Raw genomic sequence first — 144,179 nt, 5'->3', positions numbered from 1 at the left:
AAAGGATCATCGACGAGAGGATACTAAGAGATTTCTGGAATTTTGAGATCACAGGCTCGTCGACGAGGCGAACTCCATCGTCGACGAATGCCCTTCTTCTGCTCGTTGACGAGCACTCCACTTCGTCGACGAGTCCGTCTGGGTCAACTAAATTATAAATATCTTATTCATTGCTTCATGGTTAATAAAATCAAAAATCTATCTCTCTCTCTCTAGAACTCAAAGGTGACTCTCTCTCTCTCTAGGATCTCAGACCGTTTGTTGCCCAAATCAACAATCCGACGTTACTACGTGGATCAGGGGGAAAACCTCCAGGATTGTAGCGGATCGGATATTCGTTTTAAGGATTCTCGGGTTTTATCCCGAAATCGAGGTAAGGGTCTAAGTTCATTTTTGGTTCCGTAGATCTGTAGTAAATAGGATGGTGCTGAAGTATTGTTCTTTGCTTTTTAGGTTTAGGGAATATGGTTTGCTGTTTTGGAGCTGTATAGTTCGTGTTTCAGTATTTGGGGAAAGGTAAGGGGATTTGTTTACATTAGTCATTTTGGAAAACTACACAGCAAAAAAGTTAGCTTATGTTTATATGTACGATATGACTGCTTATTTGCAAAGTTTCATGGGATAAAAATGTCAATTTTATGATTTTACGATTTTGGTCAAAGTCGGGTTTTGGAATATGATTTCCAAACTTTCCAAGACTACTTTATTTGTATTATACTTAACATAGGAGATGTAATGACTTGCTACTTATTTAACATTTTTTTTTCTCTATCTGTATATCATAAATGTCATCTATCTGAAATACTACTAGTAAACTCAAGCTCAAGGGAGCACTGAGAAAAACTCTGTATCTCAAGGGAGCACTGAGAAAAACTCTGTATGTCATACACACCTAAGTAGCGATAACAAGAAACTGTGAACTGTAATATATATAATACCAGAAAACTATAATATTCTGAAGTATATTTATATCACAAAAAAAATACCCAATGACAACATCAAAACCCTGGGATCTACCCCAACTCACTAGCACCAAAATACACCTACCCTTTCAGCAAGGGCAACACAAGACAATCTCTATCCGCGAGCCTGATCTGCTCGCCTAACTGGATCTCCTGAAAAATAGTAAGTCACTGGGATGAGACAACGCTCAGTAAAACGAAATAAGCTATTACTAGTGTGTGGTGGCTGAGTTAAACATTTAAAATACTGATACTATAATATGAATAAGGTGATAAACTGTACAGAATATATGTAATGTAATTTAAAGTATATCTGAGTCTCTGAGTTTGCTATCCGAACATACTACTAATATAATAATATAAACTGCTGCTGTGTGATATATCTGTACGTAGGAACTGCTGTTGTACCCTGGGATTTGTGTATCATGATATAACCCCTCATGATAGGGTTGTGCGGCCCGTAGGTTGGACTTACTCTGGTTGGCCAACCAGGCAAGTCAATCTATATCTGAAACATCTGCCAATCTGGCCCACTGCAATCTCTCTGGGCAATCTCCATATCTAACATCGTCTAATTGGCCACCTCAATCCAGCTCGCTGGGGAGACTGTAATCTCTCCTAGCACGGTTAGACGGAATCCACATATTAGCTGAGTAATGTGGTTGAACTCTATTTGTAATAGCAATGGTACCATAATTTGCTATATTTATATTTGTCTGTAATTTCCACATGGTTCTGATATCGTATAATACTATATACATATATAAATATATATTATTCTTGCTGCTTTTAACATGATTTCAAAACAACCATAACACTATAAATATGAAATATCTGTAATTTCTATCTGTAATATCTGTAATGTATATCTGTAATATTTGTATTATCCTGTAATTTCTATCTATAATATCTATACTATCTATCTGTAATATCTGTAATTTCTTTCTGTAATATCTGTACTATCTGTAATATCTATAAACTCTGTCTGAGTGTTATGGTTTAGAAATCATGTATTTATGAGAAATATTATAAGTCTCATTTTCTGCTGATAAACTATATATCTGGATATCTGTAAAATTGTATAATAAACATACTATATTGTAATAAACTCATGCCACACATTTGATTAATCAAAACCTCATATTTCATATATGTAATTTTACTGAAATAATAACACTCATGATATATTGGAAAATAAACTAATCATCATGCTTGTAAATATACATACATATTTTGCTGATAAACATTCTAAAAAATGCCCTAGCATAGCATATTTTCCTTACTTAATTTTTAAAAATCCCCTCATGTACTCTGGTCCTATACGTGCAGGGTTCCCTGCTCAACACCCTGAAAACAACATCCCCCAGAACAGAATATCATTATTTCTCTATGTACAACATTTTATATAACTATGGTAAAGGCAAATACTAAATAAAATGACTTACCCTGAGATTGAAATGAAATTCAAATCACTTCCACCAATGATCAGCTCTGACAAACTTGCAGAGAACTTCAGCAGGAGTATTATGGTGACCTCAGATCTTTGATCTAGCGAGAAACGAAGCCGGGATTGAAAAAAGAAAGGGAGGGGAACGTTTTATAGAGAGAGAGGATGGTTCCTGTGCAGAAATGCTGTCAAAAATCTAGGTTTTAACTACTTATAGCCCCAGATTCATCGACGAGACACGTCATCTCATCGACGAGTCTTGTAGAAAGTTCGTCAATGAACCTACACCCCTCATCGACGAGTTTCAGACTGCCACAAACCCTCTCTCGGTATCTTCTCATCAACGAGACATGCCCTTGTCAACGAGATCCTCATGTACCCTCGTCGACGAATCCCCTGTGTTCGTCGACGAGGCCCTGATGATTTTCTTGGGTTATTACATTCCCCCCTCCTTATAAAATTTCGTCTTTGAAATTTGCTATCTATACCATACATTGTTTTTTGAAGAAAAATGGTCTACTTATTTTATTACTTACCCTCACTTGTGGCGGAGGAATACCGTGGATACAATCTATGTTCTGGGAGATTACGTATATAAAACTAAAAAAACTACCTACTAACTAAATTAATACATGTACCTGCAAAAGAAACTTTACCTAACTACTTATACTTTACCTGTTTTACCACAAAACCTTTTGGAATAATTGCAGGTATCTCTGTCTTATTCGCTTTTCTATGTCATGTACCCGCTCACTCTCTTAACTTTACATTAAAATAACCACGAATATAATTATAAGATTAGCCTATAAGATTTTGGTTTACGCTTTAATAAATTATTGTTACATTAAAAATTTTTAGGAATACATATTTAACATTCACTAATACTTAATAAAAATCTTAACTAAGGATACATTTATTTTCCCATATCTTTCCACAACATGGATTCCAGTCCAATTGATCGTTCGATCTTGACATTGGGGGTTGTCCATACCTCCTGTAAGGCATGAGAGGATGATCATTCTAATGCCTTTAAAGGGCTTTAGTGTGTATAGACATTAGAGGCGCGTTGGCATGCTAATCCTAGGATCATTCCATGGATCCGTTGAGTGGGTTTCTACCCACTATACTAGATTCAGTATATGTGACTCGAAACAATCTAATTAGCACATTGATAGAACGCTAGAGGCCTTACACTCAAACATTTTCACTTTTACTACAACGACGCAATAATGACATTATAGGATGTCACCATGATTTCGGGATAATCAGTAGACGAGAATGTTGTTACGACTAGCATAGAGCAAAATCGGCATATACTTTGTCGTACACTCCTTGGATGTGACCTCCCAACCAGAGTGGATGGTCTGGCTCCTTGCTGTCGATGGCATGGATGAACAGTAACTTACCGAGAGTCGATGATGCATCAGAGGAGGTAGTGATGTAGTATGCACGAATGTACATATTGTGTGCCTCATCTGCTGCTTGTTATTCATCAACAAGTTGCAGTACTATCCATCATAGATGTTTCTGCCTCTCCTCAGCCACTTGGAGAGGATGTCTGTAATGACCCTAAGAATAATGGTATTTAAATATTAAAGAGAGAGGAAAATGGAAATATAAAAGAGGGCAACAGCAGACCTCTTTTCGTCGACGACATGGCACTTTGGGCTCGTCGACGAGGGTGCATCTCGTCGACGAGAAGATACCGAGGGGATGTATATCGCAGCTTTAAATTTCGTCAATGAGGAGTAACATTCGTCGACAAGTTGCCTTCTTGACCTCATCGACGAGGTGACGTGGCTCGTTGACGAAGGCCAGTGTATAAATAGCCCTAAATGCGATTTTTTCGGCCATTTCTCGCACAGAAACCCTCCTTTCACTCTCCTCTTCAGTTTTCATCCCTTCTCTCTAAATTTTTGGGCCGAATTTACGCCGGTTCGATGATCTGAAGCCACCACGACACTCCTGGGGAAAATCTCTGCATATCTACTGGAGTGGATCGTCGGTGGGCTTAGTTTGAAATTCATCCTAGAGTCAAGGTAAGACTTTTTATTCAGAATTTGGTCTTCCTATAGTTATAGGAAAGCTTATTCATGAAGAAATACTGAAGTTTAGTTCTGTGAGTTGTCATTTTCGAGGTGTTGAATGGGAAACCCTGCGAGTACAGGACAAGTATATTTTAGGGGGTTTCTTTTCAGAAATCAGGTAAGGGAATAAACTAAAACAGTCATTTTCCATGCAAATTATTATTATTTATCAGCAAATTAATTTTCAGGAAGCATGTATTACATATATATGAGCAGATTGGTAAAAATGCGTATTTGAGAAAATACTGCCAATATGTTGAAATGTATATATATATATTATGTAATGCGAGAAACTATGATTTTAGAATAGAATGTATGGTTTTATTCAACATTGTGTGGCATGAATATTATTTTACACGGAAAGTATTATGTGATGGCAATTTTACGAATAAGGGATGTTTTCAAAGATTATGAAATAATGCAGTACATTATGATTTCAAAATACATAATAAATGAATTATTTAATCAGAATGATATTTATGAATGTTCGGAGCAAGGCCATGATTGATAGTCGATACAAGGCCATGTATTATGTATGATTTCGGTGCAAGGCTGTATTTATGAATGTTTGGCGCAAGGTCGTAGATAAGAAAGAAATCGACGTAAGGCTATATGTATGTATGTATGTATGTTATTTCAAAAAAATGCTATCAATCTACTTAAGTTAGACAAGTATATTATCATGTATTATATGTTATCAGAACCCGGATGATAGTTCAATTCAGTTATAGGAGCACGGTACCGTAGCTATACAGATTAGATTATTATGTTCAGACTTGTGCTAACTGCCCCTGCTAGTAAAGGTGGTGGGAGATGGATAGTTGATATGGCTTTCAGTGTAGAGTTGTAAACGTCCACTTGGAAGTTTGGACCAAGGTGTGGTGAGCCCATTGTACTTACAAACATTTTTGACTTGGCTGTGGTCGGCCAGCCATTGTAGGGTCCCGTCTTCGGGCTGCACAACCCGTCATGGGGGGTAATACATGACATCAGCTGGCTATACATCCTGGGTAAATTTCAGTATTATCAGTTATATTAGACATTTCATGATTAGTATGAATTATTAGAAATTATGAAAGTATATGATTATTTAGTATGTTATGATGAATGTTTTCTTGCATATGAAATGTATTGTATATGTATTATTACACTAAATATTCATGTTGCCACATAGTTGTATTTAGTTTATTTTCCCTTATTGAGAGGTGCCTCACCCCCAACATTAATTAACTTTTAGGAAACTCAGAAAAATCGGCGGATTGAGGCCGCCGTTGAGATAGTGTGATATTACCTTACTTGGAGGGTAAGTTTTGATCTAGGGATAGGAAATTTATGTTGTGGGTTCCTAAATATGTAAATATTTTTTCTTTTTGGAGATTGTATATAAATACAGTATTTTGGAATGTAGTTGACTCTGGTAATATGTATTTTATGGTTTGGAAAATGTGATTTATATTTACTGCTGCTTAGGTTTTCGCTGTGAACGTCAGATGTGTCCTCGTTACCCACGGGTTCGGGCGACTTTATTATTAAATATATTTTATTATATGATAAGATAAGTAGGTCGTTACAACGTCCAACTATAGATGGGGTAGTGCCGCACTTGCATTGCTATACAGAGAGATGTTCCAGGTTGGTTATGGGTAGGCACACTTAGTTGGAGGACCATTGTTCTTATTGCAGGCTTGGGCATGAAAGCGGATGCCTTTCATTGCTCCTATTAGACTTGGCCGACCACGTCTTCTTACTGATGTCAACACTAGACCGTACCCACTTGCCATCAAGTTAGTATGTGTTTTACTTTCCATACATTGAAAAATTTAATTATCTTTTTATATTGTTAAATAACAATTAGTTATGTCCAATTTTATATGAATATAACTATATTGCAATTTGCCAGATTCATTTCATGCTCGATACGTCCCTATGCATACTCTATGGTCATATTGATATGACATCGACGTGGTGTGTGAGGATCAAGTAAAACATTTTTATTGTAAGAAGTCATTAGTTAATATTGAATATTGTTCTTACATGTATAATCTTTTTGGCAATTTATATGGATGTCGTATATGAAGGATATCTACATGACATTACCTCATATCTACTTCAGTGGAGTAGGAGTATGGTTCATTGCACTCCCTTGATATGCTTTTAGATTTTGGAGTGGCACCTGCCGAATAGAGTCCTAAGGTAGTTCGAGATGAGGCAGTAGATCCCCTGTCCACCTCACACTAGGTTTGACCCATATGGTAATTATGCAGATCTCTATGACCTTGATCAGTGTGACCACTATAAAACCAATTAGCCTACATATTACAATTGTTCCTTCAAGATGTGGCAGCAGTGACTAGACTATGCACATACTGACCGAGATTTCCCTCCCTCGGCTTACCCCTTTATGGGCCGAGGATAGATAGAATTAGTGGTATCAATTCATCACTATTTGCTACATCAATAGGTAGATTGTTGACCTACATATGACAGTTGTGAGTAAATAAATTATTTAGTGCATATGATTAACATACAACTGCTTTTAATAACTCATTAATGTTATTACAACATTTTGTTACAAGAGCAGATGATAGAGGACATTCAACTATCTGAATGCGTTCCAGACTGTCCGATTAGACCAAAAGTAACGACTTGTATGTAGATCATGGTAGAGGAGGCTTAGTGGTCAGTTTATAGGGCTGCCTCCATTGACGATGGTGGTGAAGATGATGTCGCAGGCGACGATGACACCGTAGCTACTGAGCAGGCGCCGTATAGTAGAGGTCGTTGTGCCTTGCCGGAGGTGTGGGGTGTGTTACGCTCAAGGACATAGGGGAGCACAGGCTTAGCCGCCATAGTTCAATCATGGGATTGATGATTATACATTACATGTGGTGGAGCAATTTTTACCAGCACATACCTCCCTTTGGCTAGTTGAGGCTTCTACTTCCTAGTTGCAAAGGCCATATACCTGCATGTAGGTGTCTTAGAATCCATATGGAGCATCTAGTAGTACACCGTACGTACCAAAACCACCAGAGTCCATTCTCTTATATGCTCTCTCGATCTACTTGGGACATGCATGAGCGATACTAGCATTTCTTGGTTTCATCACTGATCCTATTCGATCTGTTCGGTAAGATGCCGGAAGATGATGCCATCTAGCAGCAATAGATTCCGAGGATATCTCATGTTAACGAGGATATAGATGGACGTGGGAGACGGTGACATAAGGATGGTGTGCCCACAGAGTACTAGTAACCACATGTGCGGTTGCAAAGATAGAGGAGACGCCTACCTCATAGGACATGATTGTATTTTTTTAGGACATGATTGTATATGTAAATATTGCTTTTTCTTACTATGTGTATGCCCTTTTATTCCACATTAATAAAAGGGAAGCAATTCCTTTATTTCTTCATTTTAGTTTTATTGAATATACTTGTAAGCATTCAACAAACCTACATTTATACTTGGGAATATAAACATACAATAACAAAACATTATAGAGCAAGGGTCTGCCGAAGTGTTTGGAATATTTAAATGAGGGGATTTAATGGAAGTGAATATGAATTCAAGCTACTAGGGTGTTTTTTAAGAAATTTCATAAGTATTGAAAAGACTGAAAATCGTGTACCCTTTCCAAGAGCTCATTGGACATTAGCAAGAAATTATTGATGCTCCAATGCACTCCAACACTTGCTAGATCGACATTAACATTTCATACCCTTCACTCACTCACTCACTCACACACACACACACACACACACACAGATATATATATATATATATATATATATATATATATTTATTTATTTATGCAAAGTAATACTATAAGACTCAGGAGATAATTGTTGTGTTATTTTTTGGTTGGATTAAATTAATTTGTCTTTTAAGAAAGCTCGTTTCATTAAACTTAAAAGTTGTAGAGAAATAGTGTTTATTTTTAGCAACATCTACAAATTACTACCCCTTTGTTTGATTAAAAATTGTTGATTTGATGCATTTTTCCTAACTTACAAATGTAACATTGTAATGTAACGCCCCAAAAAATTATATATGGAAGTGTAAATATACATATTAATTAATTAATTATTATTAAATTGAATTTATTAAATAAATAAAATGATTTTGATTTCTCACGAAGTCTCTGGCTTCCTAAGAACATATGCTTATATATATATACGTATGTATATCTATCATTTTATTTATTTAATAAATTCAATTTAATAATAATTAATTAATTAATTCTATTTAATAATATTAATTAATTAATTAATAATTTATATATATATATATATATATTACACTTCCATATATAATTTTCGGGGGCGTTACAAATAACCATCATTTTTCCTAACTTACAAATTGTTGATTTAGCCCAAAATAGAGTTTTTATAAACTTAAGTCCCTACCCCTCCTCTCTCTCTCTCTCTCTCTCTCTCTCAACTTTTATACAAGTAAGGTACCATTTTTTGTAATTATTTAAAAAATTAAAATTATTTGCACAAACAAATAGAATCAAATCTATTTTTTATTATTATTATTATTATTATTATTATTATTATTATCCAATAAATAATGCAAAAATAAAAAATTTACTCATCTTTTGTAATTTCCTTTCAACCATTTTTACAATATTTTTTCTAATTTTTTTATATCTTGATAAATTCAAAACAAATAAAGATGTAAGGTAAACAAAAAAGATTAAAACATAAAATGGAAGTATGTAGATGCATGCAAGGACACAACTGGTGTTAGCTTTACTGTGATCCCAAGAGGGGGGGTGAATTGGTACTTTTAAAATTTAAACCCTAGGTAAATCTCCTAACAGCAGTATATTTACAACCCTATGGTCAATCTAGTGCAAGTAATGTAAATCAGTTGTAATATGTGCGAGTAACTAAATAAAGTAATCTAATTAACAACACAAGCACCAGAAAGCAATAAAGGAAGAGTAGCATGTAGAAATGTTATCGAGGTTCGGCCAATTGCCTACGTCCCCGCCTTGACTAACAAGTACAAGGATTACCACTATGATTGCTCACTTAAATGGGTGGAGTGACACCTAAACAAACAAAGTCGATTAGCACAGGGCTGACCTCAACCTTTACAACCAATCCTTACTGGGCTGGATTATTGCCCCCTCAGGCCACCCCTAGAAACACGTAGATTTCACAACAATGATATCGGTACAGTGATTGTACTTTCATGTAAAGCAGATATGTACCCAGTTACATGTGATCACATATACCATCAAATGATATAATAAGTAAGATCAATGTGGTTTAATATATCAACTCTCAAATATATATGCAATAGATGTAATTAGTTTGTGAGAGTGCAAACTAGTATGATCTTTATATCTTAAGATGTTCAATCTAAATGCTCAGACAAAGATGTCAGACAAACTTCATATATTTCAACCAACATATTTTCTCAATCATATAAAGCTCAAGTAACGTATAAATTTGGTTTGCAAAAAGAGATTCAATCTTTGTGTTCAACATATGATATAACTCAAAGAATATTGCAGCAAAGATTTTCACCTCATAAACAAATATCGTTCCAAATATTTTTCAAGATAAAACACAATAAATATTTATAAATGATTTTGAAAAGATTTTGCAACCTAAATAATATACGAGCTTCTCAAGATGTTGTAATGGATATGCAATCTCAGAAAATCAAAATAAGTCTTCTTAGGAGAGGCTTATTAACAAAGTACCCTAAGAATACTTAAGGTTTTGTTCTCAAATAAAATCGTTTCAATCAATCACACACCTTGGGAGAGCAAACCTTTTGAGCAATCAACACTCAAATCAAACTTATAAAGGATTTTTGGCAATAAGAGAAGGTAAGTATGAGTGTTTGGAGCTTAGAAATGAGTAGTATGAATTTTGAGATTGAGAGAGAATTTTTAATCAGATTTTCTAATCATTCCAAATGAAGGGGTATATATAGACTTCCCTTGGATTATAACCGTTATGGACTCAAGTGGAATTATTAGAAAAGATTTAATGTTATTTAATTGAATTAACCTCACTTAACAAAGTTAATCGCGATAAAAAAATCGAAGCAACCCGAGAGCACCGGTTGACGAGGACAAGTTCAATTGACCAAAGTTCTTGGGGTTCGGTCGACCGGGACCAAAATGAACTACACGTTCGATTGACCAAACTTGTATGCCAAAAGAAGATTTTCCCTTTTTGAGAGGTTCGGTCGACCAGGACCATTTTGAACTGAGTTGGTCGGTCAACCAGAGCGTTGATGTGTATTTTATTCTCAGTCGACCAGGAAGTCAATAAAGTTGACTGTTGGAGGGTTTAGTCAACCGGAGTCAAATGAACTGTAATAGTTCGGTCGACCGGGCTATGGTGTGATGACCTGCTTAATTTCCACATTTTTTTTTAATAAATACAAAATCACAAAGCTTGGAAGATCATAACCCACTTGGACCTGTCGGCACCAGGGATATATTAGAACATATAACAGAAGCCTAAGCAGCAGGAAACATATAATCATATACATCTCATTATTCCATACATCATAATACTAGAGTTACTACAATCACTGTACATATATATACACAACACTCAACCCAAAAAGATACCTTAGGGTCATTTCAACAAAATACAACCGACCCTATCAAAATACTTACCCTTTTGGAAGAGCAGATCTACCGTACTAGATCAGCGGGGCTTTACCCACTCTCCTAGCAGGGGCTCTTGAAATATTTATAAAGTTTGGGGCGAGACACCTCTCAGTAAGGGAAATAAACTAATACCAGTGTGTGGCAACATGAGTATTCCGTGTTATACATATACCATACAGAACATATTTAGTAACTATTTTGTCAAATCTAGGAAAACATATATATATCATCAAAACATGGCAGAACATACTGCATTTTCATCAACTTATTTCATCTCATATAATAATAATATAAAAACATTCCTAGTAAGTTTGCTGGTTGTTGTCATGTATTACCCCCACATGAATGGGTTGTGTGGCCCGAAGGTGGGACCTAACAATGGTTGGCCGACCACTGCCACGTCAAAAGTACAGTCTGTAAGTCTGATGGGTCTGCCAGACCTGGTCCGTACACCAGGGGCACTCACACACTTCTTAAAAATCATATCGACCATCCAATCTCACACCACTCCGTACAGTGGCGTTAACACAAATATCATGATCATAAAGACCATGGACACATAGCAACGGTACCATGCAAGTGCTAGCCTAGACCAAACCAACCAGGTTCTGATATCATATAACATATACTGAAACTGTGATACATAGATATCTTATATCATTAATTATCAAATCAATCATACCATTTTTCATATATACGTATATAATGAAAATCATTGGCCTGTACGCCGGTATTACACATTTTATCATAGTTCGGCTCGTACGCCGGCAAATCGTATTGTAGCACAGCCTGTACGCTGGAAAATCACATTCATAGCTCGGCCCGTATGCCAGTAAATCATATACGTAGCTCAACCCATACGCTGGCAAATCACATCCATAGCACGGCCCATACTCCGGCAAAATATATCCATAACTCAGCCCGTACGCTGGCAAATCATACACATAGTACGACCCGTACACCGGCAAAACATACACATAGCACGGCCCGTACGCCGGAAAAACATATAAAAATCTTGGCCTATATGCCAATTTTCCAATATAAAAATTCGTATCATTAACACATTCCCAGAAAACAGTATTTCATAACAATTGCTACTCATGCCACACTAACAGGTTTTCCGCATATTTAACATACCATCATTTTTAACAGTATTTTTCCAAATATAAATCATATATAAATATATTTATTTTCCTGAAATCAAATGCTATAACAATATACATATTTTTCATAAAATACTAGCTTAGTTTATTCCCTTACCTAATTCCTGAAAAGCCCCTAAGAAAAACTGTCCCGCACCCACAGGGTTCCCAACTCAACACCCTAAAAACAACATTTCCTAGAACTAAAGTTCAATATTTCTACGTGTATAAGACTTTCTACAATTGCCAAATAACCAAATACTGAGTAGAAAGCCTTACCCTGGATTTGAGATGGTTTCCACCTCAGCCCCACTAACGATCCGCTCCGACAGACTTGCAGAGAACTTTCTCAAAAGCATCGTGGTGGCTTTAGATTGTCGATCCGGCGAAGATCCGGCCTAAAATTGAGAGAGAAGGGGGAAGGGTCGTAGGATGAGAGAGAGAGAGGGTTTCTGCGCTTAATTTTCATAAAAAATCCGAGTTCTTCACTATTTATAGGGCTGGATTCGTTGACGAGCCACATCATCTCGTCGACGAGTCCTTCAATAATTTCGTCTACGAAACCCACTCCTTGTCGATGAAATTAAGACTGCCCAAAACCTCTCTCGATATTTCCTCATTGACAAATCCCCTGTGTTCATCGACGAGGCCTTGACAATTCCCTTTGGTTCTTCCTTCCAAAGTGCAATGTCATCGACGAAGTCGACTGCCTCCTTCTGATTCTGGTTTCCATTTCCCTTTCTTTTTAATATTTAAATACCATTATTCTTCGGGTCGTTACATGTGGTTGACTTGTTGACCCGGTCCTTCATTGGTCGATCGGGGGCAAATTGTACATGAAATGCCAGTCGACTGAGTGTGCACATTTAGTGCATTTTTGTCGTATTTCAACCAACAAACACTCTATTCAAATGACTAACACATACAAGTGAGTGAGTGAGTGTCCTAGGGTCATTTCTAGGTCCTTTTTAGTTTATGTTTGGTTTGAGCTTACTTATTAGATCTTGCATGTGATGTGTATGTGATTATTACAAACTAATCCCTATTTACTATTACAGACCCTTTGCATAAAAATGAAATATAATACAATAGAAATTGGGTCTTCAACTTCAATCTCTCTTTGTGCATTATGATATGTCAATTAGAGTTCCTGCACATAACCTCAAACACCCATTAAATATAACAAGTATTTGTCATTGTCAAAACCAGGCGTAACCTATAAGGTCAACATTCTCCCCCTTTTTGATAATGACAAATACATCAAGCAAAAATATGAGTATAGCCTAAGAAGGCTCCCCCTATCAATATGCATTAATGAAAGTCAATTTTTAACCCCATTATTGTTGCCTCTCCATCTCCCCCTTTTGGTAACCGCAAAAAGGGCCATAGGAATTAAGAACTCTAGGCAATGGGTAAATACCATACTCATACATTATAAGTTTTAAAGTTTTTGAAAAATTTCAACAGTGCCATTTGAAAATGAGACTTTCCAAAACAAATCCAGTATAAATAAAAACCTGTTTGAGTTTATAAATCCTAACAGTTTATCCACAACCACTCAAACAGTTCCAGTATGATTAATACAATTAAACATAAAATCCAATATCATCATTTGCATGCTATAGATATTAGAATAATACACACAAACAATAATAATATTTACAAAGTCTAAGGCAATAAGACATATCAAAAATAATATTAGTTGCTAAGACTTGTAAATTTCACTTGAGTGCTCCCCCTAAATTTATGCAAACTATGAAACATCTAAGAAGCCTTTCTACTGTGCATTAGACCTAACTCACGTCTAATTTGTATGAACCTATCTTTGAGAAGTGGTTTAGTGAATATGTCCGCCCATTGTTCATTAGTGCATACAAACTCAAGAGCCACATCTCCTTTTTGCACATGATCACAAAAAAAATGATGTCTAATTTCAATGTGTTTAGTTCGTGAATGCGAGATAGGATTTTTAGAGATGTTGACTGCATTAGTATTATCACATTTAATCGGTATTGTATCATAGTGCAATCCAAAATCCATAAGTTGTTGTTTCGTATAAAGAGTTTGAGCACAACAACTTCTAGCCGCAATGTATTCTGCTTCGGCTGTAGATAAGGCAACTGAGTTCTATTTCTTGGAGAACCAAGAAACAAGAAATTGTCCTAAGTAGTGACAAGTGCCGTTTGTACTTTTTCTATCAACCTTACTACCGACAAAGTCAGCATCAGTATAACTTACAATCTCAAAGGTAGTATGCTTAGGGTACCATAATCTTAACTCTATAGTCCCAACTAAATACCTAAGGATACGTTTAACTGGTTTTAGATGAGATTCCTTAAGAGCAGCCTAAAATCTAGCACACATACACACACTGAACATAATATCAGGCCTACTAGCAGTGAGGTATAGGAGACTCCCAATCATGCCACGATACAATTTTACATCAACAGGGATCCCTTGCTTATCTTTTTCAAGCTTAATGGAAGAGTTCATAGGTGTACCAAGAATCTTATAATCTTCCATATAAAATTTCTTTAGCTAGTCCCTAATATATTTAGATTTGCATATGAAAGTTCCACATTTAGTTTGCTTAATTTGTAGCCCTAAGAAGAAACTAAGTTCACCCATCATGCTCATTTTAAATTCACTTTGCATGCATTTGGCAAATTCATTACACAACTCATCATTAGTTGCTCCAAAAAAGATATCGTCCACATAAATTTGAACAAGGAGCATATTATCATTTTGGATTTGATGAAGAGTGTAGTATCAATTTTGCCACAGGTAAACCCATTTTCTAGTAGAAAACCACTAAACCGTTCATACCAAGCTCTAGGAGCTTGTTTCAATCCATACAAGGCCTTCGACAATCGGTAAACATGATCTGGATATTTATGATTTTCAAAATCGTGTGGTTGTTCTACATATACTTCTTCATTAATATAGCCATTTAGAAAAGCACTTTTAACATCCATTTGAAACAATTTAAAATTTTTAAAAGCGGCATAAGCAAGTAGCATATGAATGACTTCTAACCTAGCAACATGAGCATATGTTTTATCAAAGTCAATCCTCTCCTACTGATTATAACCTTGGGCCACTAGTCTAGCTTTTGTTCCTAGTTACTACCTCATTCTCATCTTTCTTATTTCTATACACCCATTTAGTTCCAATAATGGTATGATCACTAGGCCTAGGAACTAGGCTCCATACTCTGCTTCTTTAAAATTCATTAAGTTCTTCTTGCATGGACATCCCCCAAGATTCATCTTCTATGACTTCTTTAATATTTTTAGGTTCTTCTTGAGATAAGAAAGCAGAATAACTCACTAGGTTTTTCAAGGAGGATCTTGTGGCTACACCACGGGATGGTTCACCTATGATTTGATCTATAGGATGATTTCTAATAAATTTCCAATCTCTTGGTAACTCCTGAATTTTATTTTCATTATCTTCAAATGATTATTCATTTGCTTCCGGATTTTCACTTGCATTGTTTTCAATAGATAATTTATCTAAGCATTTTATAATATCAATATCCTCTTCATCATCTTTCTTAGAAAATGGATTAGATTCATCAAACACAACATGGATAGATTCAATGATAGTTAATGTTCTTTTATTGAAAATCCTATATGCTTTACTATTAAGTGCATAACCTAGGAAAATACCTTCATCAGATTTAGAGTCAAATTTTCATAAGTGTTCATTATCTCTAAGAACAAAACATTTACAACCAAACACATGAAAATAGGAAATATTAGGCTTATGGTTGTTCCACAATTCATAAGGGGTTTTATTCATTGGCGGTCTAATTAACACCCTATTCATAACATAACAAGCAGTATTTATGGCCTCGGCCCGAAAATATTTAAGTAGGTTATGTTCATTTAGCATAGATCTACCCATTTCTTGTAGTGACCTATTCTTTCTTTCTACCACTCCATTTTGTTGAGGTGTCCTAGGTGTAGAGAAGTTATGTGATATGGCCTCTAAGTCACAATAATTTTCTATACCCTCATTTTTAAATTCCGTGCCTTTGTCACTTCTTATATGAGTTATCTTATATCCTTTTTCATTTTGAATTCTCCTACAAAGCTTGGTAAATTGTTCACATGATTCATTTTTATGTGCAAGAAATAACACCCATGTGAACCTAGAAAAGTCATCTATAATAACAAAAGCATATGATTTACCACCAAGGCTTTGCACAGAATTATGACCAAACAAATCTAAATGAAGCATTTCAAGTGGTCTAGTGGTAGATATGAATTTCTTTTTCTTAAAGTTAGATTTTGTTTGCTTATCCATTTGACATGCATCACAAGTTTTATCTTTTACAAATGACATTTTAGGTAAGCCTTTTACTAAATATTTTCTAACCAGTTTAGATAACAAGTCTATGCTAGCATGTCCTAAGCGCCTATGCCATAACCAACTAGCTTCATTTATAGTAGAAAAGCAAGTCACTTGTTGGGAAGCTAAGTTTAAAGAGAAGTAGTATAAACATTTTCATGGCGATTGGCAGTAAAAAACACTTTGTGATCTGATTTATTTTCTACTATGCATTTATCATTTTCAAAAGATACCTTATATCCTTTATCACACAATTGAATTATGCTTAGTAAATTATGCTTTAACCCATCAACCAATAAAATATTATCAATAGTAAGAGAAGAATCCTTATCAACCTTACCTACCCCGATGATGCGTCCTTTTGCATTATCGCCAAATGTCACATATCCTCCATCCTTGGGAATGACTGAAGTGAATTTTCCTTTGTCACCGGTCATGTGTCGTGAGCACCCACTATCCAGGTACCATCTGTCCTTGGAGGAGGATCATCTTAGGCATACCTGCAAAATAAGTTAAGTGACTGATGCTGGTCCCCAAATTTTGTTGGGTCCACGGGGGTTAGTATTTGGATCACCCTTAACTACCCAAACTTTCCTAATTCTCGCATGCTTGTTTCTAAGTGGACAATCAAATTGAATATGACCAATTTGTTTACATTTAAAGTATTTTATTCTACACTTAGGATCTTTAGGAGGGACATGAGTTTTTGACTCACGTGTGAAATGTCCTAAGTAAAGATTAGGTTGTTTAACATTTTCAAAACCATTAAAGCCAAGACCCTCTTTACTTAAGGAATTCCTTTGGGTACCAAGTAGTTTTTCAAAATTGCGTTTGCTCTCAGTGAATTTAAAAATAATTTTGGAGCTATCCTTCACTTTCCTCTCAAGTTCAGCAATGGTCACATCCTTTTCTTTTAAAATAGAAGCGTGAGAGGTTTTTGCAATACCAAACAATTTTGACCAATTTTCACATTTCTTTTTCAAATCATCATTTTCTTTGGTCATTTTACTCAGTAGTTTAGACACATGAATATATCCAAATTGTAATTCTATAAATGTAGGCATGCAATTAGAATCATAATCATCAGATGAATAATATGAAGATAATGAACAGGAAGCTGATACCTCATCACTGTGTGCCATCAAGCATAGATTAGCGACCTCTGAGTCATTGTGGTATGATTCTGAGTCACTGGTGCTTAATTTTTCCCATGAGGTGCTTGCTTTCATGGCTTTCTTCTTTTTCTTAGCCTCTTTTTTCAGTAGTGGGTAGTCCGGCTTGATGTGCCCAACTTTGTTGCAATTATAACACGTAGGAGCATTTGACTTTTCTTTTCTTTTGCTAGACTCTCCTTTCTCAGATGTAGACTCCCTATATTTTTTCTATGGCTTTTTGTTTTTCTAGAAGAATCTGCTAAATTTCCTAGTAAGCATAGCCATATCATCGTCAGCGTCAGGGTTGTTGCATTCACTAGATGTGTTAATGGAGGTTTTTAATGCAGTCACTTTCTTTGCCCTATTCTGTTCATTTACTCTCTCATTTATAGCTAATTCATAGATGATCAAGGAACCTATCAATTCATCTAGAGTCATGACCTTAAGGTCTCTACTCTCAGCAATGCTCGTAGCCTTGGCTTCCCAAACAAGAGGTAAGCCTCTAAGGATCTTCCTAATAATCTCATATGTGGGATAGGTCTTTCCTAATGCATGTAGTGAGTTTGTTTTGTGTGTGAATCTAGTGTACATGCTCTGAATGGACTCACCTACATTCATCCTAAAGGCCTTATACTTACTAGTCAACATATCTATCCTACTGTCTTTCACATCTCTTGTACCCTCATATGTGACCTCTAACTTATCCTATATTTCTTTTGCAGTAGAACAAGCCATAATTCTATTAAATTCATTTACATCAAGACTACATTACAAGATATTCATAGCAGTGGCATTTAGACTAACAACTTTCATGTCATCATCATCATATTCATCCTCAGTCTTAGGAACCCTAGTTGCACCCTTAGTTTTCATAGGGACATAATTTCCCTTAGAGCAATCCTCTACACCTTCCAATCAGTATTTTGGAGGTAGATGCGCATCCTCTGTTTCCAGAAGGTGTAATTAACACCATTGAAAATTGGAGGTCGTGTGGAAGATGGTCCCTCAGGGAAAGGGGTCATAGAGCTATGAGATATATGTGATCTTTTTGCAAAATAACAACTAGTCTATGATACGTGACTCTGATACCAATTGTTAACTTTACCGTGATCCCCAGAGGAGGGGGGGGGGAGGTGAATTGGTACTTTTAAAATTTAAGTCCTAGGTAAATCTCTTAACAACAGTATATTCACAACCCTATGGTCAATCTAGTGCAAGTAATGTAAATCAGTTGTAATATGTGCGAGTAACTAAATAAAGCGATCTAATTAACAACACAAGCACCAGAAAGCAATAAAGGAAGAGTGACACGCATAAATATTATCGAGGTTCGGCCAATTGCCTACGTCCCCACCTTGACTAACAAGCACAAGGATTACCACTATGATTGCTTACTTAAACAGGTGGAGCGGAACCTAAACAAACCAGGTCAATTAGCATAGGGCTGACCTCAACCTTTACAACCAATCCTCATTAGGCTGGATTACCGCCTCCTCAAGCCATGCCTAGAAACACTCAGATTTCGCAATAATGATATTGGTACAGTGATTGTGCTTTCATGTAAAGCATATACGTACCCAGTTACGTGCAATCACATACACCACCAAATGATATAATAAGTAAGCTTAATGTGGTTTAATATATCAACTCTCAAATATATATGCAATAGATGTAATTAGCGTGTAAGAGTGCAAACTAGTATGATCTTTGTATCACAAGATGTTCAATCTAAATGCTCAGACAAAGATGTCAGTCAAACTTCATATATTTCAATCAGCATATTTTCTCAATCATATAAAGCTCAAGCAACGTAAAAATTTGGTTTGTAAAAAGAAATTCAATCTTTGTGTTCAACAGATGATATGACTCAAAGAATACCGTAGCAAAGATTTTCACCTCATAAACAAATTTCTTTCCAAATATTTTTCAAGATAAAACACAATAGATATTTGTAAATGATTTTGAAAAGATTTTGCAACCAAAATAATATACTAGCTTCTTAAGATGTTGCAATGAATATGCAATCTCAGAAGATCAAAAGAAGTCTTCTTAGAAGAGACTTATTAACAAAGTCCTTTAAGAATACTTAAGGTTTTGCTCTCAAGTAAAATCGTATCAATCAATCACTCACCTTGGGAGAGCAAACCTTTTGAGCAATCAACACTCAAATAAAACTTACAAAGGATTTTTGACAATAAGAGAAGGTAAGTATGAGTGTTTGGAGCTTAGAAATGAGTAGTATGGATTTTGAGAATGAGAGAGAACTTTTAATCAGATTTGCTAATCAAGTTGCTAATCATTCCAAATGAAGGGGTATATATAGACTTCCCCTGGATTATAACCGTTAAGGACTCAAGTGGAATTATTAGAAAAGATTTAATGTTATTTAATTGAATTAACCCCACTTAACAAAGTTAATCACGGTAAAAAAATCGGAGCAACTCGAGAGCACCAGTCGACTAGGACAAGTTTGGTTGACAAGTTCTTGGGGTTCGGTCGACCGGGACCAAAATGAACTACACGTTTGGTCGACCGAACTTGTATGTCCAAAGGCAATTTTTTGTTTTTACGAGGTTCGGTCGACCAAGACCATTTTGAACTGAGCTAGTCGGTCGACCAGGGCGTTGATGTGTATTTTAATCTCGGTCGACCAGGAATTCAATAAAGTTGACTCCTGGGGGGTTCGGTCGACCGGGTTCAAATAAACTGTAATAGTTCGGTTGACCGAGCCGTGATCAACTTGTTGACCCAATCCTTAGTCGGTCGAGCGGGGGCAAATTGTACATGAAATGCCGGTCGACCGAGTGTGCACATTTAGTGCATTTCGGTCCTGTTTCAGCCAACAAACGCCATATTCAAATGTCTAACACATACAAGTGAGTGAGTGAGTGTCCTAGGGTCATTTATAGGTCTTTTTTAGTTTATGTTTGATTTGAGCTTACTTATTAGATCATGCATGTGATGTGTATGTGATTATTACAAACCATCCCCTATTTACTATTACAGACCCTTTGCATAAAAATAAAATACAATACAACAGAAATTGGGTCTTCAATTTCAATCTGTCTTTGTGCATTATGATATGTCAGTTAGAGATCCTGCACATAACCTCAAACACCCATTAAATATAACATGTATTTGTCATTAACAAAACCAGGCATAACCTATAAGGTCAACAATTGGCTTTTGCAAAGTTTGTTTTTCTGAAACACATATAATTTTCTTTAATTAGAATCAAATTTCTAAAAGTCGGTTGTGTCTCTCTTGCCATGACCAACGCTGACCCCTGCCCTGAATCCAATGCAATTTCTTTATTTATTTATTTATTTTACCGAGTACCGGCCTTTAGAAAGTCGGTTCTGTAGTGACTTGACCCTTTCCACTGATGCTGGTAGGTTGAACTAAAACCGACTATTGGAAAGTTAGGTTTGTTTCCATAATTATTGAGCCAATTACCCTACAATTATGTTTATTTTATTTTAATTTAAATATTTTTGTAAAAAACTCAAGTAATGGTGGGAGGGGCAGTGTGGCTTGATATAAAATGGAATGTGTGAGGTTGGAATGATAATTGAGGGATGAAAATATGACTTGTATACATACTATTTACCATTTGTCATAGCCTCAAACTAAGAACTTAGAGATGGGGGAGTGCAATGGAAATAGATTTATGATAGGAATGGGACAATCAAGTGGAAAATGGCTTATAAAATTGCCATTAGAGCTTAAGCACAACCTTAATGTGAAATATCAGTAGGTAGCCAAAATCCAAGATTGTAGACTTAAAGATGGTTTTATAGAAGATATATATATATATATATATATATATATATATATATATATATATATATATATATATATATATATATATAGACACACATACATACAATCTTGGATTTTGGCTACCGACTGATATTTTTTTAACTGTCGAAAATAAGATACACTTGGAAAACCTAGTAAAGGATGCTTTATTGTACACTTGATCGGACATGGAAATTTGTAAAACATATTTTTGTTGAATATTGAATTGGAAAGAAGCGAATTTGATAGATTTGATGCATATATATATATATATATATATATATATATATATATATATATATATTATAGAATGTAAAATGAATCAATAAGACTAAAAATTAACCATCAAAGAGTGACTGATTATGATGCGAAACATTTTATGCATGAAATAGTGCAAATGACTTGGTATGACCTAATGCCCAAAGCCACCACAATTTGTACTCAATTGAGATCCTAGCCTAATGCTAAGGATTTACAATGGTAAAATCTTTTTCTTCTTTTTTTTGTTTTTTTGTTTTTGGGTAAAAAAGATTACGCAAATGTATGACAAGGACCTATAGTTATATTAAAGCAAAATGGATGTCCTATACCAGGCCAACTGATTAGGAAAAAAAAAAACTCGAACACCATGCATGAATGCGTGCATGATGACTATAAGGAACTAAGGGAGCCCCCAATCTTAAACCAATGAGGAATAACATCCTAGTGAAGGAGATGAGACTAAACATTCAGTGAGCTTTCTGATCTTAGTTTATCTAAAAAATGGGATGAAGAATGAAAATGACTCCAAACAAAAAATTGATTCGAAGACTTATGGAGCCCTAGACCTAAATAGCCCTAAAATGAACTAATGAATGGATTGGCTCGAATATATAAAGACACTCCAAGAGCCCCTAAGCATAGATATTTGTGCTATAATTCAAGTGGAATACCCTAGGGTTCCATTTATGTTCAGGCATGAAAATGGGTGCTAATGCTTCCTATGCTAAGAGTGACCGGCTAGCCATATGGATGCCAATGCAAAAAGATGTGAAATTATCCTAGTCTAGGAATGGTGTATCGTGATCCTAGTTAAAAAGTATTAATGATGCAAAATGTTAGAAGATATATAGCGAAACTCTAGAAAAATCTAATGAATAATGATAATAATATTAGGAAAGCATCTCTAATGTATGGATGACATCCTAGGAACTTCCTTCCTAAGAGAATGGTCTTTTATGACCAACTATGTGCATAGATTGGTTCTAAACCTCTATATTGTGGCCTACATAGGCTACTAGACTTCACCCATTATAGACTTCAAGCTAAAAGGATACAATATGAGCATGACATTTCATGGAAGCACATGGAGACTCTTGCCGACCTCAAGAGAGCAAATGCTGTTCCATCCCTATGTAAACTTAATGCTAAACAGGTGGGTTTAGGGCTTATGTAGTGATGCAACTAAAAGAAATAAAAGTCCTACCCCATTATGAAGCACACAAACCACATAACAAGTATCTAGAAGATAATAGAAATCACAAAGAGATATGTATGAAACACATGGAGCAACTAAAGATCTTATAGTTGAATTCAAGATAACTTAAGGTTAACTAATGACTTGACTCTCTAATGTCTCCAATGAAATCATCAAGTTTTCAACATGTGTGAAATGAAGATTTGACACCCTAACGAGGACGACGAGACAAATGTATGTGTTGGATTAGGTCTCCTATTTCCTTAAGTTCTATGGAGTTGCCACTCTAACACTTTACCCTAGGTATGCTTAGGTCATCTATTACTAATCTATGAAATTCCTAGTCAAATGTAGGTTATTAAAAGTAGTTGGTTTTGGTCTACATAACCAAACTGAGTTCAAGAGTACAAATATATGAGAGGAAGGTATTATCACCCTCTATATACCTATTCCACAAATGGTACCTAATAACCTCACATTATCCTAACTTTAACTAAGAAAAATAATCAATTTACTCAGTTATTTCAAATTACTATTGATATTAATATTGATCCAATCTCATGATCATTTGATATCCTGGTCAAGTACATGAAGGTTCTCTTACCTCAGGATTTTTAAGAGGACGACATAATCCAATTTTTAAGTTTCATTATCAGATTGATCAAATTAGGGGTTTTCAGATGAAATAGAATGCAATAATATGAGAATGAGTTAGATAATGTAGAGAGATCTATCAAATAAAGCAAGAAAGGCTAGTCAATGTACCAAATAAATACAATCCATCAATCAAAGCAAGACATACAATTTAGTCAAAGCACTTAAAATGAGATCATGCTTGAAAAAGAGAAGGTGTGATAACCCATTTAAGCAAGGAAACTAAGATCCTATTAGATAACTACCCTAATTTAAAATGGGCTACTAAGCATATTCAAACCTTAATTTCCTATGTCAAAAAAACTTCCTAAAATAAAGAATCAAGAGACAAGAACAACATTTTCCAACTAAAAGAAATAACTTTGTGTACAAAAGAGATTTTTGCTTCTGGGCTACTAAGCATATTCAAACCTTAATTTCATATATCAAAAGAACTTTCTAAAGTAAAGAATTAAGACAAGATCAAAATTTTCCAACTAAAAGAAACAACTTAATGTACAAAAGGGATTCTTTGCTTCTTGACTTTGTTTTTATTTTTTTTAGTTTTTCGTGATTCGTTTGCAAAATTTAAAACCCTAATATAAGGAAATAATGTAGAGAAAATCCTACAACACTATAAAATAACCCCTAGAATTTTTTGGAAATTTTGTGCAATTTATTTTATTTTTTTGGATATATATTTCAATGATTAAATTCGAATGCAAATTATAAAAGAATAACAAAAACAATAACAATAATAAACTGAAAATGCAGCAAATAATAATAATAATAATAATAAATAAATAAATAAATAAATAAATAACTAAATAAAATTTAGTTTCTTTTTACTTTTTTTTAACAACAACAACAATAATAATAATAGTTATAACAAGAAGTCTAAAAATTGAAAATAAATAACCAAAATAAAAATTAGATTCTTAATTTTTTTTTGTGGGAAATTAAAATAATAACAATATATAAAAATTATTCAATAAATGAAAAGTAATATATTTATTTTTTATTTTTGAAATATTTTGTTGGAATTTTTTTGCCAGTTTTAAACAAAAACAGTTAAATATAATAAGAAACATTAAAAATAAAAATAAAAAGGAAATTCAAATAATAATAATATACAAAAATTAGTCAATAAATTGAAAAAATATAATTATTTTTTATTTTTGAAATAAATTTTTTGGAATTTTTTTGTCAACTTTAAGCCAAAAAAAATAATTAAACACAATAAGCAACACAAAAAACAAAAGTAAAAAATAAAACCAACTATGTCAATTTGGATGAAATCTCCTCTGCTAGTTGTAACAGTGTTGGTCCTAACTGGAGTGTGGTATTCTTCACCTCGAACTACTAATCTCATGAATTTGTCTTATAAAAAATATTTGATGTAATTGAAACTCAAACCATCCTTATAAATTCAAGATTTTTTTAGTACACATTTAATGTTGAACTATGACATTCTCTCCCGTTCAATCTCTGATGTCCTCGTTAGAGTGCCTCAAATCAAGGTCTCACGCGATAGTACCCCTAAGGGCGCTTTGATATCAAATAGAGTAGTTTTGGACTCAATTGTAATCAGGTATGTCCACTTTGGTCATTGATCCCACGAATTTGCCCTATAAAGGATACCTCACATAGTTCAAGCCCAAATCATTTTTATAAGTTCAACATTTTCCTAATACACATTCAATGTGGGATTGTGTCACTAACCCACTTCAAACAATGCATGGGGTTCCACAAACTTCATTTTCCCTAGTATGGGTTGCTTGAAGCCTATAGAATTTTGATACCCTTTTGGCAATAGCTGCTAGGGTTCACCAACCTACCAGCAAGAGACCCTTGTGCCTCCTTAGGCCATGGACCATCGTTGAACCCACCTATTGCCCAGATGCTCACTAGAGAGAGATAACTGGATTGGTTGGTCACCACTGGTCGTATGCCTACCAAGAATCTCGTGATATAGAGGACTACGAGGTTGGATCCTTCCCATCTTCCCCTCTTATCTTTCTTATGGAGCTCTTGGTTTATTTAGTTGTGGAAAACATCTTTTAGTTTTTCAACTAATTTTTTTTTTTAAAATTTTTCAAGATTCATATTAAAAATATTAAAAATAAAGAAATTTGTTTAGATGTTCAATGCATTTTTTATTTTTTATTTCTAGACTTCAAAATAATGTTTTTCAATTTTTCAAAAGTTAATATATGGTAATATTTACAATTATGGATCTTGAGACTTGAATTTGGATTTAGAAGACATTCTATACATAAACCACATAAATTAAAGCCCACCATCCGAATTTTATGCTTCCATACAAAAGGTAAAAGTTAGAAAATTAGAAAAATAATGAAAAAACATTTTCCAAATTTTCCATGTAAATTTGGAAAATTAGAAAAACAGTGTCATTTTTGTAATTATTTGCAAAATAAAAAAAAATGAAACTATTTTTTTAAATAAAACTATTTTTTATAAGCAAGTAGCGTCAAAATCGTTTATTGATGTTCATTTATTTGATGAAAATGTTGCAAAAAATAAAAATAAAAAAAATAGCTAATTCTTTTTGTAATTTTTTGAAAAATAAAAATAGAAATGAAAATGAAAATTAATTTTTAAAAAGTAAACAGGCACTTAACTTCTTTAAATGTTTCCTAACACTCCTTTTTTCAGTATTGCAGCTGCTATCATGGCCTTGGAGGCCTCCTAGGGTGGCTGCGACCATTGTTGCTCTGAATGTAACCTCTGCCATCCCTCACTTTGGCTAGAACCAAAAAAAAAAAGTACCGACTAGACTAAAATAAATGATGAAGCCACAAGTGACACAATTTTAGAGGCTCATATCATAAGAAGCAAGAAAAGTCATGCCTTACCCCCAGGGTGTGGTTCAGGTGGTAGTGCAGGTTGCAGGAGTGCCTTTCACGAGATCAGGTGTTCAAACCCTCTTGGACTCGTTTCCGCCTCTGGACACCTGAATTTACCCTCCCTTTGGAGTTGTGGGGTTAACTTCAAGGGGCGCAAGATTAGTCACGTGGACCGTAAAACGAACGCGTGGATACCCGGTGCGTATTTCAAAAAAAGAAAAGTCATGCCTTACAAGATTAATCCTTCTTGGGCCTATGCTTGCAACGAAGGAGGAATGAAGGTCTATGCTCTATAAGTCTTCTTGCTCTCAACCTAACCTCTTTCTTCCTCTCCCTAGTTCATTTATAGAGTTAGAATTTGGGTTTTTCCTTAAAGCACATAATTCATTGAAGTACTTCTAAAATTTTAGTTTTTTACTAACTTGCCGAGGGAGAAGAACTTGGGCACATAGTTCACATTCAATATATATTATATCTTCATTTTGATGTCTAAGGCAAACAAAGGTGATCCAACTTCCCTAAATTGGGAAATTGGGTGGTCCGGAGTTACCCTAGACAAAGATATGTGTCAACTAGTATATTTGTCAATTTTATCTTTTAAATTACTTTGTAGATCATTTTAATAATTATTATAGAACTATTTATTCATTTACAAAGAAAATTGATAACTTTATAGAACAAGTAAAATACCGAGGACGTAGGCAAAAACATGTAGCTAGTTTTTTTTTTTAGTTGTTAAATTGTGAATGAAAAGTCCATCTTAGAGCCATCTTATGGCTTCCAAACAATGATGTTGGAAGTTACATTTGAAGGCATCCAGATTGGAGACAACCTCACCATAAGCCTTATTATTATTAAGTTGTCCCCATTATTTACAGAATCCCAAAAAAGCATATCCACAAGCAAAAATAAATGTTACTTGAAACCTTAATTACTTGCATCTATGCAAACGAGGGGACAAAAGGGAAAGATGTACTTATCCAAGCAAGCAATGGGGCTTCAAATAAGGGAGATCTAGTTTCTTTATAATCATTATTCTTTGTCTGTTAGTTATTTTCCTAAGAATTCTTAAATGGAGCCTACAAAGATGATAATGCAAAATTATAGTAGTTGTAACAAAAATAATAGCAGTAACCCTAATTAAAAGTGTATGAACCAAATACCCCCCTTTTTAATCAAAGCAAGAAAAATATTAATGTTTGTTTTGCTTGTAGTAGAAGTAGGCATATTGTTTCAATGTGATTTTTTGCTAGGGTTCAAATGTGAAAATTTTCAAAAAGTGGACTTAGTTCTCAAACTAATCTTCAAAGTATTGAAGGGTAGCAGACAAACTCAAATGTCAAAAGGCATGACTGTCATGATAAAAAGTGGCCCAATGTGAAAACCTCTTTTAATGAGCCTAAAATTGTCATCCTTGGTGACTCCCATTTTGTTCAAGTACTTGATAGTGGTGAGATTGAATTGAAAATTTACCTCTAGAAGAGTACTAATATTTAAAACGTGTTTCACAATCCTTACATGAGGATTAAAAAACAATTAGATGTCTAGTTTTCTTCTTAATAAGGCTATCTTTAAGCAAATTATGGCATCTAGCCAATACATAGGCACTAAAAAAGAGATATTTATAAGGCAAAACTTATAAATTGTTGGCTTCCTCATTTGTGTCATAAGTAATACATACGTAGGAATCATAAGAAATATATTAATTCCCAATATGAAAAAATATTTTTTTTAAAATGAAAACCGTGTAGTAAGATTAAAATCACAATATGGTCAAATATAAGTGTTGAAAGAAATGATAAATTGTTAACATTAATTTTTTTTCAAATTTGTGCAAATTTGAAGGAATTTAAACTTTTGTGGGAAATAAATACAACACATTTATTTGTTGATCAAGAAAAGTAACACGTGAAAAGTTGATTTTTTTTTTTTTTTTTGGGAAAAATAAAAGAATAGAATGCAAGGTTAAAAGAACCAAATTCATCTCCTAATTTTTAAGGAAAAGTTGTTTACTATGTGTTGTGCATTAAAATAGAATATCACATGAAAAGATAAAACTACACTTTTTGAACTTTGGAAGGGGCACAAGTCAAATATAGCATATTTAGAGTCTAGGGTTGTTTGGACTTTGCGATGTTTACAAATCTTAAAAAGGCTTAAATTGGATGCTAGATGTTCTACTTGAATTTTTCTAGGATAAGCAAGAAATGTTAAAACCTAAAAAAATTTTGGACATTGAGAATAATGTTGTTTTAAAATTGGATCATGTTATAGCTATTTTTATGAATAAAAAATTGCTTTTAAATTTAGAAATAGTGAGGGCCAAAACATTAGATGCAATGCTTCAATTGATGCAAACTCATCTACTCATATTTTACAAATTGAAGGAAATTTTGAGATTGAAAAGAATGGTCTTGACTATTATATTTATAATCTAGAGGAGAATTCATCTCCACGTGCAATACTTTAAAAAGAAACTATAAATGATGAGATGGATAAAATAATTTTTAGTAAAAGGTGAATATTAGAAGAACTACCACTTGTTGCGTACTATAAGGTGTTTATAGATGATGAGATGGATAAAATAATTTCTAGTAAAAGATAAATATTATTAGAACTACCACTTGTTGTGTACTGGGTGTAAATAAGTCCTTATAAAGAAAGTCAAACTAAATGTGGCCATTGACAAGTAAACTTGTAACCAAAGGTTTTAAACAAAAAGATTACTTTAAAACTCTTTTACACTTCTTTGGTCTCTTGAAAGACATCCTTTAGACTAGTAATTGCAATTGCCACAACTTATGATTTGTAAATTCATTGAATGGATGCTAAAGTATAATTATTATTATTTTTAAAAATGGGGGTCTAAATGAAGAAATTTATACAAACAAACTTGAAGATTTTTGTAGACCTTGGCAAAGAAAATGAACTGTGCAAGTTAAATAAATCTCTTCGTGGCTTAAAAGTTTGATTCATGCATAACTAGAAATGGTTTTAAACAAATAAGTGTGACATGCATTTATAATCAGTATTGGGTAGATTCTCATGTTATTATTAGCCTCCATATAGATGAATTTTTTTTATTTTGGTTCAAATTGCATGCCGTAAATGAAATAAAAGATATGCTTACAATGGAATAAAATATTTTTAAATGAATGATTTAAGTGAATCTAATGTTATTTTAGAGTTAAAGATGAAGAGAATATGTTATGGCATATTTCTCATTAAATTGAGAAAATTAAGTAAATATGGGTATGATAATTATAAGAATGCTTCTACTCCTTTAGATTCTAGTACGCACTTATTTGGAGACTTGAGAATAAAGCAATTAACTAAAAGAAATTTAATAGCATCATTGTAACCTAAGATATGCAAGTGCTTTATTTGACTTGACTTGACATTGCATATGTAGGAGCACTCAGCAATTTGGAAAGGCCAATATCAATATAAAAATCGTGGGAGCCGTGATGCAGTTAATAGAGTGGGTAATTTGTTTTTGGAAAATGATAAGAATCTTATGAAGAATAGAGGGAATGCACAAGAGTGTTTTAGTACATAGTATCTTTACAAACTGAAATTCCAGAGGCTTGAGATATTGATTTAACATCTTGGATGGATTGATCAGCCATAAATATTATAGTTCTACTCTGCCCCTTTATATAGAATCTTGTCTCTAGCCTTCCAAATACGGTAGATTGTGGTTACCCAGGTAAACTTAGGCAGTTCATCTGTTGGAGAATTGCCCAATTGACTATGCCAAATCAGAGCACTGTCTTATTTAGCTGTGGTTACAGGGCATTTTGAAAATGCATTCATGCTTTCAATGACACTCTTAGTGTAAAAATTAAATATGGAAAATCCTGCAAAACAGAAAACGTTTCAAGGCACGTTACAACGTCGTTTTTCTTAAAACGTTATATGCTCCCACCAGATTGGTGTGTTTTGAGTCAACAAATATGTTTCCAAGATACAATGAAACACAGAATATAATTCTAATATCAGTTTTCGTTATACACAAACGAAAACTGATCACAAACACCATTAGAAGAATCTGAAATAAATTTCTGGAATTCTATTTCTGTAGAAAACAGAATCCAGATTCGAGGAAGATATAAATTGTGGAAATTTTATTTGAGAAGAGAGAAGGAGAGAATGATGAATTTTCTATGTTATTCTTGGAGTGAATTCTGTCTTAAAATAGACAAAATTATACCTTTTCCGAAAGGTTGCATCTGTTCATTTGCTCTAAAATCACGCTAGGCATCGACCTGGTCGAGCCTTAGTCGACACTTTCTAAAAAATAATTATTCTGACTGTTGGATTATTTATATGGTTCATATTGCACTACTTGATCTTATAAATATATAAGATTAATTTTAAATTATCTGATCATGATCAACGGTCACGATCTTGCAACGATGCAAGCGTGAAAAGTGTCAAGTGCTCGTACACCATCTGAATGCACCACTAGTGCCCTATAGCCCACGCCGCGCGTGCGCATGTTTGGGTGGTGTGAAGTACCGTCTTAGGATACACACTAGCATTATCTTTTAATCAATTTTAAGAAAATATTTCACCTTATCATTTATTAATGACTTTTCCTTTTTCACTCTTTCCAATGTGGGACAAACCCACATAGCATTAAATTTTTTTTTAGAAAATATTTTAACATTCTCCCACTATTTTCAAAATATAGATGAAAAACAATTTATTCATATTATAGAAAATTTACGCATAAATGAAGGTGTTTTTAAAACTTGATCTTTCACTTAGTGAATAAATATCAAAGTTAATCAGGATTACATAATAGACGAACTTTGAACTAGCTATCCTCTTTTGATTAACCAGGTACATATATCACACACAAATTATCAGATCTTTGGGTGTTACCAAAAGCCGACGTGTGGATTGGCCTTGGGTTTATATCCCAACTTAATAAGTACTCTAGAGATAAATCCATTTCTCATAGGAAGCGGCACCACTTTCAACACTTAAAGGTACCCCTGTAATTAAAGTACCTCACATAACCTGTTATAATCCTATTAAGAGCTTAAGCTCAACCTTCACCTTTTTCACATTACTGGTACAAAAGCATTATTTTCCTTGGGATGGATTATGTGACATATATATTTTAGTGCTTCAAGTCACTACATATGATGTACTTTGCTCATTGAACTCAAGAGTTTGAAATTTTCAAGTGTTGAGTCGAGTTTTCATCATTGGTGACTATGGGTTATGGATTGATGTTACCATGTCTCTTGCAAGTCTTTTTGTTAATGGATCAGCCAAATTTTGGTTTAATCTCACAAAATCTATGGTAATTACACCATCGGTAATTAACTGCCTCACATAACTGTGTCTTAGGTCAATTGTCTGGATTTACCATTATATATATTACTATATGCCTGTGACAAAGTTGTCTCATTGTCACAATGCAAAGATATAGGTGGCATAGGGTTTGGCCAAATTGAAATTTCTAATAGCAAATTCCTAAGCCATTCTACCTCTTTGCTACAAGAAGCTAAAGTCACAAATTCTGATGCCATAGTGGAATATGTTATAAGGCTTTACTTCTTTGAACCCCAGGAGATAGCTCCTCCACCAAGGATGAATATCCACCCATTGGTTGATGTATGATCATTACGATTAGTAATCCAACTGACATTTGTGAATCCTTCTAAAATAGTAGGACATCCTTCATAATATATGTCATAATCCATAGTATTTTTCAAATACTTTAACACTCTATATATAGGATGCCAATGAATATCACTAGGATTACTAGTATATCTACTAAGTTTACCAACAGCAAATGCAATATCATGTCTAGTAGAAGTCATAACATACATCAAGCAACCAATAACTCTAGCATATTCTAACTGATTTATTGCTCTACCAGTGTTAGGATATAATTTCAAATTTGCATCAAAAGGTGTGCTAATAGTTTTGCAGTCATAGTGATTAAACTTTTTCAGTATCTTTTCAAGATAGTGTGATTGAGTGAGAATCAATGTATTATTGTTTCTAATTATTTTAATACCCAGAATCACATCTGCATTACCCATATCTTTCATATCAAAACTAGATGATAAAAAGTTTCTTAACACTTTCAACACTTTCAATATCAGTACCAAAAATTAACATATCATAAACATATAAGCAAATAATTACACCTTTATTTCTATTGAACTTACTATATATACATTTATCAAATTCATGTATTTTAAAGCCATTAGAAAGAATAACTTGATCAAATTTTTCATGCCACAATTTTGGGGCTTGTTTAAGTCCATAAAGAGACTTAACCAATTTACATACTTTAGATTCATTTCTTGGCATAATAAAGCCTTCAGGTTGTTCCATATAAATTTCTTCATCCAATTCTCCATTCAAGAATGCAGTTTTTACATCCATTTAATGGATTTCGAACTTATAGGTGGAAGTTAAGGCAAGCAAGACTCTTATAGTTGCAATCCTAGTAACTGGATCATAAGTATCAAAATAGTCTATGCCTTCCTTTTGTGTAAAGCCTTTAGCTACTAACCTTACTTTGAACTTGTCAATTATTCTATCTACCTTCATTTTCTTTTTGAAGATCCATTTACAACCTATGGTTTTTGATCCGGGAGGTAAATCAACCTAAGTGCTAAATGCTTGTGCGCCACCTAAATGCGCCACTAGCACCCTACAGCCCATGCTGCACGAGCGCATGTGAGTGGTGCTCGCACCGTCCTAGGGTACATACTAGCATTATCTCTTAATTAATTTTAAGAGAATATTTCACCTTATCATTTGTTAATAAATTTTCCTTTCACTCTCTTCAATGTGGGACAAATCTACATAACATTAAATATATTTTAGAAAATATTTCAACAGTTCGTGATGGAGTAGATAAAGAAAGCCACAGAACTTGCGGGTGCTACTAACAGCTATGCCTTGGGAATTTAGTTTTTCCTAGTGTTGGCAGTCGGTTTTTAATTGCCAGCATGCTATTAATGCTCGTTTCAGTATGCAGAGTCTAGTCCAAATGATTTTAGGCCATGGGAATGTAGGATTATGGCTTCTGATAGTGTCCCAAACATTTGGTTGATGGCAACCCTAGTTTTGCGATGAAATGGTTATCGTTTTGTCTAGCAATGGACTGTTTGGGTGCCAATTATCATAAGTAAACTAAGATTTTGACTCTTTTTATTTTTTGCCTATAAGCTGCTTCCTTTGATTTTGTAGGTTTGGACGCAAATAAACCATAGGAAAGTATTTTAAGTGCAAAGATGCCGCCATACAAGATTTATGACAGTTAGGTCACTGCATTCTATGAGAGTTTTTAAGGCGAAGTCCTCCTTCTTTGGGTGTGCCCAAAGATAAAAGAAAGGCCTAACATGCTTGTGTTCCAATCATTCCTTTCCAAAGAAAAAGTTTAAATTTTCTCTCTCTTTCATGAATGATTGAATCTGGTAGGAAAAGAGTTGAAGCCCAGTAACCATGTATGGATTGCAACACTAACTTTTAGCTGGAGTCTACCTGCACAGAATAGATATTTGTATTGTGGATCCATGAATATATTGTATAGCAAATATCTTTTGTATTAACTGATCGCAATCTACTTTTCTGATTCTCTTGGTTGCTTAGGGCAGCCATACGTATCTCACTAGTAGGATTCCCAAGAGAATGCCTAGAATGGCCGGGATCTGGAGTTTTTGTGGTTTAAGCATCTCAAAACAAAAAATTTCAAATTTTTGTGGGTTACATATCAAGCTCAATAGCATATCCATAACTATTATTGTAAATTCAAACACAAAATAAAATATGTTATTGTGAGATCTTAGTTAGTTAATGACATCATTTATGTGAATGAGAAAGAGTTTGGAAAACGTGCAAGGGGATAAGGTTACAACCTATACAATCATTAACCCAACACAAGGATAAAGAACCGGGGTAATTGGTAGAACAAATCATATGGTAATTGTTAGAAATGCACTATTATATTATTTAATTCATATAATGAAAAAACTCTTATGAATAAAGTGCAAAAGTTATAGGATCATTCTTGTTAGATATTACTTTACAAGCATGAGTAAGGCCACTCTGTATGAGTTTGTCTTATTCTCAAATATGCTCGTTGAAGCAAGATTGGTTCAAGACTAGAATGTGCTAGCCATTGAAGTTGATGCCAATACATGAATATGTGTAAGCGATAATCTTCTATTTCCCATAACCAATCATAGTTCAAGGTTTTGATCATTACTAAATCTTGAGTGGAAATTGTTGTTGGCTAAGTGAAAGATTGAATATATTGTCCCTCTTTGGTTAGCAAAGTCTATACAAACTTCAAAATTGAAATGATTCAGGAAAAGTGGTACACTCCAATAGTAACATAATTCATTGGTGAATATAGCTAAGAAAGAGAGATTTTATCTTAAGAATTTCACTGGATTATGAATTTTAAACGTTAAACTCTTAAATATACTTTGAACCTATATCATTCTGTCTCTCTCTCCTCACCAAATACATTTTATATTAATTAAATTCATGTATTGGCAAGGGTCTTACAAACCTATAAATAGACCTTGCAAAATCGATACTCCATAACAATTCTAACTTCATTCTTGACTTATAAATAATTTTTGATATAATCATAATTCTTCATATAATCCAAGTACCAAAGAATTTGGCCTCCAAAGAGTATGGAAGACAAGTCCAGAAACAATCAACTGCCTCAGTAATTTCACTATGCATGGAACCAAATAAAAGTGAAATTACAAGGAGATTCAAGGTGAATTCGAAAAATACCTTAAGCAATGTTTAAGAGTATGGATTTTGAACCTTAAATTTGATCTAATTTAAACTAAGAAGAAACTCAATACAATTTCATACACTTTACTTTTGGAGAGGTCTTGGATTTGGATTTGTATTAGATTTGGATAAGATGTAATATAAAATTGTATTAAAGAATTTTCAAATCCACTCAAATCCATATTTAAGGACCGAAATCTAAACCCCCAAACGTAGCAACAATGTTTTTTTTAAATATACCAAAATACAAATCTAAGATTTGAAATACACGCTTCCAAATACAGGGTAAATAAATTAATTTTTGGAAACAAAAGACAGTGGTTATTGGTTATAAATCGTTGATCATGTTCTTTGCAAGGATATACTACTACTGCTGTCATGCAACAGAGGCAACCAAGGAATAGGACTGCGAAGTATTGGTCTCTTCAAGAACTACAGGCAACTCTGCTATAATATGCATTTGTACATAATTGAAGCTGCCCTATATGCGATGCGATTTTTTCGACCAAATACCTTGTGACACCTAAGTTTACATCATCCCTCTGACATTTTCCTGTAAAATGATTTTATTATTATTATTATTTTTTTTTTATAGGTGATGGAAAGATGACAGTTGAAACAAAGTTTCAATTCTCTCAAAGCAAAAAATGGATGCCAAGATATTTTGTCCAAATACTAATAATTTTCAGGTGTATTTTTATGAGGATACTCATCCTGTAGCTAATAACAAAAATTTTGTACAAGGGAACAATCTATTTGATGCACTGAATGTTGAATAAATTGGAAAAAATATTAGCAGCAGGGATTGATGCACTGAATGTTCAATAAATTTTAAAAACATCCATTTCTGCTATCGTTTTGCACATCGTAGGCCATTGTTCAAAGTATGTTCTTTAGCCGGGTGAACTCAGCACATCATGAAGGGAAATGGATACACAGTGACAGAACAATGGAATCCACTACTATGGATGTGAAAAGCCATGTATGAAGTAAAGAGGCAGCACCTCACCTTGCTAGTGCTATCTGATAGAAAGAATTTCCTCTTTGGATTGATGCTTACATGCGCTTGAAGACTATAACAACTGCAGTACAGTTATCTTTGCAGCGCCGTTCACGAACTGCTTCTCTTACAAGACGATGGCTCACAGTTGACACGGGTAGGCCCTCCTGCCAAACAATTCAATGACAAGTACGTGGTGTCTAAGATGCAATAACTGTGATGCAATAGTCATATTAAACACATCAAAATTCAATTAACATAAATGAAATTCATAGATCAGTTAAACGCTATTCATTAAGCAAATAAATCTAATTTAGTTGTAGAAAGTCCAATAAAATTCTATAGCTAAAAATCAAGTTCAATTTTGCATAAAATTTCTAAATTTGAAAAGCTATCATTGTGGTCTGCCCCTTCCCCGGATCCCTAATACGGGAGCTTTGTGCACCGAGCTGCCCTTTTATCATTCATTCATATCCTTCTTATATTAATCTTTATCAGTTTAAAAAAATTTATTAAGACAAAAAATTCTATTTGAGTTTTGAACAAATTTGTGCATCATAAAATTTTGTAAGATGGAAATTGACTGCCATATTATTTTCAAGGGGGTTAGAAAGCAGAAATTTCAATAATTTTTTTTTGTTGAAATTTAAAATCATGATTCCGCCCATTATATAAGAAAATATAAAACAAAAAGGCTCAGGGTTGAATATATGGAAATCTTAGTACTGAAATGGTCTTCTCTCACCAGAGAAACCCTTGGCAAGCAAAGAATATGAACAACGATTTTCCCAAGGAATAAGATAAACTTGTACTCCAATTTAAAAAGGAAACACAAATCTTCCAGTTGAAGATCTCGGGGTGGGATGTTGCCCTCTTTGAAAAAAAGAAAGGCTGTACCCAGTGCCCTCTTTAAAAAAAAAAGAAAAAAAAAAAAGCTTGGATGCCACATTGAGATTGAATAGTCCATTTCAATTAATACTGTACAAGGACCTACAAATTGGCATATGGGAAATAACACGAGGATTAAACATAAAGAAATTTAACATGACAACATGCTAAACAGAAACAAAGTGCTAAGAAGGAAAAAAAGAAACTCATTTAAACTGCAAAAACAATGACAACGATCTGATTGATTCATAAATGATGTGAAAAAAGTGGCCTCACTATCAACATCTTCTGAACAAAATCAACAGCATCACTTGGTCCAAAAACCTGAAACACGTCCACATTACCTTTCTAACAGTGAGCCTTACTAAAAAAGTTCAATTGACAAAAACAGATCTCCAACATGTAAAATGTCAAAAATAGTCATTAGAAGACGTACTCCCCACAGGCCATCACAACCAAGAATAACGAAGCACTCTCTGTCTGTAAGATCAAAAGAATGAACATCTGGGATTGCAACAACACCAAACTGCAATTCATATACATCCATGAGATTGCTATGCATATAAGACATGGATGAGTAAGTTCAAGGCATTGAAAAATAGAATATAGAATAGAATAAATAAATGACAACAATAGTAGAAGGGGAGGAGAGCAAAAGATTTATGTGGTTGAACAATCTAGATCCATAGTAGAAGGACAAATAATACAATAATATTATCACTCAACTCAAAGAACACAGAGGTACAGAGGTAAAATCATATATTTAAATTACTAATTATCTCATCTCTCATCTCTAATAAACCACCTCGTTTCCAACATTCCCAGTCACCCCCCTCCCTCCTCAAAACATCTCTTCAAGATGAGCATGCAGCATAGAGAAAGCTCTTTAGAGAAAGCTCAAAAATCTCTTCTTCAGGGCATTATGCTTGCCTGTGACCGCTTGTCTCGTGCGTTTGGGATGGGTTTCCATCATGAAAATACTAGTGTGGGTTTATTTTCTAGTAGTAGTTTCTCCCTATGCCAGTTAAGGCAGTATGACTCCTCAGTCACTTTGATGTTTCCTAGTGTCAAGGTGATAATTGCATATAAAGCTCTTAGGGGAAGGTGAGTGTTCATCAATCTTGTAAAACTCACTAGCTATTGTCAACGTGTTTAGCCTACTTGCCTCCCTCGCTAAACACACAATGTTAATGGAGGTGTTGTTAATGAATTGTGTTGCTTCAATGTTTACTGCTTACTTGCCATTGCTTTCATAATTGCTTACTGCTTCTGCAGATATTTGATTGAATGATAATGAAAGTGTTTCGTGGATGAATTGTGGTAAATGATAGGCTGGCTAGTTAAGAAAGAGTGCTTTAGCTAGCGCCACACGGTCCTTTCACAAAGGTGTGAAATAGTTGGCCCATGACACATCGCGTGATGGATAACCATAAATTGAATGAAGAATTATCCAACTGAGATGCAACTGATCTTTGTGACACCAAAATAAGAAAGTCAGGGTTAAATTCCACATCCAAGTTCAGAACATCTGTTACTGACAAAAATATTATTGGAAAAGGATGAGAGTTATCAATGCACCATTTTGCATTAGTTGTAGTTGCCATAAATATTTTCTGGGAGTGGATGACTAGAAGGTAAAAAATGTTGTGGGACTTGCAAATTAAATTACTTAAGTCATAAAATTATGTGATCCTATTTGCAGCAGAATTTGTTGGATGAATGTGCCAGGTGCAGATTGTGTTATGGAGGCATCAGCCATTGTTTGCTCTGATATATTGAAAAATAAAACATAATAATATAAAATAAATGTCGAATCATAGCAAAGAGAGAGAGAAGAGGAAAGAGATTTAAGTTATTTGACCATACAGTCTACAATCTACATCCACAAGGGGATGGCCGATGACACCAAGAGGTGGTTGGATTTGATTAAGCCACCGGGCAGAAGATAGAAGATAACCAGATGGTGCTTTGTTCATTTTAAAGCAGATTCGTGGTGGGCAAGAGGATAGAAGCAGCAGCTTCACAAAAAAATAGAGGGAAAGAGGTGGATTTAACAAGGTTAGTCTCTAAAAAATCAACAGGTTCATTAGAAGAGTTTTGTCTCCTGTAGAAGAGAGGTTTGTCAGTGAGCTGTCTACTAGGGATCAAAAGAGGGAAGTTCCTTCAAAAATAATAATTCTTTTGAGGATCAGATTCAGGGTATATTGTTGGTTTTGATTTTTGAGGGAAATACTTCTGATAAGGGAGCAAATTCTGCCAATATTAGGAGTCAACAGGCATATGCTTGCCAAAAGCAAGTGCAGATGTGCTTTGAAATGAGGAAACATTTTGAAGAAAATTGAGATACTTCTGGGGAGGGGAAAAATAAAAGGTTCTTGAGAGACAAGGAGGCCCTTCAAGTATAGAGGAAGAGCCAATTGGTATTTGCACGGGAAAAATAAGGCATTAGTAGGGGTGTACTCGGTTTTTTCTGGGTCGGTTTTACCCAAAAAGGAGCACTGAACCAAAACATATCGGTTCTCATATTTGAAAACCGTTTCCGAACCGTAAACCGACGGTTCAGTTTAAAATAGATATCGGTGGGCAATGTGAGAGTGAGGATGCAGTGTGTGCCTTCTGCATGCTACCATGATTACAACCTGGGGCTGGGAAATGGCTCGGCTTGGGGGCGGGGGTTGTGTGAGAGTGACAGTGTGGGTGCAGTGTGTGCCTCTTAGCATGCTCCCATGAACATGATGTCAACCAAGGTCCGTCCCACATTGGTAATACATGTGAGGAAACCTCTCATCCTAACGCATAAAAGGGTTCTAATCTCTCTGCCTTTTCTGCCATAATTAAATATTTGTATACACTATTATAATGAATAAAATTTATTAAATAATTGTGGGTAGTAAAATTAATAAAGTAAAGAGTTATAAATTGGGCAAAAAATTTTAGATAAATACATAATTCAGTTTTTTCGGTTCAGCTTTTCTGTATAACCAAAACTGAAACAGAAAATCAGTTTTTAAAAATTGGATGACCAAAACCGAATACCAAAACCGAAAAACAGAACCAAAATGTTAAATGATACAGTTTCGGTCCGGTTTTCAGTTTTTCAGTAATTTTTGTATGCCCCTAAGCATTAGTGACTTTGAATGTGATGAGGATATACTTTTGGACGAGATTCTGGAGCATATATCTCTGACTCGCTTCTTATCATCTTGGGGATTAAACTTATGTGCTGCTGCTTCCAATGGAAGGATTGGAGGATATTAGTATTTTATGAAGATGATGGTAGAGTTAAAGAGCAAATGGATAGCAATGGAATATTGCCCACCTTGGTTCAAGAGATTTTTGAGGAAGGATCTTTAAGGTCAGGTTTTGTTGGATAAATTGGGGTTTCGATTATTTGGTTGCAGAAAAAATGTAGGCTTGGTGGTAATAAATCTAAGGTGAAGAAAGGCCAGAGGGACTTAGCAAATTTGGAGTGTTTCGTGAATTGCAATGGGATGGGCTTAAAGACGGGGTTCATTTTGGGTTAATTTTGGTTCAAAATATTTTTGAGAAGGATCTTTAAGCTCAGGTTTTGTTGGATAAATTGGGGCTTCGATTATCTGGTTGCAGAAAAAATGAAGTTAGGGTAGATGGAAATAAATCTAAGTTAAAGAAAGGTAAGAGGGACTTAGCAAATTTGGAGTGTTCGGTGAATTGCAATGGGATGGGCTTAAAGACGGGGTTCTTTTTTGGGTTAATTTTAGTTTTTTTTTTCCTCTTTGCTATTTGAGGATTTCATATCCTCGTGCAGTTTGTATATTCTCCTTCTCTTAATATATATATTTTTAATAAAAGAAAACATTGCATAGCAATTGATGTGTAGCTTTAGGAGAAAAAATTGGGTCCTCCAAGAGGACCACCATGTGCAGCCTAACAGCATGTGGAGAGATAAAGACACGATAATATCACCCATTACAGGGCATATAATAATTTTTTAAATACCACACAATAAATGCGGGCAACAAGACTAGAACCCAGGACCTCTTGGTGACCAACTCTGATACCATGCTAGATTACCACTTTACCTAAAAGCTTAAGCTGTTAGGTTGTGGGCCAACAATGTATATGAAGCTTAAACAAGAACAAAAACTATAAGAATCTTTCTAACATCCTCCAGAGACATGAGCCAACACTAGGAATCACAGCTGATAGAAGATGAAGTTGCAGGAAATAAGAAGCACTCTGGGCATACTTATGAAATTAGGGTTTCATGGCCTAGCATTTGGTTTCAAAACCTAGAACTTGACAACCATGGCAGAAAGAAACATCCAGCGCTGGAAGGGTTTTCTTCTGTCCCTCCAAACCCTAAAGGAAGTTATGTTTGTTTGGAGTTCTGAGTTCTGGAAGACCACTGCCCTGGTTGCAATGATGATGATGATGATGATGATGAAGAAGAAGAAGAAGAAGAAGAAGATCTAATACCATATGCAGTTAAAAGGGGAGAGAGAAAAACAGAGAGAGATGCGAAACTTACCTATTCTGTGTCATGCATGGTAATATTAAAAATACCCAGAAATTAAACAATAACCCTTTTAGTTTGAAGCTTGAATAAAACAACGTAAATTTTGCTCCTAGGACAATTTAACAAGGACAGACGACCTAGCTTTGTTGGTCAAAAGTCACGAAGGATGGTTGGCAAGTTTAAAAAACTGCCAAGTCATCCTTCAAGAATTTACAAATATCAATTTCTATAAAACCTTTCATAAAAAACACTACTTGACAAACCTCAATGTGTAATGATGCACATTGTATTGCTCTACCTGTAATAATAGTCCTTCGAAGAACATCATATTTCAGGTAATTTCATTGTTGAACGTAAAAATAAAAGTACTGGCAGTGCCTGCCAACATTATTAAACAGCCAAAGCAATCCCCAAGGAATGACCCTAGCACCTCCAAAAACATTTAGAAGATTGGCTAGCCATTCTTTTCTAAATGCTAACTTCATATCTTCAGACTTTCAGACTTGTTTTTTTTTTTCATAAATGTAAGTCGCTACTTAATGGAGCGAGCGAGTGTTTACGCAATACTTATTGTTTGAAAATAAGCATTTCCAAGAAAAACGAAAGGCATGTCTTGTGCAAAAAGATGGGCATCGTCCCCACCGCCTCCACCCCGCAATATACATTCAGCAGCCATTTAGCTGCCTCCAATATCCCAATTTACAATTGTTGAATAATTGGGTAAAATGGAAGACCTAAACTCAATGATAAGTCTCTCCCTCTATTTATAATATATGTCAAGTACAATAGGAATGATCATAATACCCTTACTAACTTACACTTATTACAAAACCAAACTCTAACAATTAATATAATGCAAAATGACTAAATAACCATTAACACTCCCCCTTAAGTTGGAGCACATATATCATATGCTCCTAGCTTGTTACAAATGAATTTCACAAGAGCATCTCCCAAGGCTTTAGTGAACAAATCAGCAAGCTGAAACTCGGGCTTCACATGAGTGGTTGTAATGAGCTTCTGTACAACTTTCTCTCGAATAAAATGGCAGTCAACTTCAATGTGCTTTGTCTGCTCATGGAAGACAGGGTTGGAGGCAATATGAATAGCAGCTCGATTATCACAAAGAACTCCACAGGCTGAGAATGTGGAAAACCTAGTTCTTTTAACATGTACTTCAGCCAAACAAATTCACGTGTAGTGTGCCCCATAGCCTTGTATTCTGATTCAGCACTTGACCTGACCACCATAGTTTGTTTCTTACTTTTCCAAGACACCAAATTACCACTTACAAAGATACAAAATTTGGTTGTGGATCTTCGGTCAAAAGGTGACCTGGCCCAATTTTCATCTGTATATCCCTCAAGATGAGTGTGACCTAGATTCTGATATAAGAGACCTCTCCCGAGTGCACCTTTGAGATATCCCAAAAAGTGAATTACTGCATCTCAGTGACATGCTCTCAGGGAATTGAGAAACTGACTCACAACACTTGTTGCGATGGATATATCTAGTCGGGTGACTATGAGATAATTCAACTTTCCAACAAGTCTCTTGTACAGACCTAGGTTGGGCAACAAATCACCCATATGTGGCACTAACTTACTATTGAGATCCATGGGTGTATCAACAAGTTTGGATCCCAACAGCCCCGTATCATCTAAACGATCAAGAATATACTTTCTTTGTGACAATATTGTTCTCGTATGAGATCTTGGTACTTCTATATCCAAGAAGTACTTCAATAGTCCCAAGTCCTTGGTCTGAAACTTACTTTGTAGAAAAAAAATTTAGGTCTTGGATGCCTCGATCATCATCCCCAGTGATCACAATGGCATCCACATACACAACAAGCAAAAACCTACCAGATGGAGTACGACAATAAAAAACAGAGTGATCTATTGCACACTGAAGAAGGCCAAACTAAAGTACTACAACACTAAAACGGTCAAACCATGCCCTTGGAAATTGTTTTAATCCATATCATGATTTATTAAGCCAACATACCAAACCTGACTCCCCTTGAGCAACAAACCTAGGTGGTTGCTCCATATATACCTCCTCAGGAAGATCACCATGTAGAAAACTGATGTAGAGGCCAATGACAAGTGGTGGCTAAAGAAATGAACAAAGTACTGATGCAAGTTTAGCAATAGGAGAGAATGTGTCTGAATAATCCAAACCATACACCTGAGTATACCCCTTAGCAACAAGGTGAACCTTCAAACGAGCCATAGAACCATCAGGGTTGACTTTCATAATTTACATGCAGCAACAACTAACCACAGACTTATCAGGAGGAAGAGGTACCAAATCTCAAATGTCATTATCACTTAGTGCATGCATCTCTTCAACCATTGTTGTCCTCCACCCAAAATGGGATAGGGATTCAGAAATAGATTTTATAAAAGCAACGGAAGACAGAGTACTAACAAAACGATAATAAGAGGGTGACAAGAAATCATAACAAACAAAATTAGAGGTTGGATGTTCGGTACTAGTGTGTTTACCTTTTTGAATAGTTATATGAGGATCAACATCACGGGAAATAAGATCATTCAATGTGGTAACTAGAGGCACAGTAGTAGAAGTTGGAGGAGGCACTTCCCCCTTGAGTCATTGTGTTTATGCCTGCAAACTGGGATGATCCAAGCGACGAGAAGGACTCAAACTGAATGAAGACGTAGGAGGATTGGGAACAGGTACTAGGTTTGAATCTGGAAGGCAAGGCAGAGGAAGAGACTCATTAAGGTCAACAGAACTCAAGGGATGAGAATAGTACGGTATAGACTCAAAGAAGGTGACGTCAACAGAGACAAAATCGATGTAAAGTAGGACTATAACATCAATATCCTTTTTGAGTATAGTAATAGCCCAAAAAGATACATTTGATAGCACGGGGGTTTAACTTATCCATTCATGGAGTTAACTAATGGACAAAGGACACGCAACTGAATATACGAGGAGGAAGGGAGAACAAAGGAGCCTTAGGGAAGGTAACTGAATATGGAATTTTACTGCCAAGGACCGAGGATGGCATTTTATTGATGAGGGTGCAAGCTGTTATCACAACATTGCTCCAAAAAACTTTAGGGACATTCATTTGATACAGTGGTTTTAAGAATGTCTGTTCTTTTTTTTTTTTTTGTGAGCCTGTGGCATTGTTATATAAGTTGGTGATTTCTCCATGGTAGTTTCAGTGGTTCGCTTCTCCAATTGTTTCAATGTTGTGGGTTGCCTTCTTGGGGCTGTGTCTGAGTTTCTTGGTGCTGTTCTTGTACTGATTTATTTGTGACTTGTTCATGGTTGGTCACCTTGTTTGTGGTTGTTCCGATTGTTCCAACAATTAATCTTATGGTCATTGGTCTGAGTTTGTGAATGTTGGGATGGATTAGCAAATCCCAAAAGTATGGTTCCTTTATTAATCACTTGTTTGAGTGAACTGCGTACTATGACTATTTCAGAGGAGTATTCAAGGTTTCCCAAGTATTAGTTATCTTAACAAGCATCTTCTTACGTTGCGTCTTTTGCCCAGAAAGGTAATTTACAGTCTTCTGCCATTGATCATATAATATGTGCAGCCAACTTCTTTTCTAATCTCCAGAATCCTAAAAAACTACCTCAAGTTACCCTTGCTGATGGGTCCATTATTGCTATTAAGGGGGTAGGAACAGTAAATCTCCTTCCATTTCTCTTTCTTCTGCTTTATACATTACTAAATCTCCTTTCAATCTCATGTCAATAAGCTTACAAAGTCACTAAATTGTTGTCACATTCATTCCTGATTTTGTGGTTATTCAGTATCTAAAGACAAGAAAGAAAATTGGCACAGGACATGAGGCTAATGGACTTTACTACTTTGAAACAATTAGTTCCTACATTGAATTTTGTGTCCAATCTTGAGTGTGAGTCCAGTCAATTGGGCAAGCATCATCGTGTTCCCTTTGCTTCCCAGGTCGACAAATGAGTGGTTAGTCCTTACATTCCAATATTTGAGGTCCTATGCATGTCACATCAAAGTTGGGGTTTCGGTACTTTGTTTACATTTGTTAATGACTACTCTAGGATGACTTGATTATATTTAATGAAAGATCGTTTTGTGTTGCTTGATATCTTTTGTACCTTCTGTTCCTAAATAAGGACTCAATTTGATATGCCAATCAGGATACTTCATAGTTATAATGCTAAGGAGTACTTTAGTGCCTAATTCAGTACTTATATGACTAGCTCTAGTATGATCCATTAGTCCTTTTGTGCCCATGCTCCACAACAAAATGGGGTTGCAGAGCAGAAAAATAGACATATTCTTTAAGCGTACCCTATTGTATCAAATGAATGTCCCCAAAGATTTTTGGAGTGATGCTATGCTCACACCTTGCTCCCTCATCAATAAAATGCCATCCTCTATCCTTGATGGTAAAATCTCATATTTAGTTATCTTCCCTAAGGTTCCTTTGTTCTCCCTTTCTCCTCTTATATTCGGTTGTGTGTCCTTTGTCCATATTGATGTTATAGTCCTAATTTCCATAAATTTTTTGTCTCTATTGATGCCACCTTCTTTGAGTCTACACAATACTATTCTGATTCCTTGAGTTTTGTTGACCTTAATGAGTCTTTTCCTCTACTTTGCCTTCCAGATCCAAACCTACTATCTATTTCCAATCCTCCTCCGTCTTCATCTAGTTTGAGTCCTTCTTGTCGCTTGGATCATCCCAATTTGTAGGAATACACACGACGACTCAAGGGGGAAGTGCCTCCTCCAGCTTCTACTACTGTGCCTCTAGTTCCCTCGTCAGATGATCTTATTTCCCACAATGTTGATCATCCTATTGCTGTTCGAAAAGGTAAATGCACTTGTACCCAACCTCTAATCTCCAATTTTGTTTGTTATGATTTCTTGTCACCCTCTTATTACTGTTATGTTAGTACTCTGTCTTCCATTGCTCTTCCAAAGTCTATTTCTAAAGCCCTATCCCATTCTGGGTGGAGGACAACAATGGTTGAAGAGATGCATGCACTACATGATAATGATACTTGGGATTTGGTATCTCTTCCTCCTGATAAGTCTGTGATTAGTCGTCCCTGGGTGTACACTATGAAAGTTAATCCTGATGGTTCTGTGGCTCGTTTGAAGGCCCGCCTTGTTGCTAAAGGGTATACTTATGTGTATGGTTTGGATTATTCAGACACATTCTATCTGGTCGCTAAACTTGCCTCGGTACATTTGTTCATTTCTTTAGCCACCGCTTGTCATTGGCCTCTACATCAGTTAGATGTGAAGAATGCTTTCCTACATGGTGATCTTCATGAGAAGGTATATATGTAGCAAACACCTGGGTTTATTGCTCAAGGGGAGTCAGGCGTAGTATGTCTACTTAAGAAATCATTGTATGGATTAAAACAATCTCCAAGGGCATGGTTTGGCAGTTTTAGTGTAGCAATACTTGAATTTGACCTCATTGGTGTGTAGTAGATCATTCTATTTTTTATCATCATACTCCATCTGGTAGGATTTTGCTTTTTATGCATGTGGATGACAATGTGATCATTGGTGATGATGATTGAGGCACCCAAGACCTAAAACTTTTCCTATAGAGTAAGTTTCAGACCAAGGACTTGGGACCATTGAAGTACTTCTTGGGTATAGAAGTATCGAGATCTCGTACGGGAAGTATATTGTCACAGATAAAGTATGTTTCTTGATCTTTTAGATGAGACGGGGTTGTCGGGATCCAAACCTGTTGATATACCCATGGATCGTGATAGTAAGTTAGTGCCAGATATGGGTAATTTGTTGCCCAAAGAAGTCGGTACAGGAGACTTGTTGGAAAGTTAGGGGCTGTTTGGTATCACTATAAAAAATTTGAGAAACGATAACCAAAAACCAAAAATAGAAACTAGCAACTTGTTTGGTTAACATTTATAAAACTACTACAAATTAAAAACCTAATTAGAAAAAATTCTCATTTTCATTTTAAATTAAAATTTTATAACAATATGATTAAAATAATAAAATTACAAATAATACACATTTAAAAAATTACCCTAATTAAAATAAATTTATTATTATTATTTTAATTAACTGTTCTACTTTCAAATTTTACTTTACAATAAAAATTTTATTGGACATGACTATTGAAAAATAGTAATAGTATTTTGTAATTGGCTTTATTTTTATTTTTTTTGAAATTTATGTATATTTTTCATTTAATTATATTTAAATTCATATGATCATTTAATTTTTATTTTAATTTAAAAGTATATAAATGAATAATTTAATCCAAAAAAAACTATTTATGGATATTAAAATTTATGGTAACAGGATGCCAAAACAACTAAAAACCATAAAATCTGGTCTTCAATTTTTTGGCAAAAAGCTGAAAACGGGCAACAGAAATTGACAATAAATGCATTTTTATAATTGTTTTTTTTCACTGTAGAGAAACAAAAATATAAAACAGAAAACCACAACGATACCATACATATCCTTAAATTATCTTACAGTCACCCGACCAGATATATCCTTTGCAACAAGTGTTGTGAGTCAGTTTCTTAATTGCTCTAGAACAAGTCACTGGGATGCAGTATTTCGCATTTTGAGATATCTCAAAGGTGCACTAGGGAGAAGTCTCTTATATCAGGATTGGGGTCACCCTCATATTCTTGGATATATAGATGCAGCTCCTTTGATATAGTCACAATATGCGGTTCACTCAAACAAGTGATTAACGAAGGAACCATATTTTTGGGATTTGCAAACTCCATCCCAACATTAACAAACTCAGACCAATGACCATAAGATTACTTTTTTGGAACAATAGGAGCAACCACAAACAAGGTGACCAACCATGAACAAGTAAAAAATAAATCAGTACAAGACTGCCACAGCGACAAGAAACTCTGACACAGCCCCAAGAAAGCAACTCACGGCACTGAAACAATTGGAGAAGCTAACCAGTGAAATGGTGAGCCACAAAAAAAAAAAAAAAACCTTATGAGTATTGTCACTGCTTCAAGAAAGATTGGATCTTTCAGCAAAACACATGTCCAACAGCTTGATATTTTGACATATGGAAGGAATTAGATCATTGAATCTAAAAAAACACAGCAAATACCACTGTTTCAAACCCAATAAACTCAATAACCATTGATAAACTGCTTCACGAAGCATCAAACAACCATTCCTTAGATGCCGCACTTAAGCAATTAAAAAAGTGAGATCTTTGAGCGAAAAAACATCACGAAAAACTCCAAAAACATGTTAACAGAGAGATTGGATCACTGCTGGATCATTTCAGGTCAAAACCATGCCTGAAAGTGCTCTCACGCGCCGGTGTGTGGGGCCGGCCCTGGCAGACTTCGTCTGGTGCGTGAGGGTGCGTGAGACACTGCCTGGAGGTGGAATTTCAGTGGGGGGCAGATCAGCAGTGTCTGTGGGTGACTATGGTGTTGGTTTTGAAAAATCTATAGTGGATTTGATGTTCTCAAACTGGCAGAGTGTCGCCCAAAAAATTCCAGCGACTGTTCTGGCTTTCTGCTGCTGCTGGCTTTTTTCTAGGGTTATAGTATCTCTGAAAAATCTTCTATGATGATAGACATGCAGCGGATTTTGGGTTTTAGGCTTCAGTTTGATGGTGGTGGTAACACTTAGGGTTTAGGTTTCAGAATCATGCTTTGATACCATGTTGAATAATTGGATAAAATGGAAGATTTCAACTCAATGATAGGTCCCTCCCTCTATTTATAATATATGTCAAGTACAAATAGGAATTACCATAATACGCTTACAAAATTACACTTATTACAAACCAAACTCTAACAATTAATATTAATGCTAAATGACTAAAGAATTATTAACAACAATAATTTTATTTTAGATATTTTGTGTACTTCTAAAAGTATCAGAAGAAATTACAACTACTTTCTAATATTTTCTACCCGTTCCTTCAAAGGCCAAGCTTTTCCTAGTATCCAAAATTCCATAATTTCACCCCTAACACATGCATGACATGAAACCCAAGAAACTTAAATTTTCATGTAAATATGACTGTTGTTCATAATATATCTCAAGGAATATGATCTAGAAAAATTGAAATATAAATTAGAAAACGCACTTTGATGAGATTTTAACTTGCGTTTGGGGGGGGGGGGGGGGAGAAGTATAACTAAAGAGTCTAAAAAATATAATTTTCTTTTTCATTGAATATGCGCACAAGTTTTTTCAACCTAGGATGCAACAACAAAATGAAACTACTAGTGAATTTTGAAGAAGGATAACCAAAAGCCTTCTTGAACTAGCGATTTCCAATGGCTCTAGTATATGCACACAAATTTTTTCAACCTAGGATGCAACAAAAAAATTAAACTACTAGTGAATTTTGAAGAAGGATAACCAAAAACCTTCTTGAACTGGCGATCTCCGAAGGCTCTAGAAACTTCAAGCCGCCCCTGTAATCTTCCATTTGAACCCACCACGCCACCAGCCTAGAACACCATGTTGAGCTCATTAATTAAGAAGTAAAAGTATGCAGGCTCACAGTTAGAATAAAAATAATTGCACAAAGAACAATGAGCAAATGAATGTTTCATAGATATGAGATGCATTGGCACAATCTTGACTTATACTAGAATTCAACTCTATTATCTAGACGGATGGATCAATGGATCATGCTCTTGTCTCCTACCAAACTTTAAATTTTACAGGTTAATGAAGATGCCGTTGCATGTGCAAAGATTTTGTTGTGAATTTGTTACCTTTCAACATATTTCTGTTTGTTTATATAAAACAGACTTGAGCATTGCATGGAAAAACTATGGTATATTATTGAGGCAAAGATTAGTGATAATGATTGTATGGAAAGTAATCAAACAATTGCTTGAAATGGACAGTCTCCAACCTTTACAATCCAAAAATAAATGGGCTTTGGGGATCTCTAGTGTAGTTGGATTGCTCAATGCATCAAAACTCCAAGATTTTCAATGCTCATAAATGGCCGCCCTTCTAATTTCTTTCAATCCTTGAGAGACTTGAGACTTTGTCCCCTTTTCTGTTTATTTTGGTTATGGAGGTGCTCAGCCTCATGTTGATAAAAACTACTAAAGAAGGGATCTTTAGAGGTCTCAAGGTGGGTGGAAACGGGAGGCTTGTGGGAGTTTCTCATTTCCTTTTCGCAAATTACCTCTATCTCTACTTCGGGTCAAACTCAAAGACAAAGGAGTCCAGGATTCTATTATTGAGAAGTTTGAAAGGATATTGGTTGGATGGAAAAGAAATTTCTTATCAAAAGGAGGCACTCACCCTCATTGGGAGCACTTTGATGAATCTTCCAATTTATTTCATGTTCCTCCTTCCCTTACCAGTCTCAGCCGCTAGAAGATTGGAGGGGATTCGGAGAAGATATCTTTGGGGAAGCTTAGGAGAGGAGTTTAAATATCACCTTGTTAGATAGGGAGTAGTTAAAAATATCATTTGTTTGAGAGGTTTGGGGATAAAATTTCTCACTTTCAATAAAACCCCCTTCTGGAAGTGGTTATGGAGGTCCATGAAGGAGAAAGACCACTTTGGTAGGATATTATTGTTTCTAAATTTGGGCTTGAGCATAATGGTTGGACAACACATAGTAGAAGGAAACGCTGTGGAGTGGGAGTTTGGAAATTCATTAGGAAAGGATGGGATACAATCTTTGACTTTTACAAAATTCTCTATAAATTCCATTACCAAAACATCTCCAACAAACCAAAATAGGCTTTGGACAAAAATGGTGTTTTCACTGTTAAATCTTTCTACAAGAAGCTCTCATTGATGGGAACAAATTGCAACAACTACCCTTGGATTCACATTTTGAGGGCAGAAGCCCCTTCAAAGGCTGCTTTTTTTTTGGGAGTCCACACATGGAAGTATTTTATCCCTTGACCATTTGTAGAAAAGAGGGCTTACACTCACAAGTAAGTGTTTTCTTCGTATGGCTGATGCAGAATCAGTCAAGCACATTCTTCTCCACTGCCCTTGGACAAGGAACTTGTGGTATTTGGTTCTATCCTTGATTGGACAGCAGTGGGGTTATGGAAAATTCAGTTCAAGGGGAGATTTGGGCTTGGAAAGGATCAAAGCTACCAAAGCGAAGCGAACAGATTGGAAAGAAATAAATATGAGAACCTTCAAAGATACAACTACTCCGCTTCAGACTTGCAAAGACTAGTGAATTGCTCTTGTTTCCAGTTGGCTTAATGGGAAAATTGTTAATGACCATAATGTAATCCTTGCTGTTTGTGACACTCTACAGAGTGGTTAATGTTTTATACCACGGGTTGGCTTCGCCTTGATGCCTCGCTAATATAAGTTCCTATTTATTGACAAAAAATATTAACCCAGATGGGGTATTTCAGACAATCGTGACCCATAGAATCTTAGGGGTTGGGTATCAAGTTAATAAGTCGTTTAGGAAAGGAATGGAAGTGATTGTTATTCCTTTAGGAGAGTGTCTCTGAATAATCCAAACCGTCCACCTAAGTATATCTCTTAGCAACAAGCCTTGATACAGTATGTTGCACCTCGTTTGGGCCTAAAATAGTGGAATTTGTGGTGGCTACATTGGTGACATGAGGTGGTTTACCATGGAGATCCCAACACCACTCAATAATATGACTTTCTAGTCCACAATAAGTGCACTTGCAAGGAGGTCCTCTATCTTGTCCATCTCTCCCACCACAAACACTTGTACTAGCTTTAGTGCTATACGACTACTTGGTTGAAAACCAAAATTAACCTGTGTAACCAAAGAAATCCTCTCAAAGCCAAATGTCGAAACACTAGATGTAAGGGTTGGGGAATGTTTGCTGGGGGAAGCATGAAGTATGCGAGAATAAGCATTGGCAAAGGATGGGAACGCTGCACTACCAAGTAGTTGGAACTAGATTACCTCAAACTCGAGTTCCAAATCCGCTAGATCCTGAAGAACTATCATTTGCTCTCTGTACTTCTACCTTTCACAAACATCAGCGGTTATGGGTTGCACGATGTTAAGCTCCTCATGGATACACTTCATATCAACAAAGTACATAGTGACACACCTATCACCCAATTGTAATTTGTAACTGAAAGTACTCTAGGGATAGATTGTACATATGTGTAACGTACTAGAATACAAGAGCTTGAAATAATCCCAAATTTCCTTGGATACATCTAGATGCATGCACATCCGTGCAAGTTAGGGTTTCATCTAGTTTGACAAGGGGGAAACATTTAATGCATCTTTTGCTACCAAAAAAAGAAAAAGAAATTAATGCAACTTCCTTAACAACCTTACATCACTGGACATAATTCTTTCTATCCAACTTCTTGGTTGTTATCTGTGGTAGTGATGAAGGGAACATACTTTTGGGATTCATGGACAAACAAGGTGAAAGATATAACAACTAGGACAACTGCAAACAAGGTGGACCATTGAAAAAGAATTACAACCTGCATCCTATTCCTACCTAAAACGGAACAACTAGGGCAACCACAAAGAAGATGAACCATTGAAAAGAATTACAACCCCTATACCATGTAAAATTCTAGAATTTCATTGATAGCTCGAATAGGTTCGTAGACCAGTGCGATTGGCACATCAAGTCACCAAGGAATTGACATAAAACTATCACAATCCCCATAAAAAAACACACAAGCACTGCCCCTACCCCAAGAGACTCACTAATGACCTTAATAGTACCAAACAAAAACTAATGACTTGCCATGAGTAAATGATTGAAAAAGGTTGGATCTTTGAACAAAAAAACATGACCAACTTGATATTGTGGTCTAAGAAAGAATTTAGAGAATTTTGAAAAATATTCTAGCAAAATCAGGCTAGGATTAAATCCTCTCGCATGAAACTATTCTCTCACTTTCACGGACACTATTATGGCTTCTTTTGCAGCAGGCAACGCTAAAGTGATCGGCTTTTAGTGAGGGAAAGACCTTTAATCTGAGATTGGATAAGGAGGGGGAGACCCTTTTCTACGTGCTAGAGAAAAACACTTCTCATAATAGGTGGCTTAAATTCTAGAAAGAGGCCGTTTTTTGGTTTGCTGATGATCTATTAGCTATTGTTCGGTTGGAAAGAGGCTCCATAAGTGTTCGTAAGGGAAATCTACATTATTGGATGTCGATTAGGTGGATGAGGGTGGGGAAGTTTTTGGAATTAGGTTAAGGGGGAAAGGTAAGAATTTTTTAGTGTTTATTCTTGGTGGCATAAAAATGGTTGGATGGAGAAGCTTTGTGAATGATTTTTGTGAATTTGCGAAGGAGTTCAGTCGTGTTTATGTAGGCGCAGGCAATGCAAACACTTCAATGACTTAATCAAGGTCATCATTAAAATCATCACCATCAATATCATTATTATTGTTAAACGCATCAATGTGCTATTACCTCCATTGGAAGGTTTGAAGGGGTAAGTATTTCTTGAAACAATGGTTGGATAATAAATTGTGCAAGGATGGAATTCTACCTACCCTAATTAAGGAGATTCCTAGGAAGGATTTAGAAGTTCAAGATCTTATGGTTAAATTGGATTTGAAGTGCTCGGTGAATTATGAGAGAAAAGGATTGAAATGGGATTTTCCTTTTAATTGTATTTTTATTTTTATTTTCTATTTTTTAATTTTTTTTGGGTGGACCTCCTGTCCTTTTAGGATGTAATTTCCCTTTCTCAATCTAATATACTTTTTTTTTTTTTTTTAAATCAAAATATAATTTTTTTTTTGGTGATTCCTGACTAGTTTCTAGGCAATAGGGGTGCAGTTGATCCTCCTATAATGGTAGATTTGCATAGGATGATTAGGTCTAGGATCTGGTTTGATGGAGGTAGCCAATAGGATTTAGGTTGGATCTTGCTCTGATGCCATGTTGAGATATTAGGTAAAATGGACGACTTAATCACAACAGTAGGTCTTACCCTCTATTCATAATCTATGTCAAGCACATATCAATGACCATAATGCCCTTAGTCACACTTATTAACATAACACTAGAACATACTTTAAAAAAAAAAAAAAAAAAGGGCAGCCCGGTGCACAAAGCTCCCGCGTATGCAGGGTCCGACGAAGGGGCGGAACACAATGGATCTATAGCATGCAACCTTAACTTGCATTTTTGCAAGAGGCTGTTTCGACGCCTCGAACCTGTGACCTCTAGGTCATACAACGACAACCTTACCGTTGTGCCTAAGCACATACTAATAATGCTAAATGACCAAACTAATCATCAACACAAACAATGATCGCCACACAAGCTGTTCATCACAACTTCCAGCCAAAATTGCAGTTTGTGCCACTCATTTTTTAAAACACCAATTTCCAGATAACATTTCACAACACTTTCTTTGCTATTAAAAACAGAATACCCCAAACACTTGCCCCTAAAATTTCATCTCCATCTAATGAGGGGTGTGGCCCCACAAAGCACCTGAAAATTTCCAGCAGCTGAGCCCTTCAAAATCTAACCTTTCTGGAGTTGTTTGAACTTTTGACACAGCACCAATGCCATTCAATTCACCACCCTCCAATCAACCTCAAAACATCACCTAAGGAACCTCGCCAGAGGCGATGCATGGTGATACACATGGAAAATTGCCCGTCTTCTCCAGCTACTAGAATTGCAAGAAATTGACTCCACTCACAATAGTTTTGTTTTTCTCCTGAGATTTTGAAGCTCTTTGATTGAAAACTGATAAATAAAGTTTGGTTCACATTTTAGGGATAAATTCAGCCAGTGAGCACCTTGCGCTACTTTCAGAATTGAGGAATATTGAATTTATCCATGATATTTTGGATTTTTTTTGGTAAATTTTTAACTCAGCTACAAGCATGGTCATAAATTTCCACGAAATTGTCAAAATTTCCATTGAAATTTCTGATTTCCGTCACCCTCAAAATCGAAATGGCAGTCGATTTCCGTCTTGCACAATTCCCGTCGAACTCTCAACGAATCATCCGAAATTTATCAAAACCTCAAAATTTTAGCGAAATTTGTCGAAATTTTAAGTATGCAATGAAATTTCATCAAAATTCAAACGAGAGATTCAAGAATGAATTGAAAGTTCTCTTTTAATTTATTTTATTGAAATAAAAGGTTATCACAAGTGCTTTTGAAATTATATGAAAAAATAAAATTATAGTAATATTTTATTTAACCATTCATGTCTAAATTATCAATATTTGTATAACAAATAATATTTAAATTATTTATGAATTTCATTTGTGTTAACTAAATATGTTTAATGCACATTATCTTACAAACATGTTTGACACACATACTATTTTACAACTTTTCCACCTCATAAATAACATAGATGTATTTAATTTGTAATATATTAGTCTTAAAACTTAAATTATAATGTTTGTTAACCATTTCTTAAGTTTCACAAAGAATTCCATGCTTTACTCTTAGTTTCTGCTATTTTTTCAAATCAAAATCGAAATTTCTGTCGAAATTTCTGTACTTTTGGAGCTTCGAAATTTGAGTCGAAATCGAAATTTAAGACCTTGGCTACAAGATTTTTTGATCTATACTACTGGATCTTGGAATGTCAATGCAAATTAAAGTGTTTGAAAGGTCTGCAAACATTCAGATTTAGGCCAAGCTGCAATATTTTGAGATTTACTGTGACAAACTGGTTTTCCTTCACTTGATGCTGGTCTCAAGAAATCCATCTTTGATTGTTTGGTACATACTTTTGGAGGATAAATTTAGTGTGCCAGCATCATTTCAAGGTTACTAGTGGAGTTTTCTTGGAGCAGTCGTGAGAAATTGAACTTAAATATTTGGAGAATCTAGTAAAACCCAGCACAAGGACCTTTCGTTAATGTTGCATAAGCTTAAACTACATGGGTTTCATAGAAATTGATTTAAAGTTACTTATCTAATTGGTACTTTTTTGAATTTGCATTGGTCCATCTTTTCTCTCATTTAGAAAAAATGACGAGTCAATTCATCTTGATGCTGGTCTCAAGAAATCCATTTTGATTGTTTGATACATATTTTGGAGGATAAATTTTGTGCTAGCATCATTTCAAGTTTACTAGTAGAGTTTTCTTGGAGCAATTGTCAAAAATTGAAGTTAAATATTTGAAGAATCTCTTCAAAACTCAGCACAAGGACCTCTTGGTAATGTTGCATAAACTTACACTATTTGGATTTCATAGAAATTGATTTAATGTTACTTATCTAATTGGTACTTGTTTGTTGAGTTGTGAGGCTGTGGCAGTGCTATATCAGTTGATAAGTCGTTCACCTGGTCCGTGGTTGTGTCGGTGCTTCGCATTGTTTGCGATTGTCCTAATTAGTTTTGATTATTCTTCTTGCTTGAGATTGGTGTGGCTGCTAGTTTGTGAGTGTTGGGATGGAGTCTATGAATCCGAAAAACATGTTTCCTTCATCACTGCCACAGATAACAACTCAAAAGTTGGACAGAAAAAATCATGTTCAATGGTCTAAAGTTGTTGGGGTTTATTTAGCAGGATTAGGAAAATCTAACCATTTGCTCCTATCTAATCCTTCTTACAAGAAGAGAAAAGAAGTGTGGATTCAAGAAGATGCCTTGATTGTTTCTATTGAAATTTCGAGTATCCGTGGGAATAGTGAGTAAATTAGGAAAATGGGTAAAAGTATAAGATTGTATATTATTCTGTAAGGAGATTGTTTCCTTGTTTATAATAGTTGATTGTATTAAATATTGTAAGATTGGGATGTACGTAATTCAGAATTCAAGAAATATAGAAATTGAATTCCATTTACATGGTATTAGAACTAGGGTTTCTCAACCTTAGCTAACTATGGCTAGTGGCACCATCAACAGCAGAGGGTCGACCTCTTCTAAAAATATCGACGGTGACTCAGAGGTCACATCCGTTGGGGGTTCGAATGGGCTAGACAACATAGCCTTTCCACTCTCAGTGGAGAAATTAAATAGAAAAAATTTCCGTGAGTGGGCTCAATCCATAAAGTTGGTGATTGAAAGAAAAGGGGGGCTAGGTTATCTTACCGGCGAACGGAGGAAACCAGACTCTACCGACGCTGTAGCCTTGCAAAAATGGAGGTCCAAAAACTCCATGGTCATTGCTAGGCTCGTCAACTCAATGCAGCTGTCAATCGGAAAAATCTACTTGTTCTTGCCAACGACAAGGACGTCTGGGACGCCATTCGTGAGACATATTCCGACGTCGAGAGTTACTCGCGGATCTTCAAGATCAAGACCTAATTGTGACAGGTGAGGCAAGGTGAAAGAGGCATTACTGAGTATTTCATGGAGATGACTCATCTCTGGCAGGAGCTCGATTTGAGCATCAAAGAGGAATGGGAGTGCTCCGGCGATTGCATATAGGTATTAAAGTGTTTTTCCTCCATTCATCTAGCATTTTCTTAGTTTTTATAATTGTATTAAATAATTTAGTTAACCATATAATTCCATTAACACCTAAGCATTTCCAAACTTTAATTGGGATGTTATCTGGTCCTATATCTTTCCTATTTTTCATCTTTTTTAGTGCAAACTTAATTTCGTTAACTCTAATTTTGCAAATAAATCTCATATTTTTAGTCTTTTCCTCATTTGACAATTCTAAGTTTAAGCCTTCTATTTGGTTTTCATTAAACAACTTACTAAAGTAACTTCGCCATCTTTCTTTAATGTCTTCATCCTTAACCAAGACAATATCATCCTCACTTTTTATACATTTTACATTTCCTAAGTCCTTACTTTTCCTTTCTCTAACTTTAGCAAGTTTAAATATATCTCTTTCCCCTTATTTTGTATCTAATCTATCATACAAACTATTAAATGATCCGTATTTAGCTTCACTAACCGCCTTTTCTGCATCTTTTCTCGCCTCCTTATACTTTTCAAATTTATCCATGTTTCTACATTTTTGCCACGTTTTATACCAAATTCTTTTTTTCTTTACAGATTTTGTACATCTTTATCCCACCACCAACTTTCTTTGCTATTCAAGAATCTTCCCCTTGATTCACCTAAAATCTCTTTTGCTATCTTTTTAATAGAGCTAGCTAATCTACTCCAAAGAGTATTTGTATCTATCCCATCCTCTATAATCCAATCCCCATATTTGATCATTTTATCTATAAATTTTATTATATTTTCTCCTTTTAGGGTTCCACCACCTAATTCTCTTACACTAGTTATTTTATCCTTTTTCTTCCATTTTTTAATGCATATATCTAACACTAACACTCCCAACGTCCTTATTCTTTATCCTTTCAAACCTACAAAAGAGACACTCAAAAGCTCCGAAGCTCCTTCATCAAATTTGAACAGACCCAAACATAATCAAATACTCCAAATAGTCTATTTGACAAATCCCAAGCAAATAAACAATACAAAAACAAATGAGAAATTTTCTCAGAACTGCTACCACACAAAAAGCACACATGAGGAGACAAAGCCTTAGAAGGACTCATATTGTGCAATAGATTGTTGGTGTCAACTTTATTAAGGGCCACCATCCATACAAACACCTTACCTTAGAAGGGACTTCAACCCCCCATATGCACCAACAAATAGAGAAAAGCAGACCTGACAAAGTCACCAAAAAATGGCTAACACAAATACCACCTGAAGAATTCGAAACCCGCACCCTGACATCACTCTGTAGAGATATGCCAGCCCTCCAACACAATAGGCAAAGAAGAGCAAACTAAGTTGAGCACATTATAGATATTTCAAGCTCATCTTGGTTTAGCAGTAAATGTTCCTTTTCTCAAGCTTGTTTGTCTCAGCAAATTGAACCTATGCGCTTGTCCAATTCCATAATTTGACACTCACTGGTATGTTTACATTGCGATTTTCAAATACAAGTAATGTTAGCATAATGATACCAAAACTGCTGGTTGATCCACATCAATTGTTTATAAACCTCATCAAGCCAAACCTGGCAATGCTTAGGTTTGACCTATAAGATTGAGCTTAGAAATGTTGTATAAATTTTCAGTAACTTCTTTTCTACAGGGAGATCCATACATTCCAGTTTCTACCCATATCATCTGTTCGATTACCATTTTACCTAAAAGGTTAAGCTATTAGATTGTGGACCGACAATGTATATCAAGCTTTAAAACTCTTCTGCATGTGCAGCCCGACAGCACATGGTGAGATAAACACATGATAGATAACACCTATTACAGAGCATTACAATAATTTTTTTTTGAACACAACATAGTAAATGCGGGCAACAAGACAACCCAGGATCTCCTGGTTACTAGCTTTGATACCATGTTAGATTACCACTTTGCCTAAAATCTTAAGCTGTTAGGTTGTGGGCCAACAATATATATCAAACTTTAACAACGTCAAACCAAGACAGGTGTCATTCAAATCATATTTCTTCAGAGAAAAAGAATCATTGTTATCAGGAGAAAAAACTTCATAACTACTCAGGATAAAAAATTTCATAACTATGTGCCTATGACTTGCAATACACCTCAATGTTTTATTATAATATTGCCATGGCCAGGAAAAGAGAAAAAAGAGAACAATTTAGTCTTTACTTTTTGAATGCGAGCACGTTCTTGTGGATAAATGGCTTTGTGTTCTCTCGTCAAGACAATGGCTTTTAATGATTTGACATGATCTTCATGTTTCCACAATCCATCAGCATTTGGTAACTGTGCAACCACTGCTTTTGCATCTCCAATATTAGCAACAAAAACCTAGCAGCACAAACAATGTAACGAACAACACAAGCAAAGAAAGATTAGCTAAACTTGCAATGTTGCCAGAAGCAATGTATATCAAGCTTTAACATATGTTTTGCAAGGTTGCTTCCACAATGGCACACCCTTGGAGAGATTGGTTAAACCTATCCAGCTGCAAGAAGATATTGTATTCAAAATGATCCCCAAATAGGTCAAAAACTTTGGCTTCTCCATAGGCAGTATGGAAAACATGACCACGTTTCATGGTTCACTATTTATGGAATGAATTATAAAATTCTAAATATCAAAAAGATTTTAAAACTTACTGCTGGCAGTGATATGGGGATGTTATCATCAGACACTAATACTACTTGGCAGTTGGCACCACTGAAGAAGCACCACTTTCAGTAGTTATGGTTCACAAAACCAATAGGAACTAAAGAAGATGCATCTCTTTCCAAATTTTTGCTCACAAAGCAAGAAATATTTCTCTAAATAAAGTCTTATTAGACTAAAAAATATGACTAGGTGTGGAACTCAACAAAACAAAATAGCATATAGTCAGATGATTACTTCAGAAAATACATAAATCAATTAAGAATTCTCACAACCATCTCAATTCGCCAAACATGACAGGAAAAAAAATGAAATCTATCGTATCTGAAATATCATTAACAAAATCAAAAGCAGTATTTAAGCACTCAAGCATTATATTTAAAGGGATTCCCTGCATCATAATCTCAATGCATCTAAATGAGTTAATTGTTACTTCAATAAAAAAAAATCTCAGGGATGTCAGTAGCCATGTTATTTTCACTAAAAAAGCCATAATTTGAGGAACCCAGTGCAGTAGGATAGCCTCCTGCTGTCAACAAAATTACTCCACTTGCACGTGTCAAAGAAATATGACGCTTAAGTAACGGAAACACGCCAATGATGTTCGAAAAATAAAAATAAAAAATTAAGACAACCTTGCGAGAAACTTCGTCCCAAAAGTACAGGCTTGCACATACTAGTCCAGCTATTTGTCCAAAAGTAGAACTTTTAACTCTAATCAAACCAATTTTAGCTTATCCCACAACATACTTCCCACCCTTCTTTCAAATCCATGCATTAATGCTATCCTTTGTCCTTGGTGGTAAAATCCCATATTCAGTTGTCTTCCTAAAGGCTCCTTTGTTCTCCCTTCCTCCTCGTATATTCAGTTGTGTCCTTTGTCCATCAATTAACTCCAGGAACAGAATTGTTGGATCAATTTATTTTTTTGGGCTTTTCCTATACTCAAAAGGGATATCGATGTTACAGCCCTACTTTACACCAATTCTTTGTTCTTAATGAGTCCCTTCCTCTGCCTTACCTTCCAGATTCTAACCTATTATTTATGCCCAATGCTCCTACATCTTCATGCACTTTGAGTCCTTCTCATCATTTGGATCATCTCAATTTACAGGCATACACACGGGGTGACTCAAGGGAGGATAGCCTCCTCCAGTTTCTACTTCTAGATCTCTAGTTCCCTCATTAGATGATCCTATTTCCCATGATGTTGATCCTCCTACAGCTGTTTGTAAAGGTAAATGCACTTGTACCCAACATTCAATCTCAAATTTTCTTTGCTATGATATCTTGTCACCCTTGTATTACTTTTGTTAGTACTCTTCTTCTTTTTCCCTTCCAAAATCTGTCTCTGAAGCCCTATCCCATTCTGGGTGGAGGACTGCAACGGTTGAAGAGATGTGTGTGCTACATAATGATGATACTTGGGATTTGGTACCTCTTCCTCGTGATAAGTCTGTGGTTGGTTGTCACTAGGTGTACAAAGTGAAAGTCAACCCTAATGGTTCTAAGGCTCGTTTGAAGGCCCACCTTGTTGCTAAGGGATATACTTATGGGCATAGTTTGGACTATTCAGACACATTCTCTGGAGTCACTAAACTTGCTTCAACACGTTTGTTTATCACCTTAGCCACTACTTGTCATTGGCCTCTACATTAGTCGGATGTGAAGAATGTTTTCCTACATGGTGACCTTTTGAAGGAGGTCTATATAGATCAAACACCTCAGTTTGTTGCTTGAAGGGAACGAGGCTCACTGTGTTAGCTCAAGAAATCATTATATGTTTTAAAACAGCCTATTGAAGCATGGTTTGGTCAATTCAGTGTTGTAGTACTTGAGTTTGGCCTCCAGTGGTGTGCAGTAGATAACTCTATATTTTATCGTCATACTCCATTTAGCGGGACTTTTCTTATTGTGTGTGTGGATGACATTATGATTACTAGTGATGACGATCAAGGCATCTAGGATTTAAAGCTTTTTCTAGAGACTAAATTTCATACCAAGGACTTGGGACCATTGAAGGACTTGGGTATAGAAGTATCGAGATTTCGTATGGAAATCGTCTTCTCACAGAGGAAGTATGTTCTTGATCTTTTAGATGAGTTAGGGTTGTTGGGATCCAAACCTATTGATACACCCATGAATCCCAAGAATAAGCTAGCGCCAAATATAGATGATTTGTTGCCAAACCAAGGATGGTACTAGAGACTAGTTGGAAAGTTGAAATATTTCACAATCACTCAGCCGAACATATCTTTCTCAACACGTGTTGTGAGTCAGTTTCTCGATTCTCTAAAAACAAGTCACTAGGATGCAGTAATTTGTATGTTAAGATATCTTAAAGGTGCACTTGGGAGAAGTCTCTTATATCAGGATCAAGGTCACACTCGTATTCAAGGATATACATATGCATATTGGGTTGGGTCACCTTCCAACACAAGATCCAACACCTAGTACTATAACTTTGTTGGTGGTAATTTGGTTTCTTGGAAGAGTAAGAGACAAACTGTGGTGGCTATGTCAAGTGTTGAGTCAGAGTATAAAGTCATGGCTCACTCTACATGTGAACTTGTTTGGTTGAAGAACATGTTGAAAGAACTGGGCTTTAGTCTATGGAGTTTATGTGTAATAATCAAGCTACCATTCATATTGTCTCCAACCTGATCTTCCATGAGCAAACAAAGCACATTGAAGTTGATTGCCACTTTGTTCAGGAGAAACTTGTGCAGAAGCTCATTACAACCACTCATATGAAGTCTAATATGCAGCTTGCTGTTTATTCATTAAAGCCTTGAGAGGTGTTTGTGTTAAATTTGATTGTAACTAGGTAGGAGCATATATATCATATGCTCCAACTTGAGGGGGAGTGTTAATGGTTATTTTGGTCATTTAGCATGACTAGTATGTGCTAAAGTTATGTTAGTAAGCGTGAGTTAGAAAGGGTATAATTGTCATTGGTCTGTACTTGACATATATTATTACTAGGAGTGACCTATCATTAAGGTGAGGTCTTCCATTTTAACCAATTATTCAACAGATGACAAGTTCTTTGAGTCATAGCAGATTTTAAACTTGAATTTTGATTCAAACCAGTTACAGATTCTCTTCTGTTTGCAGATGTCTATTCATGCGTGCTTCAAGCCTCCTCTAGCTGTAATACTCTAGGTCCTCACAGTTTTGGCACAAACATGCCATCATTACACAAGATGTTTTTAGTAGATGGTTAAATAGTAATAGAGATTCCTCGGGTGGCTTGGGAAATAGTAGTGGTGGAGATGGGCATGTTAAAGGGACACACAAACCATTGTCGATGTGGTTGTCATATGGTTGACCAATGTTTAGATCTTGATGGCGTGCCTTCTCAGGTTGTTAATGTTGCGACCACTATTGCTCCTATCCACTCAACATTTGAAGAGGGGTTAACTGTGTCAGTGCTAAAGAGAGTATTCTAGGTGTCGACAATATCAAGCATCTTAGTTCTTAGTAGGCATCTCTTCCTATTGCAACTCTTGCCTAGAAAGCTAAACATAGAGTTACTCGGTCATCTAGTACCTCTTCTTCTAGACCTTAGGTCATAATTTTTTTAAAGAAAAGGAAGATATTTTCATTCTAGAGGAAAGAACATACAAAGAGGAGAATAAGATCCACCTATGAAAAAAAAAGACAAGAAAACAATCAAAATAAAACCGCATTCCAATCTCTCTTAAGAAAGGCACCCCTTTAAAACAGACTGCTGCAAAAGACAAGACAGGCCAAGTAACAAACCCTATCCCAAGGCCAAGTACCAAAAATTCTTTTTCCCTGACAATACAAGCATTTCTTTCCATCTAAATTCCCCACAAAACAGTGAAAGCCAAAATTTCACAAGACTAAATGCCACTCTTCCCAAATCCAGCAATATAGATTTGAAGTAAATCCTTCACCAAACCCATGCAAACCCATTTCTCCCCCAAAACAGCAAAAAACTTGTTCTAGATCCCCAAAGAGAAAGAGCAATGCAAAAATAGATGCGATGCAGATTCTTAGCTATCAAAACACAACAAACAAAGATCGAGAAATAACACCTTCAACGGGCTCCTACTCTGCAAGATTACAACAGACTATTGGGGCTAACTCTATTAAGAACAGCCAAACAAGCAAAAGTCTTCATCTTAGAAGGGATTTTAACTTCCAAATAAAACAATGAAGGGGAAAAGACTTAACGGATCTAGTCAAATGCTCAAAGAATGATTTAAAAGAATAGAAACCTGAGGATTCCAAAATCCAACTCTGAATATCCTTCTATATGAGATATGACAGCTGTCACACAAGTCGCCATGTTCGAAGGCTTGAAGTTGAGGGGTATTGAGAGGGAGGAAGCACCACCACATCTTCATCACTCATCAAAGAAGAGGATGGAGCAATCCCCACCATTTCCCAGTCCTCTTTCTTTTCTTCGCTTTTCTGAGAAATGCCCCACTTTCTTGTTTTGTCTAATTTTTAAAAGACGGGGATTTTTTTCTTCAAGAGAATGATTTTCACTTTTCTTCTAAATATAGTACAAAAAAAAGAGAAAATTATATTAAGATATAAAGATCAGTGCAAAACCACCAGTAGCATGATTGGCAGTTCAATAATTTTAACACTAAAAAAACACAATTCTCCAAAAGTTGACATTTTGCTAACACCATTAACGGTAAATCCCTAATGCATAGACCAAGGAAAATAGCACACAATATAATTAGCACCACTTACAGTTTGTCCTAATATCCAAACACATACAGCTGTAGCACCATCCTGCCATCCCCCTAGAAAAGAATACAGAAAAACCAATAGTCATATGAAGATCAAGAGAACATATGTATTATTTTAAAAAAAAAAAAAAAAATAGATAAAAAAAAACTTAAAAATACAAGATACCCTAAAAAATAAATTTATAAAATAAGGTAATATTCATACAACTAGTAAAAAAGAGAAGGAACAGAACTTCTTTTAGTCCACTAGAAGCAGTCAGCTCAACACGGTAAAAAAGAATTGGAGGGGGAAGGGGCAACAATAACAACAATTGGCATGACTTGATGTTGATGAAAATTCAGTACATATACAAATTCAGAACCTTGTTGAAATCTTCCACATTAACAATTCGAGATATAATACCCTGCTGATGCTTGGTGCCAATGATTGCAATTCACCAATCATAGATTACAAGTACATCAGCCCCTTAACACATTGAGTTACACAATGTTTCTGAATAACTCTACTTCTCATGCATTAATTGCAGCAGTTTATAGTCTAAAACCAGGAACCAGTATCCATGACAGTTGCTTCACATTCCAATTCAGCCCCTTAATCGTGCTGAATATAAGGCTCCAGAAATAAAACAATAAGTATTAGAATCGTACGTGCTGTTTCAGACTAAGCATTTCAACAATTTATGCAAAGATTTAGGAGAAAGCATTTAAGAAAAAGCAGCTGAGAGAAGAAATTCTTGAAGTACCTGCAGTACTTTCCTGAATAAGTGACTTGTCGGTTATCCGAAAGCCTAAATACAAAAAATTATAGTCAAACCTTGTTTAACAGGGAAATAGCATCAAATGAAATACTTAAGAACTTCCCACCTAGCAATGGATATGAATTAGAGAGAAGAATAAAACAGTGAACTCGTACCATCAACTATAGCCTTTTTAGCAGCTTTTACGTCCAACTGTGATTGTCATAAAACACAAAAAATCAGACACCAATCAGGAAAGTATGCTCTGCAAAATTGTAGTTGTTACAAATCACACACACACACAAAAACAACAAAGAGAAGCTAATTTAGGGAAGATAAATATATAATGAGGAATATGACAGCTCCAATATAGTGAAATTAGCCGCTATGCAATGAATATGAAATCACAACAATACAAGGAAGTCAAATTAGACACTAGTCAATGAAAATGAAGCAACATACAATTTCTATTAAAATTACATGAAAGTGCCAGAGACAACACTTTTTGTTTGACGCTATGTTTCCTTTTTACACTTAGACAGACCAAGGGAGTCCCCACTCCAATAGCAAGTAATAGATTTTGACGGTAGTTGATTTTACTCGGTTACTAGATTTTGGGTGCTCATTGCCGCACCATGAAAAACATAGTTCCAGTTCCTTGTCGCCATCCAAAGGGAACCAATGGAGAAGATCATGTTCATGTTTTTTTTTTGCCAATAAGAACCTTCTTTTCCATTTAGCCTTAGATTTAATTGTGATGGTTTCGTTCAGCGTGGTTATTTTGTAAGGGCATTTTTACTTTGGGGCTTTTTTGTCTCTTGGCTCTTTCTGCACCTATCTTCCCCCTTGATCCCTGGTTACCATAAGGATGGTTGCACAACTCTTTTTTTGGTTTTTTTGGGGTCAGCACTCCCGTGGCAAGCACAAATCTTATGAGAAAACAGTCCCCTCCATAATACCTATGATACAATATTATATAATTTATATTCAGTCCTTCCAGTAATATTTCCTTACAGAAAAAAAAATTATAAAAAAGTTTATTGCAGAAGAGAGGATATAGAAAATGAAGCATCATACGTTAATATGTTCTCCTTGCATTAATATAATAGGTTAGTGTATCTTAATAATGATCAAAAGTCCTTTGTGTTGTTAGATTTACTTTATTGGCAAATGACAATTATTGGAAGTTCGAAAAATTAGCTGTTATCTCATTATCTCATCCTCCTTGAAAGGTGACCAAAGTCACACCATTTTTTTCCTGCTGCAAAAGGGCACTAATCTAATCCCTCAATCACAGTGCTACTCACATCGTCCTTAACAAAATTAGTTATCATTCCTGCACTACAATTAGAATCCCCAGTAATCATTCCCTCCGTACTCCTCTAACTCCTCAATAAAATTCCTTCCCCTACTACCACATCCCACCCTATGAAAAAAATTCACATTACAAATCGCCCACCTCCAACTCACTACTCCCTCAAAAGATTATTTGTTTTTAGGGATTGAAAAATAAAAACATTGACAGAAAATCGAGAGAAATACAAAGATTGGAGACATTCTCATCAAAATAACCCAACAAACAATTACAACAAAGCCCCCCTCAATAGGTCTGAAGGTCGGACAACAAGACTCCCTGAAGAAACCCTAGAATTTTCTGAATGATAATCAATCACATTTGTCTACTGATTTGGCGAAGGGTGATGGGAGTTCTGAAGCTTTGCAATGTCAAGATGTTCAAATGGCAGTACGTTCAAGAATTGCTGAGGAATTGCAAACTCGCAATAATGTGAATATAATATGTAGTTAATTCAAAATCTAATTAGGAAAGTCACCTAAATTCACTGAAAATTAAGGAGCAGGAGGTGATGCAGGAGGACACTGAGTATGAGTCCCCATTGACCTGAGAGTGTTTTGACGAGGATGATGATGATTATGACAGAATGTGAAATTTAGAAAGGGGCCTTTTTTGGATCAATAAATAAGGAAGTTACTTTGAGTATTGAGGTTTCAAGCTCAGATATTGTGGAACTGGGGAAATGTGATATCCAAGGTCTTAAATTTTGATTTAGACTCAAATTTCAAAGCTCCAAAAGTACAAAAATTTCAACGGAAATTTCAATTTCGATGTCGATTTCGATTTTAAAAAATAATGGAAATCAATAATAAAACATAGAATTCTTTTATGAAGCTTTAGAAATGATTAATAGACATAATAATGTAAGTTTTAGGTATATTACAAGTAAATACATCTATGCAGTGTATAAGGTGGAGAAGTTGTAATATAGTAAGTGCGTCAAACATATTTGTAAGATAATGTACATTAAACATATTTAGTGAATCAGTTAATACAAATGAAATTCATAAATCATTTAAATATTATTTATTATTAAAATAATGATAATTTAGAAATGAATGGTTAAATAAAATGTTGTTGTAAGTTTATTTTTCATATAATTTCAAAAGCACTTGTAAATAATCATTTGTTTTGATAAAAATAAATAAAATAAATTAAAAGAGAAATTTCATTTCACTCCTAAATCCCTCATTCGAATTTCGAGGAAATTTCAATGCATAGTTCAAATTTCGACAAGTTTTGTTAAAATTTTGAGATTTCAATAAATTTTGGATGATTTGTTGAGATTTCGACAGAAATTATGCAAGACGGAAATTGACCGCCATTTCAATTTCAAAGGTGACGGAAATCGGAAATTTCAACAATTTCGTGGATATTTAAGACCATGGTGATATATTTAAGCAAACAGAAGGGGTGACAATGGACTACGGGAGATTCTCTGAGAATGCACAAGTTGGTATTCACCATTTAAAGGAAGAATGGAAGATGCTGACCATCAAAATGCTGCAGCTAAGGAAGATTCTTTGGCCATTTGTTCCTTACATTCCAAATTCAGCTTATGACTCGCATTTAACTCCTACTTCATATTCAGCTTCTTTCTCACATTCTAATAACGTTGTGGCTAATGTTATTATTAAAAGGGGTTTGGATAAATATCTAATGGTATCTCCTGTAGCTCAAGGGGTTTCTAAGCCTGTGAATGGTATTCTTCCCATTCGAAGAAGTGAACCTCAATTGCAAAATTATACTACGTGCCAATAGGAAACTAAAGGGGAAAATAACATTATCATTAGTTCTTTAGAGGTGAGAGAGACAACATAGATCCACAAAACCTTTTGGATGAAATGGGGTTGAAATTGATGAATTATTTAGGTAGGGAGCTTAAAGTGGTTGTGTCTCATGAGTCCTGAGACTTAAGAGGAAGATGAAAAGAGTTGAGAAAGCTTCGAAAAACCTAGAGTCCTCAATTAATTAAGGTGGGTAGAAGGCTTGGTGAGGGGGTAGATTGTGAAAATATGATGTTAATGACTGGGAATGTTAGAGGGTTTGGTGATTTTAAGAAAAGGGGATTGTTTAGGGAAATGGTGTTTAGGTATTCTCCCAAGCTCCTAATGTTACAAGAAACTAAGTGTGTCACTGAGGGCAATATTAGGGAAATTTGGTCTAGTAAAGGTAAAAAGTAGGCTTCTTTGTCTTCTAGAGGCACTTCTGGAGGTTCTTTGCTCATTTGGGACACTAGCGTGGCTAATGTTGTGGATTGATTTAGTTCTTTTTCCCCATCTCTATGGTGTTAGAAGTGGAAGGTAGAGGCAGTGGTGGTTTCTTCTGCATATGGTCCTCATAGACCAACTTTGAGATCTCAGTTTTGGAAGGAATTAGGGGCAGTGTATGGGTTGTGTTATCCCAGACGGGTGGCAAAGGGAGACTTCAATGTTGTGAGATTCCCAGGAAAAAGGTTGTGGAAGGTTTCTGTCTAGTATGCAGCTCTTTGCTTCCTTTATTAAAGAGTGTGACTTAAGAAATATTTAGTAGCAAAGTACTTTGTATACTTGGTTGAGGGGGAAGAGGAGGGGTAAGACTTGTAGCTAGTAGATTAGATCATTTTCTTTTTACTGAAGAGTAGGAGGATGAATTTTCTGATCTCAGTCAAGAAATTCTTGCTAAGTCTGCATCTCATCATTTTCCTATTTGATTTTTTTTTTTTATAATAAAAGATGTATTAGGAAAGAGAACGTATAATCATAGCAAGGATACTACATCTTCAAAAGGGCAGCCCAGTGCACAAAGCTCCTGTGTATGCAGGGCCCGGGGAAGGGGCAGACCACAATGGGTCTATAGTATGCAGCCTTACCTTGCATTTTTGCAAGAGGCTGTTTCCACGCCTCGAACCCGTGACCTCCAAGTCACACGGCCACAACCTTACCATTGCGCCTAAGCTCCCCTTCATACTACATCTTCAAAAAATAAAGCAAAAATAAAAAATAAAAATAAAAATAAAAAACAATAATAAAAACTGCTACAATCGGCCAAGAAAACCCCTTTTTGATCCCTTCCAATCATATTTCACTGAACGTTTCAAATTAGCTAATTCTCTCTGAACCTTTTTCACCTTAGATTTTCCACCGTCAACCTAACTTCATTTCCTCCTTGATCAGACAACATGAGGCCCAAGTCATCCAACAAACTCTAAGTTTCAAGGTCCTTCCCAGAAATTTCTCGAACTGGGGTTGGCGGAATTCTGTCCTTTACCTTCTGTTCTTATTTTGGAACACCATCTTCAAAAACATTAATACCATCTAAGCCTTCTAAAGGAGAAAGCAGGATGTAAAATAAATCCTGAGGTGGTCAAAAGAAGAATCGGAAGAATAACCATGTTCATCCCAAATTTGATCCAAAAGTAAGCCCTTTTGATAAGCAAAGTCACTACTACCTGCAGTATCATCATCTGAAACATCCGCCAATCTCTTCCTATCCTTGCAGGTACTAGCCCTCTCACCAATAGGCTCCTTCACTATACACAACCCACATTTTGAGACTCCCTTAAGAATTTTTTTTGTTATTTCACTAGATGAATCTTAAATTTCTTCAAGATGTGCACTACCTCATGCTGAACGTAAATCTTTCGGTTTGATTATCTGAATTAGCTCTCTTACCATCTGACATTCCTTCCGAACCCAAAAAAAAAAAAATCCTGAATTTCATTTTCACCATAATTAATTCTTAGATGACTCTTCCCCAGTTTCATTCTCAGAACTCTGCCCACTAGCATACTTCTTCTGAGCAGGAAAACAATTACCCTCAATAATATTAATTAAATCACTAGAAACCAACCCTTATATTCCCACCTTCTTTTTTTATTGTAATCAGAACAACTACTCCTCTCCTCTCGACCACCATGGGTATGATTTGATGTTGACCAAATCACTGATGCAGTTGCAGCTTGCTTCTGCTCCGAAGGAAGCTGAAGTCCTGCCGCTATACAGGATTTAGAAGATCGCTTGTGAGCTTCATTCAGATTGAGAGCCTGACTTTCAACTGGGTCTATTAACACCAATAGGAATAAGCTTTTGGGCCTGCCCATTCAGTTGGTCCAATGCTTAACCAGATTTCTTTCTTTCTCATTAAACAAGCCCAAAGTAGGATCATAATTCTGATTTTGGGCCTACTTAACCTCAAGGCTCATCATCTGTTTTAAATGCCTATGCTACTGTCAAACAGCCGGTCAAGGTCTAACCTTATCATCAAAGACCCAAGCCCAACCCATCCAATTGTCATCATGCCTTCATCCAAGCAGGAAGCCTTAGAAGCCTCTGGACTCAGCCCCCCAGTCGGAATCCTTGCCGAAATACACAGCTCCTGAACCGCCTCTGAACTCAATCCTTCTAGCATCAACCACCCCCCCCCCCCTCCCAAGAATGAACTTACACCACCTCCAGCCTACCCTCAGAAGTGCTACAGGCACCAGCATCAACTCTATTACCTGAAACTTCCTGACTCCATGGACGATTCTTAAAGATCTTAACTCCCTACACCATTAGTGACAGGATGAAGAGAGCTTACCAGAGCAGTAAATTCTTCCCCATATCAAAGCCACCCATCACCTTTGGACCCTTCAGGAACAAATATAGAGTTTCTCTTGCCTCCCCAACTATGCCCTAATTCCAAGAACTTACCTGCCTTCGTCGCATGTATCACCATCCAGTATTCAGCAAAACTTACCCAAGATCTTCAAATACCCTCGCTTGATCTTCCACCAAGAGATGAAAATCCCAGCGAGAACAATGTTGCAGTAGCCAATGAAAGTCTTACCCATTGATTTTGTAGCTGATTCTTCACAAGAACAAACAGAGCTACCACTGTACCCATTTTATCCAATTTCAGATTCAAGGATTTCCCTTTGATCTAAACTGAATGAACCCCCCACAATCAAAATCTACCAGCACCATGACACAGTAGGGTATCGATATGAGAGAAGAAGATTTTTTCGGATGAGAGAAAACCATCGTGGAATAGCATCAATGTCATAGCACTGCTGGGGCAACGTCAAAGCAGCACCAGCTACATTTGAAACCCTAGGGAGATTCGTGAGAGAGAGGGGAAATCATTTTCCTATTTGATTGGAGTCTAGAAAGATTAGATGAAGTCCTAGTCCATTTTGGTTTGAGAATATGCAATTGGATATCTATGGTTTTTGTAATTTGGTCAAGGTGTTTTGGAGAAGTTGTAATGTTGTTAGTTTAGAAGGTAATAGGATTTTGAACAAACTAAAAGGGTTGAAAGAGGAGTTAAAAAAAGTTGAATTTAAAGGTGTTTGGACATTTTAAGAGTTTTAAAAAGGAGCATTTGAGTGAGTTGAGTGTGTTGGATTGGAATAGGAGATTGAGGGTCTTACTAGGGAGGAGAGAGTGTGATCAATGAATATGAAGAATGAGCTAGAGCTCCTTAAGAAGTTGGAGGCAGATAACTAAGTTTAAATGGGGTAGGATCGGGGATTGTAACTCTAAATTCTCTCATAAGGTGGCTAATGGGCCCATGAGGCATAATTATATGAAAGAGTTGGAGTTAATGTCAGGCCAAATCACATATTAGAGGTTGATAGCTAAAGGTGCAACTAATTTTTTAGGATCTTATTCACTAAAGAAGATTTAGAAAGACATATAATTGAGGGGTGGAGTGAAATTCAATTTCAGATGTTTAGTTGCCGGAAAGGCCTTTTGAGGAAGTGGAGGAAAGGGCCGTAGCTTTTAGTCTTGAGAGGGATAAGTCTCCTGGGCTTGATGGGTTTATCATAGCTTTTTTTCCCTGGTGATGTTGGGATGTGATGGGGGGATTGATGAAGGTCTTCTTGTGAGTTTCATGTCAATTGTAAATTGGAGAAAAGAATGAATTCCACCTTTATCTCTTTAGTTCCTAACAAGAATACATCGATTAAGGTTTCATATTTTCAGCCTATTAAGTTTAGTTTCTGATGTGAATAGGATCATAGCTAAGGTGATGGCTAATAGGCTAAGTTCTGTCCTTAATGATACTATTTCTTTTGCTCAAAGTGCTTTAGATGGTAGTAGGCAGATTGTGGATGCTATATTGGTGGCAAATGAGGCGGTGGAGGATCTTCATTTTAGAAAAAAAAATGGTATTGTGTTTAAATTGAACTTTGAGAAGGCCTATGATAGGGCTAGTTGGGGATTTTTTGATAAGGTCCTGAGGAGGAAAGGATTTGTTGTTAGGTGCAGGAGTTGGATTCAGGTTGTCTGTCAAATGCTTATTTCTCTGTAGTTCTTAATGGGCAGGCTAAAGATTGGTTTTCTTCCTCTAGGGAAGTTAGGCGAGGGGATCCGTTTTCCCCCTTTTGTTTGTTCTTGTGGTCGATGTTTTGAGTAAAATTATTGATAGGACTGTTGATAGGGGATGGTAAGAGGTATCAAGGTGAGGAAGAAGTTGCATCTGATTTGCTATTTGTAGATGATACAGTGATAGCATTATTTTTTTAGAAGATCATGTGGATTCTTTCATTAACAGGTGTTAGAATCTATAGGGGGAAGAGTTGTAGTGGTTTGATTAATGTTAGTCCCCATAGGGTTTTGGAGTTGACTTCCCTAGCTAGATGTGGAGTTTTGTAGTGGCCTTTGGTCTATTTAGGAGCTCTGTTGGGAGTAAGCCACACTCGTCAGCCTTTCGGGATCTGGTGGTGACTAAGGTTGCTAACCAGTCAAATGAGTGGAAGGGAGATATGTTTTGGCAGAACTACTCTTATTCGGAGCAGCCTTTTTACTATCCTGCTGAATTTTTAATCTCTTTTTAGGACGCTGAAAGGGGTAGCTTATAAGTTAGAGAAGAATATCAAAGGTTTTCTTTTCTCAGCAATTGCAGAGAGGAGAGATCACTTGGTTAGGTGGGAGGTGGCCTGTAGGTCTAAAGAAAAACGAGGATTGGGTCTCGGCAACATGGTGTGTCTCTTTTGGCTACACGGTTGTGGAGGTTTCCCTTGGAGGGGAATTCTCTATGGTACATTATAAAAATAAATAAGTAAATAAAGTAAATATGGTTTACATATTAACAGGTGCGATGCTAATTGGGGGGTTAGAAATTCTTCTTCTGGGTTCTAAGAGTCCTTGGAGATTCATTTCTCAGGTGTATCCTTCTTTTCTTCCATTCACTAAATTTCAATTGGGATGAGGTAACTGGATAAGGTTTTGGGAAGATCCTTGGGTGGGCAGGTCAGCTTTATCTTCTTATTTTGCTCCCTCAGTTATATAGTCTCTCTTCTTATCATGATGAAGTGTTTCTTTTTCTAAGGATTTTCACTGTATAAGGGATTTGAATGATAAGAGTTGGAGGAGTTTTCTTCAGTCGTTTTATTTGAGAATTGTCATATTTCCGGTAGCAGTGATGTAAGAGTTTGGTCTTCACCTTTTTGGAGGAGTATTCTAGTAAATCTTTCTTTCCTCATCCTACTAAGGTTAATTGGATTTTTCTTCTGGGGTGTTTGGGAGGTTAAAGTCCTAAATTTACAGCTTTTGTTTGTCACCAGACGTGTATTATGTGTGGTAATAGTTCAAAGGATGAGATCTTCATGGTGTGATCTTTGGTTTTTTTTTTTTTATTGTTTTGTTTTTTTTACTTTTCTGTTTTTTTGGTGGATTCCTCATCCCCACTTCTTGTAACTTATTTCTCCCTATCTAATATACTCCTTTTATTGTCAAAAGAAAAAAAAAATATATATATATATATATATAGTTCAAAGGATGTATCATAATTGTTTATTCATTGTTCTTTTGCTAGGAATTTGTGGAATTCTCTCTCTGGGGTATTTGGAGACTCATGGGTTAGAATGAATTCAGTGGAAGCTCTTTTGTCTATTTGTTTTGCTGGTTTTGGGAAAAAGTAAGTGCTAAAACGCTGTGCAGATGGAGATGCACCCTTGGGGCTATGTTGTGGTATTTGGTTGGAAATAAATGCTAGAGTACTTACTCGGAAGAGATTATTAGTGGGATTTATTTGAGACAGGATCTGATACTTGGTTTCTGTATGGGCTTATTGTGCTGGTTGTTTTAAAGGGGTTGCTGTTTTCAAGACATTGTCATATACTAGAATGCTGATTAAGTTGATGACGTTTTTTTTTCTTTCTTTTTTGCTCTGTTTGAGGACTGCTGGTTCTCGTTTTTCTATATCTTTTCTTATGCTATTCAATAAAATTTCTTTTTCAACTAAAAGGGAAAAAAAAATCACTCTTTAAGTGCTTCCCTTCATACCAATGATTTTAAAGAAAAGTTAGTAAGATTGTGCTGTATTTTCCACAATTTTCTGCAAGATCCAAATCTTCCTTTCAAGGTCTTCCTTATCAGTTTCTTCTTGGTTTTCTTCTGCATCTCCAGCTCCATCATTACTGTTCTGTAAATTCAAAATATTAGCGGCAAAAGTACCTTCTCTTACTTTCAGTGCTGGCTGGAATTTTTCTTTGCTGGTCCACAAGTCGTAAAAAAAATCCAGTGTGTCATGTTCTTCCTCCCCCTCTGAACATTCTAACAGCTCCCCATCTCCCTGAGAAATTCCTGAAGTTTTCGGCATATTAACAACAGATTTTTCTTTCTTTTCTTTAAATGCTGTCTTTGAATCTCCCAAACTGATTAAAAGGCTGCACCTATCCATCTGCACAGATTCTTCCTCCCCCTTAGAATTCACTAGCATCCCCACTTCCCTATTCTCCTTAACTAGTATCTTAGGTGAGTCCTTTATCTCCATCTCACCTGGATGTATCGCTACCAAACCCCCACAGTTGAACCAGATCCCTCATTCAGTTCTGAATTTTGGTTTGAAATGGGCTTCCCTTTTTCCACCCAAACTAGACCCCCTGATCCAGCCCATTTAAAATCTTCTGGGTGTATTGGAACACAAGGCTTCAAAACAAGGCCTCCAGGCCCAAACTGTGCAACATACAACTTCTTGTCTGCTTCCACTATCTTCAGCCCAACTTTCATTCCAGTGATTGTAGGAAGGAGTTTTTTTAATTTTGAATGAGAATAAAACCTAGTTATTGCCCGAAAATAACTCTCCCACAAATCTGCTCTTTCCAAATTCATGGTTCACTTTTCTGAATATTCCAACAAGACTCGCAAGAATTTACACATTTCCGATCAAGTACAGCTCCATTCTTCACCATCTCTGCACAACAAGGCTCATAGGGTAGCCCATTATACATAATACGATTTCGTTCTCACTTCTCTATGTCTACGGAACCACACTTCCTGCATGACCAAACTAGAACTGTGTCTTTTACCTTCTTCTCCTTTCAACAAATTACAAAAGATCCACCAACCTAATGCTGCCTTACCCACAGGGATTCTCAATGAAAATCTGCCTCCAGAATATAACAATTTCTCAACAACAATCATCCATCTGGAGAAGTTTGGCACAAATTTAACAATCAACAAACCTCCTGAAAAATTCTTCTTCTTTATCCAAGGAAATTTGGTATTTTGCGTCCAAAATTCCAACCATTGTTCCTGGGTCCATTGGACCTCATTATCTAGCAGTACACAGCAAAAGAGCTTATTTGGCATGCTCTAAAATTCTAAGAGCTCAGGTCAAAGGAATCTGTTCAAAAGAAAAACCTTTTTTGCCTTGAGTAAGAAGACATGGCGATGTTCTGGTTAGGAAAGAGAAGGAAAAGGTGTAGGTTTCAATGAGTGAGTTGAGGAGCAATAAAGAATATTGCTGGACATGGCGAAAGCTACAAGTGGAAGACGAAGGTAGACATGTGAATATAGGTTAAAGGTGATAGTTCTGGACGTGACGGACCGAGGAAACAGAATTCGCTAGGTTTTGATGACTGGATGCTTCTGGAGATTATGATGGAAACAAGCGTCATTTAGGTTTTGAAGACAGGATGCTTCTGGTTGTGAGCCTGCTTCTGATATTTCCAATGATATTCTGCCACTGAATAAGGGGATTTTGATGGAAGAACGTGGATTCTGCTGTTCCAAAAGGTTTGACAACAGTCGTGAGGAAGAAAACAGAGTCTACGGCAATCTCTTTGAAGTTATGAGTGCAACGAGGTAGGGAAGAGGCTTTGGGGGACAAGGGTATCGCAGGGAAGAGGGGGAAGGGAATCACCATGCTTTCAGTCTCGCAGAGAGAAGATGCTGGGAACAGAGCATCGTTGACATGTAGTTTTTTCTTTTTGTTGTGCTGCTCCACTATTTTGAGTCCTTAATGGATCAAATGCAAACCAAAATCAATGATCGTCTCCTCCACCCTCACCAAACATAAAGATCAGAAGTAAATTTCCAAGTTTCATCCTCCACATTTGCAATCAAGATAGCATCCACAATCTGCCTCCCTCCCACAAAAGCACTTTGAGCAAGAAAAATACTATCACTTAAGGAAAGAGCTCAACCTTTTAGCAAGCACCTTAGCACTGACCTTACTCACTAGATACTAAACTAATAGACCGAAACCTTGAAACCTTAGTCGACCTACTTTTCTAAAGCTGCAAGGCAATGAAGGTAGTAACAATCTTTCCCAACTTTCCACTAGGTTGAAATTCATAAAAGATCTTCATTAGATACTCAATTACCACATCCCAACACTCCTTTAAAAATGCTATATTAAACCCATCCAGCCCAAGAGCCTTATCGCCTCTAGACTAAACACTACCGCCTCACTTCCTACTCCTCAAAAGGCCTCTCCAACCAAGACATTTTTATATCGAAATAAGACTCCACTCCAATCCCTCAATCATTGCCCTGTCTAACTTTTCCTCAGTAAACAAATTTCTAAAAAAAATTAGTGGCCTCATCTACAAACATTCTAAAATCAGTCACCCATTCATCCATTTACTGCCTCATGAAAAGCCTTCCAACCCAATTAAACTTAGTTTTTGCCTCCAACACCTAACCTCCTTCAAAAGGACATCTTCTAACTCATTTTTCAAACTAACTCACCTAACATCCTCCTCTCCTGAAAGTCCCACCTCAATCTCTTTCCTATCTAGCACACTCAAATCACTGAAAATACTTACCTGTGACCTTAACAGCACCAAACACCTCTAAGTTCCATTTTTTTTTCTTTTTAACTCCTTTTATTTATTCATTTTTTTTTATAAGGAAAAATAATTATATTAACAACAAACCAAAGAGTACAATAAGGGAGAACAAGATGTAATCCTACGAACAAAATGAAACAACCATAAAAAATTACAAAAGTGATGCCTGGCAATCCCCAACAAGATGTGGCTGCATAAAACCCTTAAAAAACCCAAATGAATGGGCCCAGATACCGGAAAAATCCTCTTTAATCCCTTTTAGCTTCTTTATAAACATTTTTTTCATAATAAAAGAAGATATAATAAGAAAAAGAATGTCCAACCAGAGCAAGGATACTAAATCCTCTGAAAAAAACAAAAACAAAAACAAAAACAAAACAAAACAAAAGCAAAGAACAAACAGAAAAGAATAAAAATAGTAAAAAAAAAAAAAAAAAAAGAACAAAGATAAAAAATGAACTCATCCAAGCAAGCCCCTCTTTAATCTCTTCCCATCATAGTTCACCAAACACTTCAAATTTGCTAATTTCCTTTGACCCTTCTTAGCCTTAGATTCACCACATCAAGCCTAACTTCATTTCCCCCATGATCAGACAACGTGAGGCTCAAGATATCCAACAAATTCCGAGTTTGAATGTCTTTCTCAGCAGACACTTGAACTGGATTAGGCAGAATTCCATCATTTACCTTCAGTTCCTTTTCAGAAGAATCATCTCAGAAATATGAATCCCATTTAAACCTTCTAAAGGAGGGGCGGCACATAAGAAAAATCACCGAGACAATCATCGAAAGAGTCAAAAAAATACAATCCTTGCGGCTCCCAAATTTAATCCAAAAATAAACCCTTGCAACATTCAAATTCACTACTACCTACACTACCATCCTCAGAAACATCCCCCCATCTTTACTATCCTTACTTGTATTAATCCTCTCAACAATTGGCTCCTCCACTATACTTAAAAAAATCTTTAGAGTCTCTCTCAAGAATTTTTTTTTTGTCATCAGATGAATCTATCGTCAAAATACTTGCTCCTTTCAAAACCCAACCGCATTTCCTTAGGGCGAGCATAAACCTTTCAACTCCTTAGACTATCCGAATAGACTCCCTTATCATCTGAATTCCCTCTTGAACCAACAATAAATCTTGATTTTCAACTCCACAAGAATTAAAATTCTTCGAAGAAGATCCCCCAAACTCAATCCTAGGACCCCGCTTACTCTCATTTTTCTCCAGAATAGGAGATCCACCACTCTCTAGAAAACTAGTGGACTTTTTAGCAGGCCACTAATCGATTCCGCCTCTGATGTAGGACAAGAAGGAAAACCTTGGGAGGATCCTTGCTAGAGAATAATTAAGAAGAGTTGGGTCAAGGAATTGTGGGGTTAAGTTAGTAGTTTACTATGGGTGATTAGTATTAGTTAGTATAGGATTATGTGTATTTGGGAGTTTGTAATATTTGTGCAAAGTAGGGGTATGTTTGTAATGTAATGTAGTTTTATGGGTTTATGTGTACTTTATGTAAAGAGGTTTTCTGATAAATAGTGTGTGAAAGGCTAAAGCCATGATGTAGGCAGTTGTTGATGAATTTGAATTGAAGTGAATGTGAGTTTTCCCCACTGGTATCTCCTCTCTCCTCCCTTCCCCTTCCTTCTTCTCTTCTAATTTCTCCTCGATCTCTTTCTTCAATTTCAATTCCCCCATTTTTCTTTTCAATCTTCTTCTCCCCTCCCCCCCCCCAAAAAAATTTTTTTTCTCCCACTATTCTGCAACTTCTATCTCCCCCTGCATCATTTCATATCAGAGCCCAACCACAATCTTCATTCTTCCATTTCAGTCCACCCATTCTCTCTCACTCTTCTACTTTTCTCTTCCTCTTCTTCCTTCTCTTCTTTTTTCTTTTCTGTTTCTGTTCTCCTGTTATGTCCATAATTCCCAGCTGCCCAGCAGCAGTCTGTCCTCTTCTTCTTGTCTGTTTCTTTTCTCCTTCTCTTCTTCTTCTTCTCTTAATTCTCTCTCATAATTCTCTCACCTCTCTCATTTCTGAATTCTGTGGCTCTCTTGGCAGTTTCTGTCCAGCAGCTCCTACAACCTCCCATCTTCTTCTTCTCTCCCATTACTCTCTCAACTCTCTTGCTCTTTTCTGAATTCTGTGGCTGTCTCTTGGCAGTTTTAGGCAGCTTCTGTCCAGCAAATCCTCCAACCTCCCATCTTCTTCTTTTCTCTCCCATAACTCTCTCAACTCTCTTTTCTCATTTCTGAATTCTGTGGCTGTCTCTTGGCAGTTTCTGGCACTTTCTATCCAGCAACTCCTCCAACCTCCCATCTTCTTCTTTTCTCTCCTGCATCTCTCTCTCTCTCTCTCTCTCTCTCTCTCTCTTTATATATATATATATATATTTCTGAATCAGTTTTAAAAAAAAAAAAAACTGAAAAGCAGTTCTGCAATTTCTGAACTTTTCATAAATTCCAGTCGTGTCCCCAAATCTCAAACACTACTTTCCAGTGACCGTCCTGCAACACCACCACTCATCTTCTTCTTCTCTCCTGCAGTCTCTCTCTCTCTCTCTCTCTCTCTCTCTCTCTCTCTCTCTATTTATATATATATATATATCTGAATCAGTTTAAAAAAAAAAAAAAAAACTGAAAAGCAGTTCTGCAGTTTCTGAACTTTTCTGAAATTCCAGTCGTGTCCCCAAATCTCAAACACCACTTTCCAGTGACCGTCCTGCAACACCACCCAGACCACCAAAAACAGAACCCCCTGAAACCCTTCCTCTCAAAATTTTATCATCGTCCAATCACCGGAGGACCCCCATGCACCGGCCAAAACTTCTGCATTCGTCGGCACTTTGAAAACTCTCATCTCCTTTGCTTTTCCTCATAACACCACTACCACCAATAAACTCCTCATCCCCTGATCTCCCCTCAACCCAAGTTTCATCGCCAGAGGTGGCTTACTGGCAGCGCGTGTGCTCCACGAAATTTTGATCTGCAAGGAGATAATTTTGCTTGTGGACGCAACATAATGCAAGCAAGGGTGAAAATTTGGCATGAAACCCTAGAAATTGTCACTGGCAGCATTAAAAATCAGGTTTTGTTGCTGCAATTTGTGAGTTTTCTTCATGAATTTGTTTCTTTTCAGCAGGACAATCAATATCAGGGTGAATTAATTTTTTGAGAAACTGGGAGAAAGGATTGTGGGAAATTGTGTTAAAGGGTTGTGATATATAGCTGCAGCATATGTATGTGCATAATTCAGCAACACGGTGACAAATTCTAGAAAAATGAATGTCATTTGCCAAACTTTGGGTGCAATTTCAAGCTTTTCAACACCTTTCTCAAATGCAGAGAAAAGGTTTGCAAAATCATCATTGATGGAAGATGTCCAATGAATGTGGTTTCCATAAATGGAGTCATTCATATGCGGTTTCATCCGGAACCTCACTCAAAGCCTTACGTGATATCTTGGGTTGATAACTCTATAGTACATGTTTATGAAAGATGTTTGGTACCCATCCAAATGGGTGAATATTTGGCTAATGTTTGGTATGATATCCTGCCTATGAGGATTGACCATGTACTCCTTGGTTCTCCTTGGTTGGATGATTTAGGAGTGACTCAAGGACATGAGAACACATGTCTTTCACTATAATGGGAAGAAAATCATTTTGAAGTCAGCTCTAGCAATGGACCAAGACAAAGAATCAGTCATAAATACTCAGCTTGAAGACAATACAAGGAAAGAAATTAATCTGTTTGAAGACATCCAAAGTCCTTCAAACATTCCTACTGCAGAGTTTGTCATCCCCAATGAGTTCATTGATGCTGATTCACAAGTCAAGTTTATGGTGCTGCCAATGGAATGTGGTTTCTTGCCTCATTCAAGTGTTGTCTTTCGAAAATTCCGAGTTTGCTTCTCCCTTTTGATCCTCCAACATTTCAAAATTCGAGGCCAAAGAAGAGAGTTGATGTAGTACAAGTAAGACCTTGGGAAGATCCTTGCTGGAAAATAATTAAAAAGAGTTGGGTTAAGGAATTGTGGGGTAAAGTTAGTAGTTTATTATGTGTGCTTAGTAGTTTATTATCTATGTTCAGTATTAATTAGTATAGGATTATGTGTATTTGGGGGTTGTTTGTAATATTTATGTAATGTAGGGGTAGATTTGTAATGTAATGTTGTTTTAGGGGTTTAAGTGTAATTTCATGTAAAGAGGCTTTCTTATAAATAGTGTGTGAGAACCATGTTGTAGGCAATTTTTGATGAATTTGAATTGAAGTGAACCAGATTTTTCCCCTGGTATATCCTCTCTCCTCCCTTACCCTTCCTTCTTCTCTTCTAATTTCTTCATGGCTGCAGAACCTTGATGCTGCCCCTGCATTAGCCTCCTTTCCTTTTTTGTTTTTAGAGCAACCGCTTCTCTCCTCTCGACCACCATGGATCTTGTTAGAAGATGAGTTAAGCGCTGAATTGCACATATTTTCCTTCTGTCCTGAGGACAAACTAATTCCCGCAACCCCACAAGTTTCATAAGAAGGCCTTCTTTTTGAGTGGAAACTTGACTAAGCATTTGGTCCAGCTCTTCCCATTGGCCCAACTGCAATTTACCCTGCTGAACTTTAATCCCTCTAATCTGGCCCAATATAAAATCCAAATTCTGCTCTTGAGCCTCCTTAACCAACAGGCCCACCAGAAACTTTAAAAAGCCTTTATGCTTTCAAACAGCTGACCCATGTCTAAACTAATCGTCGAAGACCCAGACCCAACTAGGGGTGTGCAAAAATTACTGAAAACCGAACTGAAACACATCTCGGTTCGGTCTTTCGATTTGCGGTTTCATACTTTCAGTTTGCTGTTTCAGTTTCGGTTTTGAAAGATGAAAAATTCCAATTTCAGTTTCGGTTTAACCGAACCGAAAAAACCGAAAACCGAATTAATAATTTATTATTGTATAATTTTATATAATACTAATATATAGAGTTGCTGTAACTGTCAATTGAAAAAAGATGGGTAAAAAATAAAATGCAAGTGCTAAAAGGAATCATGCCTCATACCTTGTATGAAGTATGAACTGCACAAGGACTATTTCAAATAAGCAGCAGATTATATCAAAGAACAGAAATTCACTGTTGAAACCAATCAAAGCAAACTAATTCGTTACATAATTCATTTCTTCCGTCTTCTCATGTGCCCTCGACTGCCTTTTTTTTGCTTCTGTTGCCATTTTCTTCCTCATATTTGAATTTTTCACTGAGGCTTCACTGTTTTCTGCCCCAAGCGAAGTCGCTTGACTCTCCTCAACATCTACATTCTCAACCTCCACATGTAACTCCCTTTTGTGACCTGGAGTTCCCATTCTTCTTTCTGCCTTCCACCCTCCCATTAACAATATTTTCAACTTTTTGGGATTTTAAACTCTCAAGCAAAATGGAAAGGTTGGTTGCACTGCACCGCTACTGCCCGCCTGCCCTGCCTTCTGGAATCCAGACACACCATCTCTTGTCCCACATCGGTTGCACATGGGAAGGGAATTAGTTTCCCTTCCTATAAATACCAACTGGACCCCCCTCTCTCTTCAGCCTTCAGCTTTATGAACTGGGCCCATGTTTTGGGCTTGGGCTGCAGGCCCATGGAGGCCAATGGTCCTCAGTTAGCTGATGCAAAGTTTATTGTAATTTAAAGTTTTAAAAACTGAAGTTTAATCGAACTGAACCGAACCGGAAAAACAGCGGTTTGGTTTTTCATAAACCAACGGTTTACGGTTCAGTATCGGTTTATGAAATTTTAAAACCAAAACTTTTGGCTCAGTGTTCAGTTTTGCTAATAACCAAACCGAATAAAACCGATTACAGCCCTAGGCCCAACCCACCCGTCCTTCATCATCCCATTGTTCATGTAGAACACTCTAGCCGCCTCTAGAATAACCTCCTCCATCAGAACCTTCTCCCTTAGCAACGTCAATTGATCGTGCAGAGCTGTCTATAGCCTCTTGCATCTTCCCCACACATTGAACACAGACCACCTCTGGCACATCCTTTGGGATTGAGCGAACTCCATCATTAGGAACTGAGCAAGCACCAACCTTAGGAATCAAAGGAACTCCATCAGCATTGGTTTTTCCTAATACTATTGGACTCCAGGATAGATTCTCATTCCTCCTTTTACTATCAATTCCATCAATGCCTGACAAAGCAAAACATCGAACTCTTTCCCAAACCAAAACCACCCATCGCCTTTGGATCCTTTAGGGACAAAGATAGAATATCATTTGCCTCTCCATCCAGCCCTAATTCTAGGCATTTCCCTACCCTTGTCACATGAATCACCCTCCAATAATCAGCAAAACCCACCCAAAATCTACAAACACCCTTGCTTAAAATTCCAGCAAGAGATAAGAATCCCTGTGAAAACCATTTTGTTGCAGCTAAAGAAAATCAAACCCACCGATCACACTACCGATTCTTCTTAAGAATGAAAAAGTCCAACCTTTCCTACTTTATCCAAACTCAGAAGGATTTCCCTTTGATGTAGACTGAACGAATCCCTATCATCAATAACTAACAACATGTCAGTCAAGAGAGAGAGAGGAGAGTGAGTCAATTGACTTTGCAAGAGAGAGAGAGAGAGAGAACCATAGTGTGTCCTCAAGTTAAACATTGCTAAATTTGCGGCTAAGAAGCACAAAGACCGTTCAAGAGTTTCTCCTTTCTTGTTGTTGTTAGTCTTTGAGAGAAGAGATTTTGACAATATCCAAGCTCAAAGATGAACGAAGCAGGAAGCAGCAGGCCTGAAAGAAAGAGCGACGGAGCTAGGGCTTCGAACCCTCAAGAGAAAGCAAGCCTTCGACAGATAAGAGGGTCACAAGACTCGTTAGGGCTTCATTAAAGATCCCACTCAAGGCAGAGATTTTCGGCAGATTGCAATCCACAATAAGGCTCCAAAGAATCTCCTAAACAGAGATGGATGAGCTTCAGTTCTAACACGCGAGCGAGTACTAGCGACTGTCGATGCTGCGAAGAGGCAAACCGGCTGCGATGAAGAGACTCAACTTCTTTATAAACATAAAACTATAGCGTTATCTTCTTTATTGATTATGTTGAATAACTGTATCTTCCGAAAATGATAGCCGATATTGGTTGTTGGATTCTTCGGGAGTCTATTCTTGTAAATTTTTCTTTGAATTCTTGGTTGGGACAAATTCCTCTTTTCCTCTTTACAAGATTATATGGAAGGTCAAAATTCTCCCTAAAATCAAAGTGTTTCTTTGGTTGATTGTTCTTAATAGGATAAATACTAATGACTTGCTGCAGATGAGAAGACCTTTAAAGGCTCTCCTTCCTGATATCTGTATTCTTTGCTTTAATTGTTTAGAGTCTATTTCACATCTTTTCCTGCAGTGCAATAATGCATGGAAGGTTTGGAACAAGCTATTCAATTACTTTGAAGAAAGTTGGGTTTAACCTAGAATAGTTGAGGAGTTCTTGACAATTTCATGTGTGGGTTTGGGAGGAAGAAGGAAGGGATTGCATAATGGAATTGTGCTATATTTGCAGTGTTTTGGGGCTTGTGGAAGGAACATAATGTGCATATATTTGCAAGGAAGAAGTTACGGTATTGGTTGGTGTGGGAAAAGATTCTTTTTATGGCTTCTTTATGGTGCATGGGTTAGGGAAATTTCAAGGGAATTTGTGTTTCAGAAGTCTAGCCGAATGGAAGTCTCTTTTTAGGGCGTCTTGAGTTTCTTTTGTCATTGTTTATTTTTGTAATTTTCCTTTTGGTTTTGTTTAGGATTATTAGACTTTGTCCTCTCTCCTGCTTGTAAATTCTATCTTTATCTAATGAATTTATTTTTCTATCAAAAATAAATAAATAAAAGTAAACATAAAACTTTCCCATCCAATAAATCACAATTACTCAAAATTCTCCTAAACTAATTTATGAACATGATGATCCATTAACATATTCTCAAAACAAAAAGGAATAGGAACCTAAATCATTCTAGACTCCAACCAAGTAGGAAAAATATCTAAATATGTTTAGCTAGAATCTCTTGAATTAGATCACGAAACTCATCCTACCACTCATCAATAAAAAGAAAGGAATCTAACTAACTAGAAAATTGTAGAGACCCAAAAAATTTAAATAATAAGAAAAAAAAAACAAAGAAAACCTGGAAGATGGTTTGGTGTAGACCAAACCGTCGATAGTTTGGTGGGAGGCTAGAAAACCGTCAACGGTTTTGTGTAACCGCGGTCCAGTAACGGTAAAATAGTGAAAAACAGAAAGGGTTAAAATCCCAAACCGTCGACGGTTTCATCTGGCAATGCTTAATAAAATAGATCCTACAACCTTGTTTTAATGTAATCAAAATATAAACCTCTCTCTCTCTCTCTCTAAAACCTACAGAACCCTCTCCCTTCTCTCTTTGATTTCTCTCCGATTTCAGCCCGATTCGACGATCAGACACCACCATGGGGTCCTAGGAGCGACCCTTAGCAAGTTAATCGGAGCAGTTTTGTGTTTTGGGGTTTCCAGGTACCACTCCAAAGTTGAGGTGAGGATGATGAATGTGTTAACTGTTTAGAATTTAACATGTTAATGGAGTGTGTGGACCTAGGAAATGTGAAAATGATTATAATTCTGGGGTTGAGCTGATTGAACTGGATATATGATTTCAAAGTTTTGAGCTCTGATCGCCATAGGCCTCGATTTAGGGATCCTAGCAAACACCTTCTCAGTAAGCAGGTAAAGGGAATAAATTATAACAGATATTTTTGGGAAATTAACTGGCTGGTTTAAAGTAAGTGAAAAATGAGAATATTGTATATGTTTTGGAAAAACTATGTTATGGATATTTTTCCTATGATTATTATATTATGATTATCTATCTAAAATTGTGTGGCATGAGAAATATGAAATAACAGTTTTATACTGGGAATGTGATTGATATTGAGATATATGAATTGCACTGAGAAATGATGTATGAGAAACACAGATATGATTTTATACAGTAAAGAAGTTATGAGATATACAGATGTTTTTATACAAATATGATAATATGAGATATATTGATATGTTTTATACAGATATGAAATATATGAGAAACCCAGATATGTTTTATATAGAAATGATGATATGAGAAAATATAGATATGTTTTATACTGAAATGATGATACGTAATATACACAGATGTGTTTATATAGAAAAGATGATATGGGTTATACACAAAGATGTTTTATACAGAAATGATGAAATGAGATATATACAGATATGATGAGATATACAAACATGATGAAATATGAATACAGAAATGTGGAAATGAGAACCCTGATGGACCAGAGATATATAGAAAGCACGGTACCGTAGCTAACATATGTGTTAGTGCAACCACACGTCTTGTATAGAGTGTGGCGAGACATTCGATTGGGCCCGAGAAGAGTAGAGTTACCCCTTGGGGTCTGGACCAGGATTGGGTAGGCCAATCATACTACAAACGCGTTTAGTTCTAATCTAACCTGGTAGGCCAGCCATGGTTAGGTCCCACCTACGGGCCGCACAACTCGGTCACGTGGGGTGAATACATGACGATGTGACATGAATATCCTCAATATGGTTTCTCTTTACAGACGCGACAATTGAATGTTACAATATGATGAACAGTCATGAGTTACAGACGCATTGTGCTATATGCTGGTGGATACTCATGGGCTAGAATATGAATATGAGAAATGAAATGAAAAATGATCAGCCATGAATTACAAACGCGTTGTGCTATATGCTAGTGGATACTCATGAGCTAGAACCTGAATATGAGAAATGATATGAAAGTTTTATGAAACTATGATATATATATATATATATGTGTGTGTGTTTATGAGTACATATTTGTATGATTTTCTTAGTTGATATAATTATTTAAATGAATGTGTTATGATATAACAAAACTCATGTTGCCACACACTGTCAATAATTTATTTCGTCTTACTGAGAGGTGTCTCGCCTAGAATTTAAACATTTTAGGAAACCAGGACAGACGAGTGGAGCGAGCTCCAAGATAGTGGAGATCTTGTTACCCTAGTGTTCAGGGTAAGTATTTTAGAGTTGGGGATATGTTTTGTATAAACCCGAGAGTATTCTGTGAATTTTTGGGGATGTATATGCTTATGTGTGGAGGTTATAGCATTCTAGTATTGTATATGGGACCTAGACACTTTATGTATTCCGCTACATGGATAGTATGTTTTGATGGACAGACAACCCGGTACCCCACTTTAGGTCAGGTCATATTGATACATGGTATCAGAGATATTTGATAGATGATTTATTATTGCTTATAAAAATAAAAATAAAAATAAAAATAAAAATACGGTAGAAAATCGGGTCGTTACACCAATCTTCTTTCCCCCCTTTACTGACCAAGTAAACAAAGAATTCTGCAACAGAATCTCTCTCATATCACTATCCCCAATGAAGCTATCTAAAAACTGCATGCTACAAGAAAAGCTCCCACCACCTTTTTTTTCCCCAAAGTCTCATTGCATTGAAGTCACCCCCAATCATCTATCTAGGATAACACAATCCATACACAGCCCCCAACTCCTCCTAAAATTGAGACCTAAAGATAGGTTTAGAAACACCATAAACCGAAGTAGCCCACAACTACCCCCTTCCCCCAACCTCCAACAACACTAACAAGGAAAAAAAAGCCTTAATATAATCCATACTATTTGCTATCCAAGAATCCCAAATCACCAAAATACCTCCCAGTGCCCCTCTATAAGGTAGCCTATTCTTCACTTCTACCTAGCTAAATATTCTAATAATATCCACACTCCTCCTCCCCCCCCCCCCCCCCCAAAAAAAAATTCCACACAATTCTAGCTTAGCTTCCTATAGAAGTACTAAATATCAGGAGAATATATTGACACCAGTTTCCGTAGCAACCATCTATTTCCCTGATGTCAGATGTCCCCCCTCATGATGGGTAAAATAAGACACTTCCTCCAACTCCACAGCGCCATGGCTTAATGCTCATTTTCTTTAGATAATTAATCATTGTCAAATTCACACATACTACCATAATTGTCTTCTTCTCCTCGCCAAACACCTAGGGTAACAAAAAATTCAACTTACCATTCCCCAACATCACCTCCTTTCCTTCTATATTCACCACATCTTTCTACTTCCCTCAATAATCTATCATGTCATCGTTCTTATTACTTACATCAACCTGTTTAGAAACTCTAAGCCCCCGCCATTCTCAGAATCTCCTCTTGCGCAACCCCCTTGTTGCAATCCTACTCTCAGAAAATCAACAAGGAGTTCCAAAATTTCACACATACTCCCCTATCTTTTCCATACCAACATTTAAGTTTAAGAGGTAAATCTTCATGAGTCTCGTAAAAAGGAAAGGGCAGCGCTTTGGAAATGTGCTTTCTTTGCAGTCTTTTGGGGGTTGTGGATAGAGCGTAATGCACTCATTTTTCGTCTCAGTTGCTGGTTTGGGAAAAGATACATTATTTGGCTTCTCTTTGGTGTGTAGGACAAGGGAATTTAAAGGGGGTGAGATTTTCAGACATTCAGCGTGATTGGCGTTGTGTTGGGAGTGTTGGTTCATGCCCCTATTTTTTTCTCTTTTGTTCTTTAATCTTTAGGTTGTCCCTTTGTGTTTTTTATCTGGATTTTCCAGAATTTTTTAAGAAGATGTCTTATTCTTTTAGCTGTATATTCTTATTCTATTAATGAACTCTTCTTTTATTATCAAAAAAGTATCTCCATGAGTCTCATTGCCTACATCATCAACTTTTCAATTGTCCCCTGCATCACCTACTTCCAATTCTCTTCTACCCAATAATTAGGTTGTGTGAGTTAGGGTATTTTTGTCCTTAAGTATTTTTTATTATTAATATATAAAAGGCCAGACCTGGAGCTATACATAACGCTCCAGGAAACTGCTGCTTCTTTTTTCTCTTGCTCTTTTTTTTTCTCTTTTTTTCTCCTTCTCTTCTTCTTTACTCAATCTCTAACTTTACAACATGGTATCAGTGCTTTAATCTCCTCTAAATCAGATTTATCTGCAGTTATTTTTATACTCTGCTTTTCATTTTTTCTTATCTTCCCCTAGTTAGTTCTCAAATCTGATTTTCTGGTTGGTTTGGGCGTCATTTAGGGACACTTTTCATCTTGATTTGGCCGCGCAGCACCCTTGGTAGGAGATTGTGTGTTTATGGTGGTTTGCTGATGTGAAGCAGTTATACTCTGTTTTGGGTATACTGCTGGTACTGTTCAGCTGTTCACTGGCTGGTTGCAGCATGATGAAGATGTTTTGAGGTTTTGTGTTTGAAAGTGCTTGCTTGAAATTTTGTACCAGTTGCTAATGGTTTCGATTGGTGTTTAATGAATATTTCTCGTTCTTGGCTGCACTGACTACTAGTTGCTGCCAGCAATAATGTCTGCAGCTGCTGACCTGCCACTTTAATTGTCTGTGGTGCTTGTTGGGATCTTCTTTCTTCTGCATAGATTTCTTGTAGGATTGTGACTTCAGTTTTGTGGTCAGAGCTGCCTCTTTAATTCCTGGATCTTTGAAGTTCTGAAGTGCTGCTCAGCACCTGTGTGTGCTGCCTGATTCTGCATAGTTTCTGTGTTATCCATTCTCAATACTGGTATGCGCTTATTGTTAGTTTATATGGAATCATTTTGATGGCCTCTAGAGAGCTTTTCGGCTGATACTATTAACGTATAGATCATAGCCATAAAATTGGTTGGATCCTCCAGCTAGTTATTGTGCTCTCAGGCAATGCATGTGTATATTAACGCGAAAAGGAAATCCAAGTGCTTGTTGCATTCTCCTGTCTCCGAACTCCAGGGGTTATGAAGAATGGATAAAAGAGAATGATATATTGCTTATGTTGTTGTGGAACAGCGTGGAGCCACAAATTGTAGCGAATAAGATGTTTCATGGAACAGCCAAGGCTATATGGGATGATCTTTGTGAATGATTTTCTCACAAGATAAAAATTGAACATGTACACAGCAGTCTTTACTTATCCTATTGCTCATTATGCTTCAATTCTTCACCTTCTTATTTCTATGCATTCTTTTGCCTTGTTTATATCCCTTCTTCACATGTTGAAGCACTTGTTAACCCCAGGTGGTAGCATGTAATGGATGTCTTGACCACTCGAGGGATATAGGACTTGGTGGACCTTCCTCCTTGTAAATGGTTGGTTAAGTATTGATTGGTCTACACTATCAAATATATTACTGGAGCCTCAAATGGCTTAAGGCTCGATTGGTTGCCAAGGGATACACCCAAAAATATGGTATTGATTATTTTAAGACGTTTCTGTTGCTCAACTAAATTCTGTTTGCCTACTAATCTTGCTCACACTTATTTTTAAGAGGCCCCTAAATGGATGTGTGCAAATGCCTTCTTTTATGGAGATTTGTAGAAAGAGGCATACATAGAGCAACTTCTTCGGTATGTTACTCAGGGGAAGGATGGTAAAGTATATAGGTTGCATAAGGCCATTTATGTCTTAAGCAGTCTCAAGCCTTGTTTGACAAATTTAGTGTGGCAATCTCCACATTTGGATTTTATCTGGTGCTACTCTAACCATTCTGTCTTTGTCTATATTTTCTCCCTTCAATTTCCACAACGTAGTCCTGTTGCATAGATGTTGCTCTTTCTCTTTCGGTTTTTAGTGCATATATCTAATACTAAAACTCTATGTTGTATGGTTAAACTTACATCTAGGATAACTTTACAGTCCTTACATGATAAACGATCTCCCCTCCTAGTTAGGAAAAAATCTATTTGGCTTTTATTTGTCCACTCTTGAAGGTTATTAAGTGTTCATCTCTTTTCTTAAAGCAGGTATTCATTATAACAAGATCGTATATCATGGCAATATCTAAAACTATATCACCAGGCTCATTTTTATCTCAATCCACCTAACCTCCATGTATCCTCTCATAGCCTTTATAGTCCTTTCTAATTATATATATTTTTCATAACAGAAGAATTTCATTGATAGAATAGGAATGTAAAAACAGGAGAATAAGGCCTCTCCTTTCAAACTTCTGGGTTACCCCAAAAAATTAAAAAGGAAAGACCAAAAAGAACACTAGAAACAACCCAAAATAATCAGCATGCCCTATCAATTCAACAAGGAAAGCCAATCACGCTGAATATCCAAAAAGCGCATCCCACTCAAGTTCCCATTACACACACACCAAAGAGAAGCCAAATGGTGAATCTTCTCCCATGCCAGCAAAAATGATGACTTTTTCCCTGAAAAAAATGTGCATGTCGAACTCCATCAACAAACCCCAATATACAGCAACTAGGGCACAATTCCATAACTCCTTACCCTCTTTTTTCCTGCCAAAACCAACAGAATGAGTTTCCAAAAATGCCTCAAATTGTCTTCAGACAAGCCCAGCATTCCCTAAAATAATTCAAAAGCTTGTTCCAAATCCTCCAGGCAAAGTCACAATGTAAGAAAGGATGCAGACCAATTTCAGAGCAATTAAAACAACGCACAGATACATCCAGAGAGAGAGCCTTTACCAATGTTCTAATTTGCAACAAGTTATTGGTGTTGATACTATTAAGCACAACCAGCCAGAGAGAAGCTTTGATTTTAGGGGGAACTTTGGCCTTCCAGACAGTTTTGTAGAGAGGAAATGAAAAACCAGAGCTAGTCAAGAACTCAAAAACATTTGCAGGAGTAAAACCCCGAAGGATCCAAAGACCAAGAACAGCTATCAGCTTCCAATGCGACTCGAAAATTATTCAACAAGATTAACAAGATGGATAACTCCTCCAACTCCCTATCATTCAAGGGTCTCCTAAAGTGAAAATCCCAAGAAGGTAAAGGAGCACCGACTCCACAATGAAAGAATAAATAGATCCATCCTGTCCTCAGCTCAAAAGAAAAATAGGCAAGGAAAAGAGGTAGACAAAACAACATTCCCCAACCATTGATCTTTCCAAAAGCAAATAGTGCAACCCCTACCCAATAGAAATTTAGCATGGGGATTAAAGAGGGAATAAATCTGAGAGATGGCTTTCCACAGACTTTTTGAAGAACATCTAAGACCTGAATTGGTATCTCACCCATTCCCATCAAGTCCAAATTACTTTTTATAACTTTATGCCATAGGAAGAGACATCTAAAGCCATTTGACCAAGAAAGTCGTTTTTTTAAGACACCAAATTACCAAGACCCAAGTCCCCCTCCCATTTAGACCTACAAACCACCTCCCAACTCACCAAATGATCCCTAACACCCCCCAACCCCTGATCAAAGGAAATCTCTCATGATTCTTGATCCAACTAGCCACCCCTGTAGGAATTTTGAAAATAGACAGAAAATACAGCTAGATACTAGAAAGACAAGCTTGAATGAGAGTAATTCTACCTCCTAATAAAAGAGAGCATTCTTCCAACCATCTCATCGCTTAGACACTCTCTCAACAACAAGGTCCCAAAAAGTAGCAGATCTAGGATTACCCCCCCAAAGGAACTCCTAAATAATATAATGACCATTCCAAAGCGATGCAACCTAGCTCCGAGGATAACTCCCTAACATGCTCCTCCGACAAATTAATAGTGGTGATACCACTCTTCTCCAAATTGATCTTAAGCCCTGAAACCTTTTCGGATATTTGAAGAAGCCCCAAAATATTTGAAAAGGATGACCTATGATCCTCTAAGAAGAAAATATTATCGTCACCAAACTGAAGATGCGAAACTATTACCTCCTCACTCCCCACTCATAGGCCTTTCACTAAACCTATAACCACAACTCTATCAACCATTCTACTCAAGGCATCTGCCACTAAAATGAACAAAAAAGGGGAAAGAGAGTCTCCTTGTCTAATCCCCTTCATAGCTCTAAACCATGATTTAGGCTCCCCGTTCACTAACACCAAGTAAAACACATTAGACATACAACCTTTCATCCAACTTCACCATCTCTCTCCAAAACCCTTCTTTATAAAAATCTTATCTAAGAAATTCCAACTCATCCTATCATAGGCTTTCTTTAAAACTAACTTAAAAACGAGCCCCCTCTTCTTCCCCTCCTAATATCCTCAATGACTTCATTTGCAATTAAAATTGTGTCCACTATTTGTCTCCCCCCCATGAAAGCACTTGGGGCCTTATTAATAGACTTATCAAGAACCACAGCCAACCTTCTAGCTTGAACTTTAGAGATTATTTTATAAATGTTGGATACTAGACTAATAGGTCTATAATTAGATATCTTGATAGACATGCTTTTCTTAGCCACCAACGTAATTAAAGTAGAGTTAATACTCTTACATAAAATCCATTCCAATAAAATTCATTAAAATAACTAGTGTAGCCCAATATTAAAAATTGTGTAGAGATAGACACTTAGTGCTACACAGGCAGAGTGCATGCATGTATCAATGGTTGATTGTTTAACATTTTTGAAAATAACTAGTGTAGCCCAATATTGAAAATTGAAAAAAAAAATTGCATGCATACAATTTTGTTTTCGAAAATCTAGGATAGGAAAAATGACTAGTGCATAAAGTGGAATGGAGTAAAGGTGAGACTATGAACACATGCAATGAATCTTTTATTTTTTAAAGGAAAACATGAAATGATCCGTGATCAATGATTAAATCAAAATAGAGTGTGATTAGTATGCAAGATCAATACATGTTTCATTGGGAAATATAAAATGAAAGTAGGGCCAATACATGCTCTGTGAAATTTTAGATTGAAGATTTGAATTAATAGCTTCTAAATCTAAATGAAGTTGCATATGATATGAATGAGGTAATGCATGAATGGATTACAGTATGAATATGTTCAATAAGCATATGTATTTAGCGGTGAGCATAATTTGGGGAAACTCGAATTAACCGACTGAAATTGGTTGATTCAGTTCGGTTAAGAACACGGGATCGGTCGGTTCGGTTATAGTTTTACAAAGTTCGGTTAATTGGTTAATCAGTTCGGTTAAGAGGAATGTTAATTCGGTTAACTAAAATAACAGATTTAATAATTAATTAAAATTTAAATATAAATTAGTATATGTTAATTTGTTAATAAGTTAATTAGTATATGCTAATTTGTTAATATATTAATTAGTATATGTTAATTTGTTAATATGTTAATTAGTATATGTTAATTTGTTAATATGTTAATTAGTATTTGGTAAAAAATCTACAATTATATTATGTTTTTATTAATTAATTTCAAATTAATTCGGTTAACTGAATTACCCGAAAAGGTAATTCAGTCGGGTTTAGTTCGGTGAGGCCCCTCTATTCGGTTGGTTCGGTTAACAGTTCTCATTAACCAAAAATTTCGGTTAATTTGGTTAATTAACCAAATTTGGCCGAACCGACCATTTGCTCACCCCTATATGTATTATGATGTATATGTGAGCAATATTCTATGCAACCTAGAAACAAAACAAGCTCAAATCCACATTCCACAGAAGTCCTAAAGAGTCCCTTTCCAACCTAACAACAATCCAAAAACTTCTAATCTAAAGCCCAAAGCTCTTAGGTCCTCAACCCAAAACTAGATCCAGCCCTAGGAAAGTCTTAAGCCCTAAGATCAAACCAAAGAGTTCAAAAGGAGAGATCTAGGAATTAGAAAGGATGAGAGCAAATCTGAGTTAGATCAAAAAGAAAAAGACAATGAGGAAAAGACTTGAGAGTAGAAAGAGAGAGCAAAAGGCCTTAATCAAATTCAAAATCATATCTCAGCAACAAAACTCTAACTGTGTTAAAGTCCATCTACGGCCAAAATACTCAAAAGCTCATTACCTCTAACCAAAAAAAAATCTAAAATGTAGATATATCCCTAGGGAGCTGTAAGCTTCATGTATGGAAGAGATCTAAGTGAGAGATGCATGAAGATATGATACATTGAAATAGGGTAAGATCTAGGATTAGAAAAATAAGATCAGGTCAGATAAGAAAAGAGATTCTAGAGAAAGATTTAGATCAAGAGGGAGGGAGGGAGAGAGAGAGAGGAAGCACTCACGCGAGGAAGTGTCCTTTGGAAGCACTGGTGTTTGTGCGGTGAGGAGGCTCTGAGTGAGTGAGGATCATATGCTTAGTTTAGAACTTCACAACAAGGGTGAAGCAACAAGGTTTTCCATCAAAATTTGAGCTTAAGTCCCAAATTTATCAAAATTTTCAGAATTTTGGTCAAAATTCCAAAATTTTCAATTGAAATTTACCAAATTATCAAAATTTTCGTCAAAATTTTTCAAAAATGAATTTGACAATGAGTTTCGATTTGATACCCTCCAAAACACAAAAGTTCAATATTTCAACCAAAATTGAAGTCTTGGCTTGGACAAATTCTCTTCTCATGTTGTTAAATGTGACTTTTCAAGTACTAGAGAGCTCAGAAAGGTTATGGATGTTATGATTCTCACACTCGCAAGAAACATTTTAGCGCGTACAGGTTCCCCCTTGGATGAATCTATTTTGAGTCCAACAATTTATGATCCCCACATGTGTTGATCCTTGTGTTCCTACCATTATTCCTCTTTGCAAATCTTCTAGTCCTCTTCTAAATCCATCGGTTATAGACCTAGAGAAACAATTAAGGGTTTATAAAAGCAAGTATAGACACCACACAATCACCTCTTCTATCATCACAATTTCAAGTTCTAGCTCTAGAGATTGATCTTGGTGTGACTTATATTTGCTCATCGCTCAAAGTAAAGGTACTCAAACATGTACTGGAAAGTCTTTAGTTTTTTATCCTATTGCTTTAGTTCTTCACCTTCCTATTCCTAAGTGTTCTCTTGCCTTGTTTATTTATTCTATTTATATTCTTTCCTCACATGTTGAAAGACATGTTAAGCCTACGTGGAAGCATGAAATGGATGTAGAAATGAATACCTTGACCACTCGAGAGAGATGGGACATGGTGGACCTTCCTCCTTTGAAAGGTTGATTAGTCTACAACTCTATAGCATAAAATATAGTCCTAAAGCCTTGAACACTTGAGGCTTAATTGGTTGCCAAGGGGTACACCCAAATATATGGTATTGTTTACTTTTAAGATCTTCCTGTCACACAAATAAATTTTGCTAGTGTACTAATATCACTCGCACTTAATTTTGACAAGTCCTTATACAAATGTGAGCAAATGCCTTCTTCTATGGAGATTTATAGAAAGAGGTATACATGAAGCAACCTCTTTGGTATGTTACTCAAAGAGAGCATGGTAAAGTATATAGGTTGCATAAGGCCATTTGTGGTCATAAGCAGTCTCCTCAAGCCTAGTTTGACAAATTTAGTGCGTTGGTCTCTACATTTGGATTTTATCTGATGTTACTCCAACCAGTCAGCCTTTTTTCCGCAAAAAGGAAACAAGTGTAGTGCTTCTAATAGTTTATGTTGATGATAGCATCAAGCTAGCAATGACTGGATGTTAAGCAGTGGCTTCAAGCTAAATTTCAATCGATAACAAAGCAATGACTGTGAGTGAGCTTATGTGGCTGAAGCCTCTTGTGTCAAGAGATCAAAAACTTGGTGAGAAAGCAACACAAGAGATCAAATACTTGGTGACAAAGCAATGTGTTTTTGTGATAATCAAGCTGCCATTTATATCAATAGCAATGTATCTTGTGAAAGGACAAAGCATGTTGAAGTTAACTATCATTTTGCTGTCATTTTGAGAGGTATGTTGTGCCGAAGAAGGTCATGAGGACTTCTTTCGTACAAGATGGGGCCACTAAATCCCCCCTTGTCTAATGGCCATACAAGGTGAGGTTAGGTGATATTTATACACCTCCAGATTTTTTTTTGGGGGGGGGGGGAGTCGGAAGAAAATCTGTTACTTTAATAATTAGCTTGTGTGAGTCGTGGTATTTTTGTCAGTCTTTTTACTTTTAATATATAAGCAAACCTCGAACCATAAGTAAGGCTCCAGGAAACTGCCACCTCTTTTTACTCTTGCTTTCTTCTTCTTTTCTCTTTTTCTCTTCTTCTCTTATCCATCTCTAACTTTACAACATTTTTCTAATACATCTTCCGAAGCTAGCTATTATTTGGAATCAAAGACTATTTAAAAGTTAACAGACAATTATAGTTGAAAAAAGAAAAAAGAAATTGAATTATGTCAACCCCACTATTCAGTAAATGAAACACTAAAATACATGCATAAAATAAGACCAAGCAAACACACCAACTCACGTGGTAAGCCTGCTGAAAGAACATTTACATGTAAATGTTTCTGTGCATATTCAGCAGCTAACCGACCTCCATGTCCATCGTAAATTGCAAAATGTGCACATCTGTAAGGAAAGGGCAACATTAAATTTAATACAAGCTTCCCTTCTGAAGCTTCAAAATTTTATGTAATAAAAGTGAATGAAGAATGTAGTGACTAGCATTTAATATTGTATTGTAAATGAATCAATAGGTGCATGTGTGTAATGTCATAATCATTTTGAAATTGCGCGAAGTACATAGGTGAATAACTCAACTATTTATAATATTCAAAAATTATTATATATAAATTTTACTTGCGAATCACCTAAATAAATGTCAATAAGGTTACAAAAAAATTGTTCATATGGAAAGAATTTACTATGGTGAACCACCATCATTTAATGTTATAATCAATTAGAACTTGCATAAAGTATGTAGCTTCATAACCCAACTAGCTCTAATAGTATTCAAAGATCATTGTATAAATTGAACATGAGAATCACCAAAATAAAGGTAGGTCAGTTCATAAAAATGTTCATCTAAAAATAACTAAAACCTTAGTTTCCCTGGAAACTCCAAGCTTGCATCTGGAAGCAAAACCCAAGCATCCTCCATTGTGTGCCTAGAACCCTTATCTTCCGCAGCATCTGCTTCAATGACAAAACCCATCTCCCTCACACCTCGCGTACCATCAGAAGAACCATTTTGGTTACATACCCGAAAGTCCTTGGCTCCATCATTTGAAACATCTGATATATGATCTACTTGACCACCAGCAGGATCCAAAGCATTAAGGGTCTCTTCTGCCTTCTCCACATTTTCAACACTCACTGCTTTGGCTCTCGACTTCTTTAGATTCAAATCAAAGTCCTCAAATTCCCCTTCCCGCTTCTTGCAATTATTACATTCAAGATTTTTCTCATTTGCTCTGACTGAATTAGGTTCATCCGCCATGCTGCTTCCAACAAAGCTCAGGCTCTGAATTACAAGAACATGAACTGTTATTTGCAGCAATGACGAGAATAACACTCTGTTTGGTCGCCGAGACAGGGAGAATAAGTATGAAAATAAATTTGGTACCAAGTAACAAAATCATCCGTCCCAATTTAGCTTTATACAAGTACGTAATTAATTGAAAGAACTTTCTTTGTTTCTTGCATGGAGTTCTCTAAGAAAAGCAAACCGCAAGGCGAGAAAATCGTTAGTGGCAAAAGCCTGTGTTTCAGACCCTAATTAAACAAGAAATAAACAAATGGTGCACGAAAATGATAGGGCTTAAAATGTTTAGAGCCTCATACGGATGCCGCAACTTATTTGGAAAATAAAGGAAGGAAAATGAAACATGAGATTCCATAATTTTAGAATTTTTTATTTTATTTCTTTCCTTCAACATTCTCGCCAACCAAACAGATATATAGAAAAGAGAAGAGGAAGAAATCCGTACCTCTGAGTGGATCCAAGGACTATGGCAGCTTAGCCGAACGTAGCTTTCGAGTTTCGTCGCAGGCGCTCCAGGGCTGCAATTGTTTTTCGCTGGGACTGGTAAGTTGATCCAACGGCTCTTTGTTTGTCACTGCCTTCCATTAATGTTTTTACACAAAACTATAATAGAAGACAAAATTAAATTTCATTCAAGTTTGTACAAGTTTTCAATTCAATTTTCTCAATTTATTATTTAACAATTAAACAATTTTCATTTTTTTTTTTTTTTTTTTTATAGAAGATCAAGTCATTAGCAATATAATAGATTGCATCTAAAAGTTTAAAGAGATAATAAATAGTTTGTAACAAGGATACAATATTAAGAATGATCATACAAGTCTAGTAATATTGTAGTATACCAATTGTTATACTTTACAGAAGTAAGAAGGAGATAGAGTTTTCACTAAGAATGAAAATACAAATTATTCTAAAGTAGACACAAGCGTTGCCTAAACAAAGCATGAAAGTGGATATTAGAAGTGGAGAAATGGATATATGTGTAACCAAATTGGTGCAACTTTAGCAAGATTCTTGACATTTATGAGCATATATAGGCGCATATACAAGAGTGACATAATGAAATGTATGAATGGTTGCCAAAACTTCACATCCAACAATAATTTGCATAATCATTATTGTCTTGATGCGATTATAAACCATTTATTGATACTAAAAAATTAAACATGAATCTTCGCATCCATTGATTGTAGCAATCATCTACAACAAAAAGAAAAACAAAAATAATGGGAGGCCTCCGAGGGTCTTTTTCATATGTTCAAATTAGTATCAAGATAAACATAGGATCAAGGTATTTTTGAGAGTGTATTAGAAGGTCTCAAAGTACATTAGAGAATCTTAGAGTATCCTAAAGAGTATCCTCCACCTCAACCCTCCCCTTTATATGGACAAGCTTTTCCTCTGGTAAATGCCTCTATAATTATTGGAGGTTGTGAAATTTATGTGGGGTATTATAACCCCCCCCCCCCTTAATTACTAACATTTAAGTTTTATTCACCCTCCTCAATGCAGGATGACTCTTGATCTTCATATGAATTTCCTTCTAACACTTACTAGATCATAGTGTCTTTATTTTATCTTTATTAGATGTCCTCCACTCCAAATTTTTGGAAGGCATTTTCAGGTTTGGAAGTATATATTTTTCAACTTAACTTAGTGAATTTTCCTTTTTGTCAAACTATAACATAATTAGCCTACATTTTTTTAAAATTACTAGAGTAAAGCATGTGCTTTGCATGTGGTGGCACATTTTAAGTTCTACCTTCCTCTATTCATACAAAACCTCATAATTTTATTTTTCTAGTAAATTAATAAAATCTATCATATGTGTTTGACCTTAATTAATAGATATTCCATATATAATTTGTAACGACCCAAAGAATAATAGTATTTAAATAATAAAGAGGAAGGAAAATGAAAACAATAATAGAAGAAGGCAGTCAGAAGCGTTCGTCGATGATGTTACACTTTGGGATGTAATAACCCGAGAAAATTTATCTAGTTCTCATTGACGAACACAAGGGATTCGTTGACAAGGGTACAAGAGGGCCTCGTCGACGAAGACAAGTTTCGTCGACGAGAAGATACCGAGATAGGATTTTTGGAAGTCTGAAATTCGTCAACGAGGGTGCAGGTTCGTCGATGGATTTTCTACAGGACTCGTCGACGAGGTAACGTGTCTCGTCGATGAATCCAGCTCTGTAAATAGCTGAAACTTGGATTTTTACACAACAAATTCACAGAAACTCTCTCTCTCTCTCTCCTCTCTCTACGGTCATTCCCTTTTCTTTCTTCAATTCCGACCCTGTTAGTCGCTGAATCGACGATCTAATGCCACCACGACGCTCCTAGGGAAGTTCTCTTCAAGTCTGCCTAAGCGGATCGTCGGTGAAATGAAGTTGGATTTCATCCCAGATTTAGGGTAAGACCTTTTTGTTGAAATTTGACTTTCCAACAGTTGTATGAAATGTTGTAGACGTAAAAATAGTGATATTTTGTTCTGAGATATATGGTTTTCAGGGTATTGAGTAGAGAACCCTGCGGGTGTAGGACTCATCATAATAGGGGATTTTTTTTTAGCAGGAATCAAGTAAGGGAAATATGTTATGTTAGACAGTTCTAGAATGATTTTTCAGTATGAAATGTACATTTTTACCAAGTTATTATTTACAGCAAAACTTTATACAGTTTATCAATTATGAATAATATGTTTTAAATTACTATGTGGCTTGAGAATATAGATATGGTACAAAAACATGCTCTACAGTATTTTTTAGAGTTACGTTTTACAGAATATACAGACAGTGGATATGTTTTATAGTAATTATAGAATACCATGATTATACAGTTTACAATACCATGACATACAGTTTTACAGTTCATTTAAAAAATACAGTTGATACAGATACAGTCTATCATAGCGTCATGGTTAATACAGTTATTACAGAATCATGGTAAAACAGATAGTTGTATATAGAAATGTATTATATAGTATCAGACCCTGATGGACCATTACAGATACAATTTACAGAGCATGGTACCGTTGCTATATACAGAATAGAGTGCAACCACCTAGTTAGATAATACGTGGTAAGTAGGTCGATCAAATGCCCACGTGTGGACAGGCTCCCTATTAGATATAGGTTGAGGAGAGCTTATCAGACTGATGAAGTATAGTGGTTTATCCTAGTCCACCAATCAGGGTAGATCCCGCCTACGGGCCGCACAACCCTGTCATGAGGGGTTAAATCATGACATACAGTTATCCATCCGGGGAAGTTTTTAGCTATTATTATGTAAGTACAGTTTCATAGAAACAGGGAATATATGTATATCTATATTAAAAGTATTATATATAGAAACCTAAAATACAGATATGTTAAGCAACATGGGAAAGGTGGTGGCTATATTATTTGTACTATATTTATAGATTCAGTTATACATGCTTATATAGAAACATATCTTCATAGTATTGTAACTCATTTGCCACACACTAGCAATAGCATATTTCGTCTTATTGAGCGTTGGCTCATGCCATTACTTTAACATTTTTCAGGAGATCTAGGGAGGCGAGCTGATCAGGCTCGCAAATAGAGGGGCTTTAGTACTGCCCTGTCAGTAGAGTGAGTATTTTTGGGAGTATTTATGTATAGCTCTAACTCAGTTGAGGGTATTTTTGGAAACAATCATATATGTATATTTTGGGGAAACATTTTAGCACTCTGGTATTGTATATTTTCTTGATTGTGTTTATATGAATTCCACTTCTCGCTACTTAGATTGATCGTTTGGTTTAATCTAGTAGGTATCAGAGCATTATAAATTTTATAGTATATATATAAAAAAAAAACTAGAAAATAAATAGCAGGTTGTTACATAATTACAATCTCCTCCTAAATAATAATAACATATGACAGAAAGTATTATTATTTAAGGAGCAACTTAAGCAATTTCATTTTCATTTAATGCAGTTTGCATATACTCAAAAGTTATTGTGCTTAAAAAAAGGGTATACATATCTATATTTAAAGAAGAAACCCTTGAATCATGATATATCTAATGTCACAATATCTAGTTGGATGGGATGAAAAAAAAAATTGCAAGAATCAAAAGAATCAATACTAATACCAACTTCTCAATTATTAGTGCTTTTGGCACATTAGTTCTCGTAGGAATATTAATCTTAATTAGGCTTGTCACCTCTAGTGGATTTATCCAATAGTGAATTGAATGAAAGCTCAATTTTTTCTCTCAATGGTAAATGAAGCTTAGGTTTAGTGAGCCAATTTACCATGAATTGATCTAGCCTAACCTAGTTGAGCAAAAAACCATATATGATCCTTTTATTGGATGTCATTTAACTTTACAAAAATGAATGGTAGTTATGGCTCTTCATTGGAAGGATCCATTCAATGATACTAACAATTAGCAATGGAGGAAGGATTTACCTCTTAGGTTTTGTCTTAGAACTGCATCCACCATATACATTTTTGAACCAAACTTAAGCCTCAAAAACCCACATATGCAATTCACACTTAAATTCATGTGCTCCCCTAGGTTTGGAACAAACTTTACCTAAGAATTAGACAGTGAAGTTTAACATGCTTAGGTTTCAAATTAAAAGACATGATATCCAATATTTATTAATATGCATTGACAAGAACTCCAAATATGTTTCAAAACATTTTTGAGAAATCCCCATTATTATAAAATCGACAAACCACAAAATTATGAGAAAGCAAATTCCCATCCATCAAAATAAAGAATTATAAACAATATATCTGAATCAAAATGATCTTTAAAGATGCCCCATAAGCACAACTTGTCTCCATCTTTAGACCAAAAGCATAATACAATTCCAATAGATAATCAACAAATTTTCTACAGCTACCATGTTTTATTTGATTAAATATGGCGGAAGAGATATAGTTACATTTTACTAGATTATGAGATAAATTCAAATATTGTATAGCTTCATTTATTTGTTAATAATGTATCCAAGTCATACATTATTGTTATTATTTTGCTACATTGTCCAATATGCATATTAAAAGGAAAATTGTTAATGTATATCGAGTTTCTTTTATGAAGCTCTATTGACAGGTATTCTAAGAAAAAAAAAATGAGATGTCCCTATCATAATGTAAAATGGGATGACCTTAAGCCACATAACTCCAAATAAATAGTGTAAGAAAATCTATGGTTGCACTATACAATGACCTTAAAAATAGGAAATTGTTTTTTTTTTAAGATGAGGCACACTATCTAGACTAAAAGCATAAGTGTCTATATTCTCAAATAGCCCATGAAACATTCCATGGCAGAGAAAATACAAGAAATAATTAAAATTTGGAATTTAATTTAGGATTGATCACAGTGGCAGCTACAAATATTCAACTTTTCCAGTTCATTTTTATTTTTGACTATTTCTTGATAATCGAGCAAAAAACAAAATCACAAAACATTGTAGCAAAGGGAGCAAAGCACCTGTGAAATCATGACTAGAGAATTGACAACTATTCCTTGGTTATCATTGAAGACTCAATTAGTGGCAAGGACGCCATCAACCTTCACTTTTAAACATTTTTCCCCGAACCAATCATTAAGAATGGACCATAAGAATGAGGCAAAATGGTCTCGACATGGTTGTCCTATTTAAGCAAAAGAAAATGATTGTATTGGTGGTCAAGGATCTTGATCAACATAAGGAGGAAGAAGTTGTAGAACCTATTGAGGATCTTGAGAAATAATGGGTGGAGGTGGTGAAGGGGCATTCTGCATGTGCAAATCTACCAAGGAAAGTTAGAAAGAAGGGATTCACATACATAGGAACTCCTCGAATGAGGAATCATCATAAGTGGAGAAAAAAGATGGACTCTTTGACGAAGAGTTTAGCATAGCTAGTGAAGTTATGTGAATAGTTTGGGAGCATGACAATGCATTTGAAGAAAAGTTTAGGGGATAGAGAGAAAGGTAGGATTCATAGAATAGATCGAGACCAAGGAGGGAACTTGACAAACAACGATTAATAAAGGGCTACAAATATGTATACATACCTAAAATCATGAATCAAATTCATTTATATCGCTCGAAAATTAAAAGTCGGCAATGCTTCCACTCCCATAATAAATACATAAAGATGAACAGTGTAAAGACCCGCAAATTTAAAAATGATTAAAATAATTTAGAAAAAAAATAATAAATAAAATAACAGATAAATAAATAAAAGGAATGACTTGGGAAAAAAGAAAAAAAAAATTAAAATCAAAGAAATTAAATTAAATTAAGATAAATTAAATAATTAGTTATTAAATTAAATATTTTTACATTGGATTTAAAAAAAAAAACTAATTGAAATAAGAGAAAGAAAGAAAGAAGAAAGAAAAAGGAAGAAGAAGAAAGAAGAAAGAAGAAAGAAAAAGAAGAATCAGCGGCCGCCCCCCTGAATGTTTTATTTCCTGGGTGTGGCTGCTCTGTCTTTTTCTCTCTTCTTCCTTCAATTACTTGGCGAGTTTGCGACGGATTGAGAAACGGAAGGTACCGTTGGAATCCTAATTCCGCTGCCGACATTTCTACTAGAGCAGATTTTTCATGGGAATAGCTTAGGCACTGCTCTTGGGGAAAGGTAGTTTTTCCCCATTTTCTCAATTTCGCCGTTAATATGTGGTTAAATCGACGAAGGGACACCACCACAGGGTCCTAGTTGTCGTCATCGTCATTTTGACGTATGTAATTTTCTAATTGGGGTTTTCTAGGCCCTACTCCAAAGCGAAAGTGGGATTTGGGAAATTTGGCAATTTGGCTAAATTTAAGGGTATATTTATTTATTTAAGAATTATGGCCCTAGGAAGTATTAAATTAATATTTTATTCATGAATAATTTATTGGAACTAGGAATTTAATTTAAAGATCCGGGTGAGCGCCGCAGGTATTTTTCGGAGTCCCTGTTGGCGTAGTTCAAGAAATCAGGTAAGGGGAAAAATATATATTAAATCAGAATTTTTATGAATTTAATGGAAAAATAAATTGTGTTATATGTACGTGTATATGTTTCGATATGGGTAAAATGCCAACTGTTTAAATTATATTTTTTTCCAAGTTTAGGGTTGTTTATTAGATATGTATATACGAAAATGAACTGATGAAAGTGAGAAATATTTTCAGGATAATTAAGTAAGAAATGAAACGTATTTTTAGTATATAAACATTAAATGTTGGTTGGCTTATTTTACAGGCAATGTATGAATTTTACTGTTAAATTGTGTGGCATGAGATTCTGTGCAAATATATGTTAAATGTATGAGATGTAGGCTAAGTAAGTAAAGCAATGAAAATAAAATATGATGTAGACAATGTTGCCTGTGTATGTTAAATGCAACCATGTAAATGTAAGACAGTTGAAAGAGAGCCATGTTAGCAGATCTAGTACACTTCTATGTAGACTAACTAATGACAGCTAAAAGGAGCTGTGTTAGCAGATTTAGCACGTTTCTACGTAAACTAACTGATGATAGATAAAGACCAGCTGTAGTACGATGCAATGAAATGACGATGAAATGGCAATGAAATGAAATGACAAAGGTAAATGATGTAAATGTGAAAGAGTCACTTAAAATGAAACGAAATGCAAAGTTAAGTTATGAACAGGAATGAATGTGCATGAATGTATAATGACAGAAAAGAATGATGTATTATGATATTAGAAGTATGTATGTACGTGGAACATGTTACGATTGGGCGAGGCGTACCTTTCGCCTGAGGGCTTGCTGAGTAAGGCGAGTGCACTAGTAGCTTCAGATGTGGCAGTAGCTGCATATCGTACTAGGGCAGAGGGAACCTACTTGTATGGGCGGGTAGATTTCCCTATCCTTAGGGCCTTTGTTGATAAATTATTGTTGAATGCGTGAGTACGAGATCAATCTAACACTTGAGGACTTACTGAGTAAGGTGAGTGCCCTAGTATGCTTAAATTGTGACCTTTGGGTTGCCTAAGTATCAGAGCAGAGGGATGCTACTTGTATGGGCGGGTAATCACCCCTATCCTCAGGAAATCTCGTGGGTTAAACATTTGCATTTGTTTGATTAGGATCAGTGAATGATTTTAAAAATTATGTTAACGATTTTCAAATGTTAAATATTATGTTATATATAAACTTATGTTGGCCACACACTACTCTAATATATGGTTTCTTTCCTTACTGAGATGTGTCTCACCCGAATATGAATGTATTTTTTTTTTTTCAGGATTTCCTCGAGATCGAGCTTTGAGAGCTCGAGGTTTTTATAGCGTTATTGGGGAATATAAAAGAAAATGGTATATTTCTATCTTAATTTTGAGATGTACAAAATTTATGTTTTACGTCCTTATATTTTAAGTCTGTGGAGAAAAGAAAGTTTGTGAACATACTGAATTATTTTGGGAGTTATGTAGATTTATGGAAATGCAGATGTTGGATGATTTAATATGGATTATAGTTAGAATTAGTAAACTCTAGTATTCTGTTATATGGAGATTATGATCATGTTTTTCCGCTGCGTATGTTTTGGAATATGATTTATGAGGATATGATCAAGTATAACGCGTCGGACCCGGAATTAAGGGTTCGGGGCGTTTCAAACAGACACTTCCTAGCATAAAAGATGGAACTAATGGGAGAGCTGAACGTCACATCTAGTTAGAAGACGTAGGAATGCTATAGAATAATAACTCTTAACCCAGGATATTTTCATAGAAAAAGGCTCATTAGGAATTCAATTCTAGGACACATGAGTAATTTAAATTTTATGTGAATATCTTATGAAGGGTAAAATTGAAATTTGTGATTTTTGTCACTTTGAGGACTACCAAGTTTTCTCCTTTAGTCTTTTAAGAACATTTTAATAGCTTAATTTCCTCTTTTGCTTGGACCGATACTTGGACTAAGGTGGCCTATGGACCTTTTTCAAGGGTATTTTCCAATGTTGTTACCTCTCACCTTAATGGTGATAAAGACATGCTCATCAAGGGTCAAGTTCCTATCTTAAGTTTTTAGGTCAAGTTGACTTTATTTTTCATGGACATTTATCAAGGCCGCCACCTTTTATCTTTACGATAATAGTGACATGCTTATCAAAGCCTTTCGCGAAGTTTATCACCTTAGGTTCTCTAATTGTGGTAACCTTCTTTTTCATTGGTATTTCCTAGTTTATCACCTTCAAGAGTTTTTCTAGTTTCAAAGGCTATTTTCCAAGGTTAATTTTCATTTGATACCTAGACCATTTCCTAAATGCATCTGTGTGACCTTAGCACTAGGCCAGTTTACCAAATGGGCCTATTTTGCCCTTTTGGACATAGCTATTTTGCCAAGTTTCTTTGGTGGACCTATACTACAGTAACCTGGGAAAAAAATTATTATTATTAATTAATTAATTATTATTAAATTGAATTAATAATAGGATGGATATATAAATACACACACACACACACATATATATATATATATATAATATTAACATAGTGTTATAATGGTTAAAGTAAGATAATAAAGTAATAATATTAATATAATATAATTAAATATAAGTGGAATGCATTAAATGAATGAATAATATTTGAAAGTAAGTTTAATATAATATGTATAAATTAAAGTATAATTAATATATATATATATATATATATATATGTATATATTAATCCAAAAGCTTCTTAAAGAAGCTATCTCCAATCTTCAATCCAAATTCAATTTGGAATTTGGAAACTTGCGCCCCTCTTACAATTTCTTCCAAGGCCATGAGCTCTCATTTCTCTCTCCAACTCACTCCTCCACGTCCACCTCTTTCTCTCTCTAAAATTTCTCGGTGAATATTCAGTCGATCAGAAAATGAAAGGTACCATTGGATTGCTATCTTCGTCACCAACATTTCTACCGGAGTGGATTTATCGTGGGAGCGACGTAGTCACCATTCCTGGGGTAAGGTATACTCCATCTTTTTCCTTAATTTCTTCTTAGATCTTCAGTTAAATCGACGATCGGGCACCACCACGAGGTCCTAGTCTCAATCGTCGTCATTTTGGTAGGAGTAAATTTTTAATTTGGGTTTCCTAAGCACCACTCCAAAGCGAGAGTGTGATTTGGAGAAATAAGTAAATTGGTTATATTTGAAAGTTTAATTATTTATTTGGAATTTATGAGCTTAAGAAATATTGAAATAGTATTTTATTCAGGGTTGGTTTAATTAAACTAGGATTATTGAATCAGGGTTCGAGTGAGCGCCAAAGGCATCATTTTGGGGTCCCTGTTGGCACAGTTCAAGAAATCAGGTAATAGGAAATATATATATATATTAAACCAAGTTTTATAAATTAAATGGATAAACGGATTATGTTATGAATATATGTGTATGTTTTCGTATGAGTTTAAAATTCTAACCGTTTAAATTATGATTTATGGGCCTAGGGTTGTTTTATTAGATGTGTATATGTGAAAATGGACTGATGAAAGTGAAAGATTTTTTAGGATAATTGTGTAGGAAATTAAAGGTATACTTTCAATATATGAATGATAAATGAGGGTTGGCTTATTTTACAGAAAATGTTTAAAATATATTGCTAAATTGTGTGACATAAGTAAAATGAAAATTCTGTGTTGAATTATGTTCTATGTACGAAATGTGGGTTATACAAGAAATGCAATGAGAATGAAAATGTGTTATAAATTGTACTACATGTGATTGTTAATTCAGCCATGGATAAATGATGAACAACTTAAAGGAGTTATAGTAGCATAATAGCGCATATGTATGTGGACTAACTGATGAACAGCTAAAAGGAGCTATAGTAGCAGAATAGCGGATATCTATGTAGACTAACTCATGTATAGCTGAAAGGAGTTGTAGTAATGAATGCAAAAAATGAAATGGAAAGAATGAAATGAAACGTGAATGAGATGGAAATGAAATGTGAAACGTGAACAATATAAAATGGGAAAGAGCCACGTAAAGTGAAAATGCTACGAAATGTCAAAGCAGAGAACATGAACAGATGAGAAATACAGAATAAATGATAAATAGAGTAATGTATTATTGTGGTATCAGTATTCATGCTAGTATGATATGTATTTATATGGGTAGGGCAAACTCTTCACCCGAGGGCTTGTTGAGAAAGGCGAGTGCCCTAGTAGATATTAGATGTAGCAGTAAGCTACATAACGTATTAAGACAGAGGAAAATTACTTGATGGGCGGGTAAATTTCCTTATTCTCGAGAGCCTTTGCTGGTAAACCTTTGTATGAACTGTATGAGTACGAGATTATTTTTTCACCTGAGGGCTTACTGAGTAAGGTAAGTGTCCTGATATGCTTCAATTATGATTATCGGTTGCCTAAAGTATCAGAGCAAAGGGGTGTTACTTGTATGGGCGGGTAATCACCCCTATCCTTACGTATTCTAGTGGGTAAAATACCTTACATGTGTTTGATCAAGCTCAGGAAAGGATTTTAGAAATTAAGATAATGATTTGCAAAATATGAATACATATACATATGTTATTTACAAACCTCATGTTGGCCACACGCTGATTTAATATATTGTTTCTTCCCTTACTGAGATGTGTCTCATCCGAATACAAATTTATATTTTTCAAGACCTCCACGTGATCGAACTTAGAGAGTTTGGGGTTGTTATAGCATTTTTGGATATAGAAAAAGAAAGGGTATAAACTTGATGATACTTTTAGGATGTATAAGTTTTATGTTTTATGCTTTAATTCTTCTGAGTTGCGAATATTGGAAGTTATAGATTATGTTTTTGGAGATATGTATATATGTGGATATAGGAAGATGAATGGTTTATTTTGGAATGTAGATAGATGCAGAAAAATCGGGTATTATAATGGTTGAGGATTGTAGCTATGTTTTCCGTTGCGTAATTTTTAATGGAATAACAAGTACAGGAAAATGGATTATGTGGCACCCAAGTCCCACCAGGCGGGTTCGGGGCGCCACAGAGCATGTTTATTCAGAATAACGCGTCGGCCCTGTTATCGGGTTTGGGGCGTTGCATATACAACCTTGTGCACCTAACCATTAGTTTCTTTATGTAGGCCTATTAAGCCTTTTATACATTTTTTTTTTTTGCCAAGTGGGTAAATTTGGCCTTTTTTACGTAGTTATTTTCCATGTAGGCTTATTTGGCCTATTAGGCTTGATCATTCTATAAGTGGACCTACTTGATCTTTTGTAGCTGACCTTTTTGCCAAGTTTTGTCACATGAACCTTTGAGCAAACTGATGAAGTTGTATAGTTTTAGTTTTTTTGGGCCTCCTTTAGGGATTAGGCCAATCTTGTGGCCTTTTGGGTTTTTCTTTGTCCCTTGGGGTATTCTTCTTTTCCTACATGCAAATCACTAAAGAAAAACATGCATTTTCACAATATTATTAGGGTGTTGTTCTAGCAATGAATATTTATTAATAACTTTTTGTTTATGCTAGTGTAAGTCATATGTGTTGCACATAGAGTCACATCTTATATACTAGTTTAGTACACATGCGTTGCACATGATGCAACTTTTTTATATGCTACATTTTAAATTTATGTCCCTATATTTGGATCATTATTTTATATGTGTGTGTATGTGTGTTCATACAAGATCAATTGATAATAAGTCCAAAGAAATTTTTAATCAAATAAGAACAAACAAATAATAAATATATATATATATATATATATATATAATTATACAATGGTTTCTTTTAAAATATTAAAGCTCAAATTTTTCTTTATTTTGAATGTGATGCTTTGCATCTAATAGAACATACAACTACAAAACCCCAACTTTTTCCTCTTTATTTCAAACTAAAACTATAAAATGGACTATTTTGACCCTGATATATTTAGTGTAACGCCCTAAACCACCAAGTGGCCCCGAGATGCTACTTTAATGACGTCTGTGTACTTGATACCATCTCATCATATATAATATGCAGCGGAATAAATAAAACATTCTCCACATTCTATTACCAGAGTCTAAACCACAATATACATCAAGGTTCTTCCACTCTCATATTACATCTTAAAATAGTAAGTAAGCTAACTCGATCCACACGACCATAAATATAAGCCCTGAGGCAGTCTACATAGATTACTCACATCTGAGTTCTTGAAGACACTCACAAAAGAACTACTCTAATCTCTACCCCCTGGAATCTGTTAAACTCGATCTCTAAGATTCCCTAAAAAGATATGTTGTACAACGGGGTGAGACACCTCTCAGTAAGGAAGATAAAATTAATGACAGTGTGTGGTCAGCATGTGTTTCAATGTATACAAAATCATACATCTCTCTTTACATCTCTCGTTTACTGAACAATGGTATGTATACTCATTCTCATTTTTTCACAATATAAAATAGTACTAGAAACAATTTCATCATTTACATAAATGTATAGATATGCATGAAAGACACTCTCTAGAACTACTCGCCATGTATAAACCCCTGTAGTCAGGGTTGTGCGGCCCGAAGGCTGGACTAAAACCCAGGGGATCAACCAGAGCCAAGTCACTCCCTGCTATCTCCGCACTCCCTACTATCTCCGTCTGTAGGCTTCAGCAAGTTTACTTGTGGGTTCGATTGCCTTAACACTTCCTGTAACGTACGTCCTTGGAAGGGTAACACATCTACCTCTGTCAATCGGCTAGGACCACCCAACACCTCTCTCAAATCAAGTGTGGGCGCACATGGTCAATGGTGAAACTCTCTCTGTAGCAACGGTACCACGCTTATAACAACTGGGTTCTTATGGTTCCTAAAGCATATCATGCAATTTAAGTAGTTAGATTTGTACTTTAAACTCATTTTATATAATAAAACCCGGCCTCAGCCGTTTAATACAAAATCAAGCATCGGCCTTCTTATAAAGTACAAACTCGGGCCTCAGCCCCTCTGTTACAACTTGGCTCTCAGCCTCTGAATAAAACTCTGTTATTTTATAAATCTTGGCCTTGGCCGTTTAATACAAACTCAGGCCTCGACCCTCTCATAAAATCCTTGCATTTCTCAAATAGTTCCAGTATATTTCACAAACAGTTTAGTATTACAGAAACATACCCGTTCTGGTGTTTCCATAGCTCTCAAAATAATATTCACCTACTACACAGTTTTTCCATATTAAAACATAGCCCGAAGGCAACCATGAAAACATTGTATAAATGGTTTGTAGAATCAAACCGATCTTTCCACCATTCATTTCTACTCAAAATATCATATGGTATATCTTAGGTTCGAAAACGAGCCTTTTGAACAGTTGGTTTTTAGAAATCTCAACTGAAAACATAACATACTCACCCCACAAACATTTATATTAGTTCAAAATCATTAAAATATTGCATTAAACATAATCCCCTTACCTATTTCCTAGAATAAATCGAAACGCTCGAAAAACTCAAAACCTGACTTTTCACGAAAACAAGAATCTGCTCCACTAGAACTGTAGATCTTAGCTTCCTAATCCTCATAGTAACTTCTAATCATCGAAACAGGTGACGAACAACGAAGAATCGTAAAGAGAGAAGGGAGGCTCACCGGTTCTAGAGAGAGAGAGAGAATTTTGGGTTTCTTAACCCTTAAGCAATGAAAAATCTTATTTATAGGCCTTTTGACTCGGTCAAATTCGTCGACAAAATGGTGCCTTCGTCGACGAATCCCTTCCTTCGTCGATGAACCCTAACTTGATATTTATCCAACCGCTCTGAATCTCTTCATCGCCGAGACTCTAAATTTCAGCGACGAAATAATGAAGGGTCTTCGTCGACGAGAACATGGGCTTCATCGATGAAGCCTACTAAATTACCTTTTTACCCTTTTCTAATTTATGTTCCTTATTTCTTGGTTCGGGTCTCTACATTTAGGGTATATCATAATTCTATCACAAATTTTCAAAAACCCCCAGAAATTGAATCTAAACTATGTTCAGTAAACTGTTTTCTCATTTTCTTCTTTTTGTTCTATGCGAGTTTGAAATCAATCCGCATTCCTTGAGGAGACGGTCTGACATTTTTGGGCTAATTATTACACAACATAACTCTTATACTTGGGATAGCCTTTGTACTGCTCATTTCAGAGTGAGTCATTGCGAGCTTGCTTGTTTTCTATTTTAATATGGTCTTGGCATTTTTTTTAACTTTGATTGTCTGTCTATTCTCTCCGTGTATTCTTTTGAGCTAATAAAAAAAAAGTTTCAAGCCCAAAATATGGAGTTTATAATGGATTCACCTTGAGTTCTTCCTCCTACAAACTTCAAAGTTGTTTGGTTTTCGTTCTTAAAAATCTAAAATTAAAATTAAAAACCAAAACTAGAAATTAGAAGTCAAAAACCAACAAAACATTTGTTAACATTTCTTAAACCAAAACAAATTAAATATTTGATTAAACAAATGCTCATTTTATCTTTGAATCAAATAGCGATAAAAAAAATATAATTAAAATAATAAAAGTACAAAATAATGAAAATTAAAAATATTGTAATAAAAATAAAAATATTATAATTATCTTACTTAATTGCTATATTATATTTCAGAATTCACTTTGCAATAACAATTTTAGTGTACACGACAATTGAAAATTAGTACAAATATTTTCTAAAATGACTTTTATTGTTTTCCTTTTGAAAATTTATGAATATTTTTTTAAGTATATTTTAAATTCATATGGTTATTTTATTTACATTTTAATTAAAAAGTGAATTCTAAATATTAAAATATTTTGACAATAGGTTGCAAAAATAATTGACAACCATAAAATCTGATTTTTAGTGTTTTTTTTTTTTCAAAAAGAAATGAAAACCGACAACATAGACGAAAAATTAGCAATATAAAGTTCGATCCCACATTAGATATATATATATATATATATATATATATATGTACTAGGGAGTTCTTGGGTTAATAAGGATGGTTAAGACTTTAATTGTACAAGGCACCATTTATTTAACAAAATCATGAGGCCAGTGGACTACAATAGACAATTCCTCACATGGATTAGGTCGAAACCATGAAAGCCACTATAGGGGTGACGTCATGTGGATGGATCCTACACAGATGTATAGGTCTCACACAAATATGTGGGTCACTCCATGAAGGCGTTAGAGATCGAACAAGAAAGCTTATTATATATGATTCCACATTGTATGTATACCAAGAAGATTTTGGGTTTACAAGAATGATTCATACTTCAATTACGTGAGACACCTTTTATATACCAATATTGTGAGACATATGGGTAAGAAATAGACAACATCTCACTAGAATTGAGCCAAAACCATTAACAAACCACCTGCCATTGGCTTGAGTACTTTATACTTCATAAAATACACAATTTTATTTCTTCTATGACTTCTTACATGGACATGGGATACTGCTCCTTTATAAATCCAACATGGAAACATAATGATCAACCACCCATTAAAGAATTTTAGGAGAACATCATGTTACAAATTATATCCATGCATTCTACACATGCAAATCCAAGACAACTTGGTCCTAAAAACAAGTTTGGAGTAGGAAGCTATGTCAATTTCAACTAAAAATTAAGTTTTGCATGCATGTCTCAGCAAGGGTTGTCTTACTTCATAGCTTGTAGCTTCCTTTTATCTCTTTGCGCACACACTATTAATAGGTCAACACAACAAATTCTTTGATTATCGAACATGAAAAATCATTTTAAAATATTTTTTTAAATTACAAAAAAAATTCTAAAAGATGAAATTGATAGTCATAACGATCTAAAATTTTCACAGAGAAATCCTTGCAATATGCATGAACTGTCAAATAAAGATGCTATGAGATATGTTGAGGGGAAGTTTGTGAGGGGAAAGATATATATAATTTTTGAGTGGGTTTAAGAGTGCACACACATGCATATATATTCCATCATAAGGCATCATGATATTATTGAACACTTGATGCAATGTTTTATTAGCCAACTGGGCTACCTACTTGTTAGGGATCTAGGAACAATAATCACACACACAAGCAAAATAAGCATACAAATAAGAATGCTAGATTTACGCAGTTTGGTCTAATCTGACCTACATCCACGGAGCCCAGCGAATATACTATAATCTGGAAGAAAAATAAGAGGAGGACACACACACTCAACTCAACTCTTCTCACATTTTTCTCTCTCTCACATTCAGCACTCTCACAATCCTCACTCACTCACCTTACTTACACACTTCATACAACACAAATGTTCTTATTTATAGATGCATAGGATAGATATAGAAGGAAAGCAGTTATTGCATTCTAATGGATGGATTATTTTAGCACGTGATAAGTGTGTTTTTGATGGAATGAATTTGGTACGCGGCTGCATCTCATCCTCTTTAAGGCATTTCCATTTTCTCCGTTTCCATTTCAGCTTAACAATCTCCCACTTGGAGACGGAGATACTATCTCAATCAGTATATAGATAATGATGTGCTCAAATATGTCTTCAAGTATGAAGACCAACTGATGTTGAGCACAACTTAAGCTTCTTTGTAGTCACCACCTTTGTCAACATATCCGCCAGATTCCTGCTACCTTGGATTTTTTTCAATGTCAACACTTCATCCTATAACAGAGATCGTACGAAATGATAACGTAATCCAATGTGTTTGGTTCTAGAATGAAATGCAGAGTTCTTTACCAGATGTATCACACTCTGACTATTGTAGTGCAAAACATTTATTTCTTGCTTTATTTAGAGCTCTGTTAACAAACCTTGAAGCCAAATCATCTCTTTCCTAACTTTTGTCACTGCTACATACTCAGCTTTTATAGTGGATAAAACAACAATCTTCTGTATCTGTGATATCCAACTAACAATTGTTGTGCCAACAGTGAACATATATCCGATGGTGCTTCTACGATGATCAATTTCACCTACAAAATCGGCATCAACATATCCTCAAGTTTTCAAATCTCTTTTGTTGAAACATAGGCACTTATCAATAGTGCCACGTAGATATCTCAAAATCCACTTCAGTGCTTCATAGTGAGTCTTCCCTAAATTTGACATAAACCTGCTAACAGCTCCCATTACTTGACTAATTTCTGGTCTGGTACCAACCATGATGTACATGAGACTTCTAATGGCTGAGACATAAGGTACCTTAGTCATGAAGTCCTTCTCTTCATCTGTTTGGGGAGCCTGATCCTTGGAGAGATGAAAGTGACTGACCAATGGCGTATTTACTGCCTTGGTGCTGCTTATGTTAATTCTATGTAAAACACGGATAATATACTTCGACTGAGATAACAGCAACGTTCCCTGTTGCTTATCTCTGGAGATCCGCATCCCAAGTATCTGCTTGGCTGAACCCAAGTCCTTCTTGTCAAACTCCTCTGACATTTGCTGCTTCAATTTCCTGATTTCTCCTATATCTAGTCCTACAACTAACATGTCATCGACATATAGCAATAGTACGATATAGCTAGATTGATACCTCTTGAAGTAGCAACAGTGGTCGGCATTGCACTTATGAAAATCTTTTCTACTTATAAAGCTGTCAAGTTTTCTGTACCATTGCTTGGGAGCTTGTTTGAGACCATACAAGCTCTTCTTCAATCTGCACACATGATCCTCTTTACCTTTTACTGAGAATCCTTCTGGTTTGCGCATATAAATCTTCTCATCAATATCACCGTGAAGAAATGTTGTCTTTACATCCAACTGCTCGAGATATAGACCCTCTGAGGCAACAATGTTCTCTTTCTCCCACTCTCCTTCATCTCGTCTTTGTTATTCGGCCAATCAAAAATTTGAAAGTACCATTGGGCTCTGCTCGCCACCACTAACATTTCTACTGGAGCGGATCTGTCGTGGGAGCGGCGTAGGCATATCTCCTAAGGTAAGGCCAAATCTCAAACTTACCTCAATTTCTCTTAAACTATAAGCCCCATTAATGAATGAAAATTTCCAAGAGACTCATGGGGAGATTCTCTACAATCTAACTGGAGTGAGTTTTCGAATCAGAGCTCTGGGGTACCAATCCTAAATCGGGGGTAAATTTGATAATTTAGGCTTTTATTAGGCTATTTAGGGTATTCAAAACTTAGAGAAATTTTAGGGAAAGTTACTCTAGGAATTATGATGGATAATATGGTGAAATTTGAATTTCAAGGTTCAGGGGTTTTAAACACCTGGGGCGTAGGCCAGGGTGTTATTGGGCTTTTTCAAGAATCAAGTAAGCAGATTAAGTTAAGTCAGTAATTTTATGAAATTTGAATCAATTAAATTGTTATGTTTATATAAATATATTTATTTATTTATTTATTTATTCATTTATTCATTTGGGAATTTAAAGTCTATTTTGAAAACCAACCGTTCAAAATAGATTTTACAAACCTAGGATATATGATATGGTATTTTTGAATAAAATGCATGGTGGAAAGCTTGTTTGTTTATATAGATTTGTTAAAATGTGGAAAATCGTGTGGCAGATGATTTAATTTGTATGGATTATTGTATATCTGGATTTGGGATTTTGAAATACTGAATTGTTTGTGAAATACTGAATTATTTGAGAAATATTGGAAATGCTTGTGAAAATACTGGAATTGTTTATGAAATGCAGGTGTTTGAACTAACGGCTAGTGGCTGGGTATTGTTTGATTGGCCAAGGGCCAAGATTATTATTTGACTACTAAGGGCCGAGTTTTAATTGATGGCTATATGCCGGATAGTATTTTGTGGCTGGGGGCCAGGTTTTTGGAATAACAGGAATAATATGTGAATTAATGTTTTAAATTGTGATTTCTATTATCTAAATTACATGATATGCTTTAGGAACCCTGGGGACCAGTGTATGTGAGCATGGTACCGTTGCTAGTTAGACCATGTGCACCCACCCTATCTAGATAGAAGTGTAGGGGGTTCAGCCGACTGCCTGCGTGAGGTTGAAGTAAGGGCGTCAGACCTGCAGCTTTGCTGTGGATGCCTGCAGATGTGTTTGTAGAGGATATGTTTTTTACTTTGTTTGGGCTGATCACCCAAGCTTAGTCCAGCCTTCAAGCAGAACAACCCGTGCCATGGGGAAAGTAAATGGTGTGTTTGTCACAGGGAGTGTCTTATATGCATATCTATTAATTTATGTGAATACGAATAATTAATAAGATAATTTCGAGGGCTTGCTGAGAAAGGCAAGTGCCCTAGTAGTAGTAATGGTATTAGAGTAGAGGGAAGCTACTTGTATGGGAGGGTAATCTTCCCTATCCTCGGCTAATTGGGTGTGTGAGTGTAAATTAAGAATGTTTTCATAAATGTGTTTATCTATTTAATGAACAGGTTATTTTCTGTACACTAAATGCATGTTGGCCACACACTGACATTAACTTAGTCTTTTCCTTACTGAACTGTGCCTCACCCCTACTTTACAAACTATCTTTTTAGAAAATCCTAGAGATCGGGTCTAGCGGACAAGAGGAGTCGAGCTAAAGGTGTAAATTTATGTAGGTAGTGTGTAGATAGAGATTTTATTTTGTTTAGTTTTATGGGATGCAATTATGTGAGAATAAATATATTTGTGTATAAAGATAATTAGAACTCTGGTAATGTAATTTGAGGATTTTGTATTTTATTTTCGCTGCATATATATGTTTTATATATGATAAATAAGGTATTAGGTACATTGGCGCCACTAAAGTAGCACTCCGGGCCCACGTGGTGGGTTAGGGTCATTACAGGTGGTATCAGAGCCTAGGTTTGTAAGGTTCTGCAGACTTTGAGGATTGATAATTACCAGAGTATAGGTTGAGATAAGATAGGTATAGGAGTGGGTAGGTTAAGATGGGTTTTAGTCTAGAAGTTTGGAGGCAGAAATCTATTGACGGACTTCTGTGATTTTCTGAATCAGTCGTGAGTTTCAGAAAACCATGGTAAATCCATCGATGGCTTCGTTTTAGATTGAGGGACTTGAACTCAGAAAATTTAGGTTGGAATGTTAGGATGAGTGGGTATGTATGTGAAGTTAATGTTGGAATGAGGATTTTACCTTAATGATTTAGTGATAGAATTGGAATATGAATTATTAAATTAGAACCCATACATTATATCAATTCCATTATTCCATATTTGCATTACTTGTGTTAAATGTGAAATTACTAAATCAGGTTATATCCTATTTACATGATGGATTCTAGAGGAAAAGATGTTGTGATTGGAGGAGATAACTCTAGCGAGGATGATGCTGATGCTTCAGCAGTGCTACGAAATATAGCACAACATGCTAGAAAGGAAAACAGGAGGGACTCTAGAGAGCAGGATCAGCCAGTGGCTGATAGGGGTTCACATTTCAGCAGTTCACCCAGGCGAACCCACTGGCATTTGCAGGTGGATCGAACCCGATCGCAGCTAAAGATTGGATTCAGGAAATAGAGGAGCTACTGGGGGTGTTGGAGTGTACTGAGGAGCAAAAGGTGAAGTATGCCACTTACAAACTAGTGGAAGAAGCAAAGAGATGGCGGCGATCGGTGAAAATGGTGGAGGAGCAGCGCCTAGAGCCGGCAGCAATCACTTGGAGCCGGTTCAGGGAGGTTTTCTACAATAGGTATTTCCCCGCTATCACTTGAGCAGCTACGGTTGAGGAATTCCTGTAGTTAACTTAGGGGCTCATGACTGTGCAGCAGTATGCGGCCAAGTTTGTGGAGTTGTCCTGTTTTGCTTTACACATGGTTCCAAACAAGCCACTGAAGGCACGGACGTTTGAGAGGGGATTGAGACAGAGCATATGCACGCAGGTGGTGGCGTTGTTGACTCAGAGCTTTGTTAAGTTAGTGGATTGGGCCATGGCAGTTAAGGCCAGCATTCAAGAGGGGGAGAGTGTGGTGAACCAGAAGAAAAGGCCCTTGCCTCAAGGGTTCCAGACCAACACTAGTCAGGGCTTTTACAAGCGGCCTAGTAATTTCTCGGGCCAGCGATAGGAGATGGGGTACTGAGGCCATTAGGGGGGTTCCCAGTGCCCTATATGTTCTAGATGCCATTAGAGGCATTGGGGCGAGTGCAGGGGAGGAGCAGTTGTCTGCTACCAATGTGGAGAGGCAGGACATCGGATATGAGATTGTCGTACGGTATTGAACTACTCACCGCCACAGCTGCAGTATCGAGGACGTCCACAAGCACCTCGAGGTGGTCACCAGCAAGGTGCGACTCAGGCACGAGTATACTCACTTACGCCGGGTGATGCGGAGAACGCCAGCGATGTGGTGACAGGTAGTATTTCCATATTGTCAAATAGTGCCATTGTATTATTTGACTTAGGTGCAACCCACTCATTTGTGTCTCGGGGATTTGTTAAACTATTTGGGTTAGAGGCTCAATTGTTAGAGACTGAGTTAGGAGTGGGCACACCAACAGGGTCAGTGTTAATATGTAGTAGGGAGATCAAAAATTATCCAATAGAGATTCAGGGGAGAGTGTTGCCTGCTAGTTTGATAGTCCTTGATATGCATGGTTTTAACATTATTCAGGGCATAGACTGGCTAGCATCTAGCTATGCAAGCATTGACCATCGCAGGAAGGAGGTGGTATTTAGACCCCCTAGGGAGCAAGAGTTTGTGTTTGTCGGGTCGTGTGTGCGTTCGGAACCACGAATCCTTTCGGCTATTCAGGCAAAGAGGTTACTTTTTGGGGGATGCTGGGGTTACCTAGTTTGTTCTTGTGTTCATAGATGATATTTTGGTCTATTCGAGGAGCCCTGAGGAGCATGAAGCTCATTTGAGACTAGTACTTTAGGTACTCAGGGAAAAGAAGTTATTTTCTAAACTTAAGAAATGTGAATTCTGGCTAGAGCAATTTGCATTTCTAGGTCATGTGGTATCCAAGGAAGGGGTTTCAGTGGATCCGAGCAAAGTGGAGGCTTTAGTTGACTGGGCAAGGCCGAAGAACGTGCAAGAAGTCAAAAGTTTTGTAGGTCTTGCTAGATACTACTGTCGATTTGTCGAGGGGTTCTCCAGATTATCAAGGTCTTTGACATGACTCACGAGGAAGAATGTGAAGTTTGACTAGACTGACGAATGTGAGCAAAGCTTCTAGGAATTGAAGCAGCGTCTAGTCACTACCCTAGTGTTGGCCCTCCCATCAAGTGAGGGTGGATTTGTAATTTATAGTGACGCATCATAAAAGGGACTTGGTTGTGTACTAATGTAGCAGGGAAAAGTCATTGCATATGCGCCTCATTAGTTGAAAAAGTATGAAAAGAACTACCTTACGCACGACTTGGAGCTGGCAGCAGTTGTGTTTGCATTGAAGATCTGGTGACACTACCTTTATGGTGTAAGGTGCGAGATCTTTACTGACCACAAGAGTCTCAAGTACTTCTTCACCCAAAAGGATTTGAATATGAGGCAGAACAGATGTCTTGAGTTGATAAAGGATTACGATTGCACCATTAGCTATCACCCAAGAAAGGCAAACGTGGTAGTCGATGCATTGAGCTAGAAATCTAGGGGTGCGTCAACCTTAGCAGTTATGGCTTCTCATTATATCGTGATGGACCTGGAGAGGTTGGGTGTAGAATTGGTAGAAGGGAATCATCAAGCACTCATTTCTAGTATGGTGGTTCAATCGACTTTACAGGAAAGAATCAGAACAACTCAGTTGAAAGATGCAAAGTTGATGGAGATTGTAGAGAAGATACAGGATGAGCATCACATAGACTTTAATGTTGTTGAGGATGGAATTCTCAGATTTCACACTCGATTGTGTGTGCCAGGTGACGCAGAGACAAAGAGGACGATTCTAGAGGAAGCTCACCGTTCTCTCTATACTGTTCACCTAGGTAGCACGAAGATGTATAGAGATTTGCGAGAATCGTTCTGGTGGAGTAACATAAAGAGGGAAATTGCTAAATTTGTGGGTCAATGCTTGACATGTCAGCAGGTGAAGGCAGAACACCAGAGGCTAGCGAGACCACTTCAACCACTGGACTTCCCTACGTGGAAGTGAGAGCATATCTCAATGGACTTTGTATCAGGATTGCCTTCAGCGTTGCGTGGGCAGAATACCATATGGGTAGTGGTTGACAGATTGGCAAAGACTGCCCATTTCATTCTGGTTAGAACCAATTATTCCATGGATAAGCTGGCAGAACTCTATATTTAGGAGATAGTCATAATACATGGCGTGCCCGTGTCCATCGTTTCAGATCGAGATCTGCGGTTCACTTCCTGTTTTTGGAAGAGTTTGCAAGGAGCATTGGGTTCTCAACTCACTTTCAGTACTACATTTCACCCTCAGATGGATGGACAGTCCGAACGAACCATTCAGATTCTTGAGGATATGCTAACAATAGCAGTCACCAGGCCAGCATTGGAATGGCACCATATGAGGCTTTGTATGGTCGCCGGTGCCGATCTCCATTGTACTGGGATGAAGTAGGCGAGCGGAAGATTTTGAGACCACAACTTGTTTAGTAGGTCTCTACAAAGGTCAAACTTATTAGGGAAAGGATCAAGGCATCCTAGAGTCGGCAGAAGAGTTATGCAGATACTCGCCGACAGGAGCTAGAATTCGAAGTAGGTGATATGATATTCTTAAAGATTGCTCCGATGAAGGGGGTGATGAGGTATGAAAAGAAGGGCAAGATGAGCCCTAGATACATTGGGTCATTTGAGATCCTGGAAAGGATTGGTTTGGTAGCGTACAAGATAGCACTACCCCCGACGCTGTCTAGGATACATGACGTGTTCCATGTGTCATGTTGAGGAGGTATGTTCCAGACCCCTCACATGTAATTAGTTATGAATTGTTGGAGATCAGGGATACTCTAGCATACGAGGAGGTACTAGTGCATATTTTGGATTGGAAAATACAGGAACTGCGTACTAAGGATATACCGCTAGTGAAGGTACTGTGGCGAAATCATGCAGTTGAGGAGGCTTCTTGAGAGTTAAAAATAGAAATATGTCAGAAGTATCCGCAGCTGTTCAGCGAGGGCTAGTGCCGACGGGTAAGAGTATGGTTGTATAAAGAGGGATTAGAGTAGGTTGTGTAGCTAGTTGTTTGTAGTTTAATTAAGGATAGTCTTTGGTAAAATTTGTTCCCAAAGGTAGTATTGTAACCACGGTATTCCTTCGCCATAAGTGAGGGTAGTTAATAAACGTGGGACGGGGCCGCTATGTGGGTGGCTATCGACTCTTTTATAAACAGGGATCGTGAATTAAGGAGATAATTGGTAATAGTTAACAAATTGTGAGGATGAAATTTTTGTAAGGAGGGGAGAATGTAGTAATCCTAAAAATTTTTTAAAAAAAATAAAAAATTTTAAAAAAAATTTAAAAGTATTATTATTAAAAAAAAATTAAATTAAAATTAAAATTTTAAAAAAATTAATTAATTAATTATATAATATAATATAATAATAATAATAATAATAATATAATATTATAAAGATATAATATATATATATACTAAACCTTCTTGAAGGATCAAAAGATCCTTCAGGATTCACCCAACAGACAGAGCGCCCCCCCTCATCTCCTCATTCTCTCTCTCCCACTCTCCTTTATCTCGTCTCCGTTATTCGGCCGATCAAAAATTCGAAAATACCATTGGGCTCTGCTCGCCGCCATTGACATTTCTACTAGAGCGGATCTGTCGTGGGAGCGTCGTAGGCATATCTCTTGGGGTAAGGCCAAATCTTAAACTTACCTCAATTTCTCTTAAACTATAAGCCCCATTAACAAACGAAAATTGTCAAGAGACTCGTGGGGAGATTCTCTATACTCTAATCGGTGCGAGTTTTCGAATCAGAGCGAGTTTTCGAATCGGAGCTCCGAGGTACTAATCCTAAATCGAGGGTAAATTGGATAATTTAGGTTTTTATTAGGCTATTTAGGGTATTCAAAACTTAGGAAAATTTTAGGGAAAGTAACTCTAGGAATTATGACTAATAATATGGTGAAATTTGAATTTCAAGGTTCAGGGGTTTTTGAACACCTGGGGCCTAAGTCGGGGTGTTATCGGGGGTTTTCAAGAATCAGGTAAGAGAATTAAGTTAAGTTAATAATTTTATGAAATTTGAATCAATAAAATTGTTCTGTTTATATAAATATATTTATTTATTTATTTATTCATTTGAGAATTTAAAGGCTATTTTGGAAACCAACCATTCAAAATGGATTTTACAAACCTAGGATATATGATATGGTATTTTTGAATAAAATGAACGGTGGAAAGCTTGCTTGTTTATAAGGATTTGTTAAAATGTGGAAAATCGTGTGGCAGATGATTTAATTTGTATGGATTATTGTATATCTGGATTTGGGATTTTGAAATACTGAATTGTCTGTGAAATACTGAATTATTTGAAAAATAGTGGAAATGCTTGTGAAAATAATGGAACTGTTTATGAAATGCAGGTGTTTAAATTAACGACTAGTGGCCAGGTATTATTTGATTGGCCAAGGGCCAGGATTATTATTTGATGGTCGAGGGCTGAGTTTTAATTGATGGCTATATGCTGGATTGTATTTTGTGGTCGGGGGCCAGGTTTTTGGAATAATAGGAAATTATGTGAATTAATGTTTTAAATGGTGATTTCTATTATCTAAATTGCATGATATGCTTTAGGAACCCTGGGGACTAGTATAATGTGAGCACGATACCATTGCTAGTTAGACTATGTGCACCCACACTGTCTAGATAGAAGTGTAGGGGGTCCAGCTGACTACCTGCGTGAGGTTGAAGTAAAGGCGTCGGACCTGCAGCTTTGATGTGGATGCCTGCAGATGTGCTTGCAGAGGATGTTGTTTTTGACTTTGTTTGGACTGATCACCCGGGTTTAGTCCAGCTTTCGGGCCGCACAACCAGTGCCATGGGGAAAGTAAATGGTGTGTTTGTCGCAAGGAGTGTCTTATATTTATATCTGTTAATTTATGTGAATACGAATAATTAATAAAATAATTTCGAGGTCTTGCTGAGAAAGGCGAGTGCCCTAGTAGCAGTAATGGTATTAGAGTAGAGGGAAGCTACTTGTATGGGCAGGTAATCTTCCCTATCCTTGGCTAATTGGGTGTGTGAATGTAAATTAAGAATGTTTTCATAAATGTGTTTATCTATTTAGTAAACTGGTTATTTTCTGTACACTAAATGCATGTTGGTCACACACTGACATTAACTTAGTCTTTCATTTACTGAGCGGTGCCTCACCCCTACTTTACAAACTATCTTTTCAGGAAATCCTAGAGATCGGGTCTGGCGGGCTAGAGGAGCTGGGCTAGAGGTGTAAATTTATGTAGGTAGTGTGTAGATAGAGATTTTATTTTTGTTTAGTTTTATGGGATGTAATTATGTGAGAATAGATATATTTTTTATAAAGATAGTTAGAATTCTGGTAATGTAATTAGAGGATTTTTTATTTTATTTCCGCTATATATATATATATATATGTTTTATATATGATGAATAAGGTATCAGGTACACTGACGTCACTAAAGTAGCACTCCGTGCCCACGTGGCAGGTCGGGGTCATTACATAGTCAATTCCTTCATTCTGCTCAAAGCTTTTGACTACCAATCGAGCTTTGTATCTCTTGGATCCGTCATGCTCCTCTTTGATCCTATACACCCACTTGTTGTGAAGAGGCTTCTTACCTTTGGGCAACTTAGCTAGTTCCCATGTTTTTATTGGAGTTAAGGGACTTCATCTCATCCTTCATTTGCAAGCTCCCACTTGCTTGAATCTCCCGCTTAACATGCTTCATCATAACATTCGTGTTCTGCTCCATCTATAAAAAGTAAATAATTCATATACCTCTTGTTTGGTACATGCTGCCGAGAAGATCTCCTAAGCTCCGGAGCTGGAGTAGGAGACGGTGGTGCTACAATCTGCTCCACAGGTTTCTCTGTCTGAGGAATCTCGACATTTTGCTGTTGTGTCTCCTCTGCTTAAGGATTCTCGGTAATCATCCAATCTGCGGGTTCTGTTGGTTCTATTGTGTGTCTGTCTTTGTACATCACCTTTTCATTAAATATCACATCTCTGCTTCTGATCACCTTCTTTTTTTCATCATCCCAAAAGCGATACCCATACTCATCTTCACCGTAACCGACGAAGGTGCATTTCCGGGACCCTAAGGTCAGTCTATGGTTATGTTGAGCTTACAAAAACCTACATGCATGACTTGTAGATATTATTACAGATCATATACCTAGTTACTATTGCAGACCCATATTACATTAATTGAATTTACAGAATGAAAGAGAATCCTCAGGGTCTTCATGCTTTGCTTTCATGTGCCATTACTTGATATGCTAAAACGAACCTGCACATACACTCAAATATGCATTAAGTACAATAGGTATTTGTCATTATCAAAACTGGGCGTGACCAATAAGGGTAACATTCTCCTCCTTTTTGATGATGACAAATACATCAAGGAAAAATATGGGTATAGCCTTAGAAGGCTCTCCCTATCAATATGCATTATGTGCAACCTAATTTCAATCCAATATTTTTGCCTCTTCATCTCCCCCTTTTGGAAATAGAAAAAAGGTCTATAAATAAGAGTTCCAGGCAATGAGTAAACATCATTTTTATACATTGTAAGTTTTGAAAATTTTTTGAAAAATTTCGGTTGAGTGCCGTTTGAAAATAGGACTTTCCAAAATAAATCTTGTATAAACATTGACCTGTTTGAGATTATAAAACCTAGCAATTTATCTACAACTACTCAACTCAAACAGTTCCAATATGATCAAGATATATTACTTTCATCATCTAAAGAGATAATAATATAATTATACAATGCACAATGAATGACAAAGTATGAGATATAGCAATTACGCACACAAACAATATAACTGGTCATTTAAAGATTTAAATGACATGAAAACTAAATTAAACCATAAATATGCACAAGCCATGCAATTGAAACATATCATAAGACCCGTGGAAAATTTGAGTTAAAGGCACATGACATATGATATCAAAAAGAAGGTTTGAGCATAAACATAGTCTAACTAGTTCACATGCATTTTTATGTGAAGTTATTGAACCGTTATGCAACTGTAAAACCATATATGTATATAATAGTAATAAGGCAAGAGAGAAAAAATATAGTTTTGAAATTAGTTTTTGCCATAAAGTATTACAATAAATAAATATATATATATATATATGTATATATATGTATATATATATGTATCCCCCTTATGATGTTAGCTTAAAGAACTGGGGGTTGCTTGCTGAAAAATAAGATTTAATTTAAAACTCATGCAAGCAGAATTTTTCTGGTGAATATTTAAGCATAAAACATCTCATGACCAGAAAAATACAACCATATGAAATTTAAAGATATATTCGAAGATAAAAACAAAATCATATGGCAAAACAAATGATTGTGACAAAAACAACATATTTCAAATTATGATTTTCAGTAAGAGCTTTACATTTTAGCACATGCCACAAAGAATTCATTCAAGATCTAAGCTAAACATATGGGTAAACAAAACAAGGTAGTAATTTAATTCTAGATGCTCCCCCAGTCAATTTGAATTATTGCTTAGATATTTTAACTACTTATACTAACCAAAGATTAAATTCATTATGCTTGGTAGTATAAGCCATCAATCCAAATCTTTAAAATCAATTATATTGAGTATTTGTCAATTGCATTTGTCACTTGATTAGTATAGTTGTCCCTATAGATCATAGATGCATCAGAGAGTATATATTAAGGTGTGCAATAATGTTCATGACCCAAGAACATTCTATATCAAATCATAAGCCTTTAAGCACTGGATATAATGTTTAGGGTATTCTCAAGAGCCTCGATATTCAATAATGAAAGTGATGCATATGAATCACTTATTCACTTCCTATAGGGATGGATCTTAGCCTTTCTAAATGGTTGATGATTATGATAGGATGAAGTTTAATTATCTATTTGGTTTCACTCATCCTTTAAAAAAAATGTTTTAACATTAGTTTTATCATAATCATCTTTAACACAAGGTTTTATGTTGGGAAAATTCCTGTCGAAATTTCAGCAGCATGCCGTCTATAAATCAGACATTTTCCCATAAAACCTACACCTGATAAGTTCAACTAAGTAATATATGATTCAGTTTAAGGCACATGAGAACCTATATCCACTATCAGCATGCAATACACATCAACTGCATCCGCCATGTAGGAGGCTTTCAATAACAAGCATGCAATCAGGTAGAATAATCAACTCAAGATATTCAATATAGCTCAATAGAAGTTCGTGCTAGGAGAAGACATAAACTATCCATCAAAAAATTTTAATCATTTATGGAATCATGGATAGTGCAACAATGCTATACACATATATGCATAAGGCATAAGCGATATAAGAATATGAGAGCATTCAAATTTATATATATAAAGAATAAAAGCTCCCCTTGAGTCATGCATTCAACTTATTTTATGCCTTTTTCATCTTTAATTACTTAGCCAAGTGCTTAGATTTTTCATGATTCAATCTTGGCTAAACATGCTTAGGCTTAGAGGACCAAAGATTCACATGCAATACTTCTTCAAGGTCATAAGTCAATGTATGCCTCTTTACTTATGAATTTCAATATATAATAGAGGTCCAAGTTCAAATGGCTTTTCTTTCTTAATATTTATGCATAGGTTTCCTAGTTATTGCATTTTCATATATGTTGAAACCTATGGCCATCATATTAGCCATTTAACTTATTTCTAAGGATATGAAACTCTAAAGGATATGACTTAATGTTTTGAGAGCTACGCGTGTAAAGTAGAATAAATACTTTTAAAGATTATAATTTATGTTAAGTTCGAAGAGTATTCAATATAAGTGGACATGACTCAAGATATTTTCATGGAAGTGGATATGTCCAATCGCTTAGGCAAAGAGCATTTATGAGTATTTGAATTTTCTTAACAATGCTCTTTGGAGAATGGAAAGTATCCTATAAATATCATCACCATTTAGAATAAGGATACAATCCAAGGAAAGGATGAATCTATACCTGATATGATCGTGGTTTGGTAAAGATTTCCTATGGAGCGATTAAATGAAAATTAAAGGTTTCACAATTTAAACTCAAAGGGACCAATCCCCTAGTGGATGCCTTTAATTTGCTTATAGCTATAAGAAGCACTCAATATATATTAGTCATTTATGATCAATAGTGTTTTAAGCCTAGAGAGATGATTAACTATTTTATTAGGCATTTTAGGCTTTTAAGATGAGTTTAGGATAAGATGTTTAAATAGAAGAATTTATTTCCTAAAACTCAAACTTGTGCAATGGATAGAGTATTCTTAACTTTAGATATTCATATTTAAGCGTGAGTAAAGCAATTTGAATTATTTATTAGGCAAATAATGCTTTGTCCATTTGGAAGTAGATTTCGTTCAATTATGCTACAACCAATGTTTTCATATTTTATCCAATCATCATGATATTTCTTCATTAAGTGATTTGATTGGATATTTTTCATGACTTTTCATATTGGTTAAATTTTCAAAGAATTTTAAGTACGCACCACTTCCTGAGCCTATTGTCATCACTACCCCCTAAACCTAATCCTAAGATCTAAGGAAGAATTAACTAATTTGATAATCTTAATTTAAATCCATTTTTCCTTAGGTCCTACGAAGTTTGCTTTCATGATCACCCATATCATTTCTTTGCTCAAGACTCTAGCACTTCTAGATGGATAAATGTATATGATGTGCCCTTTTCTTTCACCGTATAAGCATATTTTATATGCATATGAAAAATTTTGCTTATTTACACTAGATGAGGCATGTAGACAAATACGGGTTTCAAAAGATGAACAATTTTTGAAAGAAATAATTCTTCTTACTCCAAAAGGTTTTACATGATTATTGTTTTCATTTTTAACTTTGGGTGTAAGTTTAGAATAATCATTTATGTCTTCTTCTAAGCAGATAATTTTCAATACTTTCTTAATCTTTCTCTATTCTAATGTGGCATAATAGTCTTTTAGATTTTCTAATTGTGCTGCCAACTTTTTACTTTTGTTTTTCAGAAAGATTTTCTGCTTAGACATCCTAATTGTAATATGATGAGCATTAAGGATTTTCCTTTTCGGTTTCTCATAAGATGTCATGCTTCCAAAATTTGATGCACATGATTCAACATAAGATTTAATACAATCATTTTCACATATATCATTGCATGCATCAACAACATATTTATCAAAAAATACAACAGATGATTCAACATTTGACATATCACATGATTTGGCACGGGAATCATCACAGTAAACATCACATGAATTAATACATGTGTCATTGTCAAAGCAGTCATTAGAGGCAACTGATGATTCAACATATGATATATCATAAGTTTCAGTATAAAAATCATCACATGCTTCATTACATGAATCAGAAAATGAGGTAGGGTAAGATTGATATACCTCATCATATACTAATGCAACTTGCTCATGATTAGCCACTACCTGATCATTGTTTGGAGTGGCAATTTCTTTTTCCTGGGTCTCTCCATACTTCTTTTCAAGCTTAACCCAAATCTCCTGTGCACTACTACATACCATAATCTCGTGAAGAATATCAGTATCTAAAGCACAGTACAATAAATCTTTGGCAAGTGAATTTGCATGCATTAAATTTATATCATTTTCTACTAGCATACAAATTCCCTTATCAATTACCTACCAGGCCCTCCAATTCATAGATTTTACAAATAGGCTCATTCGAATTTTTCAATGGGTGTAATTTACACCACAAAACAAAGGAGGACTGGAAGGTGACTGTCCCTCGCCGAATGGGGATACACCAAATCGAGCCATTGTGATCTTTTTAAAAAAACGTTTAAGTCTAGTGCAATGAGGCTTTGATACCAATTGTTAGAATTGATGTATTCCCAAGAGGGGGGGTGAATTGGAATTTTTAAAACTTATTCCTAGGTTAAACTAGATGTTAATAGAATATTACAACATAGGGTCTTTCTATGCAATCCCAAATGCTCCGATAAATATAATATACAAAAATTTAAATCATGTGCATCATTCACACCATAACATACACGTGTGATAAATATAAAGTGCGAAAATATAGACAAACACACGATATGTGATCGAGGTTCGGCCAACTGTACCTACGTCCCCGCCTTGGCTAACAAGCACAATGATTACCACTATAGGCTCACTTAACGGGTGGAGTGGCATCTAAACAACCAGGTCAATTAGCACAAGGCTAATCTCAACCTTTACAACCAGGTCAATTAACACAAGGTTGACCTCAACCTATACAATCCTTGCCGGGCTGGATTACCACCCCCTCAAGCCATGCCTGGAAATACAACAATGGTTCACAATAAAATGGTACAGTGATTATGCTTTCATGTAAAGCAGATATGTACCCAATACGTGCAAGTAATAATCAATCCACACCAAACATGTAGGATCTGTAAGCTCAGTGGTGTATGTGTGCAATCTAAACTCAATATAATGATTATACTCAGTCAAGTACCTTGTGTTCTAAACAAGTTGTATCTTTGAAACAAACTAAATGAACTCGTAATAGCAAATCAGGGTTTCAAAGATGTTAACCAAGTATTCAAACTAACTCAAAGGATTTACTTCAATGAAATAAGTACGCGAGTAGTTTGAAAAATATTTTAGCTTGTAGAAAATATTTTGCACAACAAAATTAGAGCTATGGGACACTAGCAATGACAATGCAAATATCCTAAGCAAGTTAGTTTATCCCAACACAAGATTTATAATATTGAAATCTGTGGGATAAACTTAACTAAACTCCCCCAAAATCAATCAATTAAACAAGAACAATGGGAGTATTAGCAATATCTAATAAACACAAGAACACTCAATAAACTCTCAAAATATCAAGATGTATCAAGAGAATAAATATTTGAGGGTATTTTGGGTAAAATAAGATTTTGAGATAAAGAGGATTTTTGCTAATTATTTTGGCTTAATCTCTCACTAATTTTTGCAAATGAAGCCCTATATATAGAGATAGGAAAAATTATAGCTGTTAGAACATGTAGGGCATTATTAATATTGTTTTAAATCATTTTAACCCAATTAACCCCGTTTAAAAATGTTAACTATGGTAAAAAAAAATGGGGCAACCCAAGAGCACCGGTCGACCGAGGCAAGTTCGATTAACCAAAGTTCTTGAGGTTTGGTTGATCGGGAATAAAATAAACTCCTTGTTCGGTTGACCGAACTTATAATTCCAATGGTAATTTTCCCTTCTTGCGAGGTTCGGTTGACTAGGAAGGTTTTGAACTAACTTAGTCTGTCGACCAGACAGTTGAGTTCCCACACATGGAAACTCGATTGACTAAGGCGTTGGTGTGTATTTTCTACATGGTCGACCAGAATATTCAATTATGTTGACTTCACGGGAGTTCGATTGACCGGGGTCAAATGAACTAAATGAGTTCGGTCGACCGGACTATGGTCAAACTGTTGACATAGTCCGGGTTCAGTCGACCGAGGGCATTCTGTACATGAAAGTACGGTTGACCGAATGTGCACATTTTCTGCATTTTGGTCCTATTTAAGCATGCATTCACCAAATTCAAATGATCATTCATATATGTGCATGAGTGAGTGTCCTATCGTTATTTCTAGGTCTTCTTTTAGAAACACCGAAAAAATATGGTGTCAGTCGACCGAAGGGTGTTCCCTAAGGGCCATCTATGGTCTTGATTTTGTGTAGGGACCTAGAGTCGTTCTAAGGTCATCTTCAACAAAGTCTCACCTCTTTTCTGCTCTATACCTCTTCTGGTAGATTGTTGTCCAATGGTACTAATGTACTTCTGTTAATCAAGTATGCTGCTGTATTGACTGCTTTTGCCTAGAACTACTTTGGTAAACCTGACTGCATACGCATGCTTTTGGCTCTTTTAGTCAATGATCGGCTCATCCGCTCGGCTATGTTGTTGTGTTGAGGCGTACCTAACACAGTTCTTTCCATTATTATACCATACTCATAGCATAATTTCTTGAACCCGGTGTCATCATACTCACCACCGTTATCGATTCTCATCTTCTTGATTTTCAAACCAGTTTCATTTTCAACCATTACTTTACAAATTTTAAAAGCATTAAAGACATCAGATTTGTATTTAAGGAATAAAGGTCACGAAGTAATTCCTTCCACCTGGGGATGATACGGTCATCGGTTCGCATACATTTGAGTGGACTAGTTCAAGTCTCTCATTCTTTGGGGTACCGGTGTATGTCTGGAAACTAACTCTCTTATGTTTCCTGAGTATACAATCCTCACACATATCAATCACTACCGACCGTTTATCACTCAAATTTCCCTTTGAGTGCATTGCCTTAAGTCCCTTCTCACTGATGTGACCAAGTCGTTGATGCCAAATGTTGCTATTGATATTTCCTATAGCAACTTAAATAGACATACATGCATTAGAAGTCACATAAAGCGTTCCACTTTTCTTACCTCGTGCAATCGTCAGTGCACCCTTTGAAATCTTCCATTCATCACCAATGAATGTTGTGATATCCCTCATCTGCTAGTTGACCAACTGAGATCAAGTTCTTTCTCAGGTTTGGAACATATCTAACATCCTTCAGCTTCCATATTGACCCATTCATCTTGATCTTCACAATTCCCTTGCCAGTTATGTTGCAAGGTTGATCATTGCCAAGGTATACCTTACCGAAGTCACCTAGTATATACTCCTCTAGGTTTGTAAGTGGCATGAAATGAGGCTTCAGAGTCTAAGACCCAAGACTCCTTCTTGCTCTCCAAAGAGCATATCAACATATCACCTTCTTTTGAAGCAACATTTGCTTCTGTCTTCGCCTCATATTCTTTTCTTTGCACTGGTTTCTAAAATGATCGAACTTTCCACGTTTCTAGCACTCAATGTTCTTTGTGCCTTAAGAACCTTTGGGATTTCTGGATTTGGTTTGCTTGGACCTAGATCTGCCGTGATTGTTTGATCGGCCATGCCCGCTTCCTTTCCATGAATCTCTCCCTCGACTTTCCACATTCAATGCTAAACTTGAAGTGGAAACAATGTTTGACATCCTGATCTCTTCCATCAAAATCATATTGATGACTTCATCAAAATTTAGTTTTGATTTTCCTGCGGAACTACTGATCGCAATAACAATACCTTTCCAACTCTCAGGCAACTGACTAAGAATCAGTAAGGCACGGATCTCATTATTAAACTTGATTTTAACTGAGGCGAGTTGATTTGACAGCTCGTTGAAATTATTTAGATGTCTACTAAAACTTTCACCTTTGGACATGTTCATGGTAAATAACTTCTTCATTAAGTGTACCTTATTGGCAGCTGATGGCTGCTCATACATCTTGGAGAGCGCATCCATAAGAGATTTGGTGGTAGTCATGTGCATGATATTAAAGGCAACAAACTTTGCCAGCGTCATCCTGATAGCTCCAAGAGCTTTTCGATCAAACAACTCCCACTCGTCCTCCTTCATGGAATCTAGATTTCCTTTCAATGGTAAGTGCAACTCCTTACCAAACAAGTAGTCTTCGATCTACATCTTCCAAAAACTGAAGTTGGTGCCGTTAAACATCTCGATCTTTGAGCTATTTTCATTTGACATCTCGATTCATTGATATAAAGATGGAATCAGCTCAAATGGACAGCAGGGTTGGATTCGGAACGGCTGAAAACTTCAGAAATGATTCAAGTCATTCAAAAACAGACTTGAAATGACTTAGAAAATCTGGTCAAACCTTTTGGTCAAAAAATGGTCAACTTTCCATTAAACTTAACAGAATATACCCACACTTAGCAGAATATTTTGACGTCATTACTGACGACGTTAATTAATGTCATTAACTAACTACTGGTGTGACAGGCGGAACCTGATGATGATATGGCGCTGACATGGCAAATGGGTGGCGTTGATGTGGCAATGGGGCCTAGTGCTAATGTGTCTGCTGCCGTAGCAGTGGAGCTCGGTGATGATTGTGCTAAATTATACCATGTAAATTCCCAGGGGAAGTGGGGGGTCACAATGGACCGCTTAAGTCCCACTTTCCAAAATAGAATTTTCCTTAGATACGTAATTAACACAATATAGCTCCTAGGACCTCCGATCTACTCCGATCTAGAAATTTTGCTCTGATTTGGCGACTTTGCTCCAACTTATCTCTGATACCATTTGTTAGGGATCTAGGAACAATAATCACACACACAAGAAAAATAAGGCCACAAATAAGAACACCAGATTTACATGGTTCGGTCTAATATGAATCGAATATACTATAATCTGGGAGAAAAACAAGAGGAGGAGACACACACTCAACTCAACTCTTCTCACACTTTTCTCTCTTTCACCTTCAGCATTCTCACACTCCTCGCTCACTCACTTCACTTGCACACTTCACACAACACAAATGTTCTTATTTATAGATACATAGGATAGATACAGAAGGAAATGAGCTATTGCATTCTAATGGATAATGAGTACATGGTTTTTAATGGATAATTTTAGCACATGATAAGTGTGTTTTTTATGGAATGAATTTGGTACGCGACTGCAGCTCATCTTATTTAAGGCATTTCCATTTTTTCCGTTTCCATATTTTCTCCCTTTCCATTTCAGTTTAACACTACCATGAGCCCATCTTCATGAAAACACGTACAATATGTGCGTTTAACATCCTTTAATTTATAGCTTTTAGGAAAATAGTAAGAGAAAGGCAGGCAACAACTCCTTCTCCTTTCTTCTTCTTGTTTTTATGGATTTTGGGGTTCAAAATTTATGTGGATGTTTGGGTGTAAGAGCATGCAAATCTTTAGATTTATAATTTTATGCAGAGAATCAAATTAGTTTTACATAAATAGGAAGCATATTTTTAAAAATATGCTTTCTCGAGAGAACCTGTAAATTCATTTAATGTAATTTTCATTTTATTATTTTAAAAATATTATTATTATTTTTCCTTTATAAAATGAGATTTGGACTTCGATCTTTGCATGGGGGCATTGCATGGATTTGGATTTGGGTTAAATTTCGATTATGATCCGGACCTATATTTGGGCCCGTTATGAATTGAATAAAAAAATTTGTACAAGGCTAATTTAATTAAAATTGTACATGGTAAAATAAGATTAGCCCATAATTTAATGATCAGTTAAATAATTAATTCTCGACTCAAAAGATAAGTTCTAAAATTTTTCAAAATTGGACAATTTTCACTCGCTCAGAGTTTTCAAACACATGAAATTTGAAATAAACTCATTATTCCAAAAAGTTAGGACCCAACGTTTAGATAGTTAAAAATGATAATCAAACTTAAAATTAAGTTAGGAGTTTTGGAAATCAAGAAATTCAATTAATCCCTTGTTCGGAAGTCAAATTAGAATTTCACCTAGTCAAATAACTCGAAGCAAAATATAGACCTGTGATTTTTCATTTCAAATTTTCCATAACCCCTTAATTAAAAATTGGCCTTAAAATAGATAATTTTCTAGCCCAAATTAATTTGAATCAACGGTTCCTCATCATCCATCTGCATTCTGCATTCAAAGAAATCACAAGAATGAGAAAGTGAGCACGTATTAGAGTAAATTTGTAAGTTTAAAACTCAAAAGATTTTACCAACTTCTTACTCTAATGAAATAAAATTGAAGAGTGCAAAGTCAGACTATATAAGATTAGGTGCCGACAATGAGAGTTGGGCTTTAAATTGTGAGTTCAAACATAACGTGTCCGAACCTCGGAACATGTTGTCAAACATTAAAAGCTTTTTTTTTTTTTGAAATTGTAATTTTTCATTTTTTTTTTTGGATTTTTGGATAAGGAGAATAAAATTGAAAAGGAGAAAATAAAAGGTGAAATCTGATGAATCTTGTACTTTTAATGATTTTTTGCTCGGATAAAATATGATGTCAACACTTGGCCAATAAACCTGGGCAATTTAGCAAGAGTTTAATTAAATATCAATGTTAGAAGAAATCAACTTAGAGAGTTTAACACTTGTCTAAGAAAAAAAGATGAGCATATTTGGTATTTTTTGTATTTTCTATTTTCATTTCTTTATAGTGAGAAAACATATTATGAAAATGCCTTTTGTTTAAATTATCAAATTTTTTTTTATTTTGTTTATTTTTATCTGTTTACAAAAAAATTAAAAATCAAATTTTAAAATTTTCAATTGCTTGGTAGTTTATTCTCAGAATAACATCAAATATAGAATTAATTTTTTTGGATTATATCATTCATTTTATGTATACTTTTTTAATTAAAATAAAATAAAATGAACACATGAATTTAAAATATAATTTAAATAAAAATATCCATAAAATTGATGGGTTGAGGGGACTCACAATCACTGGTTGTGATTGAAACTCAGTGAGGATTGCACATAAATACACTCAATTAATTTCAATGATAATCCAAAACAAAAAACAGAGGAATTCAAAATGTACAAACACTTCTTCTCACTGGTTAATGTCTCGCTCTACATCACCATATTACATTACACACACACACACACACACACACACACATTTATTTATAGCAAGGCTAGAATAATATAATCAACAATGGTGGCTGAAGTTGGTGAGATTTTAGTGAGGTTGCTGCCGACTCCAGCCCAAATTCAATAGAGGTGGGTTGTCGACCATCTCCAATCAAGTTTAATTTTCAACATCCCCCTTTGAACTTGACTCTCCTAGTTTTGTCATTCCAAACATTGTCTTCAGTCTTGTGAAAATATCATGCCTGAGTGGCTTTATGAAAATGTCAGTAATATGATCATATGTTCTGCAAGATATCAACTCTACTTCTTTCTTCTTGCCATGCTCCTTGATAAAATGATATCGAGTATTAATATATTTGCTTATTTCATGGTAAACTGGGTTATTTGCAAGTGCAATCGCTGATTGATTGTCGATGTAGACTTCTGTGGGGTTATTTTAAAGAAATCTCAGATACTTCAGTACATTCTTGATCCATATACCATGACAAACAGTTGAGCTGGCAGCAACATACTCAATTTCATATGAAGACAACGTTACAATGGGTTGCTTCTTTGATGATCATGTAAACGTTGTATCTCCTATGAAGAATGTAAATCCAGTCTTGCTTTTTCTTTCATCAAGATCTCTTCCCCAATCGCTATATGAATAACCAATAAGTTTGCAATCACCTCTTGATGAATAGAACATACCATCGGTGATAGTATCCTTGACATAACGGAGTATCCTCTTTACTGCATTCAAATGGGACTTGTCAGGACTCTCCATGTACCTGCTGACAAGTCCAACTCCATAGAATATGTCTGGTCTGGTGCATGTCAAATACTTCAAGCTTCCAACCAAACTCTTGAAATATGTGGGGTCAACATTTCCTTGCTCATTCTTTCTTAACTCCAATCCCATTTCAACTGGAGTTGTCAAAGGATTGCATTTATCCATACCAAACTTCTTTAGTAGTTCTTTTGCATAGTGACTCTAGGAGATGAAGATTCCCTTCTCGCTTTGCATAGTGACTCTAGGAGATGAAGATTCCCTTCTCGCTTTGCACGACTTCTATGCCAAGAAAATGAGTCATCTAGCCAATATACGTCATTTCAAATTTTTTGATCATGCTCCTCTTGAAAGAGGCAAACATTTTTGGATTATTGATGGTGAAAATTAGATCATCAACATATAGGCAGGCAATCAGCATGCTTCCGTCTATCTCCATCTTCATATATAGGGGATGCTCATAGGGACACTTCTCAAATCCATTCTTTTAAAATTAGTCATTAATCCTCATGTTCCACACACGTGGTTCTTGCTTCAAACCATAGAGTGATTTCTTTAGCTTGTACACTCTATCTTCTTTTCCCTTCTTCACATATTTAGGTAGTTGATCAGTATAGATTTCTTCTTTCAGAAAACCATTCAGATCACATCCATTTGGTAAATCTTTCATCCATTTTGTGCTAATAGTGAAATTAGTAATCTGATAGTTTCAAGCTTGGCAACTAGGGCAAATATTTCTCCATAATTTATCCCTTTTTTCTTCTTGTAGCCCTTGGTGACAAGTCTTACTTTGTATCTCTGAACTTCTTCTTGAGCGTTCTTCTTGGTCTTGTAGACCTATTTCACACCAATAGTTTTGCGGCCCTTTAGGAGATTTGTCAACTCCCAAGTCTTATTCTTCTCGATAGATTGAATCTCCTCATCCATTGCTTTTCTCCATTTGTCTTATTTGTTAGCCTCCTCAAAGCTAATTGGGTCGCTGGTCAACAATAGACAGTATAATGTAACATACTCTTTTATAGGTTCTATAGTTTCATAAAGGTCAGCTAGATTATGAACTCCTCTAGGCCTCATATCTGAGATTTCACGCTCAATTGGTGATGGAAATTCATTCCTTTGTGGTGAGCCATGTGGAGGTGTCTTCAGCTCAGGAACTTGTGACTCGATAGCCACTTCTATTGTCTATGTGGGTTCTTCTCCTTCAAGTGTCAATTCTGCATCTTTGGAAGATTCAGCTTGGTCCCACTTACAAGATTCATTTTCTTTAAAAATGACATCCCGACTGTGAATGAATTTCTTGTTGATGGGATTATAGAGTCGATATCTCATGGTGCTGTTGTTGTATCCAACAAGGATATACACTTCTCTCCTTTATCTTCCAACTTTGTCCTTCTTGCCTCTAGGATCTTGGCGTAAGCTATGGAGCCAAATACTCTAAGATGACTCACACTGGGCTTGTGAGTAATCCATGCTTCATGTGGTGTCTTTGTATCAAGACTCTTCGTACAACACCTGTTGAGTAGATAGATTGCACATGACATTGCTTATGCCCAAAAACTTTTTTGCATATTCTTATCCTTTAACATGCTCTTGGCCATGTTAAGGATCATGCGATTCTTCCTCTCATCTACATCGTTCAACTGAGGAGTGTATGATGGTGTGAACTATTTTTGAATCCCTTCTTGCCTATGGAATTCCAAGAAAGTTTCATCCTTGTACTCTCCTCCTTGGTCTGATCGGAGTGACTTGATGTGATAGCTACTCTGTTTCTCTACAAGAGCTTTGAACTCTTTGAACTTGTCGAACACCTTTGACTTCCTTTTGAGAAAGTAGTCCCAAGTCTTTCTACTATAATCGTCAATTAAGGTGAGGAAGTATCGGTTTTGTACATTTGAAAACGGCCTCAATGGACCACACACGTCTGTGTGTACTAGTTGAAGCGGCATGGTAGATCTCCAATTGGCTTACTTTCTAAAGTTGTTTCTGTGTTACTTGCTCAAAACACAACTTTCACATATCACATTTGGGTGGTAGATGTTGGGTAAACCTTTCACCATCTTTTTGCTTCTCAACTGTTTTAAACTTTCAAAGTTCAGATGTCCGAACCTGAGATGCCATAGCCAGTCTTTGTCTTTGATGATAGCGCTTAAACACCTTAGCGTATCATGTTGAATGGCAAGTGGAAACATTTGATTCTTTGCCATTTGTACTCGAGTAATGAGCTTACCTCGAGCGTCTGTTATCACCATCTACTTATCTCAAAGGCTAATTCGGTAGCCTTTCTCCACAAGCTGTCTGAGACTAAGTATATTAGTCTTCATGGCTAGAACATAGTACATGTTGGAGATAAAAGCATGATCTCCATCCTTCCTCTTGATTTGGACATTTCCCCTTCCTTGAGCTTGGACTTTAAAGAGATCACCAAATGATATCTCCCCCTGAATTTTCTCATCAAGTTCATTAAATAGTTTCTTTCTACCAATCATGTGATTACTGGCTCTAAAGTCAATGCACCAAACATTTTGGTCCTGGTGGGTTGAATTGTGTGCCATCGGCATCAACAATTCTCCTTCGAATTTCTCCTTTTCTTTAAAGTTAGCATTTTCATTTACTTAGTGAATTTGGGTATTACCTCTACACTCATTACTGTAGTGTACGTACTTGTGGCAGTTGTAGCACTGAACGTTTCTCTTGTCTACATTCGAATGGTTATTATATCCCCCTTTTCTTCCTTATCCTTTGCCTCATGGGACATAGTTTTGTTGATTGCGTCCATCCCTAGTGGGACCTCTTTCACCTCTACCACCTTCTCTAGATTCAAAATTTCCATAATTTCTTCCACAAGATCCTCGGCCTCGTCCTTTTCCTCGATGTGACGTCCCTACTTTATTGTATCTATCTGTAATGAGGGACAACTTTGTTTGGAGGGTTTGCTCCATTGCTTTATCATTACTCCTTCTGTTGACCTTCTGCTCACGGTCTTGGAGTGAGCCCACAAGTTCTTCTATAGACATGGTTTCAAGATTTTTAATTTCTTCCATGGTCACAGCTATATAATCAATTTTTGGATCCAACGATTGCAAAATTTTCTTGCAAATTCTCTCATTGTTGAGAGTCTCTCCATTTCTTCTTAATTGATTTGATATTACCATAACTCGTGTATAGTAATCATCAATAGATTCAATAGATTTTATTCTTAAAGATTCAAAATCACGTCGCAATGTTTGAAAAAGAATCTTCTTCACTTTGTCTGCATCATTGTGTGTTCGATGGAGAGAGTCCCAAACTTCTTTAGACGTTTTGGCGGAGGTGATGATTTCAAACATAGCCTCATCAAAGCCTTGGTAGATTATGGACTTCGTCTTGTAATCCTTCTTTCAATCGGCTCGCAAGATCATTCTTCGAGCATCACACATAGTTGTTTCATCTTCTTTTAATGGGTCTTCTCTGTACCCATCTTCAATGATGTCCATGACATCCTGAGCACCTAGTAGGGCTTTCATTTGAATAGATCAATTGTCATAGTTCTCCCATGTCAGCTTTGGAATCACCGCTTGTGTAGTACCGTTCATCATTGGGTTTAATATATCAATAAATAGAGTGATAGAGATTGATTTTGGCAAATTTGATGCTACCAGTGTCTTCATAAGGTCGAAAAAACGTTAGGAACTGGTTTTGGGTTGTAAATAACCGGTTTAAAAATCACTGAACCGGCCAAAAAATAATTCTGAACCGATTTGACTGGACCGGTTTAACTTAACGGACGTTAACGGAGATAAACGGTGTGAGTGATTACCATTAGGGCCATCTTCTGGGCAAGCCGCATGTCGGCGACTGGATGCGGGTTTGTCTGTCGAAGCCGGGTCGTATTCGGGTCACTAGTATGGTTACTGGTTTCTAGGCTGAGTTGTAGATCTGGTGTCTAGGTCGAATCTTGTTAGTTAGGCGAAGACGACGCGTGATGGTGTGTTCTGCTGTTGGTCAACAGTCTCACCAGCGCGTGAGGCGTGTGTCGCTAAAGCTGAATTCGCTGGTGACGCGTGAAAGCGCGTGTGGGGGCTCCCGGATTCCGTTTGAAGCATG

General features: G+C 35.9%; 1 protein-coding gene across 7 annotated transcripts; it reads right to left on the bottom strand.

Moving 5' to 3' along the window:
- Window positions 1–29,979: 29,979 nt before the first annotated feature.
- LOC131146894 (probable protein phosphatase 2C 8) lies at window positions 29,980–100,462 on the bottom strand. 7 transcript variants are annotated; one of them, XM_058096729.1, is made up of 12 exons: window positions 100,298–100,435; window positions 99,410–99,831; window positions 98,828–98,936; window positions 66,404–66,440; window positions 66,234–66,278; window positions 65,492–65,544; window positions 60,275–60,436; window positions 50,134–50,217; window positions 37,672–37,761; window positions 37,512–37,559; window positions 36,357–36,514; window positions 29,980–30,414 (listed from the first exon to the last, which is right to left on the bottom strand). In XM_058096729.1, the coding sequence occupies exons 2-11, from the start codon at window positions 99,805–99,807 to the stop codon at window positions 36,404–36,406; spliced, it is 1,137 nt and encodes a 378-aa protein (XP_057952712.1). In that variant the 5' UTR covers window positions 99,808–99,831; window positions 100,298–100,435; the 3' UTR covers window positions 29,980–30,414; window positions 36,357–36,403. The 7 variants fall into 7 exon arrangements, with proteins under 7 accessions (XP_057952712.1, XP_057952716.1, XP_057952713.1 ...); XM_058096733.1 differs by having other exon boundaries at window positions 98,864–98,936; XM_058096730.1 differs by lacking the exon at window positions 29,980–30,414 and adding an exon at window positions 35,479–35,900.
- Window positions 100,463–144,179: the final 43,717 nt, after the last annotated feature.

This window comes from Malania oleifera, chromosome 13, assembly GCF_029873635.1.
Source record: "Malania oleifera isolate guangnan ecotype guangnan chromosome 13, ASM2987363v1, whole genome shotgun sequence".
NCBI classification, from domain to species: domain Eukaryota; kingdom Viridiplantae; phylum Streptophyta; class Magnoliopsida; order Santalales; family Ximeniaceae; genus Malania; species Malania oleifera.
Note: the sequence above shows the minus strand (reverse complement) of the source record. Positions and strands in the feature narration are given on the sequence as shown.

Bases quoted from the DNA above. Each gene is read 5' to 3' on its own strand.
- LOC131146894 (XM_058096731.1), bottom strand. From the start codon at position 99,807: ATGGCGGATGAACCTAATTCAGTCAGAGCAAATGAGAAAAATCTTGAA. The intron at 60,437-65,491 runs GTAAGTGGTGCT...TTGTGCTGCTAG, and splicing joins TTTGGATATTAGGACAAACT to GTTTTTGTTGCTAATATTGG. The intron at 37,560-37,671 runs GTACGTCTTCTA...GACGTGTTTCAG, and splicing joins GTTGTGATGGCCTGTGGGGA to GTTTTTGGACCAAGTGATGC.